General features: G+C 44.4%; 4 protein-coding genes across 7 annotated transcripts in view; 1 reads left to right on the top strand and 3 right to left on the bottom strand.

The window, feature by feature from the left end:
* The window catches only part of RNF216 (ring finger protein 216), a 128,610-nt gene extending 128,102 nt beyond the window's left edge, over positions 1-508 (bottom strand). For both annotated transcript variants that reach the window (XR_004647309.1, XM_034782824.1), the window contains exon 1: positions 399-508. The gene's annotated coding sequence lies outside the window, so the exon portion shown is untranslated. The remainder of the gene's footprint in view (positions 1-398) is intronic.
* A 25,956-nt stretch (positions 509-26,464) lies between these two features.
* LOC117883519 (urotensin-2 receptor-like) lies at positions 26,465-27,580 on the top strand. The gene has a single exon (XM_034782828.1). It carries the CDS (start codon positions 26,465-26,467, stop codon positions 27,578-27,580), a length of 1,116 nt encoding a protein of 371 aa, XP_034638719.1.
* A 17,625-nt stretch (positions 27,581-45,205) lies between these two features.
* Positions 45,206-106,072, bottom strand: SMURF1 (SMAD specific E3 ubiquitin protein ligase 1). Of its 3 annotated transcripts, none has more exons than XM_034782902.1 (18): positions 105,834-106,072; positions 71,768-71,806; positions 70,780-70,888; positions 70,040-70,173; positions 69,832-69,897; positions 68,642-68,717; positions 67,947-68,185; positions 67,053-67,137; positions 64,523-64,669; positions 63,445-63,646; positions 62,225-62,328; positions 60,321-60,435; positions 55,772-55,950; positions 54,804-54,941; positions 53,184-53,304; positions 50,997-51,198; positions 50,007-50,082; positions 45,206-48,831 (listed from the first exon to the last, which is right to left on the bottom strand). In XM_034782902.1, exons 1-18 carry the CDS (start codon positions 105,886-105,888, stop codon positions 48,732-48,734), a joined length of 2,187 nt encoding a protein of 728 aa, XP_034638793.1. In that variant the 5' UTR covers positions 105,889-106,072; the 3' UTR covers positions 45,206-48,731. The 3 variants fall into 3 exon arrangements, with proteins under 3 accessions (XP_034638793.1, XP_034638792.1, XP_034638795.1); XM_034782901.1 differs by having other exon boundaries at positions 50,007-50,091; positions 105,834-106,071; XM_034782904.1 differs by lacking the exon at positions 69,832-69,897 and having other exon boundaries at positions 50,007-50,091.
* A 10,998-nt stretch (positions 106,073-117,070) lies between these two features.
* On the bottom strand, positions 117,071-133,712 carry KPNA7 (karyopherin subunit alpha 7). Its single transcript, XM_034784801.1, has 11 exons — positions 133,631-133,712; positions 131,470-131,572; positions 127,546-127,683; positions 126,911-126,996; positions 124,671-124,939; positions 123,985-124,067; positions 121,530-121,793; positions 120,567-120,800; positions 119,797-119,979; positions 118,866-119,015; positions 117,071-117,226 (listed from the first exon to the last, which is right to left on the bottom strand). The coding sequence occupies exons 2-11, from the start codon at positions 131,533-131,535 to the stop codon at positions 117,140-117,142; spliced, it is 1,560 nt and encodes a 519-aa protein (XP_034640692.1). The 5' UTR covers positions 131,536-131,572; positions 133,631-133,712; the 3' UTR covers positions 117,071-117,139.
* Between the last annotated feature and the right edge of the window lie 10,467 nt (positions 133,713-144,179).

Genomic DNA, 144,179 nt, shown 5'->3' with positions numbered 1-144,179 from the left:
AGACCGGCTGCGACCCCCCCTCCAAGCCGGGGCAGAGAGGCAGTAACCGCTCCCCCCCCCCCAGCTCGGCTCCCGGAGGAGACACCCCCGTGACACGGGCCCCGCCAGGGGACAACGCCTCCTTCCCCCTGCCCGGGGGGGGGCGGGAGGGGGACACCGGCCGGGGGGGGAGCGTGACTTGCCCAAGGTCACGGGGCGAGCCAGGGGCAGCGCCGGGCATGGAACCCGGGCCGCCGCCGCCGCCGCCTCGCTCCCTTCGCTGCTCTGGGCCCAGCCCTGGCGCCTTCCCCGCGGCCGGGGGGAGCGGGGGAGGGGGTGACGGGGGGGGCTGGACGCCCGGGGGGGCGGAGGGGAGCCCTGGCCGAGCCAGGCCCTGCCCAGCGGCGGGGGGTACTCACCAGCCCTGGCCGCTCCGCCGCCCCCTGGGCCGCTCCGTCCGACCCTCACCTCCCCCGACCCCCGCTTCATTTAGCCGCCGCGGCCAGGCAAGCTCCTCGCCTCCTTCCGGCCCGCGCTGCGCCTGCGCGACGCGCCACGTGACCGCGCCTCCCCCGACCATAGAGAGGAAAGGACGCGGGGCGGGGAGGGAGGTGAAGGGAAAGGCGGTCGGCGGGGGCCCGTCTCCGGGAGCGCACCATAGAGATGGGTCGGGCTGGTCCTCCCGCGTCCCCCTATCTGCGGGGGAGGGGCGCGGGGTGGAGTTTGCGGGGGAGGGATTCAGAGCCCGGGGGAGGGGGGCGGGGGAAGACCCATGGTGGGAAGGGGGGCGGGGAAGAGCGCGGGGGGCAGATGGACCCACACCCCAGTACAGCCCTGGCAGCCCAGCATGGGGGGGACTGGGGCTGGAGAACAGAGCCCTGGTTCTGGGCTGTGCTTCGCCCCCATCCTGGCAGGGCAGAGGCCCAGGTGATGAGGGGCCAGCCGGGGGTGAAGCGGGAGCCTGGGGCGAGGGCAGGGCTGGAGCCTGGATGGCAGAGCCCATGGGGCCAGGGGATGCAGGGGCAGGCTGGCCTCATGGCTTTGAGCTGGGCAGGGGTGATCTGACCAGCAGAGCCCTGAGGGCAAAGAGGCTGCCACAGGCCATTGAATGGTCTTCAAATGTACCATAAATTTCCCCCTAGTAACAGGGGCCAGGGCGACTGCAAGATCCAAATATACCCACCTGAGATCCAAGGACGGAAAGGTTGGCAGTAACAGTCGGGGTGCTCAAGACCCATAACTCACTTCATCCTGAAGGTGGTACCGAACCCTCATGCCCTACCAGCCCTTTGCACAAGGGTGAGTTTCACCCCCACTGAGCAGAGGTTCAGTTCCTGGTTGAATGCAGGTTATTGCTGGATGCCAGTCCTGTGTCTCAACCACCCAGACCTGTCATAACCACCTGAGGGGCTGTTCCCCTTGAGACACTGGCCTGGCTAAAGTGATCATATCTACTCCTATGAAAACAATACAAACGTCAGTATAACTACTGTATTATAGTAGTGTGTGCTTACTGAAACAGTACAATACAGCGATAAATCACAGTGACTTTAAAACAACTGAAGATGGTGATCTTACGTCAGGTAACAAAGATCAAAGAAAATAAAACTGAAATTAATAAAAGAGGAACAATCAGTTTCTATGAGGTCAATACACTAGTGAAATAATACAGTTCTGTTCCATTCCATCCCCTGGGCTCTATTCTTCTTCCTCCCCCACCCCATCCCATCCGTTTCCCTTGGCTCTTTTCTGCCCCCTCCCATCCATTCCCTTCCCAGGGTGAGCTTGAGCAAGTCACTCCACCACTCGGTGCCTCCGTTTTTTCATCTGTAAAAGGGGACTAATACTGACCACTATAAAACACTTTGCAATCTACTGATGAAAAGCGCCATATAAGGGCTAGTCATTATTACATGTAAACCAGAGAAATTCATAGCAAATGGCATTGCTACAATAAAGTAAAAATAAACAACACTGACTAGTAGGTAACTTTTGACTCTATAGGCTCAAGGTGATTCTGAATTAGCTTTCTAGTTCTCTAGCTATTTATGTTGCTCACATCACCACAGTATCTGAATGACTCACATTGAACCCAGTATAAATAACTGACTCCATTAAGACAAAAAGAACAGGGTGTTTATCCCCCACTTATCTGTAGAAGAAATAAACATAAGCCCATAAACCCTGCTATAGAGAAGCATTTTGTATTTACATATAAACAAAACAAAAAATGCTGGTTATAAGGCAACCATTGTGCAACTCCAATCAAATAAAAAACTGCCACCTACTGGGCTCTAATAAAAGGACTATGATAAAATTGCTGGCACCCTCATGGACGCTTCTATTACAGCCTTTCCTACAACTCTTGGAGGCTGGAAAAGTCTGATCTACATGCCCAGGAAATTTGAAGGGGTCTCTGACTACTAATGTGCAACAAAGCACACGTAACCAGCAAAAAGACAAGTCATGCATGTCATGGTTCCTGATTTCCTATAAGTTAGTCACGCCGCCAATAGACAAAAATGGTTTCAACTGGATAAAAATCAGAATTCTAATGTTTTGCACTCAGTTTGCCCAGGTCTGCATGACCGTGCAAGACAGTGAAGAATCAGGCTCCTGGAAAGTAACATACCCACGAATGGATCAAGTAAGGAGTCCTGGTTCAGTCTCCACTCCAGTTGAAACTAACATCTAACTGACAAGTTTTTCACCTCTGGATCACTCTGTTCCAGATCTTAAATGTGCGGTAACCAGGTAAAAATCAACACAGTTGCTTAAAGCAACATAGTCCACAACCCACTAGTCTGAAGTCAGAAAAGAGACGTGCTGTAAATACAGTCAAGCACTGTGGCCCTTATGGAAAGAAAGTTCATGAAGATCAGTATGTTGAGGCAAGGAGCCAGGTGACACAGCACAAACCTTCCAATCAGAAATTCATACAAAGTACAAGGCAACAGAAAATGCAGTTTCAAAAAGGTTCAGTACATAGAGACTGACTCAAAGATTAAAAGAGGAGGAAAGGTTTACATATACAAATCATCAGGCTGGAATTTATTATTTGTATTCCCACAATGCCCATGGGCTGCAGTCAGGGATTGGGGGCCCATCATACAAGATGCAGTACAAACAAATAATAGAAAGACAGCCCCTGCTCTAAAGAGTTTACATTAATGACAAGGCAGCAGGTGGATGCAGCAAACAAATGGGTAAGATTGGGAGGGAAACCAGATAGCAGTAATATGAGCATGTTACGGCCTAAACTAACAGTGTGACAGGCACAAGTATGAAGTTTCTGATTGATTTAGAGGCAGCTGTAAATCTGGTAGATGGCCATGCTATGTCCAGCTGGAGGATAAGAATAAACTAGTGTCAAACAAATACATAAATACAAATAAATATTTTAGAGTATGGAAATTGTAAGCCACTATCCAGGCTGGGCTTATTCAAAATAAAAGTGACAGTTTTGTGGCTGATCTACTCTATGTTTAACATGGCAAAAATCATCAGGAAACCTGCTTGAATGTAGCCAATGCCATTAACAACAGGTCCAGTGGATCACTGACTTATCCAAGCTTGCCCAGTGGAACCCTGTCAGATGTCAAAACATATTCTCAGATGGAAAGAAACACTGATTGTACTGAGGGTTGAAGAACTCTTTCATTGACACCTGAATGGAAATTCACTGAGCGCTGTTACTGATCAGTAAGCCCTGGTAACCCTAGTTAGAAATCCTAAAGCTACAGAACTGAAGGAGGAAACTATTTTGCTGTAGTACACGCAGCTGAAAAGACCACCTCCTTTCCCTACACTCTTGTCTCCAACATTTATTATTATTTATTTGTATTACTGCAGCACCTAAGAGCCCCAGTCACAGACCAGGCCCCATTGTGCTCAGCGTAGTACAAAGAGACAGTCCCTGTCCCAGCTAGCATCAAGCTACGCCATTTAGTTAGATGATTTAAAAATACATGTCCAAGCTTATTACAATGGCAGGCAGTGTACTCATTGGTATTGCAATCTGAGGAACTAGCTGTTTTATTAGTTGAACCTTTTATTTTTCTTGCATCTGTCATCGATCTCAGTAACCTTTTTTTAAAAAGAAAGAAAGAAATTCAAGAAGCTGAAAAAATATTTTTTCCTCTAAATCAAGTGAGGTGCAAATTGCATTTGCCCATGGAAGTGTCAGTGCAGCTCCACTACGTCCCGATGTGGCATCAGATATTACTAGGTAGCTGTTCCCTGGGAAATTTTCACAATAGAGTGTTTTCACTGAGATTAAACTTGAAGCAGGACTGGTAGGAGCTAGGTAGCACTGGAATATCCTGTAAAACTCTCTTCAGTCAATCAAGTATTAAAGAGCAGCACTGGTGGGTTAAGTAATTAGTGAGGCTTTTCCAGCGAAAGGTGCACTGGAGAGGTGCAGATGGGCCGTGCTGCAGAAGGAGCCTGGTTGACTCAGCCAAAGTTCCTTCTGGGGCTCCTAAGGGAACTTGGGCAGAAGGTGCTCACTCCATACCTGGATAACTCTACTGGCTATTGTGGAGGGGATAGGGGGACTCCACCATGGCTCTCCCTTGCCCCTGCCTCTCCCTGCAACCTTTTGGGTAGCTAGTAAAGGTGGCACTGCTAGCAGGGTCTATGCTGCCAAATAGGACCATACTTAGTCCCTGCACAGGGGTGCAAGTGGCAATGGGAGGCTTCTTGTACCCTCTCCCCTGTTCTGTGCACCCATTGGTGGCTGGGCACAGTCTGGCCCTTAGGGGTTTTATGACACTGGAAAATAAAAAAAAGCAACAACTGGAAAAAAAATTGATTTCCTGTCCCTAGAGGCTCTGGACCAAGTTACTCTCTCAGATCCACAGGGTATCCCCTTTTGGCTTCATTCCCACTCTCAGCCTGTCCGTCAATGGGATTTGTGCACATACCATTCTAGGTGCAGATTTGCAGCTGAGTGTGGCCTCTCTTCTTTCCCCATCTCCTTTTCCAGTTCTTTGTCTCCTTCTCTCATTCCACTCAGATTGGGGCAGGGGCCATCTTTCATTATATGTGCACAATGCTGCCCTGACCCCTGACTGGGGGCTACCGCAATGGAAATTATAAAAAATAAATTCCTTCCCTCCATTCCCTTTCTAATTCATAAGAACATGAGAGCGGCCATACTGGGTCAGACCAAAGGTCCATCTAGCCCAGTATCCTGTCTTCCGACAGTGGCCAATGCCAGGTGCCCCAGAGGGAATGAACAGCTTCTGGCAAACAGAGGCTAGGGACACCATCCCTGCCCATCCTGGCTAATAGCCATTGATGGACCTATCCTCCATGAACTTACCTAGTTCTTTTTTGAACTCTGTTATAGTCTTGGCCTTCACAACATCCTCTGGCAAGGAATTCCACAGGTTGACTGTGTGTTGTGTGAAAAAATACTTCCTTTTATTTGTTTTAAACCTGTTGCCTATTAATTTCATCTGGTGGCCCCTAGTTCTGGAGTTATGAGAGGAAGTGAATAACACTTCCTTATTTATTTTCTCCACACCAGTCATGATTTTATAAACCTCTATCATATCCCCCCTTAGTCTTCTCTTTTCCAAGCTGAAAAGTCCCAGTCTTATTAATCTCTTCTCATACAGCAGCCGTTCCGTACCCCCCAATCATTTTTGTTGCCCCTTTTCTGAACCTTTTCCAATTCCAATATATCTTTTGTGAGATGGGGTGACCACATATGCATGCAGTATTCAAGATGTGGGTGTACCATGGATTTATACAGAGCCAATATGATATTTTCTATCTTTTCTATCTATCCCTTTCTTAATGATTCCCAATGTTCTGTTCGCTTTTTTGACGGCCGCTGCACCTTGAGTGGATGTTTTCAGAGAACTATCCACAATGACTCCAAGATCGCTTTCTTGAGTGGTAACAGCTAATTTAGACCCCATCATTTTATATGTATAGTTAGGATTACATTTTCCAATGTGCATTACTTTGCATTTATCAACATTGAAAATTCCTTCCTAACTGGGTCATTCCTTCTCTTGTAGAGAATTGTCTCTTTTGTTTGGCTTCATTACTGGCCGCAGCGCCCCCCTTCCCCTTCCTGTTTTGTGTCTCCGCCTGTCCCCACCCCTTTGCATTTTAATTCTAGTCTCTCTTTCACCAAGATTGCCCCTCCTTCTCTTTTCTTGGCCCAAATCCTGGGCTCCAGCTTACCTGGCTGGGGTTCTCAGGAGTACTACCACACAGGTTGCAGAGCTGCTCAGCAGTCCTGTAGGTCCTGAACCCTCTCCTCTGCAGGGAACATTGGCTGAAGGATCCATGTAGTGATGGATCCACCAACTGTTCCACTGCTCCCAGGACAGCAGTGCACACGAAACCCTACAGAGCTGGGCTCCAGAAGGCACTGGCTGGGCACCTCCCTGGACCACCTCTACAAATCCTGCCTCCACCCCCACGGCACTGACTCTGGACAAGTCCTACTACATCTAGAAGCCACCACACCGGAGTGTCCAATTTTTCTTCTTGGGGGTATATTCTTCCTTCATTCAAACACATGGGATTCTGGCTAACACTAATGGGATTTCCTCATGGAGAATGATAGGACACATGGGGGCATACTCTGCTCTCTCCTTGCTTTCCCCTTCCCAGTGGCTAGTTGTTAGTAATTAGCCATCCATCCAATGTACAGCATGCAACACTGATCACATCATTCCACTGGGCTGTAACAGACTGACTTTCCTCTGTGTTATATTTTAGGCAAGAAGTTGAGCTAATTTCCACAATCTGAGGCTTTGCTTGAAGTGGTGAAGATCAGGGGCTCTCACTCACCAGGGCTATTGCTTTCTTAACATACATTTCCCTGGGTACAAAACCTTTCCCCTGCTGACAACCCTTGCATAAAGGAGGAATGGATGAACATTAGGGCATTAAAGAACTCTAGAACATTTGGAAAAGTTCCTTTGTCTCATGAAGCCTCTAAAATGAAACAAACAAAAAAACCAACCTATCTTCACGGGTTTGGGTGGAATAATGGCAGCCAGAGCTTGACGAAACAGAATGATCCTTTAAATCAGTGGCCAGAACGGAGTCGTTCCAATGGAATCTCACACTCGGCCCACTTCCCCCTCCTCCCCCCATGAATTTCAAAGGCAACGCTTTTCTACTCACCACTTTTTCTAATGGGTGTCACACTCATATTCCACCACAGGAGAATAGGGCTCTCAGAATTAGATAGTGTGGTAAGGATACCTGATAAGAACCTAGAGAGAGAGACAAGAATATGTCTACACTGCAATAAAAGATACACACACACACTCCCCTCCACTCCCAGGCATGGCCCAGATCAGCTGATTCTGGCTTGCGGGGTGTGTGTGTGCGGGGATGGGGTGTGTCCGGCTGCAGGGCTAAAAATTGCAGTATAGACATTTGGGCTTTTTCAGATGCCACAATTCACTTTCTCTTTTTCATATGCATGTGGATCAATGTACCGCAGAAGAGGGTTGATGGCAGATGGTTGTTAGAATTTTCTTGCTATTTTTTGTTAATTGTAGTCTCTCTGAGACACAAACACACACACACACACACACACACAGAGCTCAGTAACAACCAGAGCATACAATTTTGAGGGTTTTTCCCTCAACTCTCAGCTCTACTTTTTGCTGGTCGATTCATATTTCCACCCTGATCCCTGACACTATCTTGCACTGTATCTTATGATGTTAATGGAAGACTGCCTTGCTGAAGAAAGATAAGGCAGTTGCCTACAAGTCAGACTTTCTCCTTCGTGATTTTGGCTTTTACCAAAACACATGGGCATTAAGGATGAATTAGTCTTTGTAAGGTGCATTGGGATAGGAGGTACCATACAAGTGCACAGTGTTTTTATTAGTATTTAGATACCAGAGTAATGGGAGCATTCTAAATATACAAGTTAGTAGACAGCTGGACTGCAGATGATAACTTTTTTGGTCCGAAAATGTCAACTCATCTAAATGAACCATTTGCAGAAAAGAATCAGTTTTTTGACCCCTGTTGCTGTTTCAAAAAAATATTTGGGAAAAAAAAAGAAAAAGAAAACATCCTGTTTCGACATTTTCAAAGTAAAAAAGTGCACGTTTTTGGGTTGAAGCAACTTTTTGTTTAAAACTTGAAGTAAAAAAATAAATAAATGGTCAAAATTGAAATGAACCATTTCAAGACTATTGAAGCAAAATGTTTTGATTGACCTGATATGAATTTTTTTTTATTTTTTTAGTCATGAAAATTTGAGATTTCAACTTTTTATGCCAGTTTGGGATGGGAAAATTTTTCAGGCTCTCGAAAATTCTTGCAGGATGGGAAAAATGCTTCATGTCTAGATCAAGTAGCTAGCGCCTTATTTAAATCAACTTTCATGAATAAATGCACACAGTATATTTCATTTTCAAGTGGACAGTGTCTAAATATCCAAGCAACATAAAGTGATTTGATAGTATCACATGACTAAGTCATAGGTGTTTTAAGGAAATGAATCTGACAGCTAACTTAATAGCTTTGGCAAGTGATGCTGGAAACTATTTTGAGGGGTGACCATACAGTCGAAAATGGCAGCACCCAGACGCCTTGAACAGACCTCTCCCTAATCTACTCTAAATCTAATTTATCAACCTTTCTTAAATACATCTAGACTTTTGCATCATCAGCAACGAAATACATCCCTTTACCTCTCGGGCCATGTCTATACTACCGGGACTAGAGAGGCACTGTGGGTGTGGTAGCTATGCCCGCATAACCCCGTAGTATAGACGCAGCCTACAGCAACAGAAGGGGTTTTCTGTCATTGTAGGAACCACCACCTCCCTGAGCGATGGTAGCTACATCGAAGGAGGCATTCTTCCATCAACCTAGTTGCATCTACACCAGCATAGCTACACCAGTCAGGAGTGTGGATTTTCACACCCCTGAGCACCATAGCCACGTCAACCTGACTTTTAAGCATAGACCAGGCCTCAGACCCTTTCATTAGTAGCAAAGGCTGCACCTTGAACAATAGACTGGGCAATAACTGTGCGTACTTAAAAATTCATTCAATTATCAGAGGAAAAGTTCTGTGGTATTGTTTTTCTTTCATTGCAAGTCATTCGGTAAATAACTGAAGGCAATTCAAAGCCAGTTTAAGACTCTAATGAAGTGATCCTAGTGTGTTTTCAAACCTCGCCACTCGGGGGCATTGGCCTCGTGCACAGAATCGCGGCACTATTTCTGCTCTTCCCAGAACTTCAAGCAGCAGGTGTTTCAGGTGAGGGCTGATGTTCATTGGCAAAGCTGTGTGAGGACCCAGGCAACGGCAATGGAGTGGAAGGTCAGGGCTGAGATGTGCTAGCAGGGCAATGTGAATGGTCAGGAGATGTTGCAGATCAAGCAATCACAAGACCTGTGCGCACCATGCCTAGCTCTAACTGGAGATATTAGGCCCAGCTGTTAACATCACTCTTTGCTGCAGTAAGTGCTGATTACACCAGAGGGCTACAGTGTGGCCACAATTACTCACTGCATCAGACTGGGACCTCTCATTTCTACTCTGATGCCTTTCCAACATGCCATTTCAGGGCAGCTTAGCTAACAAACGACTGTAAATCCACTAGGTGGGGCTCTGGGACCAAGAAAATCAGTTGGCATGGTCTCCAGTTGAATGGACGTCTGTTAGTCTATAAGGTGCCACAGGACTCTGTCGTTTTTTACAGATCCAGACTAACACGGCTCCCTCTCTGATACTTGTTACCTGGTGTTCCCTGCCTTCCTTCCAAAGACAAGCCCCTAAATGGAGATATAGTGGCGAGGGTAAAGCAACATGCTTGTGTAAACATATAGGACTGGACACAAACCTCCCTTAGAGAACGCACATTGAAGGTTTATCATTTTCACCTTAAAAATCCATATTTGCATGTTGGTCCGGGTGTTGGAACAGGCTCGGGGTTCATTGTGACAATGGGATTCTGATGATTATATGAGTCTAGATATAGGGTATAGAGGTCTGAGTCTAGGTATGCGTATTATAATATTTGAATTGTGCATTTCCTCTGAGAAGATCAAAGAAGTCAACCAACATTAATGAATTTAACCTCACAACAGGTACATACATGTTGTTATTCCCATTTTAAAGATGGGGAAATTGAGGCCCTGATAAGTTACATGGCTTGCCAAAGATCACATAGGGAGACAATAGCACCAAGATCCCCTAACTCCCAGCCCTGTGCTTTAGCTACATGCTAATATTTCTTCCCTACAGGGGTCAGGTCTGTGTATATGGGGCATGTATGTATGAGTGTGGGCTCTGGGTATGGAAGCATGTGCAGATGGGGATGTGGGTTGGGTATATAGGCATGTGCAGGTGGAGATGCGGGTTGGGTAGATAAATAAGGTTTTTAAGGTCAGGCTTGACGAAGCCCTGGCTGGGATGATTTAGTTGGGGATTGGTCCTGCTTTGAGCAGGGGGTTGGACTAGATGACCTCCTGAGGTCCCTTCCCACCCTGATATCCTAGGATAAGGGTCTGAAGAAGTAGGGATGTGGGTAACCCACAGCAGTGCAGTGTAGATTACCTGGTCTCTGTTTGTTAGGTATCAGACTGCAAGTGCAAAGCCCAGAATGTTTGGTGGGAGGGATGAGCTCAGTCAGAGAAGTAGACGTCTGTCCGTGGCATACACCTGCCGTCTCTCCTTTGTCTTCTCTATTATGACTATTATTTATACAGTGCTGTAAGTTCTGCCCATCTCTCTTCCCAGCTAGTGCTCCTTCTGCTGACAGCGGAGCCTCTGTGCCAAGATGTGGTAGAGTTGCCACTCATTGGAATCTGTCCTTTCTTCCAATCGGAAAGGGTCCTGAACTAACGTCCCGGGGCAGACCCAAACACTCCTCACTCTTTCCTTTTCGGGTTGTATGAGGGGGAGCTCAGAATCCAAACCCAGCTCTGGATCTGGACTTTGGGGCTGGGATCAATCTCTATTATGAACTGAACTAAAACCCCAGCTCCAAACACACCCAGATTTCTGAATCTGAACTCTACAGCTCTCCTAACATAAAAGCCATGTGCTTCCTCCCAGCCCACCTATTCTAATTGCCCATTTCAGTTGCTAGGTACTTTCAAGACTCCCTCCACCCCCGCGTTGGTGAACAGAGGAGTGAGGAACACAGAAGTTTCTTCTTTGTTGTGGGATCCAAACTTTCCCGAAGTTCAGGGGTGTTTGGATCCGATTATTATGGCCAGAGAAACAAGTGTAACTCACACACCTCCTGGGTGTGGTGTTCTGTCCCATCTAGTGACACCGAGGCCACTTAGAGAGAGAGATGAATGGGTCTGCTCTACAGCCTTAGCTAACAGGCATATGGCTTTTAGCTCTTGCACTAGGCCCCAGGTTCGATCCCGCCCGCCGATGACCAGGGTCTGTCGGTGTTACATACGGACAACCAGGATAATCAGGTCCACAGAGAAAGCTGCATGAAGTACAAACTCTTATCCATTAACACCATATGCTGTCACAATACTACGGTACAGTCAATTCATTTGATCTGATAGCAGCTCTCTAGGTCTAGAGGAGGTAGGCAGGCAGAACACAAGAAATACACTGAAGGAATTAAATCATGGTCCAGTGATCAGGTGGATGGGAAATAGATATTCTTCATCTCTCCCCACAACCTGACACATGCCTGTTACTGATGGAGCCAAGTCCAATGCCGGGTTGCGTGGCTTTGATCTTTAAGACCCATTGTCAGTCACAGAGCACATTTATTAATTATTATTGGTATGACACTAGCAGCCAGAGGCCCCAGCTGAAGCTCAGCGCCCCAGTGTGCTAGGTGCTGTACAAACACAGTGAATGAAAGTTCCAGCCCCCAAAAGCTCATCAGTTAACAGACATAAGAAACAGGTGGATGAAACAAACGAGTGGGTAGAGGGAGGATGGGATGACAAAAATCCTAGGATGTATTAGCACAGAGTGGCTGTGTGCACAATTCAATAGAATCAATCAATATCAGTGATCACAATACAGTAGATTCTACTTATTAGCTACCTCTTGCGCCCAGCAAAAAGTTGCCGTTATCTGGAATAAGTGGAAGGCAGGTTTGTAGGGCTGCAGCCAGGGCAAGAAGTGCTGGGACTTCTGCCTGCAGCCAGGGATCTGCTGCCCACACAGGAGCTAATAGGCTGGGGTGCATGCATCCCTGCCTAACGGGGGAACCTCTGGTGGAGTCCCAATGCTGCAGCTGAGAGGGGAGATTGCAGGCAGGGGATTGCAGCAGCCTAGATATTGGGGCTTTCCATGGGGACCGCGGCGCGGGTCACCCATGGAGCTGCATGGTACCTCCCCCGGTGCTCTCAGGGCTGCATCCTGCCTTGGTACCACAAGGCTGAGACCAGGGAAGGAAGCACTGAAATGTGGCAAGGCTGGGCCCTCGGTGCCAGGGCAGGGTGCAGCCATGAGAGCACAGGGAGTGGTACTGTGCAGCTCCATGGGCTGCCCAGAAATTGATGAAATTATGGACTGAGAAACATTGCATTTGGTGCCAACGTGAACATTGACCACTCTAGGGTACTAACAGTGTTACTCTATGGTCTGGAAGCAGCTGCATGAAGGGAAACAGACCTCAGAAGGCTGGAGGCAGAGGAGACGAGAGTTTTTCAAAAGATGGCAGGTGTAGAGTGGAATGATTTTCAGACAAATGAAGTTAGAGGGAGAGCAGGATGAGAAGTCAGAGTATGAGTCTGGCTGCGATCAAAAAAGATTACGACAGGAGGGACACTTGAGTAGGCACACAGCTAATAGGATGGCAAAGAAAATAAGGCAGACACTGCGAAGGTCAGTCCGACCTAGAAGCCAGCCCCAACTAGGTGGCGGGCCATCATACGCAGGGACTTAACCAGGCTGGGCTTCAAGGAGGAACACGTCTGGGGCAGGAAGGAATGGTGATGCTGTACGGCTTCTTGGGTCTGCAAAGATGCTTCGGGATGAAAGATATATACACACACACACACACACACACAATCAGTTAGCCTTAATATTTGCTTGTATTTTCCTTGGTAGATGAATAGGAACTGGAATGCCTGGCTGTTGCAATGAAATGGACAGACAGACTGTTTATACCCCATATTAAGCTAGGCAGGTGAGGGATCAACTAAGGGCATAATTAATTAATGGAGATATCCCATCTCCTAGAACTGGAAGGGACCTTGAAAGGTCATTGAGTCCAGTCCCCTGCCTCCACTAGCAGAACCAAGTACTGATTTTGCCCCAGATCCCCAAATGGCCCCCTCAAGGATTGAACTCACAACCCCGGGTTTAGCAGGCCAATGCTCAAACCACTGAGCTATCCCTCCCCAAGTAGGCATGTTAGAGCAGAGATATAAAGAAGATCCATTGGTCAGAGAAAGGTCTCATTTATCCAAGGCAGGATGGAAACATGGTTCTGCACTTTCTGGGCCCGTCAGACCCAGACCAGGATGCAGGGAGGAGCTGGGAAGCTGTTTATCTAGTTAAGGGGAAGGTCAAGAGGCATTGCAAATTAAGGACAGTTGGTTTTCTCCCCTCGCTGAGGCAAACCACCCTTTGTTTGCCATGTCACTGTTGTATTCTGACCGGGCTGAAGAATACCACAGCCCTGGGCCACATGCTGGGCCAGGCTGGAGCAGCGCTCGGCGCAGAGGGGGTGATGAGTGTTAGTTTGACTCACTGAAATGCTATCTAAACAGATGGCATTGCTCATTGGGTTGGGCTCAGCAGCAACAGAAACAAAACTCCAGGCATTCACAGAGCCAGTGGGGTTGACTCGCCTCGTTGGGTGCTGGCCTGTTGGAATCATTCGTCTCTGCAGAACAGATCTAGAGGCAGTGGAGATAGCTGCCTAGAGCTCTGTAATCTGGACCCGGTCAAAGAGCCACTGGCCACGGTAGGCTCCTGGATTATAATGGAAAGCACTTTTCAATCATTCATTTTTCAACACGGCACGAAAAACAGCGTATCAGTCCTGGGCACGTCCAATCCAGCCACAGCCACGGCCAGGCAGGGTCTGAGTTAGCAGCATCTCTCTGAAGAGGGCCATTGTGTGTTATTGGACGTATAGCAATGCCAGGATCTGGGAAATCGCTTTAATTGCCTGAGTGTTTCCTAATGTTTGGCTCCCGGAGACTTTATTTTTTACTCCTCGCACGATACAGCAGGATGAAACAAACAATCCAAACTGAGAAAAAGAGCCTGAATAGAAGAGATCAGGCGCAAAAGAACTGCAATGACTGGGCTAGAGATGAGATCGTTCTTGGGGCTGGATTCGGAGTTTCTTTTCTGAAATATCGGACTGATATTTGGCGGGGCGGGGGAGGGCAAAGAAACAAAAAGCTTGAAATGTCCTCTTTAGGGTCCATGTTTCTGTGCTGATCCCATCTGTACGCTCATCTCCCCGGAGTCAGCCACACCTGATCCCACTGGGATGAACCAGAGGTGGGTGAGCCTCAAAGTTTTGGAAGTTCAGCTCGGATAAGCACCCCAAACCTGGCTCTGCATCCGTAACTTTTAGGGGCTGCAAAACTGGTCTGAAAACACAGCCAGAGCAGCTTTCTATGCTCAGACCTCCATATGAACAGCTGAATGGAAGAAACCATTTTCAGCACATAACAGTGAGTTTTATTGGCCCTACAATACCCAGGAACTGTGCTACATAATCTCAAGCACCAACTACTGGCATCTCATCTATTGACTATTTGTATGGATACGATTTTTGTCACAGTAAAATTAGGCAAAATTCACAGAGCAGTCATGGTAAAAATGTACAACATCAGGGCATGCTCATGGCAGGGTTGAAGCCCAAGCCCCACCATGCGGGGCTGAAACCAAAGCCCAAACAGGGCTGAAGTTGAAGTCTTGGACATCTGCTAAAATCACAGAATCCGTGACCTCCATGCCAAAATCATACTCTTCGTTCTTTGTTTGAAGTGGTGCTGAAGATGTGTTGGTCCCAGGATATGAGACACAGTGAGGGAATATTTTTACACCAACATCCCTCACTATGACAGCATCGCGGCCTGCCTCGTATATCTACAGGACAATGAACAACACTCACATCCACCCCAAGCACATCGCCAACCTCATCCATTTCATCCTCACCCAGAACAACTTTACATCCAACAGCAAACACTTTGTCCAAACCCTGGGAACACCCATGGGTACTAGTCTGGCTCCCCAATATCCCAACCTCTCCATGGGCCAGCTTAGGAAGAATTTCTGGAAAAATGCAAGATGAAACCGATGCTGTACATGAGATACCAATGATATTTTCATCCTCTGGACAGATGACCTAAACTCACTCAGAGGTTTCCACAACATTTTCAACCACCACCACCCACTCATCCATCCAATTCTTTCTAGAACATTTTCACACCAGCACCAATTTCCTGGACACCACAAACAGCTTTAACAATGGGAAATCTACAGACAACTGTATACAAGAAACCCACTGATCACCACATCTATATTCACAGATCCAGTAACCACCCCAAACACACCAAGAAATCTGTTATCTACAGCCAGGCACTCAGGTACCACAGAATATGCAAAGAGAAAGTCCAGGATACACACTTTAACACACTAAAATCATCATTTCTAAACAAGGACACTGCACCAGACAACGGGCCACCCAAATGCCCTGAGAGAACCTGCTTCAATATAAGGGGGAAAAACACACCGATTATACACCCCTAGTTGTCACCTACTAACCCATACTATGTATTATCAAGCAATTACAACTCATACTTGATGGGGACCACATCCTGAAAGAAATCCTTCCTAAACCCCCTCTCCTGGCCTTCAGACAAACCCCCAACCTGGCCAAGATTATCATCAGAAGCGAAGTCCCCACAGACCAGGACACACCAATTCACGTTAGCCAGCATACAGGTACTTCTTGAAACTGGAATGCCCTAAGCAGTGGGCCCCAAATTGTTTCATGCCAAGACCCTCTTTCGGGTCACTTCTGTTACCTAAGAGGGGGTGGAGTTGCAGAGAGAGCCTGCCCCGCACTCACCCCACAGCAGCATCTCTGGCCCCTAGCTCACATTGCAGCACCTGACAAGAGGAGGGTGACTGTGCTTAATTTGAGGGAGTGGTATTGTGATCCCACATGCCAGAGGCCAGGCCACAATGCCCAGAGCGGGGGGCCAAGACCAGCCAGCCCCAGGGACAGAAGCCACTTCAACTAGGAGATATTCTGGCTTTCTTTCATTTTCCTTTTCCCCGTTTTTTGTCCATGTCTTGCAACCTCCTGGTACCTTTTTGTGACCCCCCTCTCCGCCCCCTGGGAAATGCTGCCTTAAGCATTCCTTGTGCCTGGACCAGTGATGGCTAGAGCCCCCATGAGGCAGGAAATGGTAGTGTTTAGTAGCCCACCTAGATAGGCATGTCCCAGCCGTGTTTACATCCCTTCTACCCCATTTTGCTTTGGCCTGTTATAGAATCATAGAATATCAGGATTGGATGGGACCTCAGGAGGTCATCTAGTCCAACTCCCTGCTCAAAGCAGGACCACTCCCCAGGCAGATTTTTGCCCCAGATCCCTAAATGGCCCTCTCAAGAATTGAACTTACAACCCTGGGTTTAGCAGGCCAATGCTCAAACCACTGAGCTATCCCTCCACTCATGGCCTGCCCACAGAGAAGTCAGATAAAAACAGAAAATACTCTTGCTGGAAGCTCACAACGTAACACGACTTTATTTCTTGGAATCCAGAACCAGAACACACAAGAACCGAAAAGAGAGTGAGAGGGGGCCCCCAAACGAAGTGGCCTTGCAGCAGTTGCACAGGGTCCCAGCACAACTCAGGTCTGGCCCAGCCGCCCCTCCGTTGGTCTACAGGGAGCAGACAGGCCATACCTGAGTGGCGCTGTGGCCCTGCTTTGGTCACTTGAAATATCGGAAGGGGTGCAATTAAAGTGATGGCTTGTCATTTAAGCTTGCCCTACGTCACGTGGCCAACCATGGTTAGACCCACCCCACCCCACCCCTGGGGCTTGGGCTATCAGGGTTTTGTCCCACTTTCCTTGTGGGCCTTTGGGTCTGGGCAGAGTGTACCCACCACCTTTGGGTCCCTCCTGCAGCATTTGGTTTCCTCTTTCCCCTTGACACTGGCCCAGGATCTGTGCTGGTTGACGGTGTTTAGTCTCCCACTCCCTTGGGGCTGCTTCGGCCAGCAGTCTGCACTCTGGGGCTGGATAGTCATTAGCCCAACAAAGAGCCCTTGCCACAGAACCTTTGGATCATTGAAGTGATTAGGAAAAGCAGCATCGGTGCCCTTCTTCTTCACCCTCTGGTGCCTGCCTGTGCCTCCTCAAGCCCAGAAGAGCCCGATTCTCAGTGAAACATCCCATTAGATACCAGAGTGGATGGAAGTGCTCAGCTGGCGCCGAGAGAGACATAAAAGCTCCCAGCGCATGGGCCACGGGTTGCACATTTTCACTCCTCTCCACACTCCCTTGTGAATCCAGCGGAGGAAGGTGAGAACAGCAAAGAGGAGGAGAAGAGCTTTTCACAGGAGAATGCCTATCAGACAAGATGCTGCCCAAAGCAATTGACAAAGCAATAGTCTTATTAATAAATCCTGCCCACGCATAGGCGACATGAAGAGGGGGGCATGCGGGGTCAAGTGCCACACAGATTTATGCTTGGCCTGGGGGGGTCCTTCTCCCACTGCACCTGCCCCCTGGCACAGTCGGCCCCTGTACTTGACAGCCGGGCCCAGGACCAACCGCTTCTCACGCCAGCTACTCTGGGTCGCTGCTTTGTGCAGTGCAAGGGGCCAAGTGAGCCAGGGAGAGGGGCTGAACACGGCGGGGGGGTGGGAGGCGCAGCGGGAGAAGGACAGAGTCTCCCCCCCCCCCGCAGGTAACTCTTGTGGGGCGGCAGAATGCGGCAGCCCTGGGATGGGCTCAGGATGGAGTAGGGGCGCGCTAGGCAGAGGAGACACATGGGGCGGTCACATGTCCTCCCCTTTAGATTGTGCCCCCCAGATTGAAGAGGCACGAGTCGTCTACATGCACATGCCACACCCTGCTCTGTGCGCTGGTAGAGGCAAGGGGATTTGAAGACTCACCAAGAGGGTCTGACAGAGTTTACATTTAAAGAAATCCAAAACCAGCTACTGTCTCTGTCAGATGTGCTGAGCAGAGGAGACTAATCCACAAAAGCTCTTTAATCCAACAGTGGCATTTAATCTTCCAGAAAGAAAGACATGGTCTATGGCATCACATGCTGACTGGCAGAGGTGACACTTGCAGGCAGTATCGCCTTGCATGGGCTTCAGCTCTTTTAGAGCTATAGAATTGTGGTTTCACTCTGAAAAGTAACAAACTGGCATCCCGGGGCTCCGTGTTTATTCTTCTTCACTGACTTCAGCTCAAGCTGTGCGTTGTTTACAAGGAGAAGGAGATTTGCTTTCTCTTAACAGCCAACCTTGCTAATGCAGCCTGGGATCTGAGGGTCAAGCTGGGTTCTTTCCATCTCATGCAGCATCACCTGTAGTAAGAGTTCTGCAGGACAATTCGGGCCCTCAATTCGGCAACTCCACTGCCATTTGACTGTGTCCTTTTTGACGCCTGTGCAGCCTCTAACTTTCAATGGGCTTGTCAAAAGAGTAACTCACTAGAGCTCACTGAACTATCCTGTTGATGATGTACGAGGCGGAATAGATGCTGGCTCCTCCGCTCTGTGCTGGCTGCTGTTCTCTGGCAGAACATGGTCCGTGTCACACAATGAATTCCCACCAATGAAGGCCTCTTCTGCATTGCTCATGTCCATCTATCCATCCATCTCTGCAGGATATGCTATCCAGGCCACTTCTCGCCTGGTTTTGCTTCGTGATTTCATAACCAGTGATTCAAACAGCAGGGCTGCTTTTTTACTGGGAAACCCTGGGATAGACTCAAGAGAGAAAAAATCCTCCTTGGAAAACATAATCCATCTGCAATGAGGCACATTATGAAAATAGCCACGTTTGTTCTGCCATGCTACACTGACATCGGCAGCAGGGGAACAGTTTAACAGCTGAGGAGTTTCAGTTTGCGATGGTTAATTTGCCATTGTGAATAGTCTCCCTACAGGCAAAGGGCAGAGGTGAGTGTACATGGTGAATTTCAGGCTGAATCAAAAACACTAGAAACCCAGAGTAGCGCCCCCAGGGGCAGGGACCAAAGATGGCCACTGGAGGGCGGATTTTTTTTGCCTTCATTTGGATAATTTCCCAGCAACTAAAGAGTTATTGCATTGGCTTCAAGATCGGCATCCTATTGCTGATCACTGATGCTCTCTTTACTAGGATAGGGTTGTAAGCGTTGGTTTCCCCATTTGATGAACGGGGATCGAATACTTACCCACCTCGGCGAGGTGTTGCAAGGCTTCGTTTGTTACAAAGCACTTTGAAGAATTCCCCTAAAAGAGCACTGGAGGGCAAAGCGACCCTGTTCACTGCTAATAATCAGAGAGCTGCGGAGATGCTACAGTCAGAGCAGGAATAGAATCCAAATGTATCCCAAAATCAGGGCAGGCCACCCCAGTGCTCTGGCGTGGTCCGCTCTGTACCGCCCCTGTCATTACGCCCCTACCTGCCACTGCGGGAAGGACGCGTCCTACAGAATCTCTCAATGGTACTTCAAAGACTCCTGTCACCATGGTACCTAAGCATCGCACAGCAGTTCAGCTTCAATAAGCCTGTCCACAAAAGATTATAATCACATTGGCGCCTTCCAATGGGCATTCTTTCCACCCTTACTTCCTACTCCCCTCCTTGTGAAGGCGCCTAGAGGATTCAAGTGAGAATTATCCCCTTTTGGTTGGGTTTTTGAAGCAGCCTATAAATAGTAATAGAGAATGTTATCACTGCTACATAATTCTATAGGCTGCGTCAAAAACCCTGTAGAAAAGCACTTGAGGTCCTATTGTCTAGTAAATCCTCTAGGTTTTCTGAGTGATTTCTATATCTCCCCAGTGGTTTCATTCCTATTCAGTTCAATGGGACTGTTCCAGGAGGGTTTCTCCTGTTTTCCCCTCCACTCTAACCCATTCTGCGGGCCCAGACATACTTTGTACCACCAAAATGTGAGCAGACCAGCCCAGCCCATGTAAGGGAGGAGGGATAGCTTAATGGTTTGAGCATTGGCTACTAGACCCAGGGTTGTGAGTTCAATCCCTGAGGGAGCCATTTAAGGATTTGGGGCAAAAATCTGTTTGGGGATTGGTCCTGCTCTGAGCAGGGGGTTGGATTAGATGACCTTCCAACCCTGATATTCTATGATATAAGGCTGAGCACACCCTTTTCTGCCAATAGGGATCCAGGATCTTTGGGGGTGGGAAGGGACATATGCATCAGAGGAATATGGTGAAAAATTGGGAGTTCATTTGGGGCTCTGTGTCCAGAGAAAGCGTAGTCATGAGAGACAGTGGTGCTTTTTCAGGCGACGGTAAAGTCGGCAAGGGGGCTGTGTTGGATCTGTTTCCTGTCTCGTCTTTCGGTGGCATCTCGTTTTCATGCCTCCGTTAAACATCCATCCCGAGGATGAGGCTCCTGTATCTCTCTCGCAGCTGGGAAACGCAGCTCGTGCTGGATCAAACGCTGAGGACGCAGAGCGGTTGCTCTTATATTGTAGCTGTGGCTGCGGGGGTGGAACCTGGCTTGCATCTTCAGCACGCCCATCGCTTGCTCCAGGGGAGATTTAGTTGCTTGGGTGCTATTAGGAGGGACTGATGCTAAACCTTTGGCTCAGCTGTGTGGTGGGGGATGCTCCGTTAGACCCCAGCCCTGCCCCTGGAGGAGAGCCAACAGTCAGGCCTGGAGGGGGCAGTTCAGAGGGAAAAAGCCACTGTTGTTCCTGGCTCTTCCCCTGAGCAGGTGGAAGCCCCTACGCGTGAGCATTACACTTTATTCTATGTGGCTAGCTCCCCTCTCTGGGCAGTGAATTAATAGACAGCAGCAATACTTCCCCCTCGGTGGCTTTATTACATGGCCGAGGGGGCATGGGTAGGAAAACAGCCATGCTGGGGCTGGTGGGGAAGGCCTGACAGGTGTGCACCTGAGCTGAGATCCACAGGAGTTCGCCCTGTTGCTGTACACGCCAGTCTCCTATGACCATGCTCCATTCTGCTCTGCAGCCAGCCCTACATCCAGCTGGGCCCAAGGCCCTGGCATACAGGTGTGCCAGTGCTGCCGAGAGGCTGCCCTTTATGGCCTGGCCCCAGTCACATGACACAGGCCAGGGCTCCACTGGGCCATACTCAGGGCCCAATAAGTCCAACGGCTACCGTTACAGAGCAGAGGGGCCTGGGAACAATGGCTCTGCCGTCCTCTGACCGCGGGAATGCCAGGATTTAGCCTGTGATTTAAGCTGCCCGGTTGCAGCAGAGCAGGATTACAGGTGCTTTGCTGGGGCTCAGGGAGTAATACTCCAGCCTTTGGCTGACGGGGACGTGGGCTGAAATGAGGAAAAGGGTTTCACAGACGGGGCTTTGAACATCAGCCCTCCCTAGCCGCACAGACCAGCAGCCCCTGCTGTCCCCATCAGTCCCAACTAAGCTACACCAGCATTCGCCACCTGCCAGGATGCATCCCTCCTTCAGCAGAGGCAGCCCCTTCTGCTGAGCCCAGAGCCACTGCCAACGAGACGCGTGGGGAATCAAGCCCCGGAAAGGTTTCAAACGACGCAGTTCCATGGCATCGCGGGGGGAAATCAATGCCAACCCTTCAGCTGGAAGGTCAGCTCCGCAGAGGGCACCTTGGCCGCCTGCAGAACGAAGAGGCTCCGAAGAGCGCTGGGCGAGCAGCGCTCGCTGAAGGCTTCGCCTCTCTCTCTCTCCGGCCATGCTGTGAATTACAGCTGGATATTTCTGCACAGGGTTGGATGGGTCATGCTCATTGAAAGGGAAAGCCGTGAGAGCTGCATGCAGGCATACGGAGCTCCTGGTGCTAGAATCCCACTGAGGCAAGGCAGAGAGAGACAGCCGAGAGCTGTTAAGAGCTGCAAATATGGACAGACAAAACGCAACACCTCCCGTGTGCCTTCTCCCACCCTACTCGCAGCACAAGTTCATCCTTGAAAGGGCTGGTCCTCTTTGCAGAAAAGAATCTGTCCAGCCGACCAGATGATTTCCCCCACCCCAAGAGGTTCAGATTAATAAATTATACAAGGATTAGTTATTTTTTCCCTTTGGAACTTCCTTCCCCTCCAGCGTCTGTAACTTCCCTGGCTGTTAACCTTCAGAGCGCAGTGCACGGCCCACGAGAAGGACGGTGGGGGAAGGGGTTAAGGTGCTAGCCCCCACCACAGGCAAGCCAGGTACAATTGCCGGCTCCGCTACAGCCTGTGTGAGAGACCAGGTCCAGATTAAAGAGTTTTGGGGTGCTGTGCTCTATGGAAGCTGGGGGCCCCCCACTTTCTCTCAATTAGATAGCCAATGTGGGATAAAAGACAATAACCGCCTGAGGTGAAAATTCAGTGTCCCACCCCTCCTCTGGCCCCCAGCGCAGAGCTTCTTCGCCATGTGTTCGAGCCTGATGGTTTGGTGGGTTACGGTAGAAGCAGGCAGGCCAAGTGCCGGGTGACAGCACCACTCATTCAGGTTTGGCCCAGCCGCCCCTCCGTCCCGACGGGGGGATGTGTGTGAGCCAGATTTGAGTGAATGGCATTGTGACCTGGTGCCACTCAGGGCTTTGTTGCTGCTGCTCTTGTTTCTTTTTCTGGTGAGAGGGGGCCTTCCTGAGGTGGGGACCCCATGCCAGGGCACCGAGAGCACGTTGGTTAATCTGGACATGCACGAGACATGGAACAAGTCACTTAGTTGCTCTGGGCCTCGGTTTCCCCTTCTGTACAATGGGGATAATAGTACTGCCCTGCCTCACAGGGGTATTGCGAGGATAAATATACTGACAATTGTGCGGTGCTGAGATACTAAGGTAGAGGGGCCATGTAGGTACCTAAGAGAGGTAGAGTTTTGTTATGTGGTTTGATTTGATCTGAGGGGTCTGTCTATTAGTATATTTTAAAAGATGCTCAAGGATGACAAGAGCATTGGACGGCGGCACTTTCACTGGAGAGCAGTAAGCATCCAGAGCCATACAAAACAACAGGTTCGTAGCACTGTCAGCCGGGGCGGTTCCAGGCACCAGCACACCAAGCGCGTGCCTGGGGCGGCAAGCCACAGGGGGCGGCCTGTGGGGGGTCCGTCGGTCCCGCGGTTTCGGCGGCGGTCGGGCCACTCCCAGAGCAGCCAGCTCTCCAGCCCTCCTTTCCCAGCTATAAAAATCACCTGCCCCAAGCAGTTTTGGCTCCAAAAAGTGCTACAGACTCTAGGACGTCTACTAAGGGCTTTGCTATTGCTATTGATTTTAAGTGGAAGGTGCTCAGATACCACAGAGATGGGTGTCGTATGAGAGAGAGAATGAATCAGTCCTGCTTGGCTGTCAGATCTCAGGCTGGCAGCTAAGGGAAAACAAATCTGTTTACCTTTAATGTGACTCTGTTTAGTCTGGAATTAGTGACCCCCGACGGAGGTGCAATGGTGCCGTTTTTATTGTCACTCCACAGAGCAGAACTGCACTTTAAATCCGTACCCAGGATGTCTTGTAAACCCAACTGGCCACTGTGGTTTTAACATCCGCCACAACGCCATCCAGAACCGGCTGGTGAAAGCCATCCCACTGTCCCTGGGGAAGATCACCGTCGACTCCGCCATCCCCAGGACAGACAGCCGACTGCAACCTGACATCGTCGTGACGGACGCAGAAAAGAAGAAGGTCCTCATGGTAGGCGTCACGGTGCCATTTGAAAACAGGTCACTGGCCTTCCACGAGGCCTGAGCACGGAAGGCGTTGAAGTACACCCCGCTGGCCGACACCCTGAGAGCCCAGGGCTATGAAGTCCAGATACACACCCTGATCGTGGTAGCCCTGGGCTTGTGGGACCCCCACAACGAGCCAGTACTGAGAGCGTGGGGAGTCAGGCGACGCTACGCCCGGCTCATGAGACAGCTCATGGTGTCTGACACCATCAGGTGGTCCAGAGACATCTATACGGAACACATCATGGGACACCGTCAATACCACGTTGAGTAATCGAGACCGTTAACCAGGGAAATAACCCACTTCCTTCCCTGATGAACCAAAGGACGCACCCCACCCAGGTACTTGTTCGCTACATTGATACTGACTTGGACTCTATACATTCCATGGGTGGCGTACCCGCGCCCATTTATCCACTGACGCTTTAAAAACTCCCGCACTCCAATCTGGGTCTATGTTGGTTGTGTGATATGTAGGTCTCTAGTGATTCTTGTAACCAGTACCTGTAATCCCTCATAACTCAAGCCTGACCCCAGATGTACAGTACCTTCTCTCTTAACTTGTGTCTATTTAATTTTAAACATTAACTTTAATAAAATGTTTATTACGTAGCTGACCAGTGACTAAGGAATTTCTGGAGTTCTCCTCCATCCTTACATAGATTCCACACCCAGTGAGGGCAACGGACCTTATAGGGATCCCTGATATTATATAGTAAGTGTGGGGGACTCAACGAGACAATGGTCAAAGCACGGTGGTCTAGGATGGCCTTAGTCTGTATGTAGGATATGGCTGAAAGATTCATGCCATAATCAATACATGTGGGAGAAATGCAGTTCTTACCTCTTCCTTGCCCTAGTGCAGTCAGGCCTCCTCAACACCAGGGCTAATGCAGAGGAACAACAGCACTGCTTCAGTTTCAGTGACTTGCTGCAGGGGGAGGGGGTTCTCTTCCTTAGGACTGACTCATCCAGGATGCACCAGACAGTCTCCTGCCAAAATACAAACCGGGATAATGACACCCCATGTGCTTCTTCAGGTCCTCTCCTAAACAATGGCATGCTGTTGCTGTGCGCTGCTAAGCAGCTGATGTGTTCCACCCCAGAGGTGACTCCATCGCAAAGTAAGGGGATCTTCAGCTAATCCGTTCTGGCAATCTTTTGTTACAAAAGGCACTGTGGCAATCTAAGTGAGGGCACTTTGCTCATTCCATGGTTAGCTAAGGCTACGCCATTCACTGTCTTCTGATTTTTATGGCCCTCCTATTACAGGAATGAGGCATTCAACAGCATTTCCTTTTGGCCTTTTCAGGCTTCTCTGCTCCCTTTTCTTGGAACACGTGCTCCAGCTACAAGTTCAATACCTCTCCATCCTGATAGAGGCAGTAGGTTTAAAAATAGCCCCCCAGCCATGCCCAGATCAAATGAGGGTATGTGCGTCTTGCACAGCGGAATTAGCCTCTCAGCGCCCCCTTTGAAACACAAAGAAAGAACTGTGCAAAATTAAAATTACAGGGCAAGAGCCTAGAAAGAAAGGAGCAAAGATCTCCCTATAGAAATACATTTCAAGAGGCAGAGCCCAATGCCCAGCGTTGCTAAGGGAGCAAGGGGGCAGGAGGTGCCGGGTGTGTGCATGTGTCCTGGTGGGAAGAATGTGCCAGTGCTGGTTTCACCTCCTCTTCTCTATTTGGAAAAGGGACAAATCCCACCTCTTGGGGGGCTGTCAGAGCAGCAGATCCCACCCCTCTCCAGCTCTGGCTCTTGGAAAACGCATGGATTTACCAGCATGGGGAGAGAGAGGAGTCTGCTGGAACAGATCATCCCAGCTCTGCTCTTAGCCCAGACCACAACACCCACCTCATTGGGGACTGGCAGGGACCCCTCGGTGGTCCAGCCTTATCTTTGTTAACAGCAGCTAAGATCTGCCTTGGCATTCAAACAACACTGCTCCCGATTTACATTCTAGCATCTGCCAGCAGAGCAGATCGCCTCACATCTCTCTCCGTCTCTGGGAGGATATCAGCTCCTATTGCACAGTACTCAGGCCACCGTTTCTCTGTCATTTCACGTGCCATGGAACTTTGGACAGGTCTGGAGAAGAGCAACTCTTGCGCGCAGCTTCAATTCAATCGCTGACAACTTAAAAGCCTCCAGGGTCACAAGGACCACTTACAAGGCAATCGGAGTAAATAAATGCCTGCATCTTCATGGGAAGGAAAATAGCTTGGACAGGCAGCTGCACCAGGATTATTTCCAGCAGAGTGATCGCTTCCCCATCTACCTGCCAGCCACAGCTTTAATATACATTAGGGGCTTTTAGCCTTTGGACTTGAAGACAGCTGTCTGCAGGTAACGGACTCCTCTCTTCACTTCCATCTGTGGTCCTTGAAAGCTGTTTTCTGCAGGGTGAAATAACATACAGCCGAGAGAGAGCAGGGATTGTTTTTTTAGAGGCTGTAAATTCGTGGGCACAGGCAGAAAACCAGAGTGATGCTGTTATAGTGACAGGGACCTTTGTGTCTAACGCAGCCCTGTCTGCTCAGCTGCATGGAATCTATCTGCACGTCTGACGACAGCTTCTCGCCGCAACATCTTCACAGTTAAGTGCATCTATTATTATGCTCTGGGGCTGAAAAAATCCATAATTGCAGAGAGATGGAGCTGGGTCCATGCACTTCTGTGCCCTGCCACCCTAAGAATGCCACGGATCACGCCAATGCCACCTTTGAAGTCCTCGCTGACACCAGTGATGTCTTGGTCACCTACTTCCTGGGGTGCATCCTGGCCGTGATGTGCCTGGTGGGCATAGTTGGCAACATCTACACATTGGTGGTCGTGAACCTCTCCATGACGTTCACTGGCTCGATGTACATTTATATCGTCAACCTGGCACTGGCAGATCTCCTGTACCTGTCGACCATCCCCTTCGTGGTCTGCACGTATTTCGTGAAGGACTGGTACTTTGGAGATGTGGGTTGCAGGGTCCTGTTCAGCCTGGACCTCCTCACCATGCACGCCAGCATCTTCATCCTCACCATCATGAGCACCGAAAGGTACCTAGCCGTAGTCAAGCCATTAGACACTATTGGGAGATCCAGAGACTACCGGAGGACTGTCACCTGCCTGGTGTGGCTAGTGTCCTTTCTTCTTGCCCTCCCTACTATGATCCTCATAGACCTCAAGACGAGTTACCAGGGCGGGGTGACCAAGCGCATGTGCCATCCCACTTGGCAGATGGAGACCTACAAAGTGTACCTCACCATCCTTTTTAACACCTGCATCCTGGCCCCTGGGCTTGTCATCTGCTACTTATACACTAAGTTGGCCAAGACATACTGGAGATCTCAGACTGCTGTTTTCACCACCAGGGAAATGAACCGGTGCCCCAAGCAGAAAGTCCTGTACATGATATTCAGCATCGTCCTCACCTACTGGGCTTGTTTCATACCCTTCTGGCTCTGGCAGCTGCTCAGTATCTACTACAAGCAGCCAGGGAACCTCACCAACACCACCATGGTCTACATCAATTTCATCGTGACCTGCTTGGCCTACAGCAACAGCTGCATTAACCCTTTCCTTTACACGTTGCTCTCCAAGAATTACAAAGAGTATCTGAGGAGTCGCCAGAAGAACTGCATCAACCTCTCCACGTTAAAACCCAAGAGGCACTCCTCGAGGAGGTCCATGTTCTCTGGAAGCCACATCTACACGGAATCCATAGCCATCGCTCAGATCACAGGGCTCACGAACGAGGATGTCTGCACTCTGTGAAAGGTGAGTAGCTGTGAGGGGGAAGGGAGCTATTTAATGATTCATGCTCGTGGGTTTTATTTACATGTGTGGTACCACCTGCGTGGCACAGCTGCACCAGAAATTACGTTCAAATTTAACACACTAGGTATGAGCAACATATTCCCCTCCGGTAGCCAATCCACATAGAGGATAAGAGCCTACTACAGCTACCAGCTAACCAAGTTACTCATTGGGAACACGGTAGAAGCCCAGACTTTGGAGCCGAAAGTCCTGGGTTCTAGCCATGTTGACCCCACATGGTGCTGGTAGGTCATTACACATGTAGAAGATCATTACAGTAGCAGCTCTGGTCTAAACTATATTTACATAACTCTCATTTCGAGTCAGTGTGGCAGGGAAAAGGAGGCTACGTGGTACAAGCACCATGCCTTGGTTTTCTGGCATCCAACACCAGACAAAGGCTTTAAGGATCACTTAATACTTGGCAGTTACTGCTTCTCCACATTGAGAGAGAGCCCTTAAATCTAATGTAACTGAATGGAAAACACGGATGCTGCTTTTTCTCCCCCTCCCCCCAGAACCAGTTCATTTCATTTGTGTTTGCATTGTAATCAACATCTTTCCCTTGACGAGCCCAGTGTGTTGTTAGAGCTGATAGGATGTTGTTAAACAATGACGATGTCACAACAATAAAGAGGTAAAACAATAGCTCCCAGCCAGGAGAGGCAGAATTGGAAGAACCAGGTTCTTTTGGGGAGTATTTCAGATTATAATTAAAACCTAGTCTCACGGTGCCCATTGAAGTTCCATTGAAAATTAGTTTAGATTTACTAGTAAAATGATCTCCAGGTTCAAGCAAGGCTCTGAACTGAATTGATCCTTTCAGTTCTGTGCCATAGTGCTTTCGGGATTGTTTTGGACACGCTGCTTTTGATGACAGCTATCGAACGACTGCTAAATCCAGCCCCAGAAGACTATGACCTTCCCTCATCACACCCACACAACAGAAGTTAACTTTCAAGGACAGAGTAAATTCGACTGTGCATTTTAGTGCCCTGGCAGATCTGACAGGCGGGGTGTGATTCTAAGGCCTGGCCTATGTTACATCAGTTACGGCTTCCCGCCATTGCTACCACCGCTGTACGGGTCCATCAGTGGAAGGGCTCTAGTCTAGGCAGGCTAACAGCATTTTAAACACCACACGGACTAAGCCTGCTCCGAGCAGGTCTCCACAAGAGTGGTGGCTGGGAGTCTGTCCATGACTGGTGGGACTTCGCTGCAGGTAGCAATGGTGGGAAATTCGGGGGAAGTCAGTCTAATGTAGGCATGGTCCATGTGGCGTTTGCACAAGCAGAAATGTGGTCTCCCTAGGCCACAAGGGGCCTTGAAAGGCCTGGCCTAGATTAGGGAATTTTAGTGACAAATTGCTTCTCTTGCTAACACCCACTGGGAGCCATAGTGTAGACACCCCCTGGCTCCAGTGTGCATTCATTAACATGTTCCACCAATTGTCTTTCCATCTGAGCCGGCCTGGAGGCAGCCCCCTCTGGAGGCGTTAGTCTGTGCTGACCAGATGGTGCTCCCTAGCAAAATGACTGGCCAAGTATTATTTTATCAACTACACGTGGTTAATAACCTAGTAATTAAATCAGGATGCTTTGATCAACCAATCTAAGTTATTAACCAATCACACGGTGTGTTAATATCATCTGCTGCAAAGAGCCACAGGAGATGTATTAAAAAGCCACTTGCAGCTCCCAAACCTCCGTCTGAATATCAGTGTTATTGTGTCCTCTTTCCTCTCTGTAGGGTCCATGGGGAAGAGCAGTGGCCCTATCAACTCACCCGCCAGAAGGTCTTCTGTCACTGGGTTCTCCTTGGGACACAGAGGCTGAGGAGGAACAACGATGCCAAACCTCCTGCCATCATTTGCATCCCATGCACCTGTCCCTGTTCTACTGGTTCCTGCCCCAACGGTGATAGTTCTGAGCTGTTGCCATCTAACCCAGTGTCTGAGCTTCTTCTGCTATTAGGTGCCCATCAGCGCCTGCCACTTGGGCACCACCATGAAATTAAATGAACACAATTAATGTTGTCCCTAGGCAGGCAACGGACTGACTCTGCTGTAGGCTACCTCCCACCGGCTGACTGACATAGCACCCCGATGGTAACACCCCAGGAAGGAGAAGCCGGATGGACAGTGGTGCATCTCGAACTGTACCCTACAGGTGACCAAGCTCAGCAGAGAAGGTTAAGCCCTGGGACCTCACTGCGGGTTGTCACCACTGTGACGGGACACGTGGGGAGAATATGCAGGTGGACGAAGGGCTGTGCACCATATGGATGCTGTCGGTGGACTCCAGGGAACAACTTTCCCAACAGAAGGCCCAAAGTTAAAACGCCAGACGAGCCCAGGAGGCAGGTGGGTGACTTGCTGCCGGCTGTAGTGAGGATGTAACAAGGCTATCTGAACTCCGCTCCCCTGCGACATCAGAGCGAGGAACGGCTCCGGCACGGCCTGCCCGGTTCTGCTGCATTCCTCTCTCTCCCCGCACAGCGCGGCACGAGGTGGCACTCAAGCCCATTGCTGGCTAACCCCCCCGCCCGACGTTGCATTTTTATTATTGGGTGCAAAGGTTCCATCAGTAAAATAAAAATACGCTGAAAGAGGAGGCGGCACTTTTCTCTGCACCTAGGGGCAGCTCTCGGTTGGGCCAGAGCTGAAAGCAGGTCCCTTTAAATGGTGTGGGTCGGGGCAGTGTACGAGGGTTGGCCCAGAGGGGACCGCGGGGGGGTGGGGGGGGGGGGGGAGGGGAGGAAGTGGGTCTCAAGCTGTGTGGGCACTGCCAGGAAATGGGACAAGGAGGGTCCCACTCAGAGGCGGATTAAGAGCTCCTGGGGCCCTGGGATGGAGCAACGTGGGGGCCCTGCCCCTGGCACCGGAACTGTGGCCCGACCCCCCCCCCCTTTTGTGGGCCCCGCCCATGGCCCCACCCCATTCCACCCCTTCCCCTGTTCCACCCACGGCCCCGCCCCGTTCTGCCCCAAGACCAGAGATGCTGTGCCCCTGCTGCGACCCTGGGGCTGTGTTGGGAAGCAAGAGCTACTGTAACCCCAGGGCTGTGGTGGGGAGAGGGTTTTCCAGGGGTCCCAAATTGGCTGGGGCCCCTGGACACACTTTAGAAATGGGGAAATTGAACCTATGAGTCAAGATATACATCCGCCAATCCCTCCCTCCCAAGGGGGCTGGCCAGTTGGAAGCCATACTCCAGCCATTGTTCTACTGGAGACACGAGTTCTCAGGGCCACTGGGAGTGGGAATTCATCACCGTATTTACTGGACTCTGTATACAAAACACAGTGGGCCCAGCCCTGCGGTCCTTGCTCAGGCAAAACTGCCAGTGCTATCACCTGCCACACACACAGGCTCAGACCCATTCTCCTCACACAGGAACAAGTTCCCAGAGTCACTGCCATGCAGGGGGGACCGTGAGACACAGACAAATGTTGAACACGATCACCGTCCTGCAAGGACAGGCTGGTGGGGGGAGCCGGAGATTGGGGAGTGGCTTTGGAGTCTTTCACCAGTGGTCCAGATCTAATCCAGGCCAGGAGGGATCTAAAGGTGCTCCCATTTTATTGCTATCTGAAGTGTGTTTGGAAGTGTCAGTCCCGTCCCTAGCAGACACCTACCCACATCCCAAACATGCCAGGCAGCTGCAGCCTCAGCAGTGCGCCCACGGGTTACGTTGGCTTTGGAGACCCATCTCCCTACCTGCTCCAAGACCAGGACTGCGTTAGCAGAGCACCAGGGGTCACCCTGCTGTAGCCCAGGCTGTCTCCATCCTGTCCAGCCAGCATGTGGCTGCAGGATTACCAATCTGGCCCCTTTCACCCACGCTTTCTACAGCCCTGCACGGGAGACTCTGCCATGGAGAAAATGATCCGTACCAATCCCGACCCAAATGCTGGCGGTTCCCTCCCCCCAAGCAGGTGTGACAGATCAGGGCTACAATCTGCAGAACAAAGAGCCCAGCCCGGCACTCAAACCAAGGTGAGTGCATATGGAGATTGCTGTAGGAGGTCAGGTCGCCAGGGCCAGAGTCGGAGAGAACAGTCTCCACCAACCCCTCTGTGACGGAGGATGCTGGCGATTGATGCTGGTGTTGCTGGACCCTCCCCAACGAAGCCTTTTCAGCAGCTCAGATAGTTAAAGCTCCTCTGCTCGGCGAGGAGTGACGCATGCACCATGCGAACCAGGTGTCTGCCCTGCAGCTGCATCCACTCGCTGAGCTCAGGGGTTGTGCTCTCAAAGCGCCCGCGTGATTCCACTTCCAAAAGGCATTTATGTACTCAGGAGCCTAAGGGAAGGAGAGGTAGGCTCCTAAGTCACTTTTAAATAGGGAGCATGGCCTCCTAAGTCACTTGGGTGATTTACATTTTTTTACCCCAGTTCCCAAGTATACAGAGCCCAGGACACGGCTAAGGGGCTCAGACCCTGAACGCACTGGCCCTTTTCACGTTGTTTCAAATTCTTTACAGCTCGAGACTTGTCCACACTGACTGATGGACCATCTCTTCTGTCAGCCCCAGAGGCGAAAGTAAGTCGGTAAGCCCCCGTACGGTGTACCAGCAAGAGCCGGTGCGCCGTACGGGGGCAGCCCAGCTTCCCCAGGCAGCAATTTAAAGGGCCCGGGACTCCCAGCAGCGGGCTTGTCTACACAACAAAATTAAGTCGATTTAAGTTAGGGCGACCTACATCCACCATAGTAATTAAATTGGCTCTTCACGTCCACCCTACCCTCCTTCTGCTGGTGGTGCGCGTCCTCAGCAGGGGCACTTGCTCCTTAAGTGGGGCATTGGGGGGGGCTGACAGCCCGAGCGGTCTGCCCTGGGGTGGTGGGGTCCCAACTGTCAAAGGCAGCAACAGGCGATGTAAGCAACACCCCCAGTGCATACACGGACACGGGGTTGACCTACCCGCTATGCCTCTTGCAGAGGTGGAGTTATTAAGGAGATGTAGTGGGCGACTTACATCGGCGGGAGCAGCAACATAGTGTGGACACTTACAGAGTTAGGTCGACGTAAGCACTGAAACGTAGACCAGCCCTGAGTGAACAGATGCTGAAAACCTCATCTCTGTGCAGACATGCACCCCTGGGACACAGAGGTTACCACAAACTAAGGAACAATGTCTCTGTGGGAGAACTTCACTGACACGGTGGGGGCCGTTATTGCTAATCAGGTCCTGTTCCCTTGGGGCCGGTCAGGAAGGGGTGGGGTGGTGTGTGAGTGAGAGTCCAGTCACTTTAGGGCTTTTATTTTTTTAGCCCTCCCCGAAAATGCAGCCAGCTGGAGAGATGGTTCTGTTTCCTCCACGGCTGAGCCATGATCCCACCAGCCCCCACCACTCCCTCGTGCCAGTGGCCGCAGAGATTCACAACTGGGGCCTGCCTGAGGCGAGCACACCTTGGGTTTATCAGCAGTTTTGTGCTACACTTTACTGTCCTCCAGTACCAGGCAAGGGGCTCTGAGTCATGCACCCCTCCCCCCCCCGAGCCTGCGATCCAGACCCCGAATGGAATGATTCCAATGTCGGAAAAGATTAGTGAGTCTAACCCGAATCTACTGCACTCAGATCCCCGTGGAGCGCCAGGAGCGGGGGCTGCTTCTTAATTGCTTTTTTTAAAATTGTTAAAGACTTTCCTTTCCCTTCCCCAACCCCCAGAGCTGTAAGGTCGCAGACAACACGCAAAGGAAGTGAATTGAAACTGACGCACCTGCCAGGCTGCCTGATCTGAAGCTGCCCCAGTGCAACTATCACCTCCTGTCAGAGCAAAGCACGTGGCAGAAGCAACGCCGATACGTTTGCCCTGGAGAGATGTGCTTTGCTGGGCAAACTTTGGGAAGATGACACTGGGAGGTGGAGGAGAAAGATACTGACAAGAGTTAATTTTCCTTGGAGAGGTTCAGGTAGTAAGAGGAATTGGGGCTGGAGGGCTCGGGCTGGCTTCTTGCACACCATGCAGGAAACCACAGCTCAGCGAATGCACTGCTTATGGCTTCTTCCTAAAGCACTTTACAAAGAGTGGCCCCTTTGGGCTGGGGTGGTGTCAGCAGTGACAGCAGTGAAATATTATCCCCATTTTACAGATGAAGGCACAGGCTGATGAAGTGCCCATGCAGGGAAATCTTTAGCAGAGCAGGGAATCGAACCCAGGACTCCTTAACTCCCAGCTACAAGACAACCCTTCCCCTCCTTAGCAGCACTCAGTCAGCTGTAAGCTTGGTGACCAACGGGCAGGCACCAGCCCATCCATTTATCTAAAGTCGCTCTGGTTGCATTGATTTGCGATGACGCTTGGAAGCCAAAAAATCAGCCTCCTCACTGATTTTAGTCCACACTGCAGAGGACTGTCCCAATTTAAATATCTAGGCATTTCATTCAGGTGCCCCTTCTTCCCTCTTCAGGCACATCACACAGCAAGCAGCAACGAGGCCCAGAGCCCGCTCCACAGACTCGGGTTCACGTTCTGGCACTAAAAATGGCTGGGGGTGGGCTCCAGCCTGAATCAGGGGGTCACACTGCTCTGTCGAGCCGGGCTCTGAGCCTCGCTGCCGCAGGCTGGGTAGATGCACCTTCCAGATCTGTAACGAAGACGTACAGTCAGAATGAACCCCACGCTGGTCCCCGAGGTGCTCAGGAGACGATTGCCCTGCTCGATGCTTTGCGAGCCACAGCTACCCTAGTGCTTCGGCTCCGAGGCCACAGGCCAGGTTTTTGTGTGCAAGCCCTGATTGGATCTTTTAATAGGATTCTGTGAGACTGTAGCTGAGGCTTTCCTGAGATCCCAATCTGCCCCACCGCCTGCGGGCCCTTCTGTAATCCTTTGGAACAAAAAAACCAATCAGGTTTGTCTGGCTGGATTTATTCTCTCTAGTCTAAAACCCCGGTGGTGCCTCTTTAGGCTCCTGTTTCCTTAGTGATTCCCTCCCCCTTACCTTTGTTCAGAATGGTCCATCCACGCTCAGCTTTTACATCAGCCTTTTAAAACCCTGTTATTACCTCCCTGCTCGGCTGCAGCAGCATTGCGGTCTGCGGAGGAGGCCTTTGAGTCCTGTGTGGTGAGCAGAAAGCCAGTTGCCCTCATACGGTGCACAATCAGCGCTCCACTGGGGTGTAGCTGCACGCACAAAGTACAGCGGCCCCTTAGGCCCAGCCTGCCCAATAATCTCTCTCTGGATTGCTACAAGCTTGGAAACTCAGAACACTTTCTCTCACCTAGATGCATTAAGTACCAAAGTACGTACTGACCTTTAAAAAACGAAGCCCTAGGCCTTTGGGAAGCTGTTGATAACACATCATCCACTTTTAATAGTTCTTAACAACACATCACAACTAGAAATAATTCTAGTTTTGAATGATCAGCAGTATTAATATGAGTACTGCCTTTAGTCCCTTGAAGGGGAGGGATAGCTCAGTGGTTTGAGCATTGGCCTGCTAAACCCAGGGTTGTGAGTTCAATCCTTGAGGGGGCCATTTAGGGATCTGGGGCAAAAGTCTGTCTGGGGATTGGGCCTGCTTTGAGATCCTTCAAACTGGAAAGATGCTCAAAGAGCTTCACAAACCACTACCCAAATGCTACCACCTCTGGTGAGGAAGACAGCGTCATGTCTCCCTCTAGTGGCCAGCCCAAGCAAGGATAAAAGCCTGCTGCATAGAAATGCCCTTTTTGAATTCACAGGAATGAGTGGAGTGGAGAAGGAGGAGGAGAGGACTCCTTTAGCTCTAGTGGTGGGTGCTTGTGCTTTTGGTGCCGACGGGCACAGGTCCAGTGTCTGCCAGTCCCTGTGATGTCAGTACAGACATTGCCAGGAGTCAGTAATACATGCAAAGCAACACAGCCCAGTAGTTTAGGAAAGGAAGTGAAAGCCATCTCCAATTAATCCAACACCAGGGGGCGGGGATAAATCATATCCACCAAGTTTGGGAGGAAATCCACTTCCTGGAGGGGACAGGGTTGCCAGGGAGAAGTGAGCAGTGCATCATGAGACATCTCAGTAGCAACTTGTGTGTGAGCTCCCACTGGCTGCATCCTCCAAGTCTCCACCAGCTACACAATTAACGAACAGCGACGACGTGGCTTGATTCAACTCAGGTCAGGATCCCGCAGCCTTACAAAGAAGCTGCTAGCCTACCTTGGGCATGGCCGCTTGCCCATCGCTTCCCTGAATTCGCGGGACAATGGGCTGGTCCAGTCTCCCCTTCTCACCGAGACCTTAAATTGTTTCCTAACAGCGAGGTAAAGTTGCCTGGGCAAAGGGTGGAACCCCCAGGAGGGGCGTTGCAGCCATGACAACGCCAGGACACGCTTTACCAGAACGACATGTTCCACTCACCCCAGGGAAGACGAAGGGATCCTGGCTGAATGATCCTTTCCTGCATGGTGAACCTCGTAATGGCAACTCTAAACAGAGACTTTATCCCAGGAGGAGTTCTTGGCAGAGAAAAGAAGCCTGAGCACCAGACGAGAGCCCTAAATGACTGTGAAGGACACTGCTAACGAAATGGGCTGAGCTCAACCGAAATCCCTTGGAGTCCGTCAGCTCTCCATTTCACTTGTCACATGCTGTCTTCGCCAGGTTTGGACTCTCTAGGTTTATGTGGAGTGGGCGTTTGGGCAAGGCCTTTAGAACACAGGACTTGACAGGCCAGAGCAGCCAATCGGTGCCCCAAGTCGGTTAGGATTTGTCCTCTAGTAATGCCTAGGAACCCAATCACAGATCAATGCTAAGGCCTGTACAGGCACATCACAAAAAGACAGCACCCCTGCCCCGAAGAGCTCGCCATCTAAGCATAAGGTGAGACAACGGGTGGATGCCGATAGACAGGAAGCACAAGGCAACAAGAGGATACTGGGACGCAGGGCAAGCTGGCTCTCAGCACACCACCTGCTGAACCACTCCTGAGGTTTTTGTAGGAGTACCCCACTTTTGGCAGAGGCCCAATAGCTATTGCTCCCGAGAAAGGCAACTCTGCTCCTGCACACGCCCAAAGAAAGGGCTGTATCTGGCCAGTGTTGCAATGCTGTATCTGGAGTCAAAAAGTCCCCTCCTGAAGGCTTTGATGATCAGCACGAGACACAAGCAATCTTGTCAAAACCACACCGCGATGCTCGTGTCCAGCCACAAGTGGTTGAGAAGGACCTAGAGTGGTGGTGGGTCTGCCCCTCCCTACATACCCTCACACTAGAGTTGGAGAACGTGTAGGGCCAGGCAGGGACCCACAGGCACTGCCAACAAGATCTCTGATTGAGAGTACACTAGACTGAATTACAGCTTCCCAAAGGGAGGGTCCGGTAGTGCCACTGTGGAAGCACCAACCTCCTTTCAGGACAGTCACAAGACGTCAAGAGGGAAATGGGAGAAATGTGCTAAATTGCTTGATCTTTTTGAATCAAGGCTCAGCAAGGAGCGGATTCTGGATAATGAAGATCCAGTGTGTCCACTCTTCAAGAAGTAGCACTGCTGGGTTTTTGAGCCCCGGCTGGTGGTGAAATAGCCTGGTGTCAAAACAAAGGAAAAGGGGTGGGGCAGGAAATGCTGTCCAGGGTGCTGAAAGGGATGTGCCAGAGTGATTTGTAAGGGTGGCTGTTATCCTCTTGTTGCAGATGGGGAAACTGAGGCCCAGAAAAGTTAAACCGCTTGCCCAATGCCATACAGCAAATTAGTGGCCGAGCCAGTTTGCCCTAGACTCAGCCTCCTGCCCGAACCACTAGCCCACAAGACGGGATGAACTGGGCAGAGTCATACTATTGCATTCCTGCACAGAGTCATTCTCGCCTTTCCTCCCCTGGGACCTGGGCGTCAGGATGGCCTCGCTTCTGGATCTTCCCCCTCCTTGGCACTGCCTGCTCTGGCAAGGGGCTACCAGCTTGGGCCAGTCTCGGGGGCATTAAGCACAGAAAGGAGAGGAGCGGCTTGGTTTTCACATGCAATACACACACAGCTCTCCCAGGCATTCTAGTGCCCCTCCCCTATGCCTTCCCCAGTCTGTCTTCTGCACACTCCTCCAGACGCTGCCTCCTTTTCCTTCTTTCACAATGTCCCTCACATACGATGGCAGCACATTTCCCCCTTGCCCTCCCCTCTTATCCTCCTTCCCCTCTAACTTACATTGGGGCTCCCTGTCCCCCTCCCGCTCAGTTCTGCTAAACTTGCTGGCCCTGACATCTCCTCGGGCCGAAACACACAGCATAGCTTGTCCACTGAACACCAGGTAACTGTACAGGCACCGGGCCCAGCAAACCCCGCGTGGACACGCATCAAACCGATGCTCTCAATGAATAACAATATGTAATTATTAGGAAGATCGTCCTCTTGAAAGCGGTTATTTAACGGCCTTTTCTTCATGTCACGGCCAATTAAGTCATAAATTAGTCCTCAGGAGGAAACTGTCCCACTGGGGTCGGTGGGTTGACGCTGCTGCAGAAGAATTAGCTGAATCCTTGGCAGCCATTCAAGAGAGGGGGAAATCAATCAGTAATTGGAGTTGAATAAAGACTGTTGGCTTCTTCCTCGGGCAGACTTGGATCACTTCAAGAACCATTCAGACCTCACAGCTGCTCCGGTCATGTTCTTTTCCTGTAGTGAGTGGGTGTGAGCCTGCACTCCGGATCCAAACACCTCCCGACCTGATTTGAGCAGCCTCAGGATTGGAGGAGCTGATCTGTGCAGCATGGACCTGCCCGTAACGATCGGGGCCGTTATCGCCATGACGCGCAGAAAACGTGCTGTCAACATTTGCACCGAAGGTCGCTTGAGTGATCATGTTGCTGCAAAACAAAAGAAAACAGAGGCCAAAATACTTCAGTAAGATGAAGTTAGGCACAGGTACACGTTCCCCGCACAGCTCCCCTCCCCACCCCCCAAACCCGCTGAGCTCCTGAGCACGTCCCAGGACCCCTTCATGCCCCCTCCCACCCAGTCCATAGGTTCTATTCTGAAAGCAGCAGAAAGTTCAGAAAACAATTTCTCCCCATACATACATACGTACCTGTGCTCGTATGCGGTGGGGCCCAACCAGGGGAGGTCTCTGCCATGGCAGCAGATTGTTGTGGGCTGACAATTTTTGATGCCAAAAGCACAGTAATCATTAAGCCAACCTAATAATCCCTGTCAGGAGGGGAGCAGAGCCAAATAGGATGGCAGCCAGGCCCTAGGAAGGTTTCAAAACCTTCATTTCCAGAGATACAGGGCCCAGCTTGGGTAGTTTGGCCTCTTACAGAGCTGCTTCTGTTTTTCAGACACATGTTAACACGCTCTATCTGAAGTGCCCTCCTAGGGATCACTGAGGCTGGAGGCAAAGAGCCGGAGCACAGGGAGTTACTAAGCTGACATTAAAAGTTAAACACTGAAGGAATCAATGGAAGATGGAAAGAACTAAGAGCTGGAGCACTTGAAATTGACCGCAGGGATGCATCTGCTCTGCAAGGTCCTGGGAGAAGATGGTGGTACCATCTCCACCATCTGGGTGAGTGACAGATCTTTCTGGTTTGGTGGAGAAGAAAAAGATCCTTTTCTCCTTTGCTGCAACTCCCCTCCATTCCCCTTCCCCCACGCACCATTTCTCAAAGTTTGATGCAGACTGGCTCAACTGCATCTCAGTCCAATACATGCCTTGACCAGGAGCCAACAATAGCACACATCAGTGCTAGCTCAAGGAGTTTTGGATCAGGTATTTTCAGAGATTAAGGCCAAAAGGTACCATTGTAATAATCTAGTCGGACCTGCTACATAGTACAGGCCATAGAATTTCACCCGGGGATCCCTGTAGCAAGCCTGTAACTTCTGGTTCAGCTGGAGCATATCTTTTAGACAGATGCACACACTAGATTTAGAGAAGTTGAATGATGGAGAATCCACCAAATCCTTTGGTAAGTTGTTCCAATGGTTAATTCCCCTTCCTTAAAAATCTACACCTCGTTTCTAGTCTGAATGTGTCTGGCTTCGGCTTCCAGACACTGGATTTTGTTATGCTAGATTAAAGAACTGTTGACAACCAGAAATTTTTCTCCTTGTAGGTACCTACAGATTGTGACAATTGCTTTCTTAACCTTCTCTTTGATAAATCTTGATCTTTCTAAATAGATTGAACTTCTTTCGCTTTTCACTCGATGGAAGTTTTCCAGGCTTCAAATCACTGTTATAGTTCATTTCTGAACACTTAACACGTGGACACCAGGATGGGACACTGTATTCCAGTAATTGTCTCAACTAATGCCACATACAGCAGTAATAACTCCCTACTTCTACTTGATACCTCCAAGGATTGCATTTGTTCTCTTAGCCACCACACTGCACTGGGAGTTCATGTTCCTTAAGTCCTTTTGAATCACTGCTTTCCAAAATACAAACCTTCATCCTAGAAGTGGGACCTATGTTTTTGTTTCCTAGATATGACTTTGCCTTCAGCTGTATTAACACACACGATGTTCAAGCAAGCCCTTCAAGTGCAAGTCAGATTACTCTAGAACTGATCTATCCTTTATCACACCACCAATTTCAGCATCCATAAACTTTATCAGCAATGTTTTTCTCTTCCAGACCATTGATAAATGTCTTACATAGCATTGAGCCAAGAACTTAAAGGACTGAAGGAGACTCCATCTTTTCCCTTCCTTCCTCTTCCCCATCCTTCTATAGCTTATTTTGACCATTTTCCTCTCTCCCTTCTTGTGGCTGAAAGTCTTAAGAATCAAAGAGCCCAATTCACTTCTCTCTCACCAGCTTTTCACTGCTGTAGCTTCCATTGGACTCAATGGAATTTACTCATTTCCCCCACAGGGAATCGAGATTCAGACCCTAAGAACGTCTTTGAGCATTAGGCAGAAAAGATGGGATCTGTTCATTTTAACTGGAGCAGCCTCAATTGGCCATCATGAAAGTTCACCTAATTAATTGCGTCCCCTGTTTGTTCAGTCATGTGATCAAAATGCCCCTATGTTATCCCCTGGCACACCTGATTTTTCTTGAAGGCATAATCTCATTTCAGTGGAGTCCTATCTTCAGACACAGCTTCAGCCACACCCACGCTCAGTCCTCTCCCTTGGGACTTCACCCCTAGAGCGGAGCTGGTAAAAGGAATGAAGACCAGTCACCCACTCAGCACACAGCAGCAGGGCTGAGCCCTTATTCTCAGCACGCAAAAGCGAAGATTAATGGCTGAACAGATTCAACAAGGGGATCTTGGAAGTGTTAAATTTCTTCCCATCATCTTATGTAATTGTGATGAAACCTGGCACGAGTGGGGGAAATGTAACCATGACAGACTTCCCATAATTTCGCTCTCTCCTCTCAAAGATTTCCTCTTCAAGAGCATCTGCCCGTAAAAGAAGAATAAAAAAAAAAAGACATGGTCTTCAGCTCCCAATAGATAGGCCCTGGCCTGCCAAGGCAGCTGGTTCTGTTTAAATGAATCTTTCACCATCAATTAGAGGCTTTAACAGTGTTAGCAGCTGGGGGGTACATTTTGTCCTGACTCCTGTTTTAACAGCACAGAGTGGCTGCTAACCAGTTTCAAATCTTCAGTAGATGCCAGTCCCTGGAAAGATTTAACCTTTTACCCAAGTAGCATGTCCAGAAATTCACTAGGCAGTTCGATATAAACTTCAAGAGGTCTAATTTGTTGTGTAATTAAGGTGGAACCTTCAAGGATTCTACTTCTACTGCCACAACCAGTTACTTTCCCAGAAACCTTTGGTGGTAAGTCTGAAGGCGTCTATACTCATCACTATAGCATCCATTTGCATGGGGCAAGATTGACACCAATGACTAGTAAATTAATTTCAAGTGCCCTGTCTAGGTTTGTCGTTGCTCCAAGCTCAGACAAACCAGCTTTTTTTTTTTTTTTTTTTTTTTTTTTTTTTAAAGTTCCCCTGTGACCTGGGCCAGCTCCCCTATGGAAAACACAACCCCCAAGAAATCCTTCAAGCTGGTTTTACTCTTTGTAGCTAAAACAAGCTAGGATTTGTAAAAGAACTTGAGTTAGACACCCAAATCCTATTGAATTGTCGTAAGAATGAGACACCGGATTCCCTCAGGTTCCTTTAAACATCCCAGCCACAATGTATAGCCTGGAGAGAATCTTTAAGGTAGCAGCCTGTGTTCTGGATGTCTAGCTCCTAATTTTCCAAAGAGCCCTACATCTGGAGACCAGCAACTCGGTTTAGTTTCCAATCCCAACTCCTTGTGACTGCTGTTCACGTCTCCCTGCAAACCTCTTGTAAACCAGTGCTGCCAGATGAATGGAAGAAAACTGATCCAAGCAGGGCTGAGAGAAGACATCCTAGGCAAGCATTTTTTTGGACAATCCACCTAGCAAATAACTGTCAGCCAATGAGAATCTAGAGAGACTAAGCACCATCACTAGTTGCCGGAACAATTAACTCTCCCCCTTCTTAGTCATACCGCAATTAGCAACCCACAACCATGAATACCTGGAAAAGCCACCCAAAATATGGCTCTGTTGTTGGGTGAACATCCCTAACTAGGTTCTACTAGCTAAGAAAACACCACCACGACCTTGGCACCTCTCTGCTCAACACTGCAAGCCAAACTCACCATTTAATCACTGGGACCAGGAGATGGAGCTGCTCAGGGCACGTTGCCGCAGCACCCGCTCCATCAGCAGCAGGGACAAGCTCCAGCCCCTCTCTTGGAAGAAGTAAATCTTGCAGCAAGGGTTAGCAGAGAAGCAGCAACACGTTTTACGGTGCTCTGATGTCGCCAGCATGTTTCTGAACTGCTTCTGGCCTAGTGATGAGAGACGTGACTGTGGGGCATGAGGGCAAGGAGAGTGAAAGGGGTAATAAATTAGAGATGTAAATAACATGTAAAAACAACCATGTAACCGATTAAAATTCTATCGATGATACGGTTAAACATTTAACTGGGGGACTACAGGTGCACGGGGTGCTGCAACATCCCCATATTTTAGGCAGGGTTCAGCTGCCGGACCACCTCCGGGGCTCTGTGCGGGGCGGCAGCAGAGCTCTGGATTCACAGTGGCAGCCTGGACCCTGGGCGCAGAGGCAGCAGAGCCCTGGGTGCGGGTCCGGCAGCCGGGACCCTGGTGGAGTTTAATTGTTAACAGAAACCGATAAGCATCAAGTTTATGGGTTAACCTTTTACATCCCTATTACAAATCAGAGATAATTCCACTAAGATTAAGGTTAAGGAATGACAGTGTAGATTAACAGAAGGTAAAATGTATGGATTAAAGATGAGGTGGACTTTAAAGGACATTTTCTGTTTAGCTGCTCTGATTGGCTGAATTTTCTGCAACTCAGACATGTAACAAAGATTTCCATTTGATAGATCTCAAAGCGCTTTTCAAAGGGCAGTATAATTATTCCCATTTTACAGATGGGGAACCTGCTAAAGAGGGCTGGGTAAAAGGGAAATGAGAGAGGGAGGGGGTGTGGAATGAACTAAAGGGATAGGGAAGGGGGCAGCTGGGGATCAAATTGTACAAATGAATTAAACAAGTTAACCAATCACCACCTATCCCACTGTTTGTACATTGTAACTCTTCCCACCAGCTTGTGTCTTGCCTTTTTAAGCTAAGCTCTTTGGGGCAGAGATGGTTTTCCCACGTGTTTGTACAGTGCCTAGCATACCACAGGCAGCATCATAAATACATAAACAAGTGAGGTCACTAATGGGCAGATCCTTCGTTTCACAGGATGCTGTTTCCACCAGACTTGTTGAAAGAAGGCCCAGAAAATGGAAAACATCACCCAAGAGATTTATTCCATCTGGACCTCCTGCATTTCTGTTTATAAGAGGGTGAGTTATTTGTCAGCTGAACTATCCCTATATTTTCCTTTAGCAGAAACTTTAACTTTGATAGAGACATTTTTCTGTCTCTATCAAAAGTTCATAGAGTACGATATAGTCCTGTCATCTCAGTTGCTTTAAAGAAAAAAAAATCCAAGGCCCTCTCTTCAAAAAAGTATCAATTAACTGATGTAGACAGCCACCTATTTATAGTGTCAGGAGGGGGAAAAAAAGAATTCCAAACTACTCTATGGGTTTGCATACCAAAAGAAGTCCATGGAGACCAGGAATTTCTTTTCCAAAGTATTTAATAAAGAAAACACAAGGTAGCACAAATGCTTGTCAGAGCAGTGAAGAATTGATGGCAGTTTCTGTTCCAAACCATCAGCAAAAGTGGTTAAATCCCTACTAGCTGGTTGAAAAAGGAAAAACTTGGATTAAGGCCATAATCATTCACTCATTACATGTAGATTCACTTCTTATACCATGAAACTGACTCAACAACAGACAGCAAAAACAGATGAATGATCCCAGTTTTATAACCATACGCCTGAAGATCAAACAAACCATAGCAAGAAAAGCTTTAGACAGGAAAGGCTATGCCACAACACATGCCTCTATCAAGCCCAGAACTCCCATATCCATCTTGGAAATACAGCCAAGCAGCACTCTACATCACGTCTGTAAAATAAGTTTCTCATTGCCAAAGCAACAACATTAGTAATAGGAGACCACACTTGTCAGTTACTTTTACCCAAGTACCATTAAAATGGAATCTGTTTTTCCTGAGGGTCGAGATTTTGCAGAAAGGAAGGAAGCTACAGAAGGAGCAGCAAAAAAATCATGACAAGCCAGAGGAAGGAGAGAAGCAAATTAGGGCTGGTAAAAATGTCCCAACAAACTGTACAGCTTAAAAGATAATGAATGCTACCTGGGAAAAGTGATTTTCATCTGAACAACCCATGTGTTCTCAGATAAATCTAATGGAGTTCTAGGCTACCTTTCACAGCTTGCCTGCATTGAAATTTTATCAGAATTTCCCTCACTACTGGTCTAGTAAGAGTGCCCAGAAGCAAATTAGACAATGCTGTGGTAAAAGTGTCTGGTCACCACTAGAGCTTCCATCATTGCCAATGCTGCATTAGTGCTTAACCAACGCTGGAAAACTTTTGTAAAACCATCAGGGCCGGCTCTGCCGCCCTCGGCAAAAAAGCTGCCCTCGGCAAAAAAGCCACCCCCCGCCCCCTCCCGCGGCAGGGGAGGGCACCGAGCCCGGCTGCGGGCCCGCAATCCCCGACCGGGCCGAAGCACCGGGGGGAGGGCAGAAAGCGCCGGCCGGGGCTCTCCGCTCTCCCCGGCGGCCAGAACGCCGGGGGGAGGGCGGAGAGCCCCTGGCAGCCAGGGCACTGGGGGAAGGGCGGAGAGCCCGCTGCGGCTCTCCGCTCTCCCCAACCGGCCGGAGCGCCAGGGGGGAGGGCGGCAAGCCCAGTCGTGGCCCCGCTCTCGGGCTGGAGCGCCCCACCGCGCCGCCCACCTCCAGACGCCGCCTCAAGCACATGCTTGGTGGGCTGGTGGCTGGAGCCAGCCCTGAAAACCATTATAGACGCAGACTGTCAAACATGTCTTAGGTTCTACTGAAAGCTTTGCTACATACTCAGTTTAGTGGCATTTCAACCCGTTTCTTTGTTGCCTTCCCTACTGTTCTACCATTCCCCAAATATGGGCTGACTGATATCACTCCCTTAGTCACAATCGTCACTGCCTTATCCACAGTTTGATAAACAAAATGGTAGATACCAAGAGTTTAAAGTTGTGAGTTTATTGCATATGTAACAAAAATGAACATGACCTCCTGGGTCCAGCCTACTATACAATCACTGTTTATTCCAGCTGGTTCCATAACCACATTAAATAGAAGTAGTATTTCTTTAAATACTTTGATTTAGACATAAAATGAAACTTTAGTGTACAACTTTCACAAAATAAATCTGCAATAAAAACAGTGGGAAGAATAACAAGGATAGCAGCAATACTTAAACAAGACATTACAAAATAATAAATTAAAAATACATTATAAAGTGGTCAAGGAACAAAAATTAACAAATTAAAAAAACAGAATCACATATGCTGTGTTTCTGGGAGCCTGCTGTGCTACACAGCACTGACCCTGGGCACTGGGTACAGAGTGTGCGGTGGCGGGGTCTTTACTTGTACGAAATCTGCTAGATTTCAAAACCACCTTCCTTGACTTGAACTAAACATGTACAGCTGAGTAAGCTTTGATTTCACCATCTCAACCAACAAGCAGCCTTTTAAAGCAGGGCTCTGTCAAACATAATGCCCAAGTTAACTCTAACATTCATAACGCAGTCTCACTTCTTCCCGATTTAAAACACAAGCAGAGTGGTGGTCTCCTACATCCCTGAGTGTATAGGATCGGCTGATAAGCAATATCAGGGCAAGTACTGAACATCTGTACCACTGGAGCAGTTTCTAAATTTGCTTTTGGAATAGGTACAAGAAAGAATTCAGAAGATGTAACTTGCACTTTCCTCAGGTCTGCTCCAAAATGTATTTGTGTACAAGGCAGATGGGTGATGGTGAAATGTGAACGGTAAACTTTTCTGTGTTATTCTTTGGGCAAGTCTGTAAACAACCAACCAGTTCAAATACTGGAAGTTGTTGTAGAGAACATGTTCCATCTTCTTCATGCTGGCAGACCACAAGGGAAAGAACATGCTTTAAAATTCTGGGTGTCAGAGGTGACAAGAACAGACTCAGTAAAAACCTCAGTCAATAAACGACTAAGCGTACATCCCCTCTCAACTTTCTGCTTGTCTCTCACAATGTCCTGGCCATGAACCCAGATGTGAAACCAGAATAGTGAGTCTTAGGCAGAACCAAGCATTGTTTTAAATCCACACTTGCCTATCTTATTTTCTCCATCCAGACAGTTTTAAGGCCTGCCTCACACATTAACATACAGAAGGATATAAAGTAATTTAGAGGACAGTTCCCTCTCCCCACTGCTGCCAGCATGGAAGAGGGACATTCGCAAGGCTTTTCAGTATACAAAAACAGACTTGACAAAACAGAAATCCTTGCCTATTTTGTGCAACCAACGAAGTGTTGATCTAAGAGAGATGTACTATCACATGCTAACTTGCTTGCTGACTTGCAGTTCTCTGGACTGAGAGCCCTCCATCCTCACCTTGTTTGGTTTTAGAGAGCCAGCTGTGCTTTGTGTGAAGGTGGTGGATTTTATTTATTTATTGTTAGCCCTTTCAGTGAAAAAACCACAACATGAGACTGCATACAATATTTTTGGGCAACAACCTACTCTGGATTTTTCCTATCTGCCTATGGTATATTGCACATACAAATGCACTGAAAGGTTAAATACATTCCATTGGCAGTGACTGATTTCATAGCCATTTTCAACAAGCCAGGGCTAGTGGAATTATGTTACCCAATACAAGACTGCACAGACGTGCGGCTGCAGAAAGTTGCATTTTTCCCTCTACTGCAAATGTCACACAATTTCTCCTTCTATGCCCAATAACCCATAATGCAGAAACTAGTCCTTAAGTGCCACTAGATTCTAAAGACCCTACGTACAACTGTCTGAACATGTCTTTCTTACAAAATCCTGCCATGTGAGCTTCTATAGCCAAACTGTGCAAATCTCACAAAATTATACAATTTCATACTTGGAATGCAATTCTGACAGTCCCAACATCAAATCACAAGAATTATGGTCAATGGAAAATAAAACAAAGGGGGAAGATTCCAGGATTTTGACAAGTATATAACTTTTTGTCCTATCACAGTTTAAAGCTATTATCAAATTCAATTAAAAAAGACAAAATAGAAATATTCCAGTAGACATTTTCTAAGAACAATCTCTGACCCACAGCTGAATTCCAATGCACTATTCCATAAACATAACATCTGTTAAATGTTTCAGTAATGAATCTCTCTAAAAATCAGGCTTGCCAAAGAAAATCCTATACAAAGCAAGTCTGCTTTACTTATGTTTAGACATGTTTGATGGCTAACTTGCTCTTTATGAAGTCATGTTATTTTGTTAAAATACTGTCTTATCTTGGTGTGCAAATTGGAAGAAATGTTATTTGACCCAGGTACTTGATTTGCTTTTGTTTCCCCTTGCACTGGGAATCCATTTTAGCAAATGAGTTAGAGTACCAACCTTTAACATTAGTTTCAGACAGTTGAAAAAAAATGCCATATGTGGTACTCTGGAGTAATTTCCATTTCTATAGAACTTAAAAGATAAAACCTTCCAATAGCTTTACGTAAAGTTTAGACTTTATTCACTATATAGTTATCCTTTTACCTTCCCCTCAAATACACCTTTCACAAGGCCTATGACTTAAGAACAGAACTTTGTTCCATTAGCTTAGCTTTTAGCAATTTCCTCATAAAATCTTTTAGAATTTCAACTCACAAGTGTCTCTCAGATAAAACAGTGGCACAGAAATCACAGCTTTTTGGATTTATCGGATTTGAAAATTTTGTCTGTTTGCTTTCTCTTTACCAAGCTTCTTTGCAAAGTACTTAAATTTGGACAGGCTATGGTAAGTGAATCTGCAGGAGAAATATTTTTCCCATGTGCAAAACAATTAAATTTCAACCAGGACATCCAAAAAAAAATAATATACACCAATTAAGCTGCCCTGGATTCCTTCATTTTCCTAGACGTGAGCCACTACTTTCACTGAGAGCTTCCTGCTAAGGCAGAACTTCCGTTACACGTGCATATGGAGTTTTATTTTCTGCTAGAAGTTTGTTTGTTTAACAGGTGTTTAAAACGTGCAATTCTGAATTCCAGTGCCAGTCAGATAGTCAATAGCTGCTGGACTCTACAAGAGGCTCAAACTTGCTTTAAGACAAAATAGCCAGGTATTCCTACCAGTTGCAAGTCCTCAGCAAACCAAGCTCAGATACTCAACTACAGATTGATACTCCTATAAAAAGACCACAGGTCATTGACCCTATCACAATATGTGTTACAAGTCTAGCAGAATATCTGGTGTAATCAAAGCCAAATGCTGAACTTGGCTGCATTTCATTTTATGGGGATGGAAGAAGAGGGTGGGGATTATTGTAACAAAGGGGAGAAAATGGCTGGGAACCACCACCAAAAGCCCCCTCCCCCCACCAACAAAGGAGGGGAAACAACCCCATCTCTCTAAGTTGTCTAGTGTTCCAATGCTTCAGACAGCTTAGCAGGAAGTTCACAGCAAGCTTCTTCTAGCTTTTGATCTGGTGGTCCATGAGCTAGTGTCTGTTTCCTTTGGTTGCCTCTTCACTCCACAGCAAATCCACAGGTCTCTTCCACGGCTGTCAGTAGCTTCTCATAAAGCTTCTCATATGACTCATAAGGCGGAATGTCAATCCGGTTAAAGCTAAACAAGATGAAAACAACAGTATGAACATCGCTGTGTATGACCCAAAACATTTCACTTGCAAAAACCTAGCTCACCCATGTTTAAAGATGTACTCTATAAAATGAACTGTGGCCGAAGTGAAAATTATTAGCTGTTTCAGTGATCAAATTAAACAAGATTAGGGCTAATTTCGCACCTTTTCCTATAGTTCATGAACCTGCACGGGGGAGCTGTGAACTGGGGGAAAGGAATTCTGTTAGCATTTGAGCTTGTTTAACTTCACTATTCCATGTTACCCTTTACCTAGTTTTCTTTTCTTTTTTTTTTTTTTAAATATTGCCTCTAATATGGCTACACTTTTTAAAATAAAAATTTAGCATTCACACGTAAAATGTTTGATTTTTTTTTTTGCTTAATAATAATAATGTATAATTCTAATGGTGGAATAAAGTAAAAAGGTTTCAATAAAAATACACACATTCCCATGTAATATTTGAACTGAAAACACTTGCAACATGTAAAAAAAGACACCAGGCTACAGTGCCTCTGGTTAGCGTCCAAAGCATTTTGAAGCATTGTTTTAGTCACGGTAACACTAACTTTTTTCTTGCCTATTAATACTTAATAAGGGAAGAAGTTACTGAATCCAAAGCATTTCCTGTATCGGACAATGCTACTGCTTTCTGAGGGGCTGATGGTCCAATGGAATGTCAGATAGTAGTGTGCCTAATATACAGGGAAGCACTGGGTGTATACTTTGCCCCAAGTATGAGGCATATTAGGGAAGCAGTTAAGTGGTTAATTTACTGAAAGTGTTGCTTCAAAATAAGAGTTTTCCCACATTTTGGTTCCAAATGCCAAAATATTTAGGGTACCTATTAAAATGGCTTCCTGTACATGAGCGTGTGAGTAAGTCTATGCAAAAGCTAATCTCAGATTCTCTTGAAGTTCAGTTCTGTATATAACGTATTAGTAGTGCCTTTTTCTAATTTTATAGCTAAATGTACATGCAAGAACACCATTACTGTACTGCTGCACAAGGAATACATGGAATTATTGAATCATTGTCTTTGAAGATTATTTCTTGTAACGTGTATCCTTTTATCTGTGAAGACTTGACTGGACAAATGGAGATAAATGAATATCCTGTGCACCAACGCAAGAGGCAGCAGATTTTAATAACATCATCTTACCAAGTGTGGGCTTTTGGAAGGTTGTCTGTATTTGCATCTATCAAATGGATGGTAAACAGCCTGGGTCCTGCAGCGCCTGTAGAACCTTACAGACAGACATTCTAGTTAATGCACTTCAGCAACAGTTATAATACATAATGAATTTGCCAAATACAGCGGGAGGCGGGGTGGGGAGGAGGAGGATTAATTTCAGTTTCAAGCAGGAATGTACCAGAGGTTAACTGTGCATACCAGTCAGTGCAGAGTTGGCCCAGGGGGTTTGGGGAGGTAGCTGGAGTTGTTAAGAACAAAGATATCACCCAACATGGCTCTCAGAAAACATGGGTTTTTACTTAAAGAGCTTCCCCGTTCTCAAAATGGGAGAGGTGGTAGGGCAAGCAGCACTTGGGAGATGCTCAGACACACTATGGCTGCAAGGCTCCATTTATTCTCAGCCAACATGTATCTGTAATGGGTCCATTCCTAATTTGCTTAATACACTGAAATTCTGTTGCCAGAAAGAGGCAATTTCTGGAAATACATTCAAAGTCTAATAAAAATTATTATAGCAAATGTACTGAGTCAGGGTAGAAAATCTTCATTTAAGAAACAGTCGAAGTAGTTCATGCGCATTCAGGAACCCAATTAGATTTGTAAATTTCATGCACTAAAATATACAGTGGTTGTATAGACAATGATTTTAACTACACCCGTCTAGACAATAGTCTTCTCAGGAGACTGGCACATACTAGTGGTGACACCAACTAAACTGCTACCTGATAACAAGAATACAGACTTGTCAATGCATATCACTACTGGCAACTGCTAACTGTCCATTACTGGCAGAGGTGTTGACAAATGAGAACTTCAATTCAAGGGCAGGGTTTCAGTAATTAGATTACTAAATTCTAGTGCCACATATTGACATGCTACTATTATAGTGCAGTGAATATGGAACAACTTTTACTGCCTTCTCTGACGACGCATTAACTCAGACTCCACATCAGTCACCTTGCAAAGCCTTGAAACCTTGAAGAGGGACACGTGTGGACCCAGTCACAAACTGTAACAGCCTCGCCCTTCTTTCCTCATCAAACGTTTCCACGGCTTGCCAGAACCACTTTACGATATTGCTATCTGCCATGCAGTGCTTTAGACGGGTGTTTGACTTCCAGTCATTCAGGTCTATCTTATCCAGGCCTCCTATTATTAGCTGTTAAATAATTTTTAAAACACTTTAAAGCAACAAGCACTGAAATGACATCTTACATTAATATCTATTACCCCAACATGCTTTACAAACTGTAATATACTGCACATACACAAATCATTTTACCCACAATGAAAAACTTTTCTCATGCACAGTATATAGTAATGCTACTAAATAGCTCAGGACAGGAGGTGAATACTCTCTCCAATTGAAACGGCAAGTGGATTTTAGGTAGGTGAATGCAATTACCTAAACTGGGTTTTGGAGAAGAAACCAAAGCCAACCCTCTACTTTAATTATCACTAGTTCTGTTTGTTTGTTTTTTTAACATGTAACCTGAAAAGCATAATGTGATTCCTTACACTACACCAGAGCTTCAGACTTAGACAAAAGTGTGTCACCTACTGAATCAGACACCACTTTTCACAGCACTGCATTTTATCTGGAGGTCTTCCATCCCACTAATGACTACAGTCAAACCCTGCTTAATTTGTGAGCTCTTACTAGATCACTGCCAACTGTGCCATGGCATATATAACTCTATACAATATTCTGTTTATCATCTCTAATATAGACTACAAAACAAATTCCTCAGATCTCTTCCATAAGTGAAAATGGAATGCTGAGTAGTGGGAAGAAGTCATGATAGGCCAAGGTCCCAACCAACTGGAATGGTGATAAGGAAGTGGGGACACAAGATCCAATTGCTTAAAATGAATTATATAGTCCAGGGATCTGCAACCTTTGGCACGCGGTCCATCATGGAAAGCCCCTGGCAGGCCGGGACGGTTTGTTTACCTGCAGCGTCGGCAGGTTTGGCCGATCGCAGCTCCCACTGGCCACGGTTCGCCACTTCAGGTCAATGGGGGCTGCGGGAAGCAGCAGCCAGCACATCCCTTGGCCCACGCCGCTTCCTGCAGCCCCCATTGGCCTGGAACGGGGGACCGCGGCCAGTGGGAGCCGCGATCGGCCGAACCTGCGGACGCTGCAGGTAAACAAACGGCCCGGCCCGCCAGCAGATTTCCCTGTCGGGCCACATACCAAAGGTTGCCGATCCCGGATATAGTATATTCCAAAGGTATTCAATTGTTTCAGGCAGTGGACCACATTTTAAAAGAGTATTGTCTCATGGATCTGTCTTGTGCCAGGATATGCAGATCCCCTTCCCTCTCATTCACACTCATTTAACATTGTGGCAATGGCAACATTTGTTTACATGGAAAATATCACAAAGTTTTTAATGCATTTTTTATTTGCCTTTCAGGGCAATTTAGAAGGCTGAAACAAGAAATAGCCTTATGTGACTAGCTGGCCTGCCACAAATTGCTAGCAAGTGCTTCCAGGACCACCCATGGTCCACAAGCTACAAGTTGAGAAAATCTGCTTTTCTATTAAGGGAGCAAACCATTTGCACTGAAGGAACAGAAAACAGAAATAAATAAATGTGATACAAAGAAAAAAAATACCATTTTAAGTGGCTGCATTTTGAAATTCAGGTTTAAAGTAACAGGCCCAGGTCTTCTCTGTATATTCTATACTTAAATTTTCTGCTTTCATTTTAAAGTGCTCTAATCTTTGCTCTATGTAGTGTCAATAAATGACCTGGATTGTAAATTATTACAGAAGACAAGCTCTTCTGAGGAGAGTAACAAGCTAGGATCTGTCATTGTTTGTGCAATCTGCAATATAGAATCAATCTTATTGCTGAAAAAAAACAAAACTGTCCACGTCCAGCATTAGCCCTTGTTTAGGCAACATGTATTTTTACTATTTCCCATTTTAGATAGCCTTAGCCGTAATGCTAGTATCTCACACGTACAAAAAAGCCAGAACAAACTAACAACTGTGATTAAAATGACACAGCTTTCTGGTACTGTTCATTATAATTGAAAAGGGCAAAACTATTTTTACATTAATACTCTAAACATTTGCTCATAGGTCATCCTGATCACAAAATAAAGTCATTCCGAATGAATAAACACGTGTACCTCAAGCTCCTTCTGGTCAAAAGGCTTTAGTAAGTGTTGAGGAATAAGTTCATTAAAGCCTTTTTGTAGAGCCAGAAACTGTGCCTCAATTCCTCTCATAAATCGCCAGTTTACATACAACCTGGGGGGGAAAAAGCCCAAAACAGAAAGTTAGGAGCAATATGCTGGATAGAACTGGGCTTTTTTATATTATCAGAGTGGGAAAGTTTGGTCAAAGACCTATTATGGTCTGGATAGACACATTGTGTTTATGGAAAACACTTTTTTTTGTCCATTTTCCTTCCGTAATTACCAGTTCCATATCAACACAAAGAAAACAAGAACTAACTTTTTTAAAGCTCAGTTTATTGCTCCTAGCTCTTATGGCATGTATACAAATTACATTGGTATGCCAGGAAGGTATATAAAGATGAAGACTTCATACAAAATCAGACCAGAAAAGTCAGCACTAACTAGCTACTGTGAATAGGTCACTGGATCTTGTTTGTATCATTCATTACATCTCCCATCAATTCAGAGCATTTGTATTCCCAGCCTAAGGGGAAAGCAGTAAATTAATGTTTGAAATGCATAAAAAAAAAAAAAGTATTCTATACTTGGGTGTTGCAGATTTTCTGAAAAAAAAAATCTTAAAGTTCTGCCCTCAACCATCAGTCTCCCTTCAAATACCTATCACCACTTTGAGGCATGTTTGCTAAAAGCCAGCTCAGAAGTCTATTCGTCATGTTTTTCAATGTCATCAGTAAGAGGACAGAAGTCAACTGAAAGCAGCAATGAATTAATATGTATGATGATAAACAACTAAGGGAGAAATATGAACCTGCTCTCTACATCTGATATAGGTGTGATCTTGAATTCTCTTTGGATTTTTTCCTAAAAAGAGATGACCTAGCTCAAACACAAGTTATTGGACACCATCCAGGAATTACTGGATGAAATTCTATGTACTATGCAATGCTGCAGATCAGACTAGATGATGGGTTCTCAACCAGGGGGTCATGACCACCCTGCCCTTCCCATATTGCTAAATAGCAGGTGGGTCTGGTATGGTCATATTAGTCCCCTCCTGGCCTTAAAATCCATAAATCTATATACCTTATAAATACCGCAGCAAAAATGTCCCCAAATCAAAGACACTTAGACCTATTTATCCTTCAGAATAGACTGATTTAGTGCCAGCAGAAACTGCTGCCATGCAGAGAACCACAACTCAGGACGAACTTGGTCCTTCACTCCAATGGCTTTGCAGGGGCTTAAGTGCCAAGGAATAATTTGCTCTGACTGATTGAAGGAACGCTGTTTACTTGCTCAGAGAAAGGTCTTCATTCCTCCCTAGACTAAGGAAGAGTCATTATAATGGACAAAAGTGGTTGTGATGGGCTGGAAATGGGAACTTTCAGGAAAGCAAAGAATTTCCCAATGTGCTTTTTCTCTGAGAATCTCTTTTCCTCCAAGTCCTAAACAAAACATACACTTGTTCACTAAAAACAATTTTCAGATCTCCCTCCTAATGTGCACTCTTCATTACTTCACTTTTCAGATCCTAAGAACTGTATAAAGAACTCATCTTCTCCAACCCCTTCCCGTTATGTTTTGGGCAGCTGGTTCTTCCTGTGGTACCTGACATATTCTTTCTTGTTCTCTTCTGTAACAGGAACATTTCTGCCATTTGGTTTGAGCTCATGCTGCAGAATGCGCCCAAAAGCATTGTGTTCCACACAGAAAGTATGGTCCAACACTGGGGTGATGTCATTCTCTCTGTCAATTAAAAGGAAAATGGGGAAAAAAATGTTATTTTTTTTCCCAATCTGTTGATGCACACAGACCAGTTATTTATTGAACACTTAAGTTAATCTATGGAGTGAAGGGTCCATCTGCCATCTTTCACAAGCCCTACATTTACTGTTTCCTAAGTTGCCTCTCTCGTGTATAGCCTTGTGGGTTTCAGAAGTCCAACCTATGTGTTAGTTTCCCTTTTCTCTACACACCCTGCTAGTAAACAGACCGTTAATTTGTTAAATTTAAAATAAAATTAACTGATTTTTTGCCATATTTCAACACAAAGTATTAGGAAGATCATGTAACTTTCTGCACTGCTGGTGAATTGGCCATGAATTAGAACACAAAAGGAAAAGCTGCATTGATAAAAATTATTTGCCTTATGACCAATGAAACTTTGAAATTCCTTCAAATATATCTGACTAAATCTAAGAGGATGTGAATATAAAAGATAATTTCTTATATATGTCTAAAGCAGTAGAACCAAGGGCACGCTCCTCCACTGGTTGTTTCCCAAGCAATCACACACAGAATTCATTAGATTTCCACAACTAAACATTAGGTGACTAAGGACAAGGTTATGGATTTCATTGAAGGATCCAGCAAGAGCTGAGTGGTGTTTGTATAAGAGCTTTCCCCTTCACAAGTACCTTCAATTCTTGGATGGGGAAGTAGAGGCTAGGAAATAGAGTGTTTTTGCAAAACCTGCTCCACTGTGAAGGCTCTCTTTTAATGTGATATCTTACTACCCCTGAGGTCTGGTGCTCAGTCTTCTATAGTTAAATACTTGGTAAATGAATAGTACTTACAAAATCCAAACTAAACTCTTGTGCAGTTCTGGGTCAACAGATTCCAGATCAGATAGCTGAATGGGTTTCCCCAGCAGCTGTTTGTAGAAGGGAACTGTGAAACCCCCATTGATGTAGTGTCCATGGAACACAGCTAAACCCATTATTCGACCAACAAAATGGAAATATGACAAGTGATCCTGCAGGGGACACAGAAGAAAAAGAATAAATCATTGGAAAAGCAGTCCAATGCTGACACCTTGTGGCTATATTTATGCCAGTAGCAATGACTTGGTATCCAAGGATTTGCAACCTGCTGGGCACCAAGATATGTCTATACTGCTATGTAAGCCTGGGCTGACTCAGGTTTGAGCCCATAGCCCCCTTCTGTCTACACACAACTCTCTCAGACTCTGGCTCAGACCTATAGTCCTAGGTTCCTGCAGTACTGGAGGGTTCAAACCCTTCTGCTTTGCAGTGTAGATGCAGCCTCCCGACTGAAGTCCTAGAAGTCCACCAAAAATATCCCACAATCCCATGGGTCAACTTCCTTCGTCCTCTCTATCCCAAGAACCGCCAGCTGGCTGCAGGGAAATGGGAGCATCTGTCCCCCTCCCACTTGAAGCACAGAAGCTTGGTGGGTCAGTGAGCTGCAAACACACCATCAGAGAGCCTTCTGTGTTTGCAACGGAGACTGAACAGAAGAAGTGAGTGAGGCCAGCGAAATGAGACCGCTGCTGAAACTGGGCCCAGAGGAGGCTTTGCCTCAGGAGCAGCACAACCTGGGGCCACACTTCGAGGAGCTTTTTGATGCCCCACCCTCACTCCTAGGAACAGCCCATTCTCTCAAAGCCAGCAATTACTTCAGGAATATCTATTGTGCTCAACACGCTGGAGTAAACCACACACACCTGATTGCCTCAGAAATCTCTGCCACCGCTTTACTCACAGTTGATTTTTCCAACACCAAACTGGTTGGCAAAGAACCTGTAGTAGTCTGGGGTAGCCAGCCTCCAGACTGTTACAGCAACCTGCTTCTGGACCAGCGTGGCTGTCCTCGTGTGTGGCTTGAGGCTGGGGGAGTAGGGCAAGCTGCTCACAAAGCTCCAGAAATGTAGCTTTTCTTCATGTGAAAATTCTGAACCCAGTGCTGGTCATCCCCTGTCTGCATGATGATGTGGTCCCACCAATCTACGCTTGTGGCTCTGCTCCAGAAGAGCTGATCTACATAGGGGACATCAGCAGCTGTACTGAATGTCATGTGCGGCATCAGCCTCTTTAAATCTACCATGTTTGTGTTCTCCTTGTTTTCTTCCTCCACCTCCATCATAAGCTCTATCAGGTGCCTTTGGTGGACCAGAAAACACCATTGAAATGTCCACCAGCATCTCACAGAATCTCTGCCTGTTTCCTGACACAGGAGTGAAAGCACAAGCAATAGAAGTGCTGCCTCCATGTTGCTGGTTCTGACAGCTGAGAGCGCACAGACCAAAATAACTAATTGGCAGGATGCATTAGCTGGCTGTTCAAACTTCCTGTAACATGCAGGGTGGACAGTCAAGTTTCCCCACAGTGCACCATGGTCAAAGGGCTAAAAGCTGCCACGTTTCAGGAGTCACTGGAAAGTCTGGGATATGGTTGATGGGACTCAGGCCTGCATGCAGTACTGCGGACACCAGAGCTCTGAGTTCAAGCCTGGGATAGAAAATTCTTAATGTACGGTTGACAATCAGTGCAGATGAGCAAGCCCTGGGTTCTCTAACCCAGAGTCAGCTGACGTGAGTCCCACTAACCTTGGGCTTACACTGCAGGGTAGACATACCCAAAGAGTCATTATTTCACCTACAGTCATATGACCAAGCACAAAAGAGCCATTTAATGATAAGATGTCACAGAAAATATCCAATGAATTAACTGGGTCAACTTAATTTGGAAAGGTCTCCACACACCAGCTGAAGGGTCCAAAATCAAAAAAGGAAATGCAAGAATATGAACCCAAAGAAACCCATTAGAAATAAAAGCAGAAGGGAAAATCCAAACAAATCAAATGCTTGTCAAGTAGAATATCAGCTTCACCCCTAACTCTTATTGATAATTTCTTCTGTTGGAAGTTGGCAAATTTCATCCAGTTCTAGACCATCCACATGTTGCTTATGCTTGCAGGTCTGCCTCGGTTTTTAAGGAGTAGGCTTTTTCAACCCGAGGCCAAATTTCTTCCAATACATCCTCTTGCACAGTGCCACCTATAACTTGTCAACACTGGGATTTTAGTCACTGATTTAACTGCATGAGGTGTAAATCATGCCTATGCTAGGGGTCTGCATCAGTGCAGCAACAACATCTAAAATCACAAAATACACAAGGGTTTACTCTAGATTCATAGATTATAATGCCAGAAAGGACCAGGGGTTCTCAGGACAAATTATTCGGTGGCTTCAGAGTGTGGCCACCAACTCTTGCTGGTGGCCACACTCAGACTTTTCCCTAAAATACTTAATTAGCTTTAAGAAAAACAAATAAATATGCAAATATACACGTCCAGATAATTGTAATTTATTTATTGCTAGCTAGTAAGTCTGTTGTGAAAAGGGATATTAACAAACATACAAGTATCACTTTTCACAGCAGACTTACTCAGCCCCAGAAAGCCTGGGGACAAATTAAGCCATGGATGGGGGGGTTGGGGGAAGGCAGCTGGGGCCAGGGGAGATGGGGATGGGTGGGCGACTGGGGAAGGCAGCGGGGGGCTAGAACCTAAAGGCTGGTGGACGGGGTCTAGGGATGGAGACCAAAGCCCTGCGGCCAGAACCTGGTGCCTACCGCCGTGCAGCCGGAGTCCAGGGCTAGAGACTGAAGCCCCACAGCCAGAGCCTGCCACCCCAAGGCTGAAGCCCAAAGCCTGAACCCCACCACCCCTCGTAAGGTGGGGAACTCATCAGCTGCCTGCTCCTCCAGCGTTGTGCCCTACCTGTCTCCGGAAGGGAGCAGGGTCCAACCCTTGCTTGCAGCCCCAGCAGTCAACACCAAGGCAGTGCATTCAGGAGCAATAGGGAGGGGGAGGGGCCACTGTTTCTTCTCCCCCCAAATCCCTCTAAATCACAGCCCAGGAGGCTGTGGCCGCAAGAAAAGCCCCTGGTGGCCACATGCAGCCACTGTGGCCGCATTTGATATGCACTGATCTAGTCTGACCTCCTGCATAACACAGCCAGAGGTCCTCCCTGAATTAATTTCTGTTTGAACTGAGAATATCTTTCAGAAAAACATACAATTTTTAAATCAAGACCGGAAGTGATGGAGAATCCACCACGACCCTTGTTAAGTTGTTCCAAAGATTAATTTCCTGTCCGAGTCTGTCTAGCTTCAACTTCCAGACATTGGATTTTGTTATACCATTGTCTGCTAGACTGAATATCCAATCCTCAAATTTTTGTTCCCCATGTAGGTACTTATAAACTGTGATTAAGTCACCCCTTAATCTTCTCTTTGTTAAACTAAACAGATTGAGCTCGGAGTCTTTCACTATAAGGCATAGCTCCCAATTCTTTAACCAGTATCCTTGGCACTTCTCTGAATTCTATCCTGTTTATTAATATCCTTTTGAATTGTTTACCCCACAACTGGACGTAGTGTTCCAGTAGCGACTGTACCAGATGCCAAATACAGAGGTATATAACCTCCTCACTCTTACTTGAGGTTCCCCTGTTTATGCATGCAAGGATCACATTAGTTCCCAGTGTGACTCTGGACAGAAGGGCTAATGTTCAACTGACTAGCCACCATGATCCCCAAGTCTTTCTCACAGTCACTGCTTCCTAAAATAGAGGCCCCCATCCTGTAAGTCTGACCTACATTCTTTGTTCCTAGATGTATAACTTTACATTTAAGCTACATTAAAGAGTATATTGTTTGTGCTCAGTTTGCCAAGCAACCTAGATCACTCTGTATCAGTGACCTGTCCGCTGCGTTATTTACACTCCCCCAATGCGTGTGTCATCTGCAAACGATCAGTGAGGACTTCCAGGTCACTGACAAAAAAATTAAATGGTATAGGCCAAGAACCAATCTCTGTATACCTCACTAGAAACACACCCTCTCAATGATAATCACCAGTTTATAATTACGTATTGAGACCTGTCCATGAGCCACTTTTTAATCCATTTAGTGTGTCATGTTTAATACTATACTATTCTAGTTTCTTAATCAAAATGTCATGTGGTACCAAGTCAAATGTCTTAAAGAAGTCTAAGTTTATTACATCAACACTATGACCTTTATCAACCAAATTTGTAATCTCAAAAATCTAAATTAAATTCTAAATCTCAACCGACCAGGTGTTTAATAGTACCAAAGAATCTCACATGACTGCACACAGCAGTGCTGACATACCATAAACCACACACTACTTCCGGTACATCAGTCAAAAACTTGCTATCGCATTAGTTCACATCCCGTCACAAAGCTTTATTGTTTACCCTCTTAAGATTGGACAATTATTAACAGAAGTAGAAGTGTGATTGAGCTCCCATTGAAGTTTAACATATATTATTATTGCCCTAATGTTAATACTTACAGGATTGATAGAAGAGTCTGGATTGATTTGCAGCATGTAAATATTGTCAGTAGAGTACTGGAAGAGTCCATAATAGGGATTCAACATTTCATGGCACAGTAAATACAACCACTCTCTGCCAAACAAAGCAGGATTTTAGTGAAAGTTTCACTGAAATTTCAAACATTTATTATAACTCTGTCAAACAGTCTTGAATGATTTATTTTCAATATCCTATCAGAAATCTGATCATCTATATTGCCTAGGGTGGAGGACTATAAAGCTTCCTCTAGGAAGCCAGGAAAAGTCTGGCTCATTCACATACAGATTTTGATTTTACTTTAGAAGTATTGTCAAGGAAAATTAGCATTAATTAAAAAAAGGGAAAAACAGACTCTAGTAAGCCATTAGGGTAATGTAATTGTAACTCAGTCTTCACCTGAACCATGGAACTGAGTGTGATCAAAGGAAAACAAATTGCTGGGTCATTTAATCAATGGATTAGCTGGAGCCCTCCTAACATAAGGCGCTCATAATATTTCCAGATTTGTGTAACTTTTGGTGCAGAGCTAGCTACCTGGAAGGGTATGAGGCACCACTGGGCAACCTTAACTATACATTAAAGTTTTTGAGCAGTTAATGTGGATTTAGGTCATATGTTCAAGTAACTGATTAAATGATGTAGAAGCCTAAGCCCCACTGACTTTCCTTGAGCTTTAGGCTCGTAAGCCACTTGTGTGCTTTTGAACATTTTACCCACTGGTGCCTTAATTCGGCACCCAATCTTGAAAATTACAGATTGATATATGCATACATTTGAGAACACATACAAACATGAGTTTGAGTTTTGAGGAAGTGTTCAGTTTTGGGCCAATGATGTAATTGAAGGGACATCAACTTGAATTAGTCTTTTTTTTTTTTTTTTTTAATTAAAGTTTTCAGTAGTTTCAGGTACTATACATCTGCCCCACCAATGGGTTGTAGATTTACAATCACATTTTCCTATTTAAAAATATGTTCTTCTAAGTCCTCTTGCTGTGTGCCAACCATACAAAGCTGACAATTTGGAAGAAAAGTGTGACTATACAAAGTATGCCCAAATGAAAAGAGATTTATTTCAAACCTACTTCAGTTATAAAATTTTTAGGTATTATCACTAACAATAGTAGGAAAAATGTTCAGACTTAAGTGGCAGTTTTATGTTGACAGTATTCCCTCCAAAATGATCTGCAATTCAACCTGTGTTTTCCCACACTTCCAGTAATAAAAGCCAAGAAGGAAGGCAGCAGCAAAACAAACACACAGTAAATATTTTGCATAAAGGATATCGTACTAAAGCAAACTGTATAACCAAGTGACTCATTGTAAGAAAAAGCAAGGTTTTAAAGTAATATTTAAAGGGGAAATGACTCAGAAGTACTGAGGTGCTGGAAGGAAGAGTCACAGACAGCACAGTAACAGTAAAAAAGCAGCTTCCAATTGTTACGCATTAATGTGACATGAAAAAGGAGGGGCAAAACCAAAAGGAATAAAGCAAACAAGAAAAATTACAAGCAGAATTTTGTGGGAAGTCAGTTTTTGGATGGAATATGGAGATAGATAGGATCTTGATGAAAGTAATGGGGGTTATACAGTTCCACTATCTGGAACAAGAGAGTAGTCTAGCTACATAATTCTGGATCCTCTGAAGTTGTATGCAGAGATTTTGGGCAAATCATAAAAAAGATATGGAACAGCATCTGTCTAGACAGGAAGTGATTAAGACCTGAATAAACATTGAGGCAGAGGCATTGTCAGGGTAAAGATGAATTCTCATAGCATGTCAGTGATGGCAACAGGTGTAGGTCACTAAGCATGTTAAAGGCTGTTTTACAGTTAAACTAAAACATTCCAGACAGAAAGGACTAAAAAAATCCAGGTCTCACCTTGCCACTCCACCATAATCCAAGCCTTCTTCTCCTCGAAATTTCACCATCAGCCTCTTTTTCAAGTCTTTTGGCCTCATCTTCATTATCTGACGGTAGGACTCCTATATAGATTACAAAGAAGACAGTTCTTTCCTTTCCATGGTTAGAAGTCTATTATAAACCACTAGAACTATATAGGTTGCCATTTGAGTCAAGATTTCCCCAGTATAATGCATTACAGTATTTCATGGCTGGTGTCAATGTGAACTCCAATAACATCCCTCCAGTATTACTGTTAAATAGGAGAAGATACATGGAGTCTGATTCTATAAATTCAGATGTGTTTTCTATGTTCAAATGCTCTTAATGTTATCCATTCCTAGAATAATAAGAGACTTCCCCAATTAAAGTAAATCTTTCCATGACTGAAAAACACAAGCAATAATGTCAATGATAGAGATGGACTGGAAATACAACTAAGGGATTTCACTAAGAAAAATTGGTTAGATTTTAACAAATTAATCTGAAAGTGTCATATTCAATTCTTGACAGCTTGTAATTTTAGCTAAAGAGGGTCAAGTTTGCTGCAAAGTCTACAGAAAGAAAAAAAGGTTTCAGTGAGACTTGTCTGACAAGCTGCACAAGCGTGGAAACACCAGCAAAGACTTCTCTCTGTATGGCACATTCTGAAAACGTTTTCATAACATCACAACCTTATATTCAACATTTGAACCTCAGCAGTTAACATTTTCCTCAATGTTATTCCCTTATATTTTCATACCATGCTGCACTACATTTAAAAAACTCTGTCGGTGTTGAGTTGCATGACAGCTTCTGGCCTACCCTCCCCATACTCCTAAAGGAAGGGGGCCGGAGGGGGGGGGAATACCCCAAACAAGCTAGGGCTCTACTCACAAACTGAAACTCAGAGTTAAGAAGGTAATAGGATAGGTCTGCTACCCAGACAGAAAGTTAAACAAAAACAGACAGATAATTCAATATGCTCTGAGCTGGTACTTCAGCTGCACTTCTCTAGCTACAAATTTCAGTCAGAAAAATAATCCTGCAATTTTGTAGTCCAAGCTTATGTTTTACGGCAGCTTTATCTCCTTAGCCATGTCTACTTCAGTGCCTACCCTAGGATTAATCAGATTCACTGTAACCAAAGAGCAATTTTACATAAGAACTAACAACAGCATTTGACTCTCATCTCACCAGTGATGCACAAACCTACATACCTCAAATATTTCTTCTCTGGAGACTTCAATGCGGCAGTGACCAGCTTGTGGTTGCTGAAGAGAGAGTTCATGTCTAAGGACTTTTAATTTCTGTACTAAGTCTCTTTCATATCTTTGTGCAGGCAACTCCTCACCATCTTCTAATGACCCCTCATTTGGGACTGGCAAAGGCTGGCTCGGTTCTTTTAGTTGGCATTGATGGCTTTGGAAAAAAAAGATGTAAAACATTTACTCTAAAAGCACAGCCGTAGAAAATGTGGCATAATGTGATGGTCATGGCAATGAAAGAACTAGTTAGCCTCCCTTTTCATTAATACTGAAATGAAGCAGAAAGTGGACTGAGCAGGGTAATTACTGCAGCCTGGCTGCCTTTTATTGGAGGCTGTAACAAATCAGGATACGTACAAAAGCTGAGATAACTCAACTATTCCAAATTCAATGGTTCATTGTGATGATATTAATTAAGAAGTTCTGAAAGGCAATATTATTCACTGTTGTACAACGCTTATATTGACTGCTGACTGAACAGTGATGAAAAATGTCATTGACTTCTCCAACATTGAGACCACTTTAAGAGCTATGACATTCCATAACAAAACTGTTTGCATAAGAGCTTTATAAATGAAACAGCTTAAGACTACATTCTCATTGCATTTTACTTGTGCTCCATGCAAGTAAAACAAGTAGCACCAAAATGAGGTAGTAAATACTGTATCTATTGTTAGGCTTAAAAAAATATACTGGTCTCAAAGAGTTACAGCATTATATCTAAATTTACTGATTATGGACAATGAAAAAGCGAAGCTATTTTTAAAAGATACACCTCTACCCCGATATAACGTGACCCGATATAACATGAATTTGGATATAATGCGGTAAAGTAGTGCTCCGGGAAGGGGCGGAGGGGTGCGTGGCTGCGCGCTCCGGCGGATCAAAGCAAGTTCAATATAACGCGGTTTCATCTATAACGTGGTAAGATTTTTTGGCTCCCGAGGACAGTGTTATATCAGGGTAGAGGTGTACTTCAAACCACAGGAGCCTAAAATTAAAAGATGAATTCTCTGTGAGAAGTTCTTACTTCATGATGTGATGTAATCTTGGGTCTGTGAACTGTGTGGTTCTGTTATTGTGATCTACAAAATATATTCTTCCAGATACTGTACTTCTCACTTCCCAACCCGGTGGCAGAGGTCCGAGTTCATCGCAATTCACACTGTTAAGGTCTCTAGAGAGAGGAGAAGGAAAAAAGTTAGAAAGTATTGGTAACTAAAAGAAAAACAAAGTTACTCTGAAAATAAGATGAGTAAACTTGGAGTTTATGAAGGCGAGGGGAGATTGCCATGTAAGACGGGGGCCATTCTGTTTTATTCGTTATGCAAGAAACCCAGATATTCAAATAGGAGGGATAGATCTGAAAACCAGGAATACTATAAACACCTTGGAGTGATAGCAGAAAGCAAATTAGACATGAGTTTGCAATACAATATGGCAGCAAAAAAAGGTCAGTGTTGACAGTGTAGTTTTGGGCTACACATTTAGAGGCACATCATCACAGAGCAGTGAGATAATAGACCCTATCTGCAACTGCATGTGGAAAATTGCATTCATTTCTGAACATCTTGTTAACACAAAGAATGAGGAATTGGAAGGAGTTCGGAGTACAGCAATAAAAGTGATTAGGAGCCAGAGGGTTAGAACTGAAGAATAATTGAGAACTAAATATGGATACTTGGTTAAGCAATTAAATGGGGAATATTTTCAAATGGCGTAAACACCATGCAGGGATTTCTCATGGGAAGATGACAAATCAGGATATGTACAAAAGCTGAGATAACTCAACTATTCCTTTAAACACTAAAAGGGGCTTCTTCCCAAAAAACTACAGCATTCATAAACTTAAGACTATAAATTGCAGTGTTCAAAAACCCAGACCATTAAAAATGGAAGTGGCTGACTATTCCCACTATCTTTTTGAAACTGTTAGTGATAAAAATAGGCACAAGCAGGCTAAGAAGATTTCTCACTTCTAATTAGCAAGTTCCTGATTCTAACCATATGATTAACAATTTCAGTAGAACTCATTTATTCAGGGAGGCATTGTTGACAACATTTTCCTTTTCATTCTAGGTAATCTCAAATGTAATTTTTTACAAGTGCTATTGAAGACAGTACACTTACTTACAGGTAACATTTCAATTCTATTGACATGATGTATTACACATGCAGAATTGCAAAGGCAGAGGACTCCAGCATCCTAAGTATAGGAAAATACTAGTAGGGGCAAAAAAGGGATGGAGTCATTGAAGACTATTATTTAGATAGCAAAGTTGTTCTCATTAATAAGGAAGTGAAAAATGCACTAGATAGCTGCTATGATGCACATTTTATCAGCATTCAAGATGTTGCCTGACAGATATTCTGAAATCTAGCTATACATTATGAACATAAGTCAGTGGATTGTGAGGCTATAAGGAAAGCACATTTTATATACTCTAAGCTTCCTTAGTGCAGGAAAAAGCAGGGAACAGGCCTTCGTCAGGTTTTTCTAAAGGATTTCAGTTATGGCTATGTGTTTAGATCAGCTGTGCATCTGAAACCGTAGTTTAGTGATCTGATCACATCCAATTTTTAGTGTACATTTGTACTAAATGGCAAGGACAAGATTATGAAGTCTTGTTTCAAAACAGGTAAAGAAAGAGAACTTTTGCTAAAAAATAAGAAAAAATGTTATCGTCACTAGTAAGACACTGTGACCTGTTTACTTAAACTGTTGTTCTTGAAAGCCTGTCTCTGCACTCTGCTTCCTCTATCCAGTATCTTGCATTACTCCAGTTAGTTATGTTGTCTGCACAGTGAGTAGAAAGTTGCAGACTTTCATAGTTTCACTTTCCAGGTTTTGGGGCACAGACAGCCTATAGGAAGATTATGGAGAAGCAAATCCCCGCAGGGAAACTAGCCAGCGATGGATGTATAGTCACAAAAGACTGGATTAGCACAGGCTAATTCTTTAAAGAGGCTTTATCAAATTAATTTTGTGGATGATTCATATTTTCCCAGCTGCAATTTGTTGGTCTGAAATGAAGAGAATTTTAAATAGTTCTTTAAAAGTAATTTTTCAAGCCCTTAGAGTGTAGAATTGGCAAAATATTTCTGCTTCAATTGCACAAAAAGTAAAAAATACTATGATTGAAGACATCAACCAACCATTCAGGAGTCAGAAGTTATCAGTAGTTTAAAGCCAGCAGAATTTAGCTTTTCTCAGTTGAGCACTCAAATGGTTCTCAGTCTCAGAAAAATTTTAGGTCAGATTCAACAAAGCAATTTGCAACTTTATTAAAAGGATCAAGTCAAATCAATGTTTTATCAAATGTGACTTCAGTAAGGGTTACATGATGTTTTTACTTGATTTAAAAGTCGCAGGTAGCTAATTTTTAATTAATAAGTAAGTAACCTGAGGGGATTGAATTAAAGTCAATAAATAAATCTACGATGATTCCTTATTCTGCTGTCTCTCAGAGTAGGAACCACTTCATATCATCAGCACTTAATGATTCAGCTGACTGCCATAAGATGAAAATAACTGACTTTGTATAGCTATGAATACATACCTTGGTATCCTGGGGTCATGCCACGTACTAACTCCAGTCTGTGTGTGCAAAAAATAAACCTGTCCCTGTACCGTTGTCCTTTGTTCTACATAAAGGAGGGAAAATATTCCTTAATTATTCTAAATTATAAATTCTTAAAAATCTATACGCAGTTTCTTAAAGCTATAAGCATGTTCTTTTACAACAGAATTAGGGAGAGAACAGATTACTTGAGCCATCCAGTCTGATCTCTCTCACTTTGGACTCAATAGTATGTTCCACTATCCAACTGCTCTTAATATTTCTAATATCTTAAATTCAGATTACGATGCCTTGAACTAATTCTCTTCTTTTCTATTGTGGTGATTATTATTACTATCTTAAAATAAACTAGATAATTGCCTCACTCCCAAATCTGGTGTCATCTTTTTTCCTAGATAAGATTTAATTCTCCCTCTCATCTTATCCTCTGATTCTTGTTTCTTTGTTGCCTTTATATTTTCCTATAGTTTTTCTAGCTCTTTTCTAAACTATGGGCCTCAACCCTGCACAAAATATGCCATAGGGAAAGCAAAATAGCACTACTACTCTAGTTTAAAAGTGTTTTAAATGCACTCGCCATGCATAAACATTCAAATTTAGCATTCGCTTTTCTGCAACAGCATCACACCACAAACTCATGTTTAGTTTACTATCAGCGCTAGGTGTCTCTTGCAGTAGCTGTTTTCTAAAGCAGCCATTCTTCAGTTTATATCTGTACTGCTTATCTCGTGTCCCTAAATACAGACCGTTACAGACATACAGATATTACCTGTACTAACAAGTAAAGCATGTATTTTATACTAAACTTAAGGAAATTTAGATATAAAGCTCTCTAATAGACTTCAGCAAATGTACAGTTCCGGAAACTCTTACCATAACCTTCAGGTAGGTCAGGTGACTGATGACCATGTGGTCTATTCTGAGGTGTTTGTACATGACCTCTGACTTCGGGGTTTCGAAGTCGCTGTGCCTGAAGCCTCTGATCTTGACTAGGAGATTCCACAAACCTACAATTTCCTCCACCAGCAGCACCAGTACTATCTGTATATGGTGCTGGTTCCTCCATAAAACAGCTGAGTGGCCTTCCAGGTCCAGAATCTTCATAAACCGTTCTGAAAGCAGGGACGCTCACAAAATTAACACAATAAAGGCTTGTATACAAAAAGGGCTAATTTTCTTCCTCTCCATTATTTGATTTGAATGAACTGCAACTTCTGACACACACTATACCCTACTTTTTTTTTTATTTTTTTATATATATATACACACACACACACACACACTGAATTCAATATATGTTTATGTGTATGCGCACACATGTATGTATAAATATATAATTCAATTGTGTGATTAGCAATACAGACAAATTTATAAAGAAATGGTCTGGAGATACATCGTATCTATCTCAGGACCATTTCTTAATTAATTTGGCTGAATTAATATTCACAAGAATTCCAGATTTTATTCTTCATAAGCGTAATACGTAGCATGAACAAAAATACAAAAATACCATGAATGGAATTAAGTGAAACTAAATACTCAGCCGAATTATCAGATGTGACACTTACCCTTCGTTTTCCAACAGCCCTCTACAATCTACCACAGAACCTCCTGAGCCTATTCTGTCCCGTGTCTGTAAACTGACTGAAATAGAAAAAGGAAAATTGAAGACAAATCCTGCCATTCCAAGAATGCATTTTTTTTATCAATAGTTCACATCTGCACTACTAAATATTTTATTAAGTGTTTTTGATTTAAAAAGGGATAGTATTTCCCAAATGCAAACTACTACCATCACAGCTCCAAAAGCTAGGCTGTCTCTTCCCTATGAATAATCCAAGCTAGCATTTACTTTGTTATAAATATGGACTTTATTTATCAGCATTCACAAAGGTTCTAAATCTCTTCTGTGAGTACTGAGTCAAGGATGCCCCGAACTAGAACTTTATTTACCACTAGATGTCACCACAATGGAGAATTAAAATTTTTGCCAATTACATATTCCCTCCTTCAGTGAAGAAGAGTCAGGAAAAGACAAAGGGGATTTGATTGTATTTTTAAGTTGAAGGCATACTTCAAAATATTTTAAAAACACAGAGTAAAATTTGGGCTAAATGCTCCAAACAGAGCAAGAAAAAAAAAAAAGGTTTGTCTAATCAATTGTTAAGTACCCCAAGTCATAGATCACCAGCTCACACTATGAGATGGCTAGGCAGGCACACTACCGCAACGTCAAAACAACAATTCACTGCCAGGTGGTGTTCTCAGGAAAGTGCCTTAAAAATGGTGTTCTGCAAAGTGTTTATATCCCAATATCTTTCTTTAGAGTTGATAGTACCACTGAATTCCTGTTATATATCACCTTGGCCCTACATGTACAATTGGTTTTCCATGGAGAAAGTTTACCCTAAGTAGCTGTATTAGAACCACCACCAAAATCCTCCATTCCTACTTATTCATACCAATTACCCTTACAATTACCAGTTGGAAGAAAGCAATTTAGATAAGGATTAAACAAGTTTCAAATGATCTAACTTAGTCCCTGTTCATTTACAGTAACCAGGACATCTAATTAATATTAGTATAAGGAACACAAAAGGGGATTGAAGCAATAAGTGACTTCAGGAAATGATGTTTGCTAAAAAAAAATCTTTCAAAGTTTTTCCCTTTTAGCATCCATCTGAATCTTGTTTTAATCCAAGGAGTTGTAAGTTTGAACTATAACTGCTTCTTTTTATACAGACAGGAATGTTCTTACCCACTATTTGGCCTCGTACTGCATCAGTATCTGTGGGGTTTAATTTGCATAGATCCAAACGCTGGTCTGCAAACGAACAATTAAAAAAAACTCAACCCAAGCAAATATTGAACTGAAGATAAAAAAGTTAATATTCACAACTCAAATATATAGCAAGGATTTTTGCAAAATACATTTTTTAAGATGCACGTAAAAAAAATACACTAACATCCAGTATCTTTTAGTCTGCTGATGGCATTGGAAAGGAGACGGACACACCCCAGGAAGCCAGCTCCCTGTTTCTTGTGTATTTTCTTGTGATTCCATACACTGATGGTTATAGAATCTGTTTTCCCAACATATCTAGAAAAATATATATTTAGAAGAGATTAATTCAAGCTTGTTCTTATTATTCTAAAGTATTTTCACTTTGCTCCATGCAGATTGAATTCTGATATATTTTAGTCATGCAGCTTTATCATAAATACAGAAACACTTAATCTTGCTATGGCATTAATTAGAGTGCTGTAACTTTGCACAGCATGTTAATGTTACAGCATTGGTTAATTACAGACAACCTCATAAACACACATGAATTCCAAACTTATTTCTTTTAGATCTGTGTTTATTATTTTGAAAACATTTTAAATCACTGCAACAAGGAGAATGTTTGGAAATAACTTAGATGCAGGAATCTAGCCAAGCTTGAGTCAAAGCTTTCATGCTCTGTGTTTGAAACACCTACATGCTTTAAAATCATGCCTAAATAATTATTTTTTAAAAAGTGTCCATAAAGAAAAAGAAAACCCTTCAAAAACATTTGAAGAACTGCAAGTGATTGTAAAGTCAAGCTTCCTCAGGAAGTGTGGCTCTTCTTGCTAACAGATGGGGGAAAAGGTGGCTTGCTTATACTTGTGTTTTACTATCCAGATAGAATCATGCAATGGTTTTACAGAATAAGTAACTCACAGATCATAATGCTGGTTCCACTTGGGGTCTAATGTGTTCTTCACAGTGTCAGTTGAATGGCACTGACCTGATCCGTCTACTACTATTTTTGCAAATGGATCAGGAAGTCCTATGGAGGGGGATGTGGGAGAGAGAAAAGGTACAATTAGAATCACAGTGCCAAATTAATAATTGAATACACACACACACATTAATTACACTTACACACATTTTTAATGCATCAGAAACTGAAAGAAAAAAAAAAACTATCTTTCTGTAATTTTATATAGGACCAATAAAGTGATGACCATAATTTGACCTTTGAACTATTTTTTTGTTGGTTCAGTTTTCCTTTTTTATCCCAATTCTGCCATGAGCTTTTAACATTCTTATAAGGAAAAATTTACAGTTATCCTAAAATTCTTTTTGTAACTTAAATACAGTTTCCATTCCTAGGATCAGATTTTTTTTATGACACAGATTTGCTTAACATAATTCTAACCTGTAGCAAATTTTGAAATTCTTTAGGGGAAAAAACATTAAATACTGCTTAAGTTAAAACAGTATTTCATTTAAACAAATACCTTCATTAGTATCTATGCATTTCTATGCACTCTTTGATATGATGGTTAGGCTCCAGCACTTGTATGGTATTTTATAACCTCAGAGTGCTTTACAAACATAACTGTTACCAACTCTTTTGAGATCAGTATTATGCCTCTTTTACATAGACACAGAGGTGACATCAGTGGTAGAGTCAGGACTAGAATTATTGTGCCCCCCCCCAGTCTTGTATTTAGGCTGCCTGTCTACATTATACAGTAATATGAACCTAAATAGTAACCCAATGCTACTGGCAAACGTGGAAGTTATCCCTAACTCTCTCTCACAAAGAAACAGACATGCATAGAAGTTAGGACAGTAACAATGTATAGTTTAAAAATACAAGTGTGAGAACAATACCATAAAGCTATTTATACAGTATTAGAAATCTGTCAGTTATACTTACTGAAGAAATCTTTTTTTGCAAGATTCTTGGCACATAATACTGCAAAACAAAAATATCAGATTAATATATCTAAAAACCTTTTATAAAAATATCTTCAACACCCATAATGATTAGACACTAAAAATTTTCTCACTCTTGATCTTAACTTAAAACTGAGCAAGTTAAATATCAACACTGCTTTTTTTGCCCTCAAAATTTGGAATCAGTTTAGTCTCTGCATGCACTCATGTATGGAGGGAGTTGAATTAATATNATTTATTAGAGCATAAGCTTTCGTGGACTACAGCCCACTTCTTCGGATGCATACGAAGAAGTGGGCTGTAGTCCACGAAAGCTTATGCTCTAATAAATTTGTTCGTCTCTAAGGTGCCACAAGTACTCCTGTTCTTCTTTTTGCCAATTATCCATGACCTTCTTGAAGATCCACAAATCAGACATTATTTGCCTCTCCCCAATTCTACAGAAAAGGATAGCAGAGTACGCAGAAATGAAGGAAGTAAGGGAAGGAAAGACTTTGGTCTGACTATCTCTACTTCTATAAGGTCCTCTTCTGTCCAAGACTCCAATCTTAATTCTACAGTTCAATAGGACCTTTTCAGTATCCAGTCTAAATTCAAAGGAGTTGTCCAATATTCATTAAACTTCTATATCAGACTAGGAAGCATAACCACTGACTGTCAAATATTAACTTTAATATCGTCACGATATTTAACTGTTACTTAAGGTGTGTGTGAGAGAGAAAGTAGGCTAGCTATAACAGTGTTCAATTTATGTATCACTAACCACTTGTTGAGAAGGTCCCCTCTATATCAGGATGAGACTTCTGGACACAAGTAGCAGGATGCTTGTATAATGCTTATGCCATCACTCTGCCTATCAACATCTCTCCTCATCTCTTTCCCACCCTGCAGCTAACGAGTTCCCATTCTACATAAAATCAGCCCTAGGAATGTGGGGTTAGACACAGGCACCTTCACCTTGGCTAAGCTAGACTTGGGAGGTAGTTGTAACAAGAGTGTGAGAAAAACAATCTTGGCACACCTCTGCTGAGACCCTTTCAGCTTCCTGGGAGCAGCTCTGCACTGGGAGCAATGCCACCAGCATCTGCCTTCAGCTAGGAAGTGGAGTAAGAGGCTGTCAAAGAGCAAATGTGATTGAAAACAACACGGCATTAAATTCATAAATGTATAACCAAATGAAACTGTCCAGACTAGCTTGCTATTCAACCTGAATGAACTGCAAAGATAAACCATTCATTTTTACATCCTTTGTAGCAACAGGTAAAGAATTTTTTTAAATACAATTATCATAACAATGTCTCTTTAAATTGGGTGCTAGATCACAGGAATCTCCTTCCATAACGTTTTTCCCCCACTGACCAAAAAATGAAAAATCTGCAGGTCTGTGAAGTATTGTACTCGAAAGAATACTGATGACACAATTTGAAATAAAATAGGATTACAGAATCAGAGTCAGTTACTACATGAGCACTTACAGAGCAAAATTTAATTTTCTTCTACTGCTGGGGTTGATTTGAGAAAAAGGAGGAAACAAACAGAAAAAAGTGAATATGGAAAAAATTAGAGTCAGAAATGTTAGACTGTTAGTTGAAATTTCTAATTTAAAAAAATCCCTTTAAAGTATGGAATTGTTCAGCCTCTCACCCCACTTCTCACCATCAATATGAAAGCTTATTGGAGAAGTTAAAGCCCTATACTCATTGTTAAATTAATATTTTCAGACTGACCCAAGTTTTGTGGTGTTTTCTTACAGCTACCTTCTCCAGAGCTTCTGAATAAAAGCCACTGCAGTTCCTGACTACTGGAAAATTAGATTCCCTGTTTAATGTTTTATCTTTGCCACTGGCTTTTGGTCTACTGTAGCAGAGTATTACTGCCAATTTTAGTACTGCAGTCTGTAAAACTCTCAATTTTAGATAAAGCTATTATTCACTCTAGTAACAAAAATCCTGCCCCAAAACAGTCAGTGCTCCAAAAACACCTTTATGAAGCAGTCTCAGCAGCCAGCAACCCTGAGCTGTGCCCCTGGCTTCATTCCACTATTTGCGCACTAAAGTCACTGAAGCAAAAATGCTTTTAACTGCCCTATCAATGGTTCACTTAAAAAAACCCCTCAGCTTTCTAAAACCAGGTAAACAAACAGGGGACAAAGGCACTTGATAGGGGACTGCAACAGGAAGTGGTACTGGTGATTGAGGAGAAGGCTTTCCTCCTCCAGGTTGTGTTTATGCCAGACTTCTTCTTAAAGTGCACTACCACCAGTGACTCTCTTCTGGCAGGGTGCACGATGGTAGACTAGCCATTGACATTCTACTGCCAGAGCGCTATATACCACTTGTAAACAAATATCTCACTGCATTTGCTGCAAAAATATTGGGGGTGTTCACCCTGGCATGCTGGTCATTTACATTATGCCTTCCAAATAGCTTCCCCTCACCTTGTTTCAACAAAAAGATTGAGGAGTACTTGTGGCACGTTACAGACTAACAAATTTATTTGAGCATAAGCTTTCGTGGGCTAAAACCCACTTCATCGGATGCATGCAGTGGAAAATACAGCAAGAAGATATATACACACACACACACACACACACACACACACGGAGAACATGAAAAATGGGTGTTGCCATAACAACTATAACAAGACTACTCAATTAAGGTGAGCTATTATCAGCAGGAGAAAAAAAAAGTTTGTAGTGATAATCAGGATGGCCCATTTCCAACAGTTGACAAGAAGGTGTGAATAACAATAGGGGAAAAATTAGCATGGGGAAATAGTTTTTACTTTGTGTAATGACCCATCCACTTCCAGTCTTTATTCAAGCCTAATTTAATGGTGTCCAGTTTGCAAACTAATTCCAATTCTGCAGTTTCTCGTTGGAGTCTGTTTTTGAAGTTCTTTTGTTGGAGAATTGCGACTTTTAGGTCTGTAATTGAGTGACCAGGGAGGTTGAAGTGTTCTCCGAATGGTTTTTTAATGTTATAATTCTTGACGTCTGATTTGTGTCCACTTATAATCTCTTGCGTGGCTCTAAGTTATCTGGGGGGCACATACCACAGTTCTTAGCATTGCAGTAGGCAGAGATACTCTGAACTCTTTGCCACTGAATTGTAGGAGAACTTGTCGGTCCTTTCTGGGCACGTAGAAGGAATTGTGGGAAGATACTGCAGGACTAGATGCACACCAGAGCATCTAGTCCAGGGGTCTCAAACTCAAATGACCACAAGGGCCACATGAGGACTAGTGCATTGACCCGAGGGCCGCATCACTGACCCCCTCCCTCGCTGCCTCTGGCCCTGTCCCCACTCCATCCCTTCCATTAGGCCCCGTCCCACCTCTTCCCACCCCTTCCCCGCCCCATTCCAACCCCTTCCCCGAAGTCCCCACCCCAACGCTGCCCGCAGGGGTGCGGAAAGGGTGCAGGGTGCGGCGGCAGGGGCTCAAGGCAGGGAGTTGAGGTGCAGGAGGTGTGCAGGGTGCAGCAGGGAGCTCAAGGCAGGGAGTTGGTGTGTGGGGTGCAAGAGGGTGAGGGGTGCAGCAGGGGGCTCAGGGCTGGGGTGCAGGAGGGGTTCAGGGTGCGAGTTCCAGCCCAGCGCCGCTTATCTAGAGCGGCTCTGGGGTGGCAGCAGCGCGCACCGGGGCCAGGGCAGGCTCCCTGCCTGCCCTGGCCCCCAGCCCCGCGCTGCTCCGTTCCAGGAAGCAGTTGGAACCCTGTGCCTGCAGCCCCTGGGGGAGGGGGAGGGGCTCAGGGTTCCGTACATTGCTCTTGCTGCTCCTCCAGGTACCTCCCACAAAGCTCCCATTGGCCGCGGTTCCCTGTTCCCGGCCAATGGGAGCTGCAGGGGGCAGTGCCTGGAAGGAGGCAATGCAGGAGCCCTCTGCCTCCTTCCCCCTCCCCCCAGCCTGAATAGGCGTGCTGCCAGCTGCTTCAGAGAGTGGCGCGGGGCTCACAGCACCACAGGCGGCAATCCCAGGGCTAGGCAGAGGGGCGGGTGGAGGAGGCACGGGGAGCTTTGTGAGCCACATGCAAGAGCCCCATGGGCCGCGTGTTTGAGACCCCTGATCTAGTCTGTATCCAGACTACAGAGTGGTTGTGTTAGAAACTGACAAGTTGTCTTCACTTGAGTTTTAACTTATACCCCTTCTCAGGCCAGCCAACTTGAGTTAAAAGGAGCACTGCATTCAAGTCAGAGCTTTTTGTGTGTGGATGGGATTCTAATTAGGAGCAACACTTAAATTACTTGAGTTAACTTTGCAGTGAAGACAAGTCCTCCGAGAATGATCAGCTCTTCCTGTACAGAAAGAGGGGCGGTCTCATTGTAAGAGGTCTGCAGAGCTATGTTTTGGTCATCTTTGTGCTTTCATCAGGTATTATAGTTGATTATCTTTGTTTGTATAAATGCACTTCCTTGGTGGACATAAGGGTGCAGAAAAGATTTTGACTTGAAAATATTTACACATCTGACACCAGTCTTGACTTTCCCTCCCTAATCATAGGTAAAGTTAGTTAACACAGAATAGGAACTTTAACAGGTCATTTCTATTAAAAGCATTAAAGATTTTAGGGCTCAAGGTTTTTTTTAATTCTTATTTATAAAGGTCTACTTTGAAAGTTTCCTTATGGGAAGAGAGGAGTAAAAGTGGGAAACAGGAACTCCTAGATGCAAAATAACTGACACATTGTAATGAATGTTACTATATACCACACAAGGACATCCGGCTGCAATGTACTTTACATTTAGATGTGGTCTACATTACAAATGTATGGTATAACTACTTTGTTTGGGGGGCGTGGAAAATCTACTACCCTGAGCGACAGAGTTAGCACTGTCTATGTCAGAATTTCAATTGGTATATGTTGATGGGAGGGCTTTTCCCGTCAACACAGCTACCCCCTTTTGGGGAAGCGGAATACCTACACCAATGGGAGAAACTCTCCCATTGGCATAGATAGCATCTTCACTAAGTGCTACAGCAGCACCATGTGTAGACAAGCCCTCAGTGTATCTGAGATCAGGTCTACACTATAAGCTTTTGCTGGCATAGCTATGTTGGTCAGGGGCAGAGTGACCAGACAGAAAACGTGAAAAATCGGGACGGGGGAGGGGGGGGAGAGAGAAGGGGCCTATATAAGAGACCCCAAAATCGGGACTGTCCCAATAAAATCGGGACATCTGGTCACCCTAGTCAGGGGTGAGACAAGGTTTGAGCTCTGACCAACATAACTGCATCAACAAAAGCCCCTGGTGTACAGTTATACTGGCAAAACTCTGCTTTTACCAGTACATGCTCCATCCACACTAGGAGCACTTTGCCAGTACAGCTATATCAGCAAAACGCCTAATGTAGACCGGCCCAAGATACAGAAATTATAATAATAATAATAGTAATACCTCCACTAGTGCCTCCAGAGTTCACATGGTATGCAACTTGCAAACAAAGGAATCAGTGGCGACCTATTTATGAAGGAGAATTTTTTTGGCACTACTATGCAACAGTGCAACCGAATGCTATACTATTTATAAGTTCTGTCTTAAGGGCGATTTTCCAAATTGCTGTTTTTCTACCCCTAAAAAAGGCAGTTTAAAAATAACTACAAACAGCAGTGTGTTCTGTTATTCAAAGCTAAAATGCAGAGGGGAAAAGAACAAGTTTTCTGAGAGGGCAGCATAAAAGGTCAAAGTATTTTAAGTGTTAAAAATTAGACAGCAGCAGCCCAACACATGTGGTATTAAATTCCACAGTACAGTGGCACAAGATTAAAAACCTTAGATGAATCTGTTAAATGAAATCCCTTCTCATCCAAATGGTTCAGTGTATTTTCTGTGGAAAATATTCTGAATACCACCAGCAACCCTCCCTATACTGCCTCTGAGAATGATTCTTCTTGCTGTTCCTATTCCGTGTGCATGCCCTTGAGAGAGACTTCACGGCAGACAAATGTGTTTTGATTTCCCACCACTAGGCAACACATGAAGAAATCTACGTGTGTTTTTTTCCAGGTTGGCAATCATTTATGTTTGATGGGGTATGGAAGGAGAAATAGTTTAATAGAAAATGAATATTGCTGAAGGCACCACGTGTATAAAACAGAGTTTCTAAGACTAACCACATCATTGTACCAAAATACACCATTATATTTGCAATTTGAAGTTAAATTGTTACCACAAAGCCCAAGGCATCCATTCTATTCTCCTCTTCCTTTATTTTTGTTTTTTTTATTTTGATCATAATTTTAAGTGAAAATCTGAATTTTATTTTTTCTTTTTTTTTAATTCAGAGTCAACTTTGCACTTCAGGTTCTGAAAGATTTCAGAGGGTTGTGTGTATTTAACTTTTCAAAAATCAAATACTTGGGTCTCTGATATTTAAAACCCAGAGAACAGAGGCAAACTGAAAACCTGTACAGATGTCCATGCAATAACTCATCAGAACATTTTGCAAACATCACATAACTGACCTGCATTAATGATAGAGAATAGTATTATAATGCCGACACAGTTTGCTAGTCAGCAAAGAACAGGCTTCAGTGGAAATACAAACTATATCCTGACATTTCACATCACCTTAACTAAAACTAGAACTCAACTGCGTTACAGGACTGAATCAATACATTATCCTTTACATTCTTATGAAGTTTTCTCTTAATTAACTGCCAAAGGAAGAGTTACTAGATTTAAGATACGTAGGTCTTTTTATGCAGCCCTTTTATGTGGGCTGCAGTAGGGTTCAAAGTATGGTTTTTTTTTTTCTGGGTTGAAACTCACTACATAGCCATCTACAAACAGTAGGCACCTCTGAAGAGAGATTCAAAACACACACCAGAAGTGAGTGTGAGCATTTTTATTAAGCAATAGCTAGCAATTAAAAGTGCATTAAAAACTAGTTGGAAAAGAATACTAACAGGTTGGTCCTACATAAGCATAAAAAGAACTTGCAAATAGGAGAGTTCTCTCCATTTATGTTAATTTCAACCTGACATTACCACAAAAGGAACCATATTGTGTCTCAAATTCCTGATATTAAAAAAACCAAAACACTACGGCAGTGACCAGCAATAAACGTGATTAAAATCTGCATCTGTACATCCTGTGTACGTGGAAGGGTTGGCTAGCTTTCCAAACTTTTGGAAATATTTTAACCTTTACTAAGGAAAAATATAGGGCTAAATGGTGGGGCGAGGCTGATTGCAGGGATTTATAGAAGGAATTTATAGAAGGACTAACGTGTGCAGGGGAACAGACTTGGGCCTTTGTGCATATGTGGTGAATTACAGAAATGGGGAAGAGAATAAATTGGGGGGCATGTGAAAGATCTAGAATTAATTATGTGGGAGCGAGGAAGATTAATTGGTGTTGAATTAAATCAATTTAATTTATTCGAACATATGCAAATTTAATTTTGTCAGGAGATATTAGCAGGTATGGAAATTTTTTTAAATATTAACTTCTCCATCTGTCCCCTCCTCTACCCACCCATAATTAGTGCCCGATCCAACCCTTATCTACTAACCTAAATATTTCTTTAAATGCCCCTAAAATTCTAGCTAGTGTATCACTTAACCAAGGATTCTCCTGTGTCCCCAACACAACATAGCCACTGTCACCCTGTGTCCTCCCCTCCACCTCTGCGCCAAGAACCCTCCCACTCCCACTGCACCATTACTTGTTCTGTAACAGAAATTCAAGAAGTCAGAAATGCCTTGTGAGGGCAGCCACAACTCCCCCTCCCGGAAGCAGATCAGTTTTTGAAAGTAGGAGTTTCCCTTGGTTCCTGTTCACCGTACTTGTTTAGCCTCTATGCTCAATTCCTACCCATTACCTACTCCTCTTATTCAATCACCTTCTTATCTATATTTCCCCCCCCTTAACAGTCTCCCAGCCTCACAAAACAAATTAAGACAATTTAGATCTTTAATAGCAATTTTTAGCCACAGAGCTCAAAGCACTTTTCAGTCTTATCAGTATTCCAATTTTACAGATGGGTAAATGGCAGAGCAGGGAACTGTCCCCAGATCTCCCAATTCCCAGTTCAGTGCCATATTCATTGGACTACACTGCCTCCATTGACATTTCAGGGGAATACAGCCACATATTCCCACTGCATGGTATACTATTCTCAATCTTCTCCTAAGTAATGTAGCCACAAGAACCACAACCAAAGTGAAAACAAAAGTCAAATTTTTCTTCCCTCTTTTCTAACAAATGTTTCCAACAAATCTGATTGAGTGAATTCTTTATGAAATGCCCACAAATTATCTTTCAACGATCTGAGAATACATTATGCTCTCATTACCCCCATTGTATTCCGTCACAGTCTGGATACAATATGTATTTTGAGAAGTGAACAACTGAGAGACTGGTTAGAATACTTTTGTTGTTGTTGTTGTTTTTTAAAGTGATGTATATACAGGGAATAAAGTTCAGAAAATAAAGTGCAAAAATCCTAAACGCAACTTTATAGATGAGAATTTAAACAACAAATCAGGAAATTCAAAGCTACAATTCAAATAAGAGCTGTAACAATATTCCCTTTCATATATGCAGCATATTTCTGTTTATGCTGTTAATTTTATGCCCTAATGTAGAAGCAAAGCATCCAAGTTACAGTTGCTGTGGTAACCACAGTTTTGGATTTCTTGTGAGTTTTATTTCTTAAACCATAACATTATATTCATTTCCATTCAATATTTTTTTTAAAAAAAGAGAAATTCTCTGTTGACTAGCAATGTTTATCTGAATGTTTCGCACATATCTGATCACACTCTGAAACAGATATTGATGTGCAGAGCTCCACACCATTATCATAAAATTAAAAATTTGTTGGAAGGTCAAGTGTTGAAAATTATGTGCTGCATGTGTGCTTCAAATAACATCAAAATCTTTGAGAAATAAACCCATGATGAAGTTCTAAAATTAGCTGTTTCAGTTATCCAAGTACTAAAAAAATTCTTAAAGCATGAAAATACCAAGTGCACACAGCAAGTCTGAGGTAGAGCTGGTAATCAAACTCAGGAGTTCTGACTCTTGCCCCCATATCTTAACATTATACTCTACTCCCAGCCTTTGCTGAACCGCAAAAAAAATATATAATAATCCAAAAAGTAAGCATCTGACAACAGCATCTTTAATCATAACTTCACCAATATGCATTTGATTTTTACAAATACCAGAGGTGCGACAGTGAATGGTTAATTCAATATAAAATTTGAGATCTGAACACAATACGGGTACCAATTTTAGCTATTAAAATTGTCTTTAGGTTCACCCTTTAAACATAATTCTTTCCTATTTATGAAAAGACTGAAGCTACATCTTGAAATGACATTGGGATCCTGTACCTGTATGGAACAGGAAGGAACAACGCTAACAATGATGCAAAAGCCATTTATCAATTTGTACTAACTTTTAATATTAGGAAGGTAGGACTATTTGGTTTCTTTTAAAAATAATGCAAATAGTCAGTTAGGTATGTTATATGAATGTGCTTTAATTACCCATCTGTTAATGCTATCAGTATTCATTCACATTTTTTAAGATTTTTGGCAGAGTACAGAACCACCTAAACAAAAGGGTTACCAACTGCAGACAGCATTCATTTCCTAACACATCAAACCCACAAGAATATTTAGGCAAAAAAAAATTCTTAATTAATAAATATATGGATGGGAGCCTGGACTTCCCCCCCGTAATTTTCCAGGAAATCAAACATTCCACAAATACAAACTCTAGCCTTAAACTACTCATCCACTTCTGAATGATTACAAACAAAACTGTACAGTGAAATTCATGCAGGACATAAATGGACTTTCTAAGGACACGAGAAATAGGAAAGGAACCCCAAGTGAATATCCAAAAAGCTTTCTTCCAAAATTTCTTTGGAATTGCTTTGTATATACTTAGCAGGAAAGTGTTTACAGAATACTCAGATAATTTAGATAGCTATTTACTGGTTCAATGAATTTAGGATAATATTCAACCTCCTCTTTCACAAGTTTGAAAGCTCTTCAAATGTCTCAAATGGATTTTCTTTAAAAATATATATTTTTATAAAAAGTGTGTATAGCTGATCATTTCGGTGCTAATTCAAATATGTAATGGTCTTCTGAAAACCTACATATTAGTTATAAAATGCACCAGTTTGGATCTTGCTCTTTTACCAGATGCACTCTGTTCTCCCTTTTGAAAGCGAAGGGCTCAGCCAGCCGCTCTACTAGTAGAATTATGTTTTTGTGACCAATCTGTGAAACACAAATGACAAGGGTAGAGTCATTTTCACACAGCTGCCTTTTTTTTTTTTTAAACAAATATCCATGTGTCAACCAAGTTTGAGAGTCCTTACAAAGAAACATCTTTCTTTGTCCCTTTGTATACTGGGAAAACTTGGACGGCTATATCCCATACTGCCTCAGTAGGAGATAAACTACCCACAAAACACATACATGCTGAGTGGCTCCAACAATACACCATGCTATATACTTTAGGATGCTTTACTACACTTACAGCTAAGAGGAGGGAGGATCAGCCAAACTGATTAAATAGACAAAATTTGGGGCGGGCGGAGGGAGGGAAGAGAGAGAGAGAGTATTGTCCACAGAGCAAAACACATTTGAAATGGTGACAGAAAGAGAACCACATGCCAGCTTATATAACTCTGGCAAGGGCAAAACATGGTTAGCCATTATACTTATTAACCAAGAATTATCTTTGACCCTGTTTCCCCCACACACACAGTTAAGCGCCAAATAATTTATCAGTAAAAAGATAGCAAAAACCTGACTGGTCATAGGCTTCAAGTGTCCTGCAGTGGAAAGCGGAAGCCTCTGCATTGAAGCTGTTGAGAAAGTTTATTTAAATACAATAAGGCCACAGGCCAACAGTGACATTATATTATTCCCAAATGGTCAAAGCTCTAAAACATCCATCCAAATGGCAAGCATTTTTTTGCCATTTCAATCCTGAAATCTTCATAAAAAAAGCATTTTGCATTTCAGCCAAACAATGCTTGGGATTTATAGCCCTTCACATAGACTATATTAATCTCCAAAGACTACTTCCAATTTTAGATGCTATTTAATTTACTTAAAGATCATACCAAAAGTGACAAGGCCATGATTCAGAATTCCATATATATTACAAATCAATTATGTGAAGTTAAATTTTATTTTTCAAATAAATGGAATAAGACAACAAAAAAATCAGGGTATTGATTCAACATAAGATACAAGAGCAAAAGTATTTCAATGAAAATAAGCCTATCTGGAATTTTTATGGACAATACATTTTTTTGGTACAGATAAGTGTCTGGTTTTCATCAAATGCTCAACAGGAATGTTTGCAAGAGCTTAAAAACAAACAATGTTATTTCAAAAATGTATGCAGTTAAACCATGTGTAAGCTGTAAACTATGCAAACTGCTAGTTCATCCCATGAGAGTTTAAATGTATCACTATGAAAGATTTTAGTTAAACAACTTGCATGGAACATTGTCTTAAAGTAAAAATACAGGCATGCCTTCAGTCAAAGCTTGGCACTCAGCTGAGCAGACCTAACAAAAGCGGCCATGTAATGCACTGTGTAAAGGCAGCTAGCAATTGGCTTCTGCTGAAACTATACATTACTTCAGATGATGGACTCAAGAGCCACCAGAAAGAAAAAAGCTTTTATAACAACAACTTTTAACTGGGAGAAGCAAAGAGTAAACTTAATTCTGCTAAAAGGTACAACTATAAAATAAGAGAGGAGTAAATTGACCCAACAGCAAGTGAAAGTCCACAGGATAGCTGCTATTTAAATAGACGGAAACCAACACACACTCTTGTAGATTCAATTAATGACCTGGAACCAACAAGGATATTCCAACTTTCAATTACAAGCAATTCTTTTGATGGCAACTAATACTAGCCAAGGTACTTCTATAACCATCATAACCACAGTATCCTAGCACCCCCTTTCCCTAAATTCTTTTAAAATCACTAAATCCATTCAAATGAAGGATTTCCAGTACCAAACATCAATTTAGGAAACAAGGAAACTTCACTCTGTAAAATATCAGAAACAAAAATTTTAAGGCCAGATTTTGAATATGTCTAAACATGAACCAGTAAGCCAGTAGTTTACATCTCCAGCAGTTAATCTGACACCAACTAATTATTGGAACTAAGGGTTATTCTTTAAAGTAAAATTATAAAATAGAGTCTCTTAAATTAATCTGACATTACTACTGGAGTGGCCTCTAAATAAATACATACTGAAGTACTTTTCAAGAAGTCCACAGTCCATGTTCTCCTTTTTTTTAAACGTATAGGATTTATTTTGTTTTAACTTACTATTGTGTATAGGTATTAATACTGCAGCCTCCATTTTGATATTGAGTACCTTAAGCAACCGGTGGTCCGGGATTTCCCCCCATTTCCTAGAGTATATAGCTGGCTTTCACATTTATATTTTACTAAGAAAGCTATGGCAAAAAGATGGCTTTTACTTTTCCATCTAAAATGTAGTAAGACTAATTGTGTCAATCCTTGTGATAGAATTCCAAAGCTATGGGCCCCACTGCCAAGGCAACTCTGTTCCCTGCTTCCACAAATTTCAGCCTTGTTATTAACCGTTCCATTGTTCCTGATGGATACAGCTGTCTGGGTAAGAAGGACAACAAGGGGGACAATTTTTGAGGTAACCAAGCCCCAGCTCATTGAAGGCTATAAATATCAAGATCAGGACATTAAAGCCAGTATTCAATGGGGAGCTAAGAGCATCCAAAAGATGAGGGTGATGTGTTCATATTGATCTGGGCTACTTAGCAGGTGGACAGCCATTAGTTGAACCAGCTGGAATTTTTTCATCAATGTTATTTTTATTCCTTGGTAGAGTGTGTTGCCATAGTCAAGCCAAGGGTAACAAATGTGTGGATGACCACACATCCAAAGGATGGGGCATGGCCTCTTGGCCAGTAGTAGATGGAAGAAGTTATTTTTGGCTGCTGATGCTAACTGGTAATCCAGTATCACTGAAGAATCCAAAAGGAACCTAAAGCTGCATACCACCATGGAACGCTGAGACTAATGTCATGGTGCTGGCTAGTTCTTCAAAAGCATTTCCCTTCCCCCGCCAGGCATCAAGGCACTGATACTGCTTAGACACTAACAGCTAGACGGGGTACTGTTATTTTCAATATGGAGAAAATATACATTCTGGATACAGTTTAGTTATTTCCCATGAGTATAACTTCATTTCACAACTATATGAGTGACCTGCCTTGAATTCCTGTTATATTTATTCTGAGTTGACAGTTATGTCATATGTCATTAGAAAGAATTCCCCCAGATTAGTAATAAGGTCTTAGATTTTACCTAGGACCGTATCAAGGTATTAATGACATTCACATTTAAGACCTTCATATACAAGATTTGCCTATCAGCTAGATTAGTTTAAAAGATTTATCTATAAGTCTAAAGATTTTAGATTGATTACCTACTTTTTGATGCACAGCTAGTTACTATACGTGAGATCCTGATGAATAGTTTCAACCCCTGCTGATACTGAAAGATCAGCTTTTTAGCACAGATATACTGCCTTCCCTTTTATGTAGCCCATTCGAAAACACTCAGCCAAGCAAAGTGAGCCTGCCACATGAAGTTATTGCAGCATAAACACCCAAAAGTCATTCTAAACACCATTTGGATTCCTTCCTGTAGGAAAATATGTACTAAAAATGGAGAAAGTCATTTTCATTCATTACTCACATGTGACCACGTCTACATCACAAATGAAGCTATGCTTGAAATCCAATATCACTGTTCCCTCCAAGATCCTTCCAACTGTGGCTGCACATAGTTTAGCCATTTGTGCAATAGACACAGTCAAACCCCATTTAATACTGGATCCAGGAAGTGTGATACTGCTCTATAGTCACATTGCCACTGCAGCTAGACAGAGAAGGATCTAAACACTAAAACTCTGCCGATTCTATACACTGGCACGAGACAGAACACCTAAAGTATCAGATTAGCGGTCAAACATCTATTAATCAATTTTGGTTTTTATTAATACTCCTTTATAGCCACATTATTTCTATCAGATATAGAAAACAAGGCATACTTTTCTTAAGCCATTCCCAGAAGATTATAAAAAGGCACAGCCAAATCTGAAGACTAAGGCCTATATTTCCCAGACTTAAGTATCTAAAGTTGCACAACAAAATCTATTTTAAGTAATTGCTCTGATTTTCAGAAGTGCATTGGGCACTTGTAACTCCCAACTATTTCAACAGAAACTACAGGCACCAAGTTTTTTTTGGTTTTGTTTTGTTTTTGGTAAATCAGACCTATTACCTAAGCACCTAAATATGGAGTTAGGTGTTTGATTTTAGGAACTCAAATTTGGAAGTTCTAGCATAAGGGCGCAATTTATTTCTCAAGTCTGGGGAGGTAAGGAACAGAAATTTTCTGCAATGAGACAAACATGAGATTCTTAGCACCAGCTTTGATTTTTAATATAAGAAGTCTATCGATTAAAATATTACTCGTAATTGAATCATTAGAAAATTTAAACTGTCAAATTCTGAGATTTATACACAAACTATTATACATCCTCTCCATTTATCGGTCCAAAGTACTGTAGTTCAGCACAAAGAGCTTAAAACTCTTATTCCCATTACTATTTGGACATCTATAGTTTTCTAAAGATTGCCACTAAAGCCTTCTCACTTAGAGCTGAAAATGCATAAAGAGTATGGAACAAGTTGTCTATAGTATTTATTTTAAATCAAATTTCTCATTCATCCCCCAATTCCTGATCCTTTTGCAGAGTCTATTAATCCCAATATTAAAATCACTATTCTCTATTAAATAACAGCAGCTAACCTGTTGTAGGAAATACCCCTATATAATGCCGTTTTCACTGGATTAATATCAAAGTTTCTAATATCTGGTAAACAATTAAAACACTTTTGGTTTAGAAGTAAGCAATTTTTTACTTGGCTATTGTAAGAATAATATTGGAGTAGTGTGCACATACGGATTTGTGTTTTCTTGTTAGACAAAAATTAAAGGAAGCGTACACATATACTCTCTATAGTCTATCTCAGTGATTCATGTGTTGCTGACTTAGACTTGCTGGGGCCCAGGGCCAAAGCTCAAGCCCGAGTTGAAGGGCTTCAGCCCTGGGCATCAGGACTAAGGTTAGAGGCCCCCTGCCTGGGGTTGAAGCCTTTGGGCTTTGGCTTTGCCCCCTCCACCCAGGGTGACGGGGCTTGGGCAGGCTCAGGCTTCGATGCCCTCTCCTGGGGTCCTGTAGTAATTTTTATTGTCAGAAGGGGGTCACAGTGCAATGAAGTTTGAGAACCCCTGGTCTATCTAATCACATATCAGTCATACAAAGGGTAAATCCCTGAAAGCACTTTGGTTAGGTTATATAAATGCTTGATGAACCAAGTTACTGTACATCAATGCTTGTCTGGTTTCCAAACAGTAAATGAGATGCATTTCCTGGCGTGGAAGACACACGTGACTATTTCTGTGCCTGAGGAAATGTGGGTCAATAAGCATGCATCCTACTGCTGAATTTGCAGACTCTCCAGAGACTAGCAACAATGTGACTCAGGAACACTAGACTGTCTGCAGGCACATACTGTACACATATTAATGAGATTACCACTATTCTGTTCTAATGCTGTTCACACTACACCAATGCATACCTAGCACTCATTTGTAATACATATTGGTAAATTGTGTATAAACAAGGTACTATGGACAGAGGAGGCAAGCTGAAACACTTTGGACAGAATACTCTAAGCAGTTGGAGCCAGAGAGTGATAAGCCATTCTTCCCCAAATATTTTCATTTGTCTACCCAAGAAATTGTCTGGCAGCATGAGATTAACTAGTCATTTACCTCACAGAACACCCTGGTGACCATTTCCTCCAAGCATGATTTTACAATTAGCATCAAAGGCTTTGCAGTCTCACATCATATCAATGCCATTCTTCACATAGTCACAAAACTATTATCCTCGATTTTAAATATATTTTATTTTAATAATTTTAAAAAAGCCTAGTTTTTGTGCAAGCTAAATATACAAAACAAGAAAAACATCTGAATAGCCCAAATTAAGACTTTATGAAAAGAAGGCTTTTATTTAGAATAAAGCTGTATCAGCCAGTGTTACTCTCTTGTTCTACTAATTATATAGGACAGCATCTATTTAAGCAGCCAAGTTAATGACTTCAAATTTGATCAATAGTCCCTGTTTGTACAGCATAGCACTACTAGCAGTCACCAGGGATGAACAACAAAACAAGCAAATGGTTACACCAAATCTACCAACTGAGATACAATGGGAATAAGAGAAATGTGTTCAGAGTAAGAAGCAGATCATATTTTCCATGTTTGCAGTTACAAAGAATCTCGCTCACCTCTCATTTTAGAAGATTGATCAAGATTATTCCATTGTCTATGAACATTACAGAATTGACACAAGTAAACTGTCTCTTGTATGCATAAAATATTTATCCTTATTATTCTGCTCACAACCTACTTGTGAGTTTAGTGAACTCAAGCATAATTTACAGCATGGATACAGAATGATTCCAATCTGTATCCTATACCACACAGCTATGTTAAATATTTAAGTTTGTTTTCAGCTCATGCTCTGCAGGACATGACAATTCCCTGGCATCAGAGAAACACTGTAAGCCCTTGGACCATAAGCATTAGGTTGTCCTTATCTTCACTGAGCCAACAATGAAACGGCACTTAAAGCTATTAGGCTACATACTGGAATGGAATCTGGAAAGACTAGAAAAATCCTCTTAGAAGCAGATGGAGAAGGATAAGTGTCACTGCCTAAACTTTCTATCAAAAGATGCTAGAAATTTTTTACTTCAGGACTGACTGCAAACCAAAAAACAAAATGTCAATCCAGTTCAGGATGAAAGCAATAGGTTTGTGTAGTATTATATACAAAGCTTTCTAGCTAAACTTTTCAACCTATGCCATAATTATTTGCACTGCAAAACTAGTTCATTAGCTTACTTTTCCATGTACATAATTATTAAAATATTATGACTTTCTGGATACAGCTTGGCAGCTGAGATCACACTTCTGCACTAACAGGACACCACCATTTAACTGACCTCAATCAAATCTATATGTACAATGAATGAGAATCTGAAGAGAGAACTACTGCTTTAATGTAGTATTAGGATTGAGATCTTAAAGACATAAAATTGAGAAAATTTAGAGTTACTGCTATTAGTAAATTGTTCTTATATCCAAAATCAGTGTTCAATGAATGAACAAATTATAATCCCAGTACTACTATGAAATGCTCATCTGGAAGGTGATAAATAATTGCAATGTGGCTCAATGAAAATATACCAAAGCTGCCTCCACCCTGCAAAAATATGGGACTTTTAGGTCCAAAGAGAAGATGCAATATTTTCAGAGATTACATAATATTAATTTTGCTGTGTTTTCCATGGGAAATAACGTTAATAGAGTCAAACCATGCTATGATTTGAACTAAAACCTTATAATTAATATTCTTAGAAGTTAACTGAGAAAACGTGTTCAGTGAAAAACCAAGGATTTTTTTAAACTGGCTGACCAAGTAAACATATTATATTTCACATGGATGATTAACATATACAATGCTAATATTCTAAGTCAGATTAAATTAAGTGTGAGGAAAGTATTTGCTTGGGTTTGATTTTAACATTCCTCTAACTAGATATTTCATTTACCTCCACAATACTCCATTAAAACAGAGGAAGTCCCAATGAAAAGTTCAAATTAGAGAGAAACAGAACTACAAAAACATCATCAACATATAGTTCATGCTACATCCCTGGAGACAGTGACTGCTACTAGACTGCTGCAATGCAGAGTATGGAGACGCTCAGAACGATGGGTTTCCTCATTGTACTTTCAACCTACGGAATGTACTTGCACTTGTTATGACAGCTTTACTATACATATTTTATCATTTTAAAAATTACACTAGCAACAGAACAATTTTGAACTGTTCTTTTGCACAGAATAATCCAAGATATTCAATCCTAACCTACTGCTTCAGTTCATGTCATATTCATAGTTCTCATACCCTCAAATGTCTTATTTCTAACCCAAACATCTAAAACAAAGGTCATACCTATTTAGAACATGTAACACTAAAACTGAAAGGATGAAAAAAGCCAAGTCAGGCAAAATTTAGTAGACAACCGATAATTTAACTTCTGAATACAACATTCAAAAAGTATGAAACATTATTCCACTCCTTATTAGGAACACACTCAGAACACTTCAAAATGAAATAATATTGTGTTTAAAAAAAGCACAAGCTATTCTAAACTACTGTAGAATGGTAGAAATTTGATGCATTGTTTTGAATGTGAACTAGTGAGATCTCTTAGAGCACTTTGCAAATGTAAAAAAAAATTAATATTTGAAGGACGTAGTGAGAAACGGTAAATTAAATAGTATTCTACCAAGACAACAAAGAGGAGTGTCTCAATGTCATGTCAAAACTGTTCACCTGAAGTAAGTAGGAAGTTTTCCTAGTGATGGCTATCAATTTCTGCAAAGTCAAAGCTTACATTTAAAACATTAAGTTTCTATCCTTTCTGGTTATGAACATAGCAGTTCGGCTACCTTCTGAAGTCTGCAGACAGATAGCTCTAGAGCACCTCTGCTCTTGCTTACAACCTTGCCAAACTAAGGAAGAGTGCAATCTGACCAGAACTGCCTTTTTTCACTGCTGCTATACAGAACTAATGAATACCTATAAAACTGACAGGTATCAACTCCTGTTCTCTGGATGAGTCAGGCTGGCCAAAAGTATCTACTGATTCTCTGGACCACTTTTTCCAGCCTCCTACATCAAGGGTAGGTCTACACTTACTTCCTGGTTCGGTGGCAGACAATCAATCTTCTGGGATCAATTTATCGCGTCTTGTCTAGACGCGATAAATCGATCCCGGAAGTGCTCGCCGTCGATGCTGGTACTCCAGCTCGGCGAGAGGAGTACGCAGCATCGACGGGGGAGCCTGCCTGCCGCGTCTGGACCCGCGGTAAGTTCGGACCAAGGTACTTCGAATTCAGCTACGTTATTAACGTAGCTGAATTTGCATACCTTAGTCCGAAGTGGGGGGTTAGTGTGGACCAGGCTCTAGACTCCATGGTCCTAAAAAGAAAATCAGACTCATGACCAGGTGTGGGACTTCCAACATGATTCTTTCCATTGCTACAACCATAAAAGGGGCACCACTGAGGCATCTGAAAGCATAACAGTCTTATTTAACAATTAACCACCACCTGCTGATTGACAGCAGCGCGAGTGCAGAAAAGTTCCAGGAAACAAGTAGGTCATTTTGGTTTTACTTGGTACGCAGATTAGTACAGTGAAGCTCATCTGTCAAAATGTACAGAGCCTTTGGATCAATTAATCAATCTCAAAAATACGTATTCCAATAACATTTATATCATTTCACACCTCCCCAAATGAATAGTAATTCTTTCCTTTGGTCTCCCAAAAGTCTGAAGCTTTTTCTGTATACAACATTTGTATGCTTAATAGCTTGAAATAATAAAGAAGTGGTACTATTTTCTCTGAAATTTTGTTTTATTCCCTCCCTTTTACACCATCCCCAATCAGCTAGGAATAATTCTCAAATCTGTTCTAGTTCAGCTTGGAAGTAGAGCTCACAGGCTTGATAAGCATGCAGAACAGGAAATGCTTTGAATTGCAGACTACTTAGAACACTTATTTTCCCAAGCAAGTTTTTACAAATTCAGTTTGATGTGTGGTTTTATAATTTTTAATTCCCACTAAAGCATATCCAAACACTATCGCTAGACAAGTCAAAGAAGAATGAGAATCACTACCGTGGCTTCCAATACTACATGAGTTTCAAACAATCCAGCTACAGGGAAGCAAAACTTGCTCCGTAAATACTGGTGGACCTTTGCTATTGAAGGGAGGCCTCTAAATTGAGAAGGCATTTAATTTTTAAACTAAAAACTGAAAATAACAGTGGCCTTTTACATTTTTATTTTGTTTCCAAAAGTCCTGCAATAGATGAGGCAAGAAGGTTACTACCAGCAGGTGGAGAGAGTAGACAGGAGAATTACAACAACACAGATTATGTTTGTTGCCCATATTTTTATTTTTATATACACAGAGAGAGATCTAAACAATACTTATTCAATAAGAAGTGTTACGTTTATACAACATTCAGGTTTTAAATTGAAGTCAAGAAATGGAAAAAATATGCTTCTCAGTGTAACATTAATTTGCCCGTATTGCCATAACACTTTAAATTACTAGTTACTGTTAAATGTATACTTCACTACACAGTATGTATACGTTAATCTTGCAAAGAAAACTATCATTTTCATTTTCTGATATGCTTTTACATTTGTAAACTTAATGTTACATTAATAAAGGCTTTGGTTTGCATTTAACTTCTGAATTTAAGAAAAAAACTCCCCCACACATTACCCAGTAAATGCTTCATGCCAGTACTAAATTTCACACCTGAATTGAATAAAGTGATGAAAGAAGGGCAAATATATACCTTTGCTGCTTGATGGCATCATGGACCAGGGGATAGGGAATGGACTGGGTGTCAAAAGAACTGGGTTCCATTCCTAGTTCTGTCACTGATTTAGCTGGGCAATCTCACATAAATTACCCCTTTTACCATTTCACATATCTGTACCTCAGTACTCATCTGTAAATTGGGGATAACAATCATTTGTTAAGCTTTTTGAAATATAAAGGAGATCAAAACCATTGCTGTTTGGTGGTAGAGAATTTTAAGTCTAGGTTAACCAAGCAATGATATATCACTTCACATAGTGGAGGTGCTCTTCCCAATGGAAAGAGGTTTTTTAAAATCAAGATCACAGGATTTTCAGAAAATTTCACAAATCCAGAAAATTGTGGCACCTTGCTATTTTTGCACCCATCAATTTCTTCTTTCCCTGATGCTAAAGTATTTGAGGAGTCTGTCATTTCAATAAGCCATTTACAAACAATGAGAGTGTGCATAATTTGAAAATTAGTGATAAGAGAATTGCCTGTTAAAAACAACCACCTTAAACAGCTAGGTTGACCTTATTTGTGGCCATCTTAAAGAAAAGAGGGACACTGCTGATATTTCAGCTATTGTCTAAAAATGCCAAAGTCAATGCTACTTCAAGAACCCAACAAAACTGGCACACTTTCAATAAGAGGTTAACATCACAACACAAGCCTGTGTTCACATACCCTGGTCAGAAGAAAACAGTTCAAATTCTTAGGCTTGGTCTACACTCAAAAAAAAAAAAAAAAAAAGGAGTTAGCTCAACCTAGCTACATTGCTCAGTGCCATGAAAAATGTCATGCCCGGTGTGACGCAGTTTGGTTGACCTAACCTCCACTGTAGACATTGCTAGGTCGACGGAAGAATGCTTCCATCAACCTAGCTACCACCTCATATGGAGGTAGATTAACTACATCAATGGAAAAATCCCTTCCATTGATGTAGGAAGCACTACACTGATGCTACAGCTGCACTGCTATAGTGTAGACAGGTTTCAGAGTAGCAGCCGTGTTAATCTGTATCCGCAAAAAGAAGAACAGGAGTACCTGTGGCACCTTAGAGACTAACAAATTTATTAGAGCATAAGCTTTCGTGGACTACAGCCCACTTCGGATGCATAGTGTAGACAGTCTCTTGTTAAACAGGGCTTCTCCATTATTCTTAAAATAATTTCTTTTAACAATCAGGTATTCATTATCCCTGAATCTGACACACATTTGAACTACTTGTATAAAACTGAAGTTCTGCATTGTAAACTTGAGTGTAAAGTCATATACTGATGTTTCCAAAGACTTCCAAAGAATATTTTTCTAAGAAGATGTATTCAAAAAAGCTATTAACACTAATCATTGAAGAATGAAGTTACACAATTTTCAGTTAGAGTGCAGCATCAAGTCCATTTAAAAAATTGTTATATACACTGATTAATCAAACACAAATATAAATTTACCAAACTTTCTCATTATGATTATCTTTGGGCCGAGAAGCAAGCATAAGAGGTTTCAACCCAAAGTATAGTGATCACTGTGAAGCATATAAATTACATAGCTGGATTAAGTACTACGGAACATGTGTTATTATGCATATAAAACTTCTATTGACTTAGTAAATGTAGCACAATCCATGTACAGTACATTTAGCTCTTCATGTGCATTTAAAAATCTGGACTTTTTAGACTTTGCACTTTCAGTATAACAATTAGAAATGTTCGTTTCACAAAATGCTCTCTTTTCAGCAAGCTTTTTGGGTAGTATTTGCCATGGGTTAATAGTAAATATGATAGTATCGATCAAAGGGGCATAGAGTTTTCAACCCATCATACTTATGAGCATGGTACATTTACTGGATGCAAGCCAGGCACCATTCAGCGTCTGAAAAAACATCAATTCAGCTTTACATTAACAGTCATCTTGAGTACAAAGTGAATCAAATGCCAGCTGTCTAAAATACATTTCCACAACTTTCTTTTACCTACATCTTAAAGAGAAAGATACAATAAATCTCTACACTGTAATATACTCCACACTCTGGAGACCAAAAAGTTTACTATTAAAAAAAAATACATTACCTCTTTCATCAACATAATCGGATTTATCTTGCCATTTTGTAAAGGAAATAAGAGATGCAAATCTTCAGATAGTAGAATGCTGAACTACAGAGGGTTCAGATCAGTGCTGCATTTTATTTTAATCTAATCATTTGAGTGAAAGTATAATCAGAAGACTGAAGTACAAAGATACAAAAAGCATAATGAGCATTCTATACTTTTCCCCAAAAGTACAATAATAAACCCCACTTTATTGAAAGATGCTAAATTGCAAAATTTACAAAGAGACTATCAAGTTTAAAAAAAACTCATCTGAATTTTTTTTAAACTAGTATTACTGGTAAGAGCTAAGATACTCTAAAAGGTTAGAGAACACTATCTTACTTTTCAGCTTATTGTTTGTATATTTCATTCTCCTGCATAGTTAGTCTCCCCTGTTTGTGTAGATCTTTTGCAGTCATTGGAGAGAGAAAAAAAATCTAAGTATTTGGTAAATATGACTAAGATCATAAACACTGGCAAGGAAACTTAATGACAGAATATCTGAAATCATTTTTTAAATTGATAATTTCAAATTGACAGTGTTCCTTTAAACTTGCGTTGTTTACAGCACACTCTAATTGGGTATTAGAAATTAAAGAATAAAATAGAAAGTTACTATAATATAAACACCTAGCTGCAGATGATTCTTCACAATTTCAAGAAACCATAAGAGCAAGAGTCAGACTCAGATAGTAAAACATTTAAATTGCTTCATCATGCCACAGCCAGCCTAAACCTTTGGGTTCACTGATGAATGTCTGTAGCATCATGTCTCAGCCAATTAGAATTCCTTTCAGCTGCAATGGAGGTGAACACAGCTGGAATTGATGGAGTAGCATGCATCATCACCACATACTCATTGATTAGGCATTATTTTAACATTATTCTGAAATAACCGTGGATTGTTTTACCCACAAATAGACGGATGAACATTCCAATTAAATACTCAAGTTTGTTAAACTGCATTACTACACACAGTAATTTCGATATCTTTAAAACAAACAAGAGGTTAAAAAAAAATCTTGCTCTGCCTACTCTACCCATCTATGCTCTGAGTTTGGTGGCCTTAGGGATTTTTGTCTGCTGCGCTTACAGTGACCTTGACAACAAGCCAGTCTGAATTTTGGCCTGTAACTTGACAAAAATCATTTGCTGAAGAGGAAGGCATCAAGCTATTTATACCCTTTTATGAGTTGTTTTGTTTTTTTAGTTTTTCTTCACAGAATACAACCCAACTTTGCTATCTAAGCCAAGTTAGTGTCACGAACATATCTTCCAATGTAGACACTCCCAAAATATTCCCAGGATGTGTGTCTCGCTTCAGAAACAGAATAATTTAATTCACACAAACACACACCACAGAAGGGTTGGGGAGGCTCAAAATGTTGCCTTTTAAGGTCTACACAAGGCAGTTACTGGGATTTGAGGAGAGGCAGAACATATTCTCTGATTTCCCACTCAGAAATTAAGAGAATTGCAATAGCATTTTAGTATCAAACGGTCTTGAATCACAATTTACAAGCAGGCAGTCTACCCAACTGGAGTATGGAATTGCAGATTTTCCTTTTTCAAAAGGAAAGCTAAACAATTAATGTTTTACATTCAAGTTGCTTCTCCTACCACACACACAGACCTCATCTACACTGAGGCACTGGTGAAAATCTTCCACCAACTCTATCAACACTAGCAACAGTGGGAATGTTAATGTGGACTGACTGTCTTTAACAATGTGTCTTCTAGAATCTGCTCTAGATAGAGTTAGATAATATGGCAGCAAAAAAACTGGTAGTCAGTCAACACTAGCACTCATTTCTAGCACAGAGGGAGGTGTCAAGCAATTATGGAAGATTTTCAGAAAGACTTCAGTGCAGACCACAGCCACTCACACCAAACTCTAAAACCTATCTGCAACAGGAAACGTACAGTATGCAGTTTATAATGGTTGTCAGTAAGAGGTATCCTGGACTAATGTTCTATAAAGTTTAACTTTCAGCCTAGAAAGAGACAAATCATCTTCAGCAGCAAAATAGCAGTCGCCTTGTCCATACTGGGAAGCTGAACTGTTGCTGAGAATAGTTCTCAGTTCCCTCTGAATCAAAATTGCACATGGTTAAAGTGCTAGTACAGACAAAAATTTTCAGCAGCATTCCAGAATTTTATCCTGTCTACAGAAGGACTTGAAATATTTCAAGTATTGCTTCCAATGGAACCATTGTGGAGAACCATGTTCAGCAAAGATAGAGAAGAGAACTCACTACTTTATATCTTCTTCTTATTTATTTTTATACCCAAGGACATTAAAATGAGCCACATGATTTGCACATGACTAAATTAAGCAGCCACATTATTGAACTGGTGTAGCCTTCATTCTTCTTTGACCCATTCCCACCATTGTTAGTCATTCCCAATAACTGTGGCCCCAATTCAGCAAAAGGATTTATGTGCTTAATGTTAGGCCCATGAGTGTTCCCACTGAAGACAAAGGGATTACTTCTGTTCTTAAGGTTAAATACATTCTTAAGTGCTGTACGGAATCAGGGCCTAAGTCCGGTTTAAAATTTATATTGTAAGCTCTCTGGGGCAGAGCATGTCTTTGTATTCTGTGAAGCACAGAGTTCCAACTTCAGCCTGTTATATACTGACACCACTCCACGCTGAAAACTTTTGTTTCACCAGCAGCAGGTAAACTGTTTGCCAGCTCCTGTCAGCAATAGGTCAATTTCCTTGTATAAATGGGGACACAACATAAAACTTAGTCACCTCTACACTACAAAATTGAAATTACTAAATAATTTTCAGAAGCATGTCCCACTCCATCCTAAATCAGTAATGAAAGTGGTGTACGTACGAATACATCATCTTCAATGCTGTTTCAGAAAACGTGACTAAAAATTAGCAAATCTCACAATTTCTGTATCTGAAATGATAATGAAGATGTTTTATCTGCTCCACTTATGCTATTTCAATATTGATTCAGTGGTTCACTACTGAAACCAATTTTCAGTAATAGTTTAACTTCTTCGCAGAGACAGAAAGAAGGCATTCGGAACAGTTACAGAAAACACAAAAATACAAGATGAAAGAGCGTTAAAAGGAATGGGTGAGAAAAGAATAGTTCTTAGTCTGGTAGATAATGAAAAGAAGAAAAAGCAGTAATTAAATTGTACAACAGTATTCCAAGTTACACTCTTTATATGAAGATTCTGAGTTTGAGAAAAGAAAGCTTTGAGTTAGGAACAATGGCGACTTTATTCTTACTTCCCCCATCCGAGAGGGATGCTGAAGCAAACTCTTTTTGAAAATTTAATTTCCTTCCACCAGGACAACAGTTTTGGGATGGTCTTGACTTCCATGTAGGAAAAAAAGACTTGTTACCCACCAGCCTGCCCATAGGAAAAGGCTGTTCTCCGTATTCCCACTCTGGTAGCTCAGTGAAGATATCAGCAGACCTATTACAAAAGTTGCACTCTGGATTCTTACCCATCAAACAAAGAAAAAAAATACAAGTTTTTTTCTCTAGTTATATGCGTCCCCTTCCATACTATGAGAGTGTCACACCATAATAAGGCTCAACTTAAATGTATACCCCAAATTAAAAAACACAGTAAGAGAACCAAAAAACTGCCACCGTGGCTAACCAACAAAGTAAAAGAAGCAGTGAGAGGCAAAAAGGCATCCTTTTAAAAGTGGAAGTTAAATCCTAGTGAGCAAAATAGAAAGGAGCATAAACTCTGGCAAATGAAGTGTAAAAATATAATTAGGAAGGCCAAAAAAGAATTTGAAGAACAGTTAGCCAAAGACTCAAAAAGTATTACAATTTTTTTTAAGTACATCAGAAGCTAAACAACTAGTGGGGCCACTGGACGATCGAGATGCTAAAGGAGCACTCAAGGGCAATAAGGCCATTGCAGAGAAACTAAATGAATTCTTTGCATCGGTCTTCATAGCTGAGAATGAGAGGGAAATGCCCAAACCCGAGCCATTTTTTTTAGGTGGCAAATCTGAGGAACTGTCCCAGATTGAGGTGTCATTCTAGGAGTATTTGGAACAAATTGATAACTAAACAGTCAGTAATAAGTCACCAGGACCAGATAATATTCACCCAAGAGTTCTGAAGGAACTCAAATGTGAAATTGCAAAACTACTAACTGTAGTCTGTAACCTATCATTTAAATCATCTTCTGTACCAAATGCCTGGAGGATAGCCAATGTGACGCCAGTTTTTAAAAAGGGCTCCACAGGTGATCCTGGCAATTACAGGCCTGACTTCAGTGCCAGGCAAACTGGTTGAAACTATTAAAGAACAAAATTGTCAGATACATAGATGAACATAATTTGTTGGGGAAGAGTCAACATGGTTTTTGTAAAGGGAAATCATGCCTCACCAATCTACTAGAATTCTTGGGGGGGGGGGGGTCAACAGACATGTGGACAAGGGGGATCCAGTGGATATAGAGCACTCAGATTTTCTTAAAGCTTTCGACAAGGTCCCTTACCAAAGGCTTCTAAGCAAAGTAAACTATCGCGGGATAAGAGGAAAGATTCTCTCATGGATTGGTAACTGGTTAAAATAGGAAACAAAGGCTAGGAATAAATGGTCAGTTTTCAGAATGGAGAGAGGTAAACAGTGGTGTCCTCTAGGGGTCTGTACTGGGACCAGTCCTATTCAACATATTCATAAATGATCTGGAAAAAGGGGTAAACACTGAAGTGGCAAAATGTGCAGATGATACAAAACTATTCAAGATAGTTAAGTCCCAGGGAAACAGCAAAGAGCTACAAAAGGATCTCTCAAAACTAGATGACTGGGCAACAAAATGGCAGATGAAATTCAATGTTGATAAATGCAAAATAATGCACACTGGAAAACATAATCCCAACTATACATATAAAATGATGGGGTCTAAATTAGCTGTTACCATTCAAGAAAGACATCTTGGAGTCATTGTGGATAGTTCTCTGAAAACATCCACTCAATGTGCAGCAGTAGTCAAAAAAGCGAACAGAACATTGGGCATCAATAAGAAAGGGATAGATAATAGGACAGAAAATATCATATTGCCTCTATATAAATCCATGGTACGCCCACATCTTGAATACTGTGTGCAGATGTGGTCGCCCCATCTCAAAAAAGATATATTGGAATTGGAAAAGGTTCAGAACAGGGCAACAAAAATGATTAGGGCAGGGGTAGGCAACCTATGGCAGGTATGCCGAAGGCAGCACGCTAGCTGATTTTCAGTGGCACTCACACTGCCCGGGTCCTGGCCACCGGTCTGGGGGGCTCTGCCTTTTAATTTAATATGAAGCTTCTTAAACATTTTAAAAAACTTATTTACTTTACATACAACAATAGTTTAGTTCTATATTATAGACTTATAGAAAGAGACCTTCTAAAAACGTTCAAATGTATGACTGGCACGCGAAACCTTAAATTAGAGTGCATAAATGAAGACTCAGCACACCACTTCTGAAAGGCTGCCGACCCCTGGATTAGGGGTATGGAACGGCTGCCATATGAGGAGAGATTAATAAGACTGGGACTTTTCAGCTTGGAAAAGAGACAACTAAGGGGGGGATACGATAGAGGTCTATAAAATCATGACTAGTGTGGACTAGTAAATAAGGAAATGTTATTTACTTCCTCTCATAACACAAGAAGTAGGGGTCACCTAATGAAATTAATAGGCAGCAGGTTTAAAACAAGCAAAAGGAAGTATTTCTTCACACAACGCACAGTCAACCTGTGGCACTCCTTTCCAGAGGATGTTGTGAAGGCCAAGACTAACAGGGTTCAAAAAAGAACTAGATAAATTCATGGAGGATAGGTCCATCAATGGCTATTAGCCAGGATGGACAAGGATGGTGTCCCTAGCCTCTGTTTGCCAGAAGTTGAGAATGGGCGACAGGGGATGGATCTCTTGATGATGACCTGTTGTGTTCATTCTCTCTGGGGCACCTGGCATTGGTCACTGTCAGAAGATGGGATACTGGGCTAGATGGACCTTTGGTCTGACCCAGTATGGCCGTTCGTATGTCTTATGAATTTACTCTCACAGCCTCTTTGTATGGTGAGGCAATAGTATTATCCCCACTGCACAAATGGGGAACCGAGGCACTGAGATTCAGTGACTTGTTCAAGGTCACAGAGGAAGTTTGTGGTAAAGCCAGGACTGAACTCTGTCCAGTGCTCCAACCACAAAGCCACCTGACTCCCAGAAGAGTGTCTGCGGTACAGGAGTTGAGACAATCACTACAGGAGAGAAATTGAGGTAAAAATAAAGAAAGAAAGTTTTGGTCATAGATTTTGATGAAATCCCGTGCTATTATCCAGAGTTTGTAGTGACTCTATTGTTATTCCCTGCTCCTCCCCACCACCCCACTGTGTACAACCAAATCATTTCCTTGTCCAGATGGTGTAACATACTGAGCTTATTAACCAGTCATTTCAATTTTCACCCCTGAATCATAATAGTCAGACCAGTACCAGGACAATGCTTTTCTACAACCAGTAAACCACATTCTGTATGAAAATGTGAGAAAAACAGCTATGTACAACACATTAGGTACTTAGTACTTCTGACAAGACGAAGACAGATGTGTAGTGCTATTCAACATTTCTAAAAATGAGACATAAAACTGTCTGGGTCACCAATCTCAATGTTGCTATTGATCAGTCAGTTAACTTTGCTGCAAGCAATATTACATTAATAATGAAGCCAAAGCAAGACAAGCTAATACATTTGTGACAAGTGCTTTTCAAATTTGCCTTTTCACTAACTGTAAGTGCATTCTATCTAAAATATAATTTAATATTTTACTTTGAACTTTAAGTCAATTTATTCCCCAAATGTTTAAGTTGCAGGTGAGTTTACTTACAAAATGTTTGGAAGCCATGCTTTTGAAATATACTGATCATTCAGTTTTATATACTCTAAATTTCATCCAGAGTTTATTGTAAGTATTGGTATGTACAACCATTCTCCCTCCTCCCCCTTTCTTTGATACTATTAACGCAACCATCTCTCTTGCAAAAATCAGATCTGTAACCCAGGAGTCACCTTTTAGTGCTCCCACTTGCCTCAGACATCCAGGCTGCCTCCAAATCTTGTTGCTTGTTCCTCCATAACATTTCTAAATCCAACCTTTTTTTCTTGTCAAGACAGATAGGACTCCCATCTATACCCTCATTGCACCTTTACTGCACCCTCCAATCTGTACAAAATGCAGTTAAAATAGTCTTCCTTGCCTATCACTCCGACCATGTCATCCTTCTCTTCAATCTCTCCAGTGGCTCCCCACCTCCATGATATCAAGTTAAAAATAGTTGTCTTACTTTCAAGGCCCTTCACAATTCCATCCCTCCCAACTTATCCGCTCATGTTTTATCACACTGCTCCTCTCCACCCCAGCTCCCTTTCTTTTCTGTCAATTAGAATTGCCTCTGCTACCAACTTGTCCATTCAGCCCATAAAGATCTTTGCATTTTCTTTCACTCAGATTCTTATGCATGAACCCCTTTCCCCAGAACTGATCCATAGGGCTATTACTACCCTTTCTTCCTTTAAATTGCTTCCCAACTCCCAATACTGCCACCAAAGTACCTACAGACAACCAACTTCTAAAGCCTAGGCCAAGAAGCAGTTGGGGAAAGTCACTCTTTGCTATTTTTTATTTTGCAATTATATCAATAAATGTATACATATAAAATGTTATATTTATTGTTTCCATCTTCCCTACACTTCATATTGTGCACATCTTTTTAGGTTTTATGTCATTTGAGGATGGGTGTCAAGTCTCCATCTTTGCATAGTACTCAGCGCGATGTGATAACAATCCTCATCAAGGCTTCTAAGTGCTACTAGAAATCTCAAAACCTTAAATGTTTTGGGACCTGCCCGACAAACCCCTCTGCCCAAGTGACACTGCCACAGCAAAACACAACAAAGATGCTTGAGCTGGAACACTGGAGAAACATCCTCTGTGAAGGCCCCCTGGTCTTTGAAATGCAATCCTCCCTTGAACAGCAGACCTTTCAGATACGAGGTACAACCCATTTAGGACTTTTCTACACTATTTTTTTTTTTCTTTCCTTCTTTCCATTGAAAGGGAGAGAGAGCGCTCTCATTCTTACACTACCACTGATAACATTAATATACACGTTTTTACACTGTGTTGTCCAGAGTTGCTCTGAAAAGCAACAGACAACATGATTGTAAAAACCAGTGCACGCCTTACCTCCACCAGGATCTTATTTGCTCAGGCTTTGGGGAAAGCTGGAGTATAGGGGGGAGATCAGAGTGCTTGAGATCTGTGAAAGGTGGGATCATTCTATTCTATGGACTGGCTTTTTATTGTTTTGTTTTAAACGGGGGGGAGGGGGTGGGATTTGCAATTTTTTTTTTTTTTTATGGATAGCATTGTGACAGAGCTCACAGTGTCTGATCCTGTCCACAAGCAGTTGTGTTTTTAATCACTGTCAAAGTGTCTAGAACTTGGGATAAGTAAAAATAAATAAGATGTTTCTGTTAATGCAAACGTTTGTGTGTGTACAAGAATGAAGTTCATTTCTTTAAACACAGGAGATGTGAACACTGGTAGAATCTTTCATTTATGAAGTGGTCCTTGAAGGCATCTTCTATGTAAGTGGTATTTACATAGTAATTTTCAGTTGATATAAAACAACAGAGATGGTTTATAATCACAGGAAAAGAAATTGCAAGTCACAAGGCAACATGATGTAGGTAGTATATCAAACAGAAGATGTCCTGTTTTGTTTCAATTCGGCTTCTCTCTCTCAACAACAAAACAGAATGTAGTAACAAGAGACATATTAGCTATAGTTATTCAAAGTTGATCAGTCAACAAGCACATTTCAAATGAAGCAAGAAGTAAAATATATGTTTAATACTTCTGAAGGGACAAATCTCCAAAAGTAGTAGTTATTTATTTTTAGAATAAATCTTGCAGATTTTAACTCACTGTAGGGGTTATTTATTAATAAAACTGAAAGTAAGATTGACCAGGTGGCAGATTCCTCAATATAGTTTAAAGAATGTTATGCTCAAACAAGTCACCAAAGTTATTTCATTAACAAAAAATGCAGCATCTTCCGAAATGCTTTGAATTATGAAGGTCGATTCATGCAAACTAGAAGTGAAAATGAAGATACAAGCTACCTGACGCAGTATTTGTTTAAAAAATGCAAAACCAGTAACTTCTGTTCAGAATAATTTTTACTTGGGCTGTGTACAGTGTTCTGAAGAGGACTGCCAGTGTCCCTTAGACAACAATTACTCAGCTCCTTCTGAAATCAATAAAAAAGATATTCTGCACTTCTGTTTTAGAAACAATTATATGACTCTGTGAGCACGTATTTAACATACACCAGTATAAAACTATCAAATATCTATGTACTTTAAACATTTTAAAACGTTTTAGTTTCATAAAACATTCATTCTATCTTTAAAGTCCTTTTCTCACAAAGCCTAAATTCTAAACCAGTAGTAGTTTAGAGCCAAGAAGATTAATGAGCTGATATCTTCCAACCAATTACTCTCCCCCCCTTCTGAAACATATATTTAATCACCCTGCTTCCTAGAAATACTATTTGAAATCAGCTAGCTTTGCACTTTATAAAAGGAAATGGGTTTTAACACAGGTGTTTATGACTGACTGCACTGTAACTAGGAACCAAATTAGGCTTATCATTAAAGCTTAACTAATGCCATATTCTCATTAAACCATGATATTTTATGTGCCAACAAAAACTATATACTGTATGTTAAATTCATGCAGTGGAATAGTATTATGGCTCTTTCAGTCAAGAAGATCCTATAGTGGCTGTACCTGTTGCCTTTCAAAACCTGTACTGGATCTTACTCATCAGTAATTCATGATGCTGTCATCTCTAGAAACAGAAATCACGTCTTTCCCTTAAAGAAGAGATGCCAATGCAGGCTGCACCTTTTATAAAACAACAGGTAATTCAGTTCTGTAAGGGTATAACAAACTGATGTACCCACTACAACCTCGTGACCAAACATGAACTTCAAAGTGTAGTATGTGATTTACTTAAGGAAAGCGAATTGGGTGAAAACATCTGAAAGAGATTAAACAGATGTTTGATTGTTCTCCTATATATATCTTCCACCAAGTGAACCTCTCCATTGCAGAAAAAAGCAAATTCATTATTAATTAGGGCTAACAAAATATAAACTATTAAGGGAGGGACTGATTTTCCATTATAAAAATTGACATGCAGAAAAATATGACTCTTTAAATACATCTAGCAAATCCAGACTTTTTTATGGGGGCAGTGGAAAGGAAAGATGCCAGGAATGGACAGGACATCTGGAGACTGCCAAAGAGGGATACTTCCCAGCAGGAACTGTCCATCCCTATGAGGCATGCATACACCAGAACTCACACATTCATCGGTTAAGGGATCTCTAATGGGCAAATGCAAAACACAACGGGAGGGGAGACATGTAAAGTTGATTGAAGAAAAAAAGCCAAAGAGGCAGTTCAGTGGTGTCTGGACTTCAGACACCTCCCACTTGACAACCCCAACTGGGAAAAAGAACAGGAACAGGAAAAAGACACTTGAGCAATACAAATGGTAGATTGTGAGGTAAGGAGATTTGCAGGAGGAAATGGTGAGAATGGAAAAACGATTGCTGGGAAACAGGGTCTGGAGAAAAATAAAGAGGAAGAGAAAAAAGGAAAGAAAAATTCTCAACTTTACCCAGCACACTAACTCAGTCCCCAGAATCACTCCGGATTTCAACAAGCTGCAGCCTCCTCAGAAACTACACCCCACGAGATAAGAGCGTCCAACCCAGCCTCATTTTTTTCCCCTGGGGGGGGAAGGAGAAGAAAACCCCCTCCACAGCCCTGAGCCCTCTGGAACCCGGCCCCAATCGCAACTCGAGAAAAGAACCACCCTGGTGGGTCCTCCCGTGATCTGCGGGGTTAGGAAACGCCCCTCCCCTAGCACCCAAACACCCCCCCCCCCCGCGGGCTTCCTTCCCAGGGAAGGGGAAATGAAACCCAGACCCTGCCTCAGGCCCCGACTGGCCAGGATTACACCCCAAGCCAGAGGAGCAACGCCGGATTTAACACAGGCGGGCTCTGATCCCCGTCCCTTTCCAGGGCCCTGCCCCCCCCAGAGGCCCTGCCCCCCGCTCCGGGGCCCGGGCCGTCCCTGCCCCCAGGACCCTCTACCCCAAAGAGGAGGGGAGAACCCGCAGCCCCCTCATGCCCCCCCGACCCCTCCCTGCCCTGCCAAGGCCCCCCCGCCCCCCCCGGGGTGGGGGCCGCGCGCGGGGGGGGGGGGGTGTAAAACCGCCGCCGCCCCGCCCCTCTCCGCTACCTGTGAGCCGGATTTTGATGCTGGAGCCGTTTCTCCGGGTCCCTGGATTCGACATCGCTCCCCGAGGAGACGGGTGGGGGTGGGGAAATCAGCCGCCGGCCACAGTCACCCCCATCCGGGCCCTGCCTCTCCCGGCCCCCGGCCTGGGCTGCCCCTGTCCGGCCGCCGCCCCACACAGCGGCCCCGCCACAGCGCCTCAGCAAGCCGCCGCTCGCAGCTCGACGCCCAGCCCGACCCGGACGAGGACTGCGCGCTCGCGCCGCCCCGAACCGCAGGCTCGCACCTCCTTCGCTCCTGCGCGAGAAGACGGCGTGACGCCAGCGCGGCGGCCAGAGGCTGCCGCCATCTTGGGGAGGTCGCCGGCTGAGCCCCGGCCAGTGTCACGCTCTGGGCGGACCGAGCAGCGCCCCCAGCGGAGGGCACGAGTATTGCAGCCACAGGGGAGCGGGTTGGTTCTTCCCCGGGAGGAGACCGAGTCTGTGCAGGATTTCAGGGTGGCCACAGGGAAACTGAGGCCTGCGCTGCGCCCTGTCCTCTGGGGCTGAGCCATGTTAGACTGCATGCACCCCATCGCCCAGGGCTTAATTTGTGCTAGGGTTGAGCCCTGGCCTCTCTCGTCTTGGCAGTTCATAGCCCTGGCACCTCTGGCTTTCTGCATCAGTTATGAATGTAAAAAACAATTACTTGAGCCCTGGCACCTAATTGCTTGGCACCTCTTTCATTACAAATTAAGCATTGTCATCACCTGTGGGACCTAGTGGGGCGGCGGCTTGCACGGCAGAGAGGGGTCGGGTGGGCATGAGGAGGCTGCGGGTTCTCCCCTCCTCCTTGGGGTAGAGGGTCCTGGCCCCCTGGTGCCCCTGGGGTGGCAAGGCCCCTGGGGGCAGGGACGGCCCAGGCAACGGAGGGGGGTGCAGGGCCTCTGGGGAGGGCAGGGAGCCAGAAAAGGGACGGGGATCAGAGCCCGTCTGTGTTAAATCCAGTTTTGCTCCTCTGGCTTGGGGTGTAATCCTGGCCAGTCGGAGCCTGAGGGGAGGGTTGGGAGTGTTGGGGGTGTTTGGGTGCTCGGTGGGGTTTCCTAACCGCGCAGATCATGGGGGGATTCACCAGGGTGGTTCTTTTCTCGAGTTGCGATTGGGGCCGGGTTCCAGAGGGCTCAGGGCTGTAGAGGGGGTTTTCTTCTCCTTTTCCCCCAGGGGAAAGAAAATGAGGCTGGGTTGGACGCTCTTATCTCGTGGGGTGTAGTTTCTGAGGAGGCTGCAGCTTGTTGAAATCCGGAATGATTCTGGGGACTGAGTTAGAGTGTGATGCTGGACTCCCTGAACCTGCTCCTATGGGGCTCAGCCCCAGCCCCATGCACTCCTGATCTCAATGACTGCAATTTGTCATATGTAGGAATGAAGCTACACACCCTGAAAAAGTTCCAGCTGGTACCAAACGCAGCAGCCTGTCTTGTTCAATATCACTAGTTGCTGTGCACTCTTCATGCCACTGTTCTCTGCTCTTCATTGGCTCCCTACTGCATACAGGATACAGTGAAAAGTCTCCATCATGATACTGAAAACCCTTTTTGGGATTGGTTCAAGCTACCTGGAAGATACCCGCTTCCTTTGCAACTATGACCACCCATAGCAGTTAAATTTCTCTGGAACAATATAGGAATTCTCATACGTACTGGATCAGACCCCTAGTCCATCTAGTGCAGTAGTCTGTCTCCAACCATGGCCAGCACCAGATTCTTTAGAGGAAGATGCAAGAAACTCCTTAGTAAACAGATGTGAGATAATCTGCCCTTGAAGAAAGTCTAATCCTAATCCCTTAATTGTTAGAGAGAGGTTTAAAACCTGAAAATATCTTTTTTAGCATTAACTATTCTAATTTTGGATATTCTTGTGATCCATATCAATGTTCAGTCCCTCTCTGAACCTTGCGAAATCCTTGGCCTCAACATCATCCTATGGCAATGAGTTCCACAGTTGAATTAAAGTATTTCCTTTTCTCAGTTATGAATTTGCTGCCTTTCAATGTCAATAAGTGTGTTCTTGTACGTGCGTTACAAGCCAGGAAGAACATGGAACTCATAGCCATGAGAGCTAAGAATGACCCTCAGAACTAAAGGCAAAGCTCTCTCCCTCAATAATTTTGTCACTCACATACATGTAAACAAATAAAAAAAAATTATAAAGCAAAACAAATCAAGCTACTTCTACTGGCTAGGAAGGGAGAGAGAGATGGTTATTGATATTTCTATTTGTAATATTTCAGAGGTATTCAGATATTACAGTGATGAGATCATATAAATATCTAAAGAGATCGATATGGCATGGCATGGAAATACCAAGACAACAAGAATTTTGGCACATTCTGGCACATTTCCATGGCACAATGTGGCAGTATCTGCTGAACTTTCCACACCACGATGTCTGGGTGCATCATGCTTACCTTCCTCACCATGTTGAATACTCATGTCTCCAGGTCTCTATGTTATGCTAAACAGGGCCGGCTCCAGGCACCATCAAAGGAAGCAGGTGCATGGGGCGGCCAATGGAAAGGGGCGGCATCTCCCGGTCTTTGGCGGCGGGTCCCTCAGTCCCTCTCGGAGCGAAGGACCCGCTGCCGAGTTGCTGCCAAAGAATGAAGCAGCGCGGTAGAGCTGTCGCCGAACTACCGCTGATCACGGCTTTATCTTTTTTTTTCTTTTCTTTTTTCCCACTTGAGGTGGCAAAAAAGCTGGAGCCAGCCCTGATGCTAAATCACAACGGTGCTCTCATGCCAGGTTGTGACAATTCCCATCTTTTCTTTCTTCTTTTACACTTTTACAGCATTCTATCTAAAGGATCTTAAATTGCTTTCCAAACATGAATTAACCCTCTCAACTATTCTGTGTTATAAAAAGAGGGGAACCCAGAGAGATATAATGATTTATTCAGGGTCACATTGCAAATTAGAGCAAGGAACAGAACCAGGAAAAGAACAGAACCTGATACCCAGTCTCCTGCTATAACTCCCATCCAACCCAAACTTTGAAATAGCCTATGTATGCTGATACAGAATATCAACTAGAATAAAAATTGCATAGATATCATAAAGCTTTGATTTACAAAGATAGGATAACGTAATTGTCTTTATAAAGAGCAAACCCGTCCTAGCTCAGGGAGCTACACAATGCTATCAGCAAAATAAACAATAATGAACATTTGAAAAATAAATACAACATAATCTCTCCCCCCAAAGAGGTGGATTTAGTCTCCTCCAAACTCTGCTTGTGTCTCTTGTATTCAAGCCATTAATAAATCTATAGATGATACCCTTTGCTAGGGCTAAGACTGGCATATCTTGATTATTTATCTGCATGTGGTGCTCTGTGTCTCAGGCAAGCACATGCTAGGTTGAACATGTTACTGGAGGAGGTTAGATGAGGCTATGCATAGCCAGACAGAAGGAGTAAACACTAGTGTGTGGCAAATAAATGTTAGCTTTTTTTTTTCTGCCGGCAAGGAGATGACCTAGTTCCCCACTCCTGCTGATTTATTGAACTGGAAGCTGGAATCAGGACGATATGCGCTTGGGTTTTGCTTTGCTTCTGACTGTATTTAAGTTGAAATCATCATCTGCTGTTGCTGGATGAAAGTGACATGGCTGGCTCCTTCCACAGGCTAAGACAGCACAGTTTCTAATCTTCCCTTCTTTGGGGTGAAAAAATTGAAGGCAGGACAGAGGAATGAGATGAAGACTCCTGGAGCATGAAGGGGTGGGGTAGTGGCTAAATGCAGTTATTTCAAGCCCCTTTCCATTAAAAAAATAATAATCATTCGGGATTTTGAAGCAGCTGCTATTGCGTGGGGGCAAAGATGATCTATAATTATAAACTACAGCTCTTCTTAACTTTGCCCACCCCTTTCCAGTGATTTTTAATAGTAAGTATGTAGCATGTAGAGGGCCAGATCCTAACCTGAAAATCTGGCTCTTAATGTTTTCCAAGTGTTGTATAGGTGTTTATTAACTCCTAGCTCCGCTAGGGACTGGACTGCCTGAAATATATTTTCAATCCAGAAGTCCCACTACTTTAAATATTTCCAGAAATCAGGACTGAGAAAGAAGGCAAGGCTATTAAGACAGGTTTCAGAGTAGCAGCCGTCTTAGTCTGTATCCGCAAAAAGAACAGGAGTACTTGTGGCACCGTATTAAGAGGAACCCCTGCGTCCCTGCTGTTTGATTTTCAGAATGCTGATGGCTAAATGCCTTGTCTCACAGGCGACGACTTTCCTTGCGGTTTGTTTTCCTCTCCAGATTGTCGTTTTTAGGAACAACAGTTGTAGAAGTTGCAATCTGTTTGCTGAGAAAGGTCTGCGATGGCTTAACTAAGCCCAGCAGCAGTTCAGCAGTGACTCTCTATACATGGAATTCTGTTGCGGTAAAGGGGGAAACTGCTTTAAGCATTCCATTGTCGTCTGCAGTCGTCGTCGTTTGTGGGGATACCCGGATATGAGAGAGACAAGGTGGGTGAGGTAATATCTTTTACTGGACCAGCTTCTGTTGGCGAAAGAGACAAGCTTGTGAGCTCTACAGAAGACGAGCTCGGTGGAGCTCAAAAGCTTGTCTCTTTCACCAACAGAAGTTGGGCCAATAAAAGATATTACCTCGCCCACCTTGTCTCTCTTATAAATTCCAGGAAGTAGACTGCAAGGAGAGGAAAACTCCATGAATGTTTGGTCTCCTAGCAGGGCCGGCTCCAGGCACCAGCTGAGCAAGCTGGTGCTTGGGGCGGCAGATTGTTGGAGGCGGCATTCTGCCCAATCCTAGGGTGGCACGGCTGCTATTTTTTTGTTGTTCTTGTTCCGCTCCGGCCGCCCTGTAGGGGGTGGCGGCGCGGAGAACCAGAGCGCCCTGCAGGGCAGTCCTCTTCCTTCCCTCCCCGCCAACCGGAGCGGAGCCCTCGCGGCAGGTGGCAGGAGGCGGCGCAGCGGGAGGGGCCGCGTGGCAACGCCCCTGCTGTAGCCCTGGCCACCCCCTTCCTGCTTCCTCCCGCTCCCCCCCGCCCCGGAGCTGCGCCGCAGGTTTTTTTTTTGCTTGGGGTGGCCAAAAAGCCAGAGCCGGCCCTGTCTCCTAGGATTGTACAGTTGGATAATATGTTCGGGTGTGATGGGTGAAATGGAGACCATCAGATGATTTTCTACGTTCACATCCTTAAAACGCTTATTCCAAGCCTTTCGACATGGGCATTCACATCCATTGTGTATTTGAATTAAACAGCAGTGCTTGAAGCCTGGACCTTCACCCCATGCTTTGTGTGTCTGATCGCCACTTTGTGCTTACGTTGGATTGCAAACTTCTCGGAGGAGAGATCAGATTCATACAAGGTTGAGGACTAGGTAGTCAGGCAACTAATCCCTTATAATTAATCCTTTGCCCTACAACTCTCTTTTGGTTGAATTTTTTAGCCCTAGCAATGATACGCAACCCAAAGATCCTACCAGCTACTCTTATTGCATAGATTGGGTGGGGTAGGGTTACACTCTGGAGCCAGACTGGTGCTTCCTTCAATGATGAGAGAAGTCAGGCAGTTCAAACACCCTCCTCCCTCCCCCCCGCCGCCCCAGTAAAAACAAAAGTGAAAATTGCCACCTCACACTCAGTCGGTGCCTGAGGCAGGGGGCCTCTCTGGTTGATGATTACAGAATAGCAGCATCAGTGAAGCAGGCAAGCAGATTCCTGTGGGTAGCAAAGTCACCCACTAGGAGACAACTGAAAGAGCACTGGCATGTGCATATTTATTCAGGCATCTATCCCAATCGTCTAGCCACTTGTACAAGAATATGCTAGCTCAGCCAGCCACAGCAAAGTCAACTGCCAAAGTATGACATCCCACCCCTGCTCATCCAACACCCCCACAACAAAACCCAAGGAAACTAAAGGAGTGTTGCAGCGTGCATTCATGTGCGCTCTTTGTGACAGGGATCCTGGCTTTGCATTTGCACAGTGTTCAGTCCCGCGGGTGCCCCCTGGGCCCTTTGGTGGTACTTAGGTGTTACTGCAATAATAAGAGATCCTAGAATGGGCATAACTACCACAACAGTACAAGGAGTACAAAAGAAGAGATGGAACATACCTGGGACACCTTATGAGAACGTCCAAGAGTAAGCTACCTAAACAAGCATTTCTTTGATGACCCCAAGCCAAGAGACTGAGCCGCTGACCTAGAGGCACGCTCTGTTGCACAGTAATGGCTGAAGCAGCATTATTAATCTGGATATAAAAGAGCTGGAAAAACAAGCCCAGGATAAGGATGATTGGTGCCATTTGGCTTCTGCCATATGCACTTGGTGGTGCAGGGAAAATGCTGCTGCTATAGAAATGTTAGGCAGCAACAAAGGCGGGGCTCTATCAGCCCAAGGGGAATGGGCTGTAGAGGAAAAGACCTCTCCCTGACTACCCCCGAGCACCAGTCCCTGCCCCTTTAAACCAGGGTTCAGTGGCTCAAGCTTCTCCACTGTAGGATCCTGTGGGGAAAGAGGCTGTCTCTCGCCTAGCCAGATCTCAAGCATTTATAGCTCCTCCAACTCCTCCGTGAAACGGAAGGCAGCCAGTGGAGACTACAGAGCATCAGTGAAATAGGCTGTCTGAGAAAGACACTGCTGGGTTACTGGGCAGCTGAGGTTCTGAGTACTAAGCGTCTCATGAACCTGGCCTATTCCAAGCATCTTTCAAAGATCGCCCATCACTGGAGCTCTATTGATGGTCGAGCTAGCTTAGATCAGTCCCATGTCATCTAGCGGCGCTGCCAGGTTAAACGACACAGTGGTTCAAATATTACAGGAGAGTTTCCACTGGTGCGCTCACCACTGCTAGCCTACTGGTGAGAGATTATGAAAAAGCTCAGCACAGCTTCAACCCCGTAGAGTGCTTTAAAGTAACCCAATCTCAAGGCGACAGTCACAGGGTGGCCTAGCAAGGCCCACCTCTGTGCTGTGTATCAATTTACACCAAAGAGGCATCCGCCTCAGATTCTTTTTACCTGGTGAAATACAATATTTTCCAGCTGCAATATCAGTCTCAGCAGCAATGTTATGCCAGAAGAGCAGGCAGATGAGCTGAGGAGCCCTTCTGATGTCAGCCCACTGGCCCAGACAAAAGATTTAATAGTTTAAATGACATGTTCAGGCAACCCTTTGTCCCAGTTTGGAATATACAGTATCATGTCCAAGAAATAAAAAATAATCAAGGATCACTTTGTAATTCAGCAGCTCTGGCATTTTAACTTTAAACAGAGAAGAATACCCAAGTCTCCCACATGATTAAAACTGCAGGCATCTCACCAGGGCAGATGGAACGTGTGTGCAGACTCTCGGGCATATTAACACTTCAGTTAGAACTGGGTAAATAAGAGGAGGAAATAGGTTCTGTTTCCAGGCTGAATTAACTCTAATGGAAGGAGGTTCTCTGTTCTCCAGTACCAGATTTTCCTAATACACTGTAACATGGGGTGCAAACCCCTAAACACATCTGGGGCTTTTACTTTTATTTTATTTTTTTGTCAAAAGGAAACCTGAATGGGGCATGATATCTTAAGTCATGGTAGATTTTCAGGAGAGGAGAAGACAGATCAGGTGGAATTTACATTCCATTAAGACTTTATGTATTTCTCCCTATATAGCCGCTCTACACCAATCACCAATAGAGTAGCCATCACTCCCACAGATTTTCTAGTGACTTTAGAAGATCAAGATAATACCTACTCTTTATACAGTAGCTTTTATTTTGTAGTTACGACTATACCTCTTTCTCATCTCATGATCATCACAGCCGGCTGAACCGTCCCACATGCCATTCAAGTGTCTGTCACTGCTGCTTGTGATTGGCCAGCAGATAGTGAATAATCCAAGGCCTAATTTATTTTTTCATAGGACGGCATAAGATAACTAGACCTATCACACATGCCCATCTGTTTTGCAGTCTCAGTTGCATGTGTAGATCTCCCTCAAGCAAATTCATCACCGATGTTCACCTGCCCTCCAGCATATGACAGTTCTGCTAGGGAAGTTTCTGGTTTTGGTGTTTTCTGCAATACTTAAATGTCCCTTGAGTTAGATAGGAGCAGTGCAAGCTCCCCTGGCAACTGCTCACAGTTCTAAGATGGAAGCAATAGCTCCAACTGAGGTTGCAGCATCATGTCCAACTGCCACATCATCCTTGCCCAGTTGCCCTCATTGTTGTAGTAGCAGGAGAAGGCTGTGGCAAACCCTCTGCACCAGGACCGAGGCAGCCTCGTATTGCACATGGGCTAGATGGCTTTCAACTAGCAAGGATTTCATTTATAACTGCCTGGGGCTATAGTCAAATGAGTTAGCTAGAGGTTAGCATTGCTCAAGCCTAGCTGCTGTGCCACCCAAACCAAGATTGCTTTCTACAGAAGACCGGATGCTGCATGTAGGAATGAATAGGCAGGTTCTTGCCTAGATCTGTTCCGTGAGAGGGTCTTTAGGCAAGAGTTGTTAATTAGGAGAAAAGGCGTAGGAGGAAGGCTCTGTGATGTATTTTTCATTTGGACACCACAGGCAGCTTTTTGTACAGTCAAGTAATTACAGACACAGGAAGTGTCTGCAAACAGCAAGGTTCAGATGCTCTCTGCACAGCCCCTTCCTTTTCCATCACCACCACCACAACCTCATGGTCTGGGGCAGAATCTACTTCATGGGAAATAAACAACAGGGAGCTGAAGTGTCAAAGCATCAGGCACCTATTACTTGAAGACCAAGTCAATAGCTAGGACTGTTGATGGTTTCTGCTATTAACTCCTGAAGTGGGGTGTTGGCAGCTGTTCTTATGAAGAGGTTTGAAGGGTAAAGTCCATTAGTGTGCTATGAACAGTGCAGTCTTCTAGTTAGAGACTTGCTCCTTCCCTGGTTTACCTTCTGTGAAGCACTGAGAGATCACTCACCCTCAAACAGTTGAGAGTATCTCCTGTACCACTAACTGCAGCTCCTAGTGCTGGGGGAAAGCAATGAGGGGGTGGGAATGCTGAAGTTCATCCTTGAGGATGAGGACCTGTTTGAAATAGACTTCAGAGAGGTGGACCGCTTTATCCATCTATTTGCCAGCAGGAAGTAGTCTACACAATGTTGCAGCAGCTACAATTGCTGCCTAGATTAGTATTAGAGAGTATTTAATATTGTTTTATTCCCCTCAGCATTAAAAGCTATCCTGTTACTAGCCAGCAGGTGACTCATAGGCCACTTTTTGGGTACCATGGGTTTAGAGATTGATCAGACCTCTACACTGTGACATTACTATGAGAACAAGGGCTTCAGAAGTTGGATGCTATAACAAGGGGCATGGCTACACATGCAGATGTAGAGCATTGGGAGTTAAACCAGCCTTTGGAGACCACAGTAGGAAATGCTGCTGGGTGTTGACACTCAGCTGGAAGCACACTGATGTGGCCACATTAGCCACTCTTGCAATGCCACAAAGAACAATGCCTTGTAGTAGCTATCCCAGCATGCAAGTGGCTGCAACATGCTTTTCAAATACAGGGGGTGACAGGGCATATGTTGTGTGTAGGTGGGGGAGAGAAGGGTGGTTTTTAGGGTGCTGAGTGTGTGTCAGTATGCTGTCTTGTAAATTCAGACAACAGCAGACCCCCCCCCTTCTCTCACAGCAAGCAGCATTCCACAGTAATGGTTGCTTTGTCCCAGAGCAGATAAGCATGCCAGCTGTCAGAAATGGAGCTTTGAAAGGGGATAGCCGCATTCCTACAGCCAAGTTCAAAACAATGACAAGAGTGGCCACTTGACTTAAGAGGATTATGGGATGTTTCCAGAGGCTAATCACAGCCTAGTAATGCAACACCTCGTTCACACTGACACCTGGGCGTTTCAGCCAAGGTGCAGCAAGATTTATGCTTCTCATGGAGGTTGATTACCAGGAGTGCTCCAGCTGCAGAGTCTAAGTGCCTTGCCAGTGTGGACAGGTCAGGAGTTAAGGCTCCTGGGGCTGCTTAATGCACTCTAACTTGCAAGTGTAGCCAAGCCCAATGTGATGTTTAATGCAAGGTGAGATTTAGGGCAGAGATCTTAACTGTTCTAGCTACGCCCTGGAGCTGGGAAACCTGGTCATGCAGCTCCTGCTCTGAGCAGAGTATCAGTTCAAGATCTATGGCTTCCTCCTAAGCCAGTGTCACTTTATACAGTCCAGGGGCCCATTCTTGCCTACAGCTGCTCCTCAGACTAGCAAAACAGAAATTATGAAGTTCATGGTTGTCTAAGAGAAGATACGGCTCAGTGAAATAGGTAATGCCTTCAGGCTGCACATAATGAAATGCGCAATTGCTATGCGGAGACACCTATGAAGAGCAGCCTTGGTACACACTTGTGCTTTAATCAAGCTAATTATCTTTATGGTACAGGTACAAATTAGACTGACTCATGGACCAGTTTTAAAGCTATGTGCAGTGGATTATCTCCTCACTGGTACACCACGTGCTCAGCCTGCAATGAGGACATGGAAGAGCTAGTTCCTCCTGACCCTCCCAGGGAAATGCAGCTTCTGTTAACATGGCTCAAACCACAGCTGCCATTGGCAAGTTAGCAGGAAACTCCAACAGTAAACAAGGGCTCATGCTTGTTTTTTGGCTACTGGAGCAAGCCACAGGTTGCCTACAACAGCCAGTTTTGCCACTAGTACAAGGTCTGACATCTAACTCAGCTTTACTTGTTCAGGCCTCATTTTGGGCCATCAACAACTGAGGCCAGTTTTAGAAAGTACAAATCCTCTTTAGCAGATGCTTAGGTCAACCAGGAAAGGGTGCCCTTAGTTCCCTTCTGTTGGGGTCAGGTGGTTTTTTGCCTATGAGATGGAAGCTTTCAATAGCTTATTGTAGAGCTAAGAAGGTTTCAGTCACATCCAAGCTTACTTGAAAATTTCATCACAGGTGGCCAGATAAAAGTTTGCTTTATTCCAGTGCTCTAAGCAGCAGGGTGTTATCTTACAAAGTCTTCTGAGTAAGACTTAGGAAAGCTTTTATTTTGCTTTGTGAACTAGGTGGACTGAATTTTCCATCCATGTCCCTTGCCTGAAAAACAGTTCTGTGGACTCCAGTAGTGTTTGAGATATTAGGACAGACCCTGTTGACATTCACAGCAGAGATTTGGCTTCAGAAACATGTAGTACAAATCCAGAAAGTGTGATTTATTGTCAGATTTCAGACATACAAAAAAAGACAATGCCATTGTTCCTCTTGAAGGGCTTGGCAGCCAGACAGGAAGACACCTCCACCCACCAGCTCAGTGTTTTGTGGTGCTTCATCTTTAGAAGTTGTAGAAATCCGGTTTCTCTGCTGAGAAGTTGAAGGTTTGTCTTTCTTGGTCAGATTCTGGCTGCAGGTTTGGATTCTCCTAGAGAAAGACAGATACTCATCAGCTGAATGATAGTGGCAGTAGCAGTTCATTGGGATTGCTGAGGCCCAAGTTTCTGCCCTCTTGTTGCTCTTCTAAAATCTGGGAAGTACTCAGAGGTCTAAGCTGCAGCTGGGAGCAAACCTCCCAGCCTGAGTAGACAGACACTCACACTGGCTTCGCTCCATCTAGTACACCAAAAATAGCAATTGCAGCTTGCCATCCTAGCTCCCATCCAAGAGGTTGGAGGGGCCTGTGAGGTCAAGCTGCTGCGTGAGGTTGCTTCCAGCTGCAGTGCTGACATATCAGGGGCAGTTAGCTAAGGGTGTTTCATGCAGTGGAGACTGGCCCTTTGACTTGACTAAGTGACTAATTTCTTATAGCAGTGGAATGCTTAGATCAGGCATCTCACTGGCAGTGCCAAGACAACTGGGGACTAGTTCAGATGCTGTTCCAACCCATCTAGTACTGCACAAAGCAGGGATAGCCTAGGCCTCCTGTATGGATTGTGTTGATGGGCTGACGGTCACAGCTACAGGTCAAGTGTCTCACAGAAGCATTGCAGTAGAGTCAGTGTTTACTCAAGTTCTGATCACTGCTGTTACAGCCTGACTGTTTCTTTGTAACCGAGATCTGTCTTTGCCTTCTTCCTGTGCCCCCAAATCCTTCAAGGTTGGGGTCAGCTACTCAGAACACACAAGACTTCCCTACAAGTGTCAGGATTTTAAAAGGAAATACTCTGCAGGATTTTAACAATAGTTTCCAGACCTTAGGGTTTGGGATATGAACATCCTACCAATATAGCACCTAGAGATTTTAGGCAGGGTCTGGTCCCACTGTGCTTGGGTACTGTACAAACTAGTACGAGATGCCCTGCTCAAAAAGCTTGTCATTTAAAGGTGCCCCAATTCATCTTGATGAGTGTTTGCTGTTAAGCCTAATATTATGAACACATTTCAGATACTTTAGCAGCACAGCTATGCTCTGTGCGTGCACAAATGCTGCAACTGCAGTTATGGTAAGTCACGTAGGGGCACATGAGCTGCTAGACAGGGCTAAGTGCCCTGTCTCATTTTCCCCTCCCCAAATGCAACAGTAACCATAACTTTAGAGTTACTGCACAAGGCCAGTGTTCTAAACTTAACCTTTGATAGAGGGAGATTTGTTGTGAATTAACAGGATTTGATCTTCTACCTATAGGGCTAGCAGCTTGACAAGAGTGCTTGATTAGAGTAGGATGTTTAGTCTAGTCTTCCATTCATGCCAATAAATTGGCTAAGCTTTAAATAAGTAAAGCCTATTTACATTTGCAGTTCATATAAATCCTTGAATCATTCCAACAGCTGTCATTTGGAGATGGCCAAAAAGGAACTCCAGCAGCAAGATAGGATCTGGTTGACTTTGTTGGGCATCAACTCAACCTAACTTAAGTCTTGACCTTCAAGTCCAGATTAGTAATGGATACCTGTGAACTGAATGATGGCACAGTCTGAGGCTAATAAACTGCAGAAACTCAAGATAGTTTCAGGGTCCTGAAAGCCTGAATGGAGAACCTGGCAGAAGATACTATTCAGAGATCACATGGGATAACTGTTCTCCCCGTGCTACCACTTGGAAGTATCTGAGACAGTCCACATACCTCACTAGCGAAGTATCTCTCTATGAGACCTAAGGCAGCTTGATAAACCATGGTATTATTATGGGTTTGCAGTGCTTCAATTTTCTCCAGGCCACCAAGTTCTTCCACTAGAAAGCACAGCTTCTCTGTCTCCTCCAGCTTCTCAGCTGCCTGTGGAGATTGGGAGAAGGAGCAAGGAGATTAGATAGCACCAGCTGCCATAAGTGCCTTCTTGACATACTGAAAAAATAAATTTAACTCCATTAGATGGCACCTTGTTCTGGGACTAGCCATTGAATCCCCACTCCTGCACACTGAAGTGTTGGAGAGAGTCAAAGCCTGCATGCAGGTATGCAGTTTGTGAGCTACAAGCTCTCCAATTGGATCCAGCAGTGCTACAAGAATGAGGCCTGAAGCTCAGGTATTTACAAAATTAAACCACACAATAAGTACTTGGCTCCAAGGGATTTTAGTTACAAGCCGCTGGGACCAGTTGTTGATCTTACGTGGTTAACCTCAGTGCTTTTTTTTTTTTTTAATATTAAGATTTAGGTTTTCAAGAACTCTTTACTTCTGTGCTGTTACACAGCATGTCAATAGGAGTTTATTTCCAGAGGGGGCCCAATATTTACACAGGACACAGTTGTAATGTCATACTAACTTGTTTCATCCTCTTAAGGAAGAGAGCTGCAAGCAGAAATCCAAGTTTTGTTTCTCTTAGCACTGCTTTTAACTGTATCTAAGTCAGCTTAAGTTTTTGGTATTTAGTAGGCAAGTGTTGCCCCAAAATGACTTCTACTGCCTACAGCCTATTTCCAAGGGTAGGGCCAATACTGGTGATCCATGTGCACAAGCAAGTGTGACCCTAGTGCATACAAGTTTGAGGCCCCTCCAAAGGAAAAACCACCACTTACAAAAAAAGCAAGACCACCACTGGAAGTGAAGGTCTTACCAGGAAGAGATTTGAAATTGTATCAAGGATGACCAGGATGGTTTTGCCATCTCTGGCAGACAGCAGATTGAGCAGAGGTTTAAGGACCCCATACTGGACAAGTTCCACCACTTGCTGTACAGTGCCTCCTGTTGTGAAGTTGGCTACTGCCCACACGGCCTCTTTCTGAGCTTTAAATTCTCCCTGCAAGAGATGAATGTTAGAACTTGGATCTCCATTCACCTATATCTATAAAATGTAACAAGTGGAAAAGGACTAGACAGTTTCCTTGATATGCTGTTTGCTTAAGCACTCTGTAGTCTCAGGAGTCACCTTAATTCAAGAATTAAGCAAAGCTTTGTAGAGGTGACACATGGGGGCATATAGGGTCATGCTGCTTCCCCCCCCGACCCCCATTTGCTGCTTGGCTTTTACCGAGCATGGTCAGTAACACTGCTTAAGCCAGCTGCCCTCTGTCTCCCCACCCACAACTATCACCAGGCACAAGTCATCTGACACTTGTGATGTCTGTCTGGAAGAGGTTGGTCATAGGGAAAGAGTACCTGCATGCTTCTATGAGGGGCATGCAAGAAAAGCGTGCAGCTCCCTTGCAGTTTTAAGGCACATGAAACAGGCCAGAGTACCTCAAGAGGAGTAGCAGCATGTGCTGGTCCTCCTAGTCCAAACAGTCTCAGACTAGAAGTGGGAAGCATGGAGCTTTTATTAACTCACTGCTTTTGCAGTAGCAGTAATCCCAGCACCACACATCACCCACACTGCTTCTCCTGTACCTTATCCAGCAGCTCCACCAAGGGAAGTAGCAGCCCACAGGTAATGAGTTGCTGGATCTGATGGCAAGGTCCTGCTGCAATGTTACTGAGAGTCCATGCTGCCTCCTTCTGTATAGTTGGCTTTGGGTGTTGCAAGAGCTGTGGCAGGACGGTCAACACACCTGCATCGATGGCCATCTGGGTTTGCTCGTCGGTCCCAGTGACTACATTCCCAATAGCACGTAGAGCAGGGGTCTAGGTAGAGAGAAATGATTCACTCCTTGAATGAGTGAAATTAGGAGACTGTCTTTGGCAGGGCCCCCAGACTTCGTCACCCAAGAAGCAGAACTAGTCTAACAAGTGTTTCCCTTCAACATTGGTCTTTCCCTTACTGACCAGTAGAAAAAAGTTCATTCATGCTGCTGGCCCCTGCAGTCAACCTAACTAGTGCACAACTCCGGGACTTGTCTTAAAAGTAGGACACCACTTTCAGAGGAAGTTTTCTTTATTTTATTTAAGCTATTAATAGAGATCTCCTAGAACTGGAAGAGACCTTGAAAGGTCATTGAGTCCAGCCCCCTGCCTTCACTAGCAGGACCAAGTACTGATTTTGCCCCAGACCCCTAAGTGGCCCCCTCAAGGATTGAACTCACAACCCTAGGTTTAGCAGGCCAGTGCTCAAACCACTGAGCTATCCCTCCCCCTGTTAAATCTTTATGTCATACAACCATAAGCCAGCAAGACCAGGGTGTTGGATCAGCAGCAGAGCTACTTCTGCAATCTAGGGGGCAGGACAATCCCATTATGGTGGACAAGGATACCCTTGTTTCCCTCCCACCTCCAGCATGCTTCCAATTCCAGTCCTAGAAGGGAGGAGTCTTGCTTTTTAGGTTTCCCTTTGTAGCACTGAATTGTGCCTTTGTGGAGGAGTGAGGTTCATGAAAGAATGAGTATTTCTTGCCATAGCCCATGTATTCTACCTACCACAACACTTAATTCTGGACTGGCCATGAGTTCCACCAGCCTTGGGAGAATCCCAGTCTCCACCACCACATGAATGCGATCATTGGACCCATCAGTCAGGTAGGATACAGCCCAGCAAGTGTCAGAGAGGATGTCCTTATCTTCATGTTTCAGTAGGCGAATGAGCACTGGCAGAATCTGTCTCACTGCTTCAAGGGGTGGGTAAGGGTTCTTGTTCCTGCAGAGGTTTGACAGCGTCCATGTTATATTTCGCAGGAACCCAACCTGAAACACAAGGGAGGATGTTCTCATACAAGACTGAGAATCTGCAAAGTTAAGGCCAGGGAAAGGAAGCACTCTAGAAGTGGTGCATTTGCCCCATTTAATAGCATTTCCTCATGAGTTAGAGGGGAACAGCAAAGAGTCAGTGTAGGGGAATTCTGCAAAGCCAGTGGCAACTCTGAAGTTTGAGGTGGGGGGAGGGGGAGAGAAAGGATAAGATGGGAGGTGAGTTAATAGGATGCCCCCATCTGAGATGAGGTAGGAGTAAGAAGGCAGTCTTCTTCCCCCATGATAAATTGCTACCTGGTGAGAAGTGTCTCAAACAAATACCTGGTGGCATGACAAACTGATAAGAACAGATACTTCACTTGCACCACAGCTCAGAGAGCTGAGAAGCGAGTAAGTGAGGATTTTTAAATGAGAGCTGTTTGGAATGTTACAAGTTAAATGCCAGTTTCCAAGGCAAGCATTTGCTGGACCTTTGGGACCAAGATTATGGAGTAATCCCCTACCGAGTTCAGATCTGGAGTGGTTGGTTTCTCAGCATGGGCTGATCTAACTTACTGTGCATGGAGGCTATGAATAGCTAGTACTGTGCAGACCATATTCATCACAGCGGGAGGGAAGCACAGACTTTCTGAAGGACAGCAACATCTGGGTTCACAAAGAGTTGCATCTACCATATTATGTTTTCAATACACAACTAATCTATCCATGCTGTTCCCTGGGAGGAGTATGTGAGTACATCTAGGAATGCAGCAGCAAGAGACAGAAAAAACTAGGAGCACCTAAGGCAGGGCTTCTCAAACTGGGGGTCATGACCCTTCAGGGGGTTGCAAAGTTATTATGTGGGGGGTTGTGAGCCGTCAGCCTCCACCTCAAACCCTGTTTCATCTGCAGCATTTATAGTAGTGTTAAATATATAAAAAAGTGTGTTTAATTTGTATGGGGAGGCTGCACAGAGGCTTGCCATGTGAAAGGCAACACCAATACAAAAGTTGTAGAACCACTGATCTCAGGGAAGGACATTGCTTAACACTGCCCTAAATTGCCCCTCCTCTACCCAGAAGAGCACAGCAGGCTCTCCTGCCTCTATTCTACCCATAGGAAAGGACAATATAGACATCAGTGCCCTATGGACACCCTGCCCTAGGCATCCATGCAGGTCACTAGGCCCACCCCTAACCCTGCCATTTCCCAGGGAGCATCTTCTACAAAGCCTCAGCCCTTCCTGGGAGGAGAGGAGCCCCAGAGACACTTATCTTGGGAACCCTCAGCAGGGTCAGACTAAGCAGTTCATTCAAGGAAGAGAGTATTAGACACTTATGTAGTAAGGATCTGGACTGGCAAATCTAGTGGATCGCTCACATAGGTTTGCAGATGTTTAACCCTCCCCCACCCCATTATGCTTTGTTTTGTGTTTAGAGCAAAGATTTTAAATTCTTTGGGAGTAGGGACCAGTAACTGGTTTTGAAGCATTTAACATTGACTCAAGTACTAGCCAGGAGGCACACCAGACCCTGCATTACTTCCCTCCTTCCCATCAGCAGCTTTTGTTTTACAGGGTACAGGTTAATCTTGCTGCTTCTTAGAGTGACCAGATATCCTGATTTTATAGGGACCGTCCTGATTTTTGGGTCTTATATAGGCTCCTATTACCCCCACCCCCATCCTGATTTTTTACATTTGCTGTCTGGTCACGCTACTGCTTGTTCTCTTCTCCCTCCCCCATCCTCCATCCTTTCAGGATGGACACAATTCAGCATCTTACCACTTTATCTAGTTTGACAGTTTTGCTACTGAGCACTAGACAAGTGGAAAGGTTTAAAAGAGGATGAGACCCAGAGTGGAAAGGTTCCTTAGATCTAGGTGCAGGGGGACCAGCGTGCTACATCTGCACATTTGTACCATCAGACAGCCAAGTCAGCATGGACAGGTGAAAGCGGTCAGATCTTTGTTACTTTGTATCCAGTGGGTTTCTAATTAGCCAGTCACAAACCATTAACTATATACAGGACGAGATATCCTTTTCTTCCAGCCCCTCCTCCCCAACGGTTTTATCCCAAGAGCAGAGCCCATCCCACCTTTACACAAATGGGTTAACATTGGGCTTTGTTACAAGTGATTAGTAGTCACAGTTCAGCAATTAGTCAAGTGATTAACAGCTACTAATTCAAGGAGTTGGAATATTTACAGGAGTAGAAGGCGACACCAGGGCCAACAGAGGAGGAATCACATTGTTGTGGATAAGGGAGTCTCTGTACATGGGGCCATCACCTGTATGGATAAGAGCAGAATGGTTTGTTTACAGTTGTCTTATCTAGCAGCCAGACTACTTCCTGATGTGTTAAAGAACAGAATTATAACAAGTGTCTTCACTCGCAGCCACCAGTAGGTGATGAGGTGGTTTATTTTTGGTAGGCAAACTAGAGCCATAAAGTATTGTTTGTTTTCAATTGGTGAGGATTGACTGGCCAGACAGTTTTCCCCTCATGCAAACTGAATTTTAAGAAAATCAAAACCACACTCTTTGGCAAGAAAGGCATGTTAGATGAGGCAGATATGGGGGGAGGGGGGGAATAAAGACTGAGTACTCTGCCTTCATAACAAGAAGAATTTAAGGTCTCAGTAAGGGTTGTTCTTCAGCACACAGATACTGGCTGGGTTTGCCTATACCACAAGGTTAAGTAGATGGATTTATTGGTCCTTATTTTACTCCAGGCTTTATCTTGAAGTCTAGATCTCTAGTTCCCATTAAAGCTAGAGGGCATGAGATTATTGCCAAGGCAACAGTGATCACAAGGCAAAAATCTGGAGGCATTCCAAAGGAGAGCTGTTGCACAGGTCACCATTTTGTGACAGCAGGAGAGCGCCTCTTACCTGCTATGTTACCCAGTGCCCACACAGACTGTTCACTGATATGCATGTGCGGAGAAGACAAGAGGGCTACGAAGGCTGGGACAGCACCTGCCTCCACAACGGCTCTTGTCTGGTCAGATGTTCCAGAAGCAATGTTAGTCAGGGCCCACGCGGCTTCGAACTGCAAGGTAACGTTATCGTTACGGCTCAAGAATTCCACCAGTTTGGGAATAATCCCTGCTTCAATAATCTGATTGAGAGGTGGGTTCCTCTGCCGGGACAGCATCCTCCTGTGGGGACAGACAGGAAATGGCATCTCAGGGTAAGTTCTCCCTTTTCACTCAGTCAGTGGGAAATGATGAACCACAATCCTATGACTCTGAACTATAGTGAGATGGACCCTGGAGTGTTTTACACAGCAAGTAGACAAGCTCTGTAGCTCTCACTATAGGAAAACTGGAGTTCAGCATCTCATTTAGGCAAATCCTATAGTAGTTTTGTTATTGTGTATTCAAGAGTTAGTCTTCTACAAAAACTGTAGTCACACGGGTCTTCAAGAGGTCACGGTGGCAGCAATATCATTGTTTGCCTATGGCTCAGAGCAGTGGCAACCAGAGTAAGCATGATAAGAGCAGTAATACTTCCTCTTCCCTGTTTTGAGATTACTGCTTTTTGGGGGGGGGCGGGCGGTGTCCTTTAGAAGATTTTTCTGGTACAGTCTGCTACTTTGACTACCTACAGCTTGTTGATATTTTGCCTGGGACACTCAAGAGCCAATTGCAGGTCAGCTCTGCCATGCACCTGGAAGACTGGCCTTCCTCTTCCTTGAAGGGGTCAGTCACATCTAGTTTTCAAGTTGTTTTAGGTATGTGCACAAGTTGGGCCTAGTAGAGGCCAAGTTTGTCACTTGTGAAGCAAATGCATTTGAGCCAGTCTCCAGAGGAGTGAGGTTACTGCACTGCCCATCATAACCACCACAGGATGTTTGGGAAGGCTCTTGAGGTACATCTACACGGCAATTAAAAACCCACAGCTGGTCCATGCCAGTTTGCAGGGCTCTGGCTAAGGGGCGGTTTAACTGTGGTGCAGACGTTCAGGCTTGGGCTGCAGCCTGACCTTTGGGACCCTCCCACTTCAGGCTCCTGTGAACATCTACACTGCAATTAATAACAGCCCCTTAGCCCGAGCCCTGCAAGCCCAGGCCAGCCACAGGTTTTTAACTGCAGTATAGAGGTGTCCTAGTCATTTCTGGCAGACATGTCAGATACCCTTGTCTAGGGAGTTGAGTCAGCAAAAGAAGCCGGGAGGAGCCTTCAATGAGTGGTGGCAGCCACAGCAACCCCCCTGCCTTCTGAAGGCCAAGGTAGGAGGCTGCTATGTGGCCTGAAGGAAGAGTTGCACCGCAGACAGGGTTAGGCCTGTCAAGGAGAGGAGACACTTAACCAGCTGTAAAAAGCAACAGAGGGTCCTGTGGCACCTTTAAGACTAACAGAAGTATTGGGAGCATAAGCTTTCGTGGGTAAAAAGCTCACTTCTTCAGATGCAAGTAATGGAAGTTTCCAGAGGCCAGTATAAGTCAGTATGGAGATAATGAGGTTAGTTCAATCAGGGAGGGTGAGGTGCTCTGCTAGCAGTTGAGGTGTGAACACCAGCTGTGTTCCTTCACAGTGCTTGTCCCCTCAGACATTAAAGTCTGTTCTTCAACTGTTCTAACCTGAGCTTCAGACATTGGTTGGTTTCTTCCCCCGTCACTCCCCCCCACACCACTCACACAAGACCAGAAACATCCCTTTCCCCACCCATGAGTTAGCAAGGAAGCACCCCTACCTCTACACAGGCTAATGTTTGAGTTGCCTCATGTTTTGGATTCTGGCTTTTGTACCCTTGCTTCTTTCCTTTCCATTGTTTCAGGTACTTTCATGCTCCCCTCCTCCATTGCTGCAGTATTTGAATGCCTCAATCTGATTTCTTCTCTTGCTCACAATTGTGTTGTGGAGTACTATTATCCCCATTTTACAGGTGGGAAACTGAGGCAGAGATAAAGCAACTTGCCCAAGGTCAGACAGGAAGTCTGGTGAAGTAGGGACTTCAACACACATCTAGTCCTATGCCAATACCCTAACCACTGGACAATCCATCCTCTCTAGTCCTTCAGTTAGGTCTGCAATATAACTCTTGAGCAGGGAACAGAGTCTGTAGCACATATGGGCACTACATCAATATTTGTATTCTATTGCACAGAAAGAACTGTTACAACATACCTGGCTGTCTGAGTAGCCTTCAGATGAAGCTCAGGATTGTTCCCATTCACAGCTTGAACTATTTCCTCCAAGGAGAGCTGAGCAGTCTGTCATGGAGAAAGGAGATTCAGAGTCAGACAAGGTAAGCCAAGACTCAGAATTCATCTTTGTAGTCACCTAGAAGCCTAGGCCCCATCTGCCACCACAGCATGTCTAAACAATATCCATCCTTTATGCAATGCAGTTTCAGGATGAGGCAGAGGAAGAAAGTCCATGAAAACCTCAGATGTAAGGGATCCCTTGTGCCAGGCAGGAATAAGGCCGCAAGTTCTGAAAGTTTGTTGAGAATGTTCCAGGGTAGCCAGGCTATCAGCTATCATGTTGCATTCACTGCTCAAGTAGCCAGCGTGGGTTCTTGCCAGTTCTATCTAACAAAGTCTAACATACACCATTGGAAGAGGTTTTCAATGTCCCCTTTCTAGTTTATTTTGGATAGTCTTCCTGTAGAACCAGGTCACTTAAATAGACTCTGTAGTGTTCACTGCAACATCTGAGCAGCTCACAGAGTGGCTAGCAACTGTGTCACTACACAAGTTAGCCTGGCCATAGAGTCTAGCAGCTAGCATGGTTTTTGCACAGTAGTGCACTGTACTCACTGCATTCTTTTTCTCTTGTTCTGGAGAAAGACTCTCCCCCATGGAAGAGAAAGAAATGTTCCTTCGTTTTAGGATCTGTTCATCTTTCTTGGCCTTTCGAAGTTCTACATTAACCTCCATCCTCTGGCGTCTCATCGCCTATGAAGGAAGAGTGCCATATGTTACAAGCGGTTTTGTGAGTATCAGCTCTGAAGATGGATGTTTCATAGTACTGCACACATTATTTCTCTAGGAAGTGATCGGACTTCTATCCCAAGTTTAGTCTTCAAGTGTTCTGCTCAGATTTCCTGTTTGACTTATTTAAGCTTTGTCGCTTCACAAATATTGTGACAAAGTCTTGCACATGACAGATTGGCACCTACAATCATTATTGGGGGTAGGGGATTGTGGCAAGTTTTGAGTTATGCTGCAAGACCAAAAGATGGGCATCTTGTAATGATCTGCCATTGGCCAGGATGCTACCTTTACAACTGCTCTGATGACTAGGAGAGTAGAGGATATTCCTCTGGTAAATGCTTTAGTGCTATCCTAGAGAAATTAAGGTAAACCATCAGATTCACAGATTACAAGGCCAGAAGGGTCCACTGTGTTCATCTAGTCTGACCTCTTGTCTAATTAAGCTTGGAAAGAGGACATTTACAGATAAAAAATGTAAATTTCACTATCTACACACAAACCAGTGAAAAATCATCAACTGAAAATTAGACCGGCCAAGTATGCTATTTGAGAAATTCTAGTTTGATTTTAAGAATATTTACTTTGTATATTTTGACATGTGATGCAGACAATTTGTGCTTCAAGCTTTCTGAATTTCAAAACCTGTCATTAAATAATTGTCTGACAGCCCCCGATGATTTCTTGAAACTGAAATGTTTAAAGTTAAAAATGCTTAAAACCAAACAGCAATATTCTCGGTCAATCATAAAAGAAATAAAAAGTGAATTCTGCAAGGCTTATTTATAAGCCAGGACATAGAACTTCAAAATAGTTCCGGGAGCACATATCTTTTAGAAAAAACATCCAGTCACTGGTGATGGGGAATACATCAATATCCATGGTAATTTGTTCCAGTGGTTAATTACCCTCTGTTAAATTTACACTATTTCCAGTCTGAATTTGTCTAACTAACTTCCAGCCATTGGATCATGTTACACCTTTCTCTGATAGCCTGAAGAGCCCGTTATTAAATCTTGGTTCCTCATGTAGGTACTAATCAAATCACCCCATAACTTTCTCTTTGTTAAACTAAAGAGACTGAGCACCTTGAGTCAATTATAAGGTAGGTTTTCTAATCATTTAGTTGTTCTCATGGCTCTTCTCTGAGCCCTCTCCAATTTATCAACCTCCGTCTTGAATTGTGGGCACCAGAAGTGGAGCTAGTATTCCAGTGCCAGAGGGAAAATAATCTTACTCCTACATGCAATTCTGCTGTTTATGTACCCAAAAATCACATTAGCCGTTCTGGTGACAGCATGGCCCTGGGAGCTCATGTCCAGCTGATTATCCCCCACAACCCTCAAATCTTTCTCAGAGTCACTGCTTCCCAGGATCAACTCCCCCATTCTGTAAATACAGCTTACATTCTTTGCTCCTAGATGTATATATTTAGCTATATTAGACATTGTTTGCTTGCGCCCAGTTTACCAAGCAATCCAGATCACTATCAGAAATCTGCCCTTGTCATTATTTATGAAGGACAACTTTTGGCTTGCAGCCTTACACATGCTAAAGGGGAAGGGCAGCTTCGTTTAGACATGTTAGAAATAGCTAATTTATTGGCATAGATGTTATTTTCATTTCACTAGGAAACTCCAGACAGTCTTAAGAGGACTTGTTCTGATGTTTCCCCTCTCTCAAGGCTGTCACAACTCTGTCTACACTGGCCCTTCCTATCAATACGTTTTGATAAAGCCATCCTCCCTGTCAGTCCCCCCTTTAGGGCATTCCTGACACCAATGTAGTCAGACTTTTGTGATCAGTGTCGGATTTGTAGGTGCACCAGAGAACAGTTATCCTCTAAGAGAACGCTTCACTGCAGCCATGTACAAGCATTTGGCTCCACTTGTGTTATTTCAGATTGATTGAGACAAAGACAATCAAGTATAACTATTCCCAAAGCAGTGGGTCCAGACTGCTTTGTTATACTGCTGTAACTGACTTCCTTTTTGAATCAGAGGCCATGCATCACTGCACTTTTTCAAGGTAAGTGCAGAGCATTCTGGGCAGACATCCCCTGGTATGGTGATCCACCACCAGGCTCATGAGTTCTGGGATTTTTTTCTCCCTGTATGGGGGAACACCTACTGGAAGCCACTGGAATTTGAGGACTTGGTCAAACCAATGCCCATGATTCCTCTCTTGTCATCCCACAGGGGGCATGGCTGCTATAATTTGTATGTGACTGTGTGAGAGCTCTCCAAAGGAGGGCACACCTGGCTGCACACCAGCATTTAAATCAGGGCAATGACATCTGGTCAAGATGACCCAGGACCAGTAGTGCACACAGAGGTAAACAGACAGGCCCACCCAGGTGGGATAGCAGTGGGAGGACTGCCAGATGCAGAATAGCTAATTCAAAATGAGGATGCATTCAGACCAACCTTATTCCAGAGCAACTCATTCCAAATTAGGGAGAGTATCTGCATCCAAAATGGATTAATTAAAGCAGAATGGGATGTTGTAATTAAACATGTGGATGCAAGGCAGTTTATCCTAAAGCAATTCAGGTTAATCTAAGATAGCTTTCAAGTTTACGTAAGCCCCCACAAATATTTTCCTTACCCCAGGATGTTTTTATTTTAAAACTCGGCAGGACTTTTAAAGGTTTGTCAACTTGAGATGTCGCCAGCTGGAGAAAGTTGCTTTAGTTATGAAACCTGCCCCCAAATCCTCTGTCAGTTTGCATTTTTTCCTACTTTTTAAAGAGTTTTCCTCCGTTTCTGTACAAGGGGACCACAGAGGAAGTACTAGAGAACACTGTTCCAACTGAATAAAACCCAGATCCATCTCTCAAATTCTATATTATATGTAATCTTTTCCAAGTCTTGACCCCCATGCAGATAACTTTGTAATTTTGTTTTGAGGGCCATGTAAAACAAAAACAAAAACCCCAAGCCATGCAAGACAGTTTTAGCGCTAGCTTCAAGTGTTTGTAGTGGCACAAAATTATGACAGATACCATTAAGCTTCAGTTTGACAGACCTGAAAAGCAAAATCTCTGCCTTTTACAAGTGTCGAGAGCCGGCTTTCTGCCCCAGTGATTTCTAACCAAGTTTTAGTTTCTCTTTTGCTGTTTAAAGCTGGATCTTGTTCTTTCAAGCTCCAGGCATGTTTTCTTCCTGCTGTATTAAGGGTTGTCTACATGTACAGCGCTGCAGCTGTAGTGGTGCAGTTGTGCCACTGTAGTGCTTAGTGAAGATGCCACCTATGCTGACAGGAGATGGATTTCTCCTGTCTGCCTAAGTAACCCATCTTCCCAAGAAGCGGTCTATACCACGGATTTGTTTGGTATCACTACATCACTCAGGGACATGAAGCGATGTAGTTATAGTGACATAAGTTCACAGTCTAGATCAATAGTTCTCAGCCTATTTACCATCGTGGGCCACATACGTAGCTCTCTGGTTTATTGGGCTACAGCCACACAACATATATATACACACTACCTGTATGGTCCTGAGGATGTCACATGGGCAGCAGCTGCATGCTTAGCGGGCCACAAGCGGCCCAAAGGTTGAGAACCTCTGGTGTAGGCCAAGCCTAAATCTCATGTTATATGCTTTATCATATTCTGAAAGATACTGTTTAGACCACTTACGGTCAACATTTTCAAGTTCTGGGCCATAAGGGAAAACACCTCGTGAGGAATCATGCACACCCCCAATTTGTTCAGGACACTGATTGGTTGGGGACCCCCATACTTACAGCTGTATCTTTGCCTTTATTTTTAAACTTTTTCATCCTCTCATCTTGCTCGTTTGTGGTAGGCATCTTCTCAGCTGTTTGCTGAGCGAGTTCAAAGCTTCAGCTGCAGATAGGGATTTGAGACAGAACAGATTAGGTTTCAGTGATTAGTTAGTTTCACCGCAACTAGCCCGCAAGCTCCACTTACAGGGAGTAACTTGGTCTAAAGGGAGAGGCTGCACCTAGCACAGGTATGTTCACAGCCCATACATGTTCCAGTGTCCAAAGTCTAGTGCTCCAAACAGCTTTGTCCCCAGCACATACACTCTACTGCATCAACGTTGGGCACAAGTTTGTTTTCTGGACAGGAAGGACCATTTAAGGCTCATGCTTTGGAGCATGAGCTATCCTGGCAGTTAGCCAGACCTGGGTCACTTAGAATACTAACAAAAACCACAGGGACTAACACTAGGCCATTGAAGTTACATTTGTCACTAAGCACAGATCTGCTCTGTGACAAGAACCCAGACATGTCCCAAGAGGTTTTTGTAGCCATTACTGGATACTGTAGCTTCTGCCTCAGTCTCTCTTTAGTTTAAACACATTCAAAGCTGGAGAGGGATGCAAGAGAGTCCATGATGTTGAAAGCGCTGACTTAAGGGATAGTCATGAAGAGACTGAATATGTGCAAGCCTACTGTCTTACACCACCAGGTAACCTGTACTGTTACAATAAGAGGTGTCCTAGTTATTCCTATTTTCCCCAGATACTGGCTGATAGTGGTACAATAACAAATGTAAGTGGCTCAGATTTAAGTATTTTTCCAGGTCAGAATTTGCACTAAGAAGCCTTCCCCATCACAAAGCTGTGGTCACAAGTGTTTGGTTATTTTAGAGACCACACAATGGTCAATGTTAGCCATAACTACAGACAAACTCAGATGCATCCTACTGGGGAAAGCACATGGTACACACCACCAGCTGGTTTATTTCACAGGGGCAGATGTTGCAGGTGACCGAACAGCCCGAGAAGTTTAGTAAAGGACAAGCAAGGCAAGTTGACACATCAACAGCAGTCCTGGGGTATTACCAGCATTAAAATCACAGATGCAGCTGATCTGTTAGAAGCAAACATGCTAGTGTAGCAGTTTCACATACACACACATTCCTGTTCTTATCTTTTTGCATTCACCATGAGGCCTGGGATATATTGCCCAAGCCTTTTGGAGAGGATATCCTGAAAATGTTGGCCCTTTGAGGCACTTCCCACTTAAGGCACCATTTAAAGCAATTTATGCTCAACAGTTGCATGAGAAGCCAGATACTGCTACTAGTAGCCAAATTCACAAGTACATACCAGCCAGCTACCCACCAGGATGAAAAACCTCTTGCCTAATCATTCTACCAGCATGCAGCAGGGAGAGAAAGAGGCTAGTCAACTCCATAGGCTTCACCCAGCCCTTCTTTAGGGCTGGCTTTAAGCTGAACCTTGCATGCACATAGGGGAGGACAGTTGACTGATCAAACCCTTTATTTCTGGCTGTACCACTAACAGAATAGACCAACTCATGTACTGGAATTCTGGATTTCTGCATTTCTCTGTCAATTGTAACAGACTTGCAGAGGGGGAGAGCTTAGTCTAACAGGATTTGAGAGGAGGAGGGGAGACTAAATGCTGCTGCTTCTTCCCAGAGGAAAATTTTAAACGTCCATTGAAACACTCGTGAAAGCCTCCCTCAGGAGGAACCACCTCTAGTACTAGCCAGTCCACTACTGCCAGAGAGACCTAGCAGGTTGTTAACCTGCATAGGACTCCTGCCTTCCCAGCAAGGGCAGAAAAGTGACTTGCCCCCAGCAGGTGGAGGAGAAGGAAGCAGCCTACAGCCTCTGCAAGCATTTACATCAGACGAGCCACACGCTTCACCCCTTGCACAGCCAGACAGCAGCTCTGCAGAGCCTGGCCTCCTACCCAAGCAAGGAGGCTACCCCACTGCGCCCCAGTAGCACGCCTCTCCCACTGGAGGGGGTGCAGGCTGAAAAAACAAGCGTCAGTGGAAGCAACGAGCGAGCACTCCAGCCGGCGCAGGGACCCCAGCTACAGCCCCTCTGCAGCAGCGTCTGCTGCACCAGCTGATCAACACAGGCCCCCCCCCCAGCAGCGACGGGACGGCTACCCCCTGTACCTGCTCAGCCCCTGGCTCTGGGCAAAGACTTCACCTAGAGCAACGGCCTGAGGATGGCACTTTAATCTCCCGCGGATCTGTGTCGCCTCGCTGATTGGCTCTTTCCTGGAGCCGCCCCGCCCCCGTAATTCCTTAACATTCTTTTGCCATAGCAACGCCCGGCTCCACCTTCGCAAGGCTGCAGGGGAGGGGTAGCCATCATCCTGCCCCCCGGGGCTTGCGAAGGGTCCTCAGCCACGGGCTCTGCTCCACCCAGTCTCGCGCCAGGGGCTTGGCTTGGCTGTTTTAGTTGCCCCTGGGGTGGGGCTTTTCATCCCCAACACATCTGTGTCTCTCCCCACCTTTTGCCATGCGCCATGTTCCATCAAAGCTAGGGTCCAGCCAGCCCAGTGCTAACAGAGCTCGGGCACTAGCACGGCACCAGAAGCAGGTATTTTCCAGTCCCTGCAGGCAGGCTACATTGTGCATTAACTGTTCTGCTAGGGTGTTGGGATTTGCTTGACTAGGAGGGGCAAGCAGCGTGTTTAAAGTGCAGACAAAAACCAGCTGGGAAAATTTGGGAAATGGCCCTTCCCCACCATGAACCTGATATGAAACTGTTCTCACGAGGAGTGCTGGGGCAACTTCCCCCTTGCCCTGGCTGAACAAGGGTGGAAAGGAGCAAGCCGGGGGCAGGCACTGTGTTACCCAGCTCTACATCTGCTCCACAATCCCCATAATACAAGGAAAGGAAGAGGCAGTCTGAGGCTAAAGGGGACCATGTTCAGACCAGTACAGAGAGAGGGGCTGCGTGTGAGCGGGAGAAACGGCACAGGCAGCAGCCTGGGAACTGGCTGTGCAGGGAAGGCCGGGTGGCAAGGAGCCCAGGAGGAAGGACTGAAAAATTGGGAGCCAGGCAGGGAAGCTGCCTGTTGCCAGCAGTGGCCTGCATGCAGGTGGCATGGGCGTGAATGTGTATATGCAGCAGGTGGATGGCGTGGAGGAAACCCCAATGAGACCAAATTACCTTTATACCTTGTTAGTGGGGTGCCCATAGGAGGTAGGTGAGGAACCATTAGGTTGCTCTTTTCTTGTGTAATTGTCCCTTTCAGTTTCCAGTAGCCCTAGAAAAGTGACCTTCTGTGACTCAAAATGGAAGTTGATCTCCACCCGAAGGCAAGGACCTGGTGTTTATAGTGCCTCCCTGCCTGGTAGCAGACATTCAGAGGGGACTGAAATACCACAGCCTTCAAAGCTATGACTTGCTCTGGTCAGTCAGGGGAGGCCTCCTTTTAAATAGCCAGCTACCAACAGCCCTTTGTTACGGGCCCCAGAAAGCCTGCTTTGTGTTCCCTCTGCTTGGTGTACCGGAGCAGCAAGCACTGGGCAGAGGTGACAGCCATCCACGATGCAGGGGGTTGTTACAGACAGAGAACATTCATGTTAACTTCAGCTGAATCAAGAAACACACAGGGGGCAAAAGGACCAGTGTTTGCTAAATGCGTATGGGACTCAGCTGAGAGTTTAAAATATTTAATTAAAATCTACTTTTAAATCACGTAACATCTTTTCCTGGGAGAGAGAAGTTCATTGAGCCATGTTGGTCCCAGGGTATGAGAGACAAGGTGGGTGAGGTAATATCTCGTGTTGGGGAAAGAGACAAGCTTTGGAACTACAGAGCCCTTCTCAGTAAGCTGTCCAGGATGCCTGGGGATTGCTTCCAGTCAGAAGACTAGATCCAATGAGTTTTAGGGATGAGGTAGCAACATTGGAGTGAGTGGGTAACCCTCCTGGGAGTAAGGGTCTTGCATGGGTGTAACCTGGAGCAGAATTTGGCCCCGCGTGTCCAGTTAATTACATATACTGAGAACCTTTTCAAGGAAACATCTGTAAACTACAGGGAAAACCTATATGTGCTCATGTACAGCATATTAAGGCTGCCTGGAATCCCAGGTTCAAATCCCAGGAAGGGTCATTTTAGCCGTTCCTCCCCAGGCAGATGAAACGAGATCGAAGCAGGTTACTGCACTGGGGGTCTTTCAGATGAGCCCTTCCAAATGGAAGCCTGCTCTTTGTGGACATTAAAGATCCCACGGCACTTCCCATAACATCAGTGTTACGTGTCAAGTGGTTGCACTCTGTCCTTCTTTTAGCCTTGGCTCCATGAGAAAATAGCACCAATGTAACTTAAATTAGTTTTGAATCTGATTTACTCAAACTGGTGCAAAGGACAATGTGGACCCTTTTATTTTACTTTCAGAGTGGCTCGTCATGGTTTAGCTTCAGTCAGTTCCCAATTGGTGCAAGCTAACCCGCAATATGTCTGGTTTACAGGGAAATAGAAGGGTCCACACCACTTTTTCCACTAGTTTAACTAAATGGGTTTAAACTCACGCCTTAAGTTAAACTGATGCGACTTTCTCATGACAAGTAACAGAGGTGGGCACTGGGAAATGGCTCCTTTAGCCTTGAAGACTCTGACTTTCTCTTGGCAGGAAATGAGGCTTTAGAATGTGAATAAGTGAAGAGGCCGTGAGGAAGTTTATTGTTATTCTGCGCTCCTCTTTCTCTTGGTGCTTTTCCTTTTCCTGCACACCTGCCAGGCACAATCAGCCCCATCCTGTGTAGTACTCCGTGACTGCCAGCACAGAAAAAGAGAGCAAGCGAGACAGTGTGCCCAAGTTCACTAAATAAAGCACCCCCCCAGCTTTGCTTAATTCCTGGACTGCATCCTTGCCACTAGTGTTGAATGTCAAGCCCAGAAGCAGGAACAAAAAGAGCCGGGTTAATGTCAGCCTCTGTGGAGAACGTGGGGAAGATCAATATTTGCCAAATGGGAAAGGGCAAGATCGATAGAGATGTTTTATTTTCAAACTTAATCGGAGGGTATCACAACTAATGGAGAGGAAGAAAGATAAAACCATAAATCGACAAGACAGTGGCCCTTTAGCTCAGCCATGTGTGCTCAGGCTGAAAACCCACATCTTGACAGATACGCAAAAGCGAGAAGTCTACCCTGGTGCCGGGGTTTCTGTATCCCAAGCAGGTGGATCTGATCAGACGGAAGAGAAAATATATATAGGTTTGTTCATTTTCTGCATCTCAGAGGAAATAGCTCAATTGTACAGTAGGTTTTTTTCTCCTGCCAGCTTTTTGTCAGGCATTCATATGCCAGTACTGTAGATTGGTTAGATCACCACTGACAACAGCTTTGAAAACATCATTTTTTAAGCCTGAAGATAAAAGTCTGCTTCCCCCCTCCCCGCCCCCTCCATCTTTTCATGTCTTTTTAATAGGCTTCCTGACGTTGCTGCATGCAATGAAAGATGCTACTGGTGAAAGACGTCAATATGCAGGATCCCTGCCATGGGGTCGGACAAGTCATGCAATTGTTGCCCTGGCATCATCATGTGAGGTTGTTCTTTGGAGCAGGTGTTCAGAGCGATCCTTCTGCAAAATGAAACCTCACCTGGTGAAGAGAGGGACAAAGAGGAGTCCTACAAAGCTAGTCATCCTCTGCATTCAAATTGGGTATCTTGCACTAGATTCTAATCCAGCCCATTAAGTTAACGTCAGCAGCTTCAGTATTATTAGTATTATTAATTACAGTAGCACCTAGAGTCCCCACCCAAGATTGGAGCTGGCCCTGTGGTGCTAGGTGCTGTACATATGCTTAGAATCATAGAATATCAGGGTTGGAAGGGACCTCAGGAGGTCATCTAGTCCAACCCCCTGCTCAAAGCAGGACCAATCCCCAGACAGATTTTTGCCCCAGATCCCTAAATGGCCCCCTCAAGGATTGAACTCACAACCCTGGGTTAGGAAGCAGACTCCTAAAAAGTCCCCACACTTTGCCAAACAGCGTGACAATGGGCATGTGAGGGGAAAGTGTTCAGCTCTGATAAAACAGGCAAATGCAGAAGTCGTCATTGAGTGCCATGGTTCCCCTTGGTACGGATGACACACTCAGGGACCAGAGCCAAGAGATACGCCAGTCACCAAGTGATGAATCAGATGCCGAGAAGAGTGCTTTGCTGTTGGGACAGCTGCAGCCGCATTTCAGTTCTGTTGCTAGGGAGGGCAGGGGAAACTATGAGCCCTATCCACCCTTATGCACAGGAGTAGCCCCATTGGCCCCCGTTGGGCTGTGAATGAGAGTCAGGGTGGCAGGATCAGGCCTGTAAATTGAACATATTGTATGTGGGTTTATCAGTAAAGATGTTCTGGTTCACAATGCTAATTTACTAGTCCCTACCAACTCCCCAGTCAGCCGAAGAATCACACAAATGGTGGCCTTCACACCCCCAGCCTTCAACTTCATTTCACCTACTATTATTATTCCTGTAGCACCTAGTGTCAGGCGACCTGGACATGGGCAGTCTAGCCTAGTGGTGAGTGCGAGCATCAGGTCTACGGGTTAGAGAAGGCGTCAGGAACCGAGCATCAGAAACCAGGGGCTAGGGTCAGAGCTGGGGACTGGAGTCAGGCACTGGGTACCACGGCCAACGGTCGAGCTGGAGTCCCCTAGAGCAAGCAGGATAACAGGCAAGGTGGGGTCTCAGGCAGAGACAAGAGTAGTGACAATAATGTGCTTCCGAGCTGCTTTGCTGGCCCCTCCAGCTGATCAGACAAGCCTGCTGCAAGCCATGGATTGCCTGGAAACTAGCTCCGTTGCAGGCCCTGATTTCTGACACCTAGCGCCCCATTGTGCTAGGCCCCATACAAACACCTAGGAAGAGATAGCTCTGGCTCCAAACAGCTTACCATCTATATAAACAGGTCAGAGGAAAGCTAGGAGAAAGGAAGTGCTGTTATCCCCATTTTACTGATGGGGGATTGAGGCACCAGGAATATTAAGAGACTTACCATGCAGTCTGTGGCAGAGCTAAGCATTGAACCCCAATTTCCCGAATCCAGTGCCTCAATCACAAGACTGTCTTTTCCCTCCCATTGAGCTCTCTTTGGGGTGGGCTCATGGCCAGGCGTGTGTGCACAGCAGGAGGGGCTCAAAATCACCGCCAAAATTGTTTACAACTTTTCATCTACATGGCTATGGACTTAAACCCGCTCCCCAAACAATTTGGACAATAAATGCTCCAACCTGAAAGCCCTGACTACAAAGGAGGAGTTGATGTGCCATATTCAATGCATACTGTTTTTCTTCTATGATTCTTGAAAATATGTAATGAAAAATTATAGAATGCATATTTGTTATTTAAGAAATTGGACTGATAAAGAGTTATATAGCGGTAAACATACCCAATGGCCTGTGATGGGATGTTAGATGGGGTGGGATCTGTGTTACTACAGAGAATTCTTTCCTGGGTGTCTGGCTGGTGAGTCTTGCCCACATGCTCAGGGTTTAGCTGATCGCCATATTTGGGGTCGGGAAGGAATTTTCCTCCAGAGCAGATTAGCAGAGGCCCTGGGTTTTTTTGCCTTCCTCTGCAGCGTGGGGCACGGGTCACTTGCTGGAAGATTCTCTGCACCTTGAAGTCTTTAAACCATGATTTGAGGACTTCAATGGCTCAGAGATAGGTTTGATACAGGAGTGGGTGGGTGAGATTCTGTGGCCTGTGTTGTGCAGGAGGTCAGACTAGATGATCATAATGGTCCCTTCTGACCTTGAAGTCTATGATTCTATGATTCTATGAAGCTGAATGAAAAATCTCTGGTGGTATTTGACGGGTTCCGTTACATTTCGTGAATACCAACAACTTTACATGATCAGGTATTGCTTTCTGTGATTCCACTTTTATTCTTCATCCCAGCGGATCCTAGCTAACGCTGGCGCAGGGCTCTCAATGCAGCTGACAAAATATAACAATAATGCACATAACAATAATAACTTACACAAGACTATACGAAGAGGAGAATCTGTCCCTTTGTGTGTTTTTTTCAAGGCACGAGGCTTTAGGCCAAGTGTCTTTAACTGTCTCTTTTCTGCCAAGAATGGGAGTATTCACTCAGAAATGTAGGACGGGGGCCTGATTATCTCATCAGTTGCGCAGGCCAGAGCCAATGGGAGCTGCGTGCCTGCAACAGACAGGCTAATTGAGAAGTTCTAACGCCAGCACGGCTTGAATGGAAGTGGTAGGAATCCTTTAGCGCTTGCCAAATGCAGCTGCTAATGTCCGTTAGCCAGGCAATCTAAGTGTACCTCTTAGAAAGCCAGCGCAGTCCTGGAAGAACTGTCACTCCACACTAGACTGAACATTAAGGAACTCAGTTTATCCTCTTCAGCGTCATCCTTTCTGCCATCTCAGAGGGGATCAGGGTAACAATTTGGTGTGTTATTATTTAAAGAGAACATCAGACACAGCTAATTATTAGAGTTATTACAGGACACTGATTTATCGAACTGCCGACGTGTAATCACAGAACTCCTTGAAGCTTAACAGAGTTTGTTTTCTACAGGAATAAAATAGCAGGATCCAGTAATATTCAGCTCTGGTTTAGTCTCAGGCTCTTTTCTGTGCCATGAATATTTGGATGTGTTGAAACAGGCAGAACTATGCGCAGCTGAGGGGAAAAGCACAACCCATTGATGGGCTGTCTCAGATTTACGGGGGGATCCCATAAGTGGGCCGTGGGGAGGAACAGAGAAACGATTCAAACATCTGTGAACATCCCACACAACCTTTCTCCCCCAAAACATTAAAATTCCAAGGGAATAAATCACTCATTAAAATAAAGGGAAATATTTTAATTCACATGGGAGGGTAAAACCCATGAAAATATCAGGAAACATCCAAAATCACGGATTTCAGAAGTCTGGCAACCTAACAAAATCCCTGAAGATGCCACTTTACTGTCAGGGATTCAATGTGCAATTTCATTAGATGCACATGAATGCCTGGTCCCCTTCCACTCCCTAAATACCGATAGTGTTATATTTGAGGCCAGGAAGAATCTTTCTCTTTGGAGTAGTGGGTGGCAGGTTGAAGCCTTTCACAAAGATTTGTCCTGTGCTAGGAACACAGTGCTGTGTGTAGGGCCTACTCCTGAACCACTGAAGTCAATGGCAGTTTTGACATGACTTTCACAGGGAGCAGAAGCAGGATGGAGCTGTGCCGTACTTCCAGTGAGCTGAAGCGGTTGCTTGCCACTGGTTTGATAGGGGCAGACATGAGTGACCAAGGGCTAAATTGTATGCCAACACCCTGTGCAAACCCATTTCCTTCACGGAGGGCGGATAGAGCGTAAGGCCGTGTGTAACCCACACACCTTCTGGGTGTGGTGTTCTGTCCTAGCTAGTGGCACTGCGACCACTTAGAGAGAGAGAAAATATGTCTGCTCTACAGCCTTAGTTAACAATCAGTTGGCTTTTAGCTCATGTGGTAGAGACCCATGCCCAGAGATCCCTGGTTCGATCCTGCCCACCAACGACCCTGATCTGTCAGCGTTACATGTGCAATACTTAGCTCTCAGAGAATGTCTTCACTGGAGGTGTAATTTCCAGCTTGAGTGGACATTCCTGTGCTAAATCTGATCACGCAAGCATGCTCAACATGTAGCAATGGCACATACCTAGTGTCTTGGATGGGGCCATACTCGGGGCAGCTAGCTCTCACCCTGCTCATGCACCTACGCTCTATATTTAGCACGCTCGCTCCATCAGAGCTAGCATGGGTATGTCTACTCAATTTGGAAATTACACCTCCATCTGCAGTGTCAATGTACCCTTAAATAGTCAACTCTTCGGGGCAGGGACTGTGTGTGCAGAGTCTAACACAGCCGAGCGCTGATTCTGATCAAGACCTTTGGATGCTGCCATAACCTAAATATTAAATACATAAGGACAAGGATTTTCAAAGGGGCCTGAAAGTCAGTGGGAATTGGGCACCTAACTCCCTCAGGAGTTTTTGAAAATTGCAGCCCAGGTTAGGAAGTTACTGGAGATGGGTGGAAGGGGCTTTCTTGTAGTTAACATTAATATTCAGGAGATGCTGAAAACTCTCCAAGGCCTTCTAAAAAGGCAGAAGCAAAAGGTTGGACACAGGGCCGGCTCTAGGTTTTTTGCTGCCCCAAGCAAAACAAACAAACAAACAAACAAACAAACAAAAAACCTCCCAGAATGCCGCCCCTGGAATTCTGCTGCCCCAAGCTTGTGCTTGGTTTGCTGGTGCCTAGAGCCGGTCCTGGTTGGACATGTCTCCTCTACCTGTTCCTAGCAGCTGTTGGTTAAAGCTAATTCTGCGCTAAGCATGAGGATAATACCAATGTCTGTTTCAGCATTTCCTATCTCACACACGCTGATTTAGTAATGAGGTTTCGGGGCAGCGGTAATTACATTCCTTGTGCTGTATCCACGCTGCCACTTCGCTGCTCTGATGTCTCTTCACATTTGGGTAGGATCTCTGATGTGCATGGCGTGCTGAGCCTCTCTGGATGAGCTAATTGAATAGTTCTTCTTTGCACCAGTGTAGCCCTTGGGCACCCCCACCTTGCCACTTGCTGGAAGAGCAACTCAGCTGAGAATCCAGCCAGACCCCTCCCTTCTGGAACACTGTGACTCACAGCTGATTTATATGAAATGGGGCTTGTGTGTTTGTTTGTTTGATAGCTCTCTGATTCCCTTCTAGCATGGAGGGAACCAAGGGATCCGAGTGTGGATTCTCTCTCCTTCACCCCATCAGCTACACTCTAGTATAGCCGCTGTCAGCCCATGAGAGAGAGCTCTCCCATCGATGGAATGAATCCACCCCCAATGAGCAGCGGCCGGTAGCCATGTCAGCTGAAGAAGCGCTCCTGCCAACATAGTGCTGTCCACACCGGCGCTTCGGTCAGTGTAACTTATGTCGCGCGGGGGGGTGGTAGTGTAGATGCAGCCTAAGACATGTCCTGAGGTTGAGGTCCTCACCTCCTTGAGAAATGACTAAGGGAACAGTTAGACCATCAGAGTGGGAATGCTAAAGGTTTCTCCCCCTCCCCCGCCCCCACATTCTCCTTTTCTTTCCTGTTTTCAGAACTGCACCTGGAAGAACGAGCCAAAAGGGTATAGGAAAACACAGTAAGGACAGGAGATAAGCCAAAGGCTGATCTTACAAACAAATGTGAGCGAGGCCCATATAATCCTAATGGATGATCCCATTCATTGCCTGAGAAAAACACCTCCACTACCTATGACATACTCCTAAGCAATGCATGATAGCCAATAACACAACAGACGAGCCACAAACTTCAGTATGAGGCTGGGTGGTGGCCCTGGATCAGGGTAAGGATTGAAGCCAGTAGGTGACCCCGGTGAATGGGTTAAGGTCAGGGACGTTGACAGGGGGAGAGGGGGGAAGGGGGCAATTGTCCAGGGGCCTGGGCAATTTAAAATGGCCTGGGGCTGCAGCCGGGAGCCCCAGGCCCTTTTAAACAGCCCAGGAGGGCCACAAGGCTCCTAAGCGCACATGACTGCGCTGACCAATCGTGCCAGCCTGCGGGGCCTCCCAAAGCGCAGGGCCCGGAGCGGTCGCACATGCCTAGGAGTGACAGGTCCTGGAAGTGACTGATTCGTGACTTCCGCCCCGGGCCCCCCACCAGGGATTGGGGGCCCGGAATTTCTGTCAGCGGGCCTAGTTAAGGTTGGGGCCAGTAGAGGATCTTGGGCTAGAGCAGTTCTAATTTGTGCCCGAGTTCATAGCGCCGGCACCTCTGGACTTGCTGCGTCAGGTATGCAAGTAAAAATATTGCTTGAGCCCCGGCACCTCTTTCATTACAAATTAAGCACTGGGCTGTGGTTCAGTTTGGGGGCTGCAGAGGGCACCAAACTGGGGTTAGGATTGGGGCCAGTTTTGGGCCCCTGGCTAAGGTTAGGATTGCAGCTGGCTGGGGCCCCAGGTCAAGGTTAGGGCTAGAGCTGGCTGGGGTCCTGGGCTCGTTAGGATTGGGGCCTGCACAGGGTCCAACTCAGGGTAAGGGCTAGACCCCTAGTGGGGTTTGAAAGTGCTCAGCACCTCACAGGATCAGTCCCAGAGTGCTGCGCAAAGAGCTCTTTGTCCTTGTTTGGATCGAGTCGGGGATGTTTGCCTCTTCAGCACAGGCGTTACCCTACCGTCCTCATGGGAAGACAACAATCCTCCCCAAGGCGGCCAGCGGACAACAGCTGAGAATGAAGCTAACGCATTTAGCCGGAGGATCAGCGTTATTATTATTTTTTTTAATGATTCATAAATGCAAAAACCGTCTTAGAGTCTCTCGGGTCAGATCTTAATATAACCATGGGCAGGGTTTGCCTTTCCCGATGCGAACGACCCCCCAAAGCAGCATCCAGCATGTGGCAGTTTGCTGCACCCCAGTGAAGGTAACAGGCAGCATGTGAAAGGCAGCTCCCGGTTGCCCCAGGGCTTGCCGGGACAGGCTGGTTTGAACAGCAAAGCCCTGCTGTTTGCAGGCTGAGACTGTAAATCAATAACGTTCTTTTGGCCCACTTGGCTTTGCAGTTCTCCTATCTTCTCCTTTACCTTACTCTTTGCGGCTGGAGTCTGCAGGAAGAAGTACTCTATCTTATACGGCTTTGCACCCTCGGGATACGTCTACCTGGCAAAAAACCTGCCGCATCAGCAAGCTTCAGAGTCTG

This window comes from Trachemys scripta, chromosome 10 (genome assembly GCF_013100865.1).
Source record: "Trachemys scripta elegans isolate TJP31775 chromosome 10, CAS_Tse_1.0, whole genome shotgun sequence".
NCBI lineage: Eukaryota > Metazoa > Chordata > Testudines > Emydidae > Trachemys > Trachemys scripta.
This window is presented reverse-complemented; position numbering and strand designations above follow the sequence as displayed.

Excerpts from the sequence above, each read along its gene's own strand:
- SMURF1 (XM_034782901.1), bottom strand. The coding sequence starts at position 105,888 with ATGTCGAATCCAGGGACCCGGAGAAACGGCTCCAGCATCAAAATCCGG. Across the intron at positions 69,898-70,039 it reads CAGACTAAAAGATACTGGAT|ACCAGCGTTTGGATCTATGC; the intron begins GTTAGTGTATTT and ends GTTCGTTTGCAG. Across the intron at positions 48,832-50,006 it reads CTTCCAAAAGCCCACACTTG|CTTTAACCGGATTGACATTC; the intron begins GTAAGATGATGT and ends CATCTTGTTTAG.
- LOC117883519 (XM_034782828.1), top strand. The coding sequence starts at position 26,465 with ATGGAGCTGGGTCCATGCACTTCTGTGCCCTGCCACCCTAAGAATGCC.
- KPNA7 (XM_034784801.1), bottom strand. The coding sequence starts at position 131,535 with ATGCCTACCACAAACGAGCAAGATGAGAGGATGAAAAAGTTTAAAAAT. Across the intron at positions 121,794-123,984 it reads TGGTGTCGCCTTCTACTCCT|GTTGGGTTCCTGCGAAATAT; the intron begins GTAAATATTCCA and ends CTTGTGTTTCAG. Across the intron at positions 117,227-118,865 it reads AGAGATACTTCGCTAGTGAG|GAGAATCCAAACCTGCAGCC; the intron begins GTATGTGGACTG and ends GTCTTTCTCTAG.